Below are 102,930 nucleotides of genomic sequence, written 5' to 3'. Positions count from 1 at the left end.
TCACTGAAATCTGAAACATGATGTTATTCCTGATTGAATACCTTCAGAATAATGATCAGTGAGATATACCAGGATTTAAGCCTTGGGCATAATAACATTTGAATGAAAAACTGGAAATTTCAAAATTTTAGGTACAAACTTTAAGGCAAGTTGTGAGGGGATGACATTCTCACTTTGCCATTTGCATTATATATGGACCATTCAAGAACTGTTTCTTAAAAAGTAGCGAAACTTCAAAATGTCATAACTTCCTTATTTTTCACCCAATATTGCGACTAACTTTATACTTGGACTGGATTTCCCCTTTAAAACGTATTGTACTATACGAGCTGAAATTTTCGTGGTGGTTTTATTTTCGCGAATGTCACGAATCGCCTTTGAACTGCAAAAATAACAACACGCGAAAATAACAATGTTCGGATAACTAACTTCAGTTAGACCCTTGCAACCACGAAATTAACAACACGCGAACATGTCCTCCAAGTAGCAATTTGCGAAAATATCTGTACGCGAAAATTTCAGCTCGTACAGTATTCATTTTTGTTAACAGAGCGGTATAACTGTATGAAGAAGACAGGACGAGCGGTCTATGAGTTCATGTGGATGCCACCCAATACATAATTTGGAAGGTTTGACAACTTCTTGAGTAATCCTGTATTATACATGAAAAGAAATATCTAAAGGGAACATTACTGATGCTAACAGTGTGGCATTCCCAAATCACATTTTCACAGTTTACAATTATTAAGTATACATAATGAACCTAGTTATTTAACCATTTTTTTTTCTTTTATGACCAATTTTGAAATAAATCTCTGCTCGATAGCATTTGAAAAGAGTTGATGCATAAAATATTATTTCAGGAAAGTTTTCTATTTTGTTTCAGATGTTACATTTGACAGAAAAATTAGTTATAGTTTTGTTGTCTGTCTCTCAGCATTCGTAAGACTCTCTTTAACTCTTTATATACCACGTTTGCATGCCCAACTCAGTCGATGACGTGCCAACTTCGCATATTATGCTCAAACGCACAAACCTGCCCAAACCGATCGATAAATCGCCAAATGCCACAGTACAATGAAACGTTTCTCGCGATTTCGTTCCTCTCACATACGTGGTGATCGACTATTAAGTGGTGTTCCCTACTGAATTTGTGTGTAAAGTTTAAGTTTCTGTCACTATTTTGTGTGCAAAAGGCATGCCGTTTAATACAATAATGTACTTCCTGGTCATTTCAAAGAAAAGCAATTACAGATTTGACATACAGTTTACATCAAACATTGCTCGGCATTTTATCTCCTACTTTGCACACAGCTAAACAGAAATCTGTAAAAGTTACATGGATATGAAAAAAAAAGAATATTTTCCCAAAGCGTGATAACGTTGGTGTCTCAGAATAATGTGGCACATGTGGGGTTTCCACCATGGCACATAAAGAGTTAACCCTTTGCATGCCACATGATATTACCTGCTCATAGGTTTGTGTGTAAAGAGTTGTGCACATTCGACTTATTGACACAGAAAGGGTTAAAATGGGCTTTTGATTTATGAATTTTAATCCGGTGTAACTGGTTCTTCGAATATTCTGGGTTTTTTTCTCAGTTTTCACCAAATATTTTTATGTGCAATAGTTTTTGTTTTGTTTTTTCTGGTGTTACATAATAGTTAAATCCATGGAAACTGCACCGTTTTTGCAGTCTGATCTATCCATTCTGTTTTTAATTAAAGCTACCTTGAATATGATGTAGAACTGTACTTTTATGAATAAATGGCATACTGTAAGAGATGAGACTGGTGCAGACAAACTTTTCTTCCCCATAAAATAAATGATGTCTATATGTTGATGGTAGATGAGTTTAGTGTGGGCAGGGATGTGCTGAGGTGCAGCTAGGTCTTGCTGGCCAGCTGCCACGGGGGATTAACTGGCCTAAAGCAAGCCTTAGATATGATGTATTCATCCGCTGTGCAGCAGAAATGCAGAATACCTCGTCAATACGACTGAATGTTGGTATGATGACATTCAGTAATGTGTGTGGTTGGTATGACAGACAAAGCTAGACACCTTCATTGCAAACACAGCTTCAATAACTTCATAGAAAACAAACCCAAATGCAAGGAGCTGTGAAAATGTATACATGTTTAAAGTTAGATTGCTGACTGATTTCAAATTATGAGTAAATGCATCTTATCTATTTTTTTCTTAGTTAGAGGTATAAGTTGCCTTGGTGCAATAAGAAATTACAGTACATGTACATCATAAAACAGGGCTGAGATCTTTATTTTTCCTTGTGATTTAGGTAAACATCGGGTTATCAAAGAGTTTATCGCACCTTTGTGTATTTGTAAGTGTCAAAGATAAACTGTATAAGGTGTTATTTTCGCGGGGGTTTGATTTTCGTGAATTTCGCAAATTGCAGGTGGATCGCGAATTTAACAACACGCAAACATGCTGCCGTGCACTAGGTTAATAGTGCGTTTATGATAGCGTCGGTGTAAATTCGCACTAATTTGATAGTTCGTTTATGATAGCGTCGGTGTAAATTCGCGAGAACAACATCTCACAAAAATGTTTGTGACCTCCTCATGTGCAAAAATACCTGTACGTGAAAATAACAGCTTTATATTCAGTATTTGGTTTTTGAGAATTATATTGATAAAGTCCTCTAGAGACATCATAACACCTTATATTTCATGGAAAGCTGGCAGTGCCAATACTTGGCTGCATAGACACTGTATTTACTGAAAGGTTGTGAACTTTCATACTCATCTGTCCCTTTGTACGTGTACTACAAACATAATTTGTTTAAAAGTCAACCATTTCCTTCCTGTTGAGGGTGCTTCACACATCTTTCCTGCCAAGTAATACACTATGGGGTGGTTCTAATTGTGGCTGAGAGAGTGAGTCAACCAACACACAGCTCATTAACCCATTGGAGACTAGTCCAGAGTATACTCTGGGCAGATGTCTATGGGAAATGTGTGTTATAGCCAAATCAGCTCATCCTCAATGGGTTAATTGCATTAATCCTCACAGTGCCACCACATCAAAACACCATTGACATCATGCACAAACAAGTTGCTGAGAGTAACGAGAGGGGTAACGTGTCTTCTTGTGTACCCCTTCAGACCCTTCAGTACACATGACTACACGTCCGACACCCAGAGTGCATCTTTGGTAGGGGATGTGAATAGCACAAGTTTATTGTACTTCCTGTTTTGATATGATATCACTGAGTTTGATATCCTATACAGCTACACCCTTTGTGGACAAGAGCAAGAGAGCATTCTCCATTCATGGTCCTGTTATTTCCCCGCTCTTTCTATGTAGGGGGCATAAATAGGGGGCATAAAAAGGGGATACCTTCACCTCCGACATAGAACTTTGTAGAAGGTGTCATTGATATACATGTACAATTTATTTTCTCCAAGGGATGACTCGATAATGTATGAATACACTCCATGCTGTTAAACACAATATCCTACACATTACACCTTTTGTGGACAAGAAAGAAAACATTTGATTTTCCATTCATGTCCTGTTATTTTCCAGCTCTTTCTATGTAGGGGGCATAAATAGGGGGCATAAAAAGGGGGTAGCATCACCTCCTACTTAGAACATTGTAGAAGGTGTCATTGACATACAGTTTATTTTATCATCTGTAAAGGATGACTTGATGCCGTATGAATATATACTCCACGCTATTAAACACAATACACTACACATTACACCCTTTGTGGACAAGAGAGAGAACATTTTCCATTCATGTCCTGCTATTTTCCAACTCTTTCTATGTTGGGGGCATAAAAAGGGGGCATTAAAAGGGGGTAGCTTCACCTCCTACATAGATCATTGTAGAAGGTGTCATTGACATACAGTTTATTTTATCATCTGTAAAGGATGACTTGATACCGTATGAATGTACTCCACGCTATTAAACACAATTCCCTACACATTATACCCTTTGTGGACAAGAGAACATTTTCCATTCATGTACTGCTATTTGCCCGCTCTGTCTATGTAGGGGGCATAAAAAGGGGGTTAGCTTCACCTCCTAAATACAACATCTTAGAAGGTATCATTGATATTATATACAATTTATTTTCTCATCTGTAAAGAATGATTCGATGACTATGTACATGTACAGTTCTTACAATGTATACTGCAGAGGGTACATATTTTATCTATTTTTTGTTTAATTCATGGGGGGGGGGGGGATGACATCATTCTTCAGGCAGTAAGTTATTTCAGATGCTCTACCTGAGATATATGATGTTTCAAAAGAAAATCAAACAAAAGAGGTGCATGATGCAATGAAGATTAAACTGGATTTATTATCTCTTATTAAGGAAATTTTATCCTCCCAGCTTCCTCTGTCGGACAGTATAATGCGTAATCATAATCTATATATACCTGCATTAACATGTTATAAATGGCTCAGGTATATTTAGAGAATGAATAGTCATATGCTAGTGATAATGTCATGTATGGTGGTCTCACTTGTGTGTGTGTGTGTGTGTGTGTGTGTGTGTGTGTGAATATCGTGACCAGTAATGAATTCTTGGTGCAATCATTTTACAGTACATGTAATACCAAATTAAATTGCTGTCTTTGGTATTATATGGATTGAAATGAATATTAAATATCAGTGGGAAAAAAAAAGTAAAGTATGTGAGGATGCCCTTCAGAGTTGTATTTACAATACATGTACAATGTACAATAGCTGTGGCATGATACAGTGTACACAATATACTGTCAAATGTGAAATCATATCCCTTCATGAGGCAATGTAAGAATTTGTAATTTTCCTGACATCATAGAATGGGTAGTGTAATGTATGTAATGGGATGAGGCAATATAAAGTTATCATATATGGATAAAATGTAAATACAGTCCTTGGCCCAGATATCCATGAAAAAAAAAAATTATAGTGCACCCATAGTTAATGACATGCCATGGTATACCTGTGCAGCCTTTTGTTATATGGAGGCCTCTATTAATGATAAAGTCCTGTACTTAATTGCCTGACATGTAGGTGTAAAGTATCAATTTCTAGGTATCCTTGAATGTTTCTATAGTGATTCATCAAACTGGTTGTGCCAGCAGTCCATCAAATCTGTAGTGCAATATTTTGCAGATTATTCTTGTTCTTCCAATACTCATTGGGGCAATTAAGAATAGTGTTTTCCCCCATCATGCTTTTGCCCTCACTTTAACCCATTGAGGACGGGCTGATTTTGCTACATCACGCATTTCCCATAGACACCTGCCCGAGTATACTCGGGACTCATCCTCAATAGGTTAAAGGCCTTGTACTGTAGGGATGATGGGTGGTCCGATGGAATCGATCTGCATTCGCTGCCCATCAGGGTACAGTCGGAAACCAAGACCCCGTTTACAGTGCGAGGCTCGGCCGCGGCCGAGCTCGCCTTCATTTCAGTGTAAATGCGCAAAAGGCCAAATGCGGGGCCAAAATTGGCCGCGCATTTGGCCACGCTCTGGAGGTGGTCTCGGCCGCGGCCGAGCCGCGGCTGAGCCCGGCCTTTTCTCAGTGTAAACGCAAACTGGGCCAAATGCGCGGCCAATTTTAGTCTGGCTTCCAAACCCTCTGCCCGTACTATTTCGTTATTCAGGATATTATTCCCCTCAACGTCGAAAATTATTTAAGTATAGTTTAAGGTGGTTTTGTCCTGCAAAGGATTTTTCCTTCGGCAAAGGCCTTTACCCGAACGGCGGCTTCGTCGCCACGGAATCCAGTTGGCAAAGGGTCTGAAAACCAGACTATACCAAATTGCGTTTGTTTACAAGCAGAGCGCCACTATGACAAAATATTGAAGGGTTTGAATTAAAAGCGCGGTCGAGCCCGGCAGTGTAAACGGACAAAATTGCGGGGCTCGGCCCCGCAATTGAGGCAGGACTCGGCCGCGGCCCGGCCCAGCCCCGCACTGTAAACGGGGTCCAAGAATAGCACCCTTCAGCGAATATGTGAATTGAAGCGTATGCTCATTGGTAGGTCAACTCCAGTTGAGATTCTTTGGCTGTGTGTGTACATGTACACTGTACTTTTAAATATTCTGTAGAGATCAGTGATAAAACTGTGCTCTATTCGTTATTAAACATGGATTTTTGATTACATTGTGTAGCTTGCCACCTTTCCGTCTCCATGGTATCCCTATGCTATGGGGTCTAAAAATTTTGAACATGTTCAAAATTTCTTTGTGACAAGAAAAACTGGTTGCAACAGTGAAAGCTGTCAGTGAATGCGATTGCAACTGTTTACAAACCCTTTACGAGACTTAAAATTCACTAAAATTTGCCAAGTATGCACACATCCCCTGCTGAATGAGATATCTCCATATTATTATTATAAATATATCATATAAAACAAATTTGGCTGGATTATGTATGCAGAATGTTATGTTTGTGTGTGTGTTTGTTTTCACATTTTTGTGTTTGTGACTAATACATATTAGCTATACGTAATGCAGCTGAGCACATGGTGAGCTTTTTTTATGCCACATGCCCCTCTCCAGAACAGCTCCCAGTAATTTACATTAATTTATGAGCTTTACCCACCACACTCGTGTAAAATGAGATTCTGATCACATTTTGATCAAGCGTGTATAATAAAGCACAATTTTCATGTTGTGCAGTGGACTGTATTTAATCTACTCCCAATCAATATGGACGGAGGGAATTGTGTTGCCGCTTTCACTAATTAATATTACTGGGAGAGCTTATCAGAGGGACGGTAGTGGTATTGGTACATCATACATCTTTCATGAAATAGGCAACGATCTGACTCACAAATGAATACCGTGTCTGTGGAATCTGAGACTATTAATAGGTAACTGTGAGGTTCATGGCCAATATGCAGCCCTACTGATTTGCCTTTAGCAAGCAATTAATATTAGAGATTAGCATACTGTGTATGTGTGTGTGTGCACATGCGTGCGTGTGTGTGTGTGTGTGTGTGTGTCGGAGGCAGTCAATCTAAAATTTGCATATGATTATGAATAGATATCCAATTTTCATGACAGAGAAGATTATGTTTTCCTCTTGTGTCTGTCATATGAGAGCTGTAGAAATATGACCAGAGCAATCTGGTGAGCGGAAATGAAATGTTTTATGAGTAATCTGTGATTCCCCCATGATGTTTGTACATTGCTCTCCAGTATTATAGAAGCAATGAGTCTACATTTTGAACATTTTTTTTTTCAATGCAGAACTTTAGCTTCCAGAGACAATATCATTTTGTGATGATCCCAATGGAATCGCATTTTCTTTGCTCTATTTTTCAATAATAAATTATATTTATTCCTTGTCAGTTTCTCTTTGTTCGCATTGAATTGAAAGAAAGATACTTTTATTTTATTATACATCTATCTACATGATACCTTGTTTTAGATAGACCTAATACCAAAAAAACAAACAAACAATTTAAGTGTTTGCTTCTCAGTTACCTTGGCTTAAAAGGATGGTACAGTTTTGGTTGAGATGGGGATTGAGGTTTCCAATGTTTTTGATAATGATATTTTAGATAATGAGAAACTTCTTATGGGATATAAAAGAGCATATAATTCTAAGAGGGATTTGATGAAAATTGGTTTTAAAATGGCTGAGATATAAAAAACAAATTGATCTTAATAAAAGGTAGGACCCACCTTGTATTAGGAATGCTTTGTTTTACTTTGTTTTGGATATCTCAGCAATTTCAACACCGATTTTCATCAAAGAAACTTTGAATTCCTCTTAAAACTGTATGCTTTTTTTTAGCTTTTTCTAAAGTTTTTTTTTAAAGTATCTTGCGAAAAGTTGAAAGCTAAATTTTCACCTCAACCAATACTATACCATCCCTTCAAGAATCTGCTTGCCCTCAACATTTGCATTTTTTTTTTTTTGGGGGGGGGGGATTGTTTGGAAAGTGGTGCTCTTTTTGTTTGTGGTAGTGTGTTAAGAATCTTTAAATAGGTGAAGGGTGTAAACAAAAATAACCAGTTACGCTTCCCTCGTGATCCCAAGCGGCCAAACTTGGAGAGTCAGGTGACCAAAGACCAGAATTTTTACCGATAAGAGGTGAGCGAGCTTCTAACATTGGCCAAAAACTGATGAGAAACCAATGATATAGACCTGGGTATGGTTGTAGTTTGCTGACTATTAAACTGCTATTTTAAAGTTCTATGAACTTGTGATGTGTGAGGGCACCCTAGGTTTGTCACTGCCAATGTACTGTAAATGCCCCTGGGGTGTAAAGTTTTAATCTAATTTGATAAGGAATAAGATAATGAACACACCCACCATTTATACCAATCATTTGCATGGTTTGTATCTATGTTCTGTCTCAAGAGTTGGAAACCCTTTCCTGTTGACATACCAGTACTGTTCCAAATCTAAAGCCCTTTCAGAGGAAATTGATGCACAGTGCTGACATGCACCAGATGTGCCTCCTCACTTGTACTTGACATGGTGCATCACTCATGTAATCCATCATCTTGAATTGTGATACTCCACTCCCCAGCTATTTGTCTACCAGCTCTGAAATAAAACACTTGCAGACATGCTTACCCACTGCAAACCCATCACTCATCCGATGTTGTACATCATCCTAAAGTGCATTCCTCTACCATTTTCATCTTTTCTCCGCCCCCCTTCCCATCCATCTCCCAGTACCAGCGGAACCTGATGGGATTCGCCATCTGTTTCGTCATCGGCCTCCTCTTCTGCCTCATCTTCCCCATCGTGGCCCTCTGTTTCTGCTGCTGCCGGTGCTGCTGCAGGAAATGCGGGGGCAAGATGCACCAGGAACAGGAAGACAACTCCACCTGTCGGGTCCTGGTCTACTCCCTGTTCCTGGTGGCTTCTCTCATCTTCGTCTTGTGAGTTTGGTCCTTTCCTATTAAAGGCATAACTTCTAAAGCCATTTGCAGATGAAACAAAAACCCAGCATTAGTGCTCTAAAATAGTTCTAAAATGTGTGCTAGGGATAAAAACAATCACTGTAAAAATTTGAATACATATAATCGATGTTAAGTATTATTAAATACACAAAATGTGCACTTGAATAGTTATAATTAAAATGTTTCCAGACTTAAGGTTTTATTGTGAAAAATTTTATATGGTAGGATGTTTTGTGCTACAACAGACCTATGCATATGCATCAAATATGATATCTTGAAATATTTTTAAATCACTGCTCTCAAAGGAAAACAAGACCTTTAAGTCGGCGTTTGATAAATATAATTGACTCAAGCACACTTTGGTGTACAATTAAAGTAACTGCATGCATGATCATTGTAAATTGTATGATTTTAATTTGCCTATGAGAGAATTCCTGACATTTATAATGGCGCCTTGTATTAAACCTTTTTGTTTCCAAGAGGTCTGGTTGTCATTTGAATGTCAAAGTTCGATGAGGTATTCACTCTATGTATTGCTGGAAATTGGGAATAAGATTGTATCAGCTTGCCATGAAATCTCAGTTCTTGAATCTCAGCATGCTATTTGGTAAATGAGAGTTTCTTCCTTTAAAGTCATCCATTCATTTAGACAATAAGCTGTGTAGAACTGTCAGGTGAAGATGGAGATCTGAGTTAATGGCTAAATCTCCCATTTGTTTATCGCGCTTTCTCCCATGCAGTGCCGGTGCAGTGACTGCCCTGTGCATCAGCTCCTACACCGGAAGACAGGCAGAAAGTCTACCCACCACCGTCGACAACAACCTCCAGGACCTTATCGTCTTTGTCAACAACACCTTGAATGTAAGCAATATGTGACTGTGTTGCTGCCACATTGCCTGCAACAGTGTCTTTAATGGCTTGTCATCTCATTTCTAGGTTCTTGATATTTGTGAGATTGAGCAAATCAGTAAACTAGCCCAGTTGTGTGATCATTTGTAATTGTGTTCTTGTAGAGTTTTGCATACAATTGTACCTATCTTTTTTTTAGCTCACCTGAGCCAAAGGCTCAAGTGAGCTATTGCGATCGCCCTTCGTCCGGCATCCGTCGTGCGTCGTGCGTCGTGCGTCGTGCGTCGTGCGTCGTGCGTCGTGCGTCGTGCGTCGTCCGTCGTCCGTCGTCCGTCGTCCGTCGTCCGTCGTGCGTCGTGCGTAAACTTTTTACATTTTCATCTTCTTCTTGAAAACCCCAAGACCGATTTTCATCAAACTTGGCAGGTAGCATCCCTAGGGGGTTAGGAACTCAATTTGTTAAAATGGGCACCATGCCCCACCCAGGGGGCCCCCAGGGGGGCCCAAACCCCCAAAAATTAAGGAATCTGTAAAAATCTTCTTCTCTAGAACCAGAAGTGATAGAGCTAAGTTAATACTATGAGTTAGTACATTGATGACTGTAGTTTCAAGTTTGTTCATGGCAGAATCAGGGGTGCCCCCCTTGGGACCCAGGGGAGGGGGGTGGGGAGGGGTTCTAATGGGGCCTATATTGTACATTTTCATCTTCTTCTTAAGAATCCCATGACCCATTTTCACCAAACTTGGCAGGTAGCATCCCTAGGGGGTTAGGAACCCAATTTGTTAAAATGGGCACCATGCCCCACCCAGGGGGCCCCAGGGGGCCCAAACCCCCCAAAATTAAGGAATCTGTAAAAATCTTCTTCTCTAGAACCAGAAGTGATAGAGCTAAGTTAATACTATGAGTTAGTACATTGATGACTGTAGTTTCAAGTTTGTTCATGGCAGAATCAGGGGTGCCCCCCTTGGGACCCAGGGGAGGGGGGTGGGGAGGGGTTCTAATGGGGCCTATATTGTACATTTTCATCTTCTTCTTAAGAATCCCATGACCCATTTTCACCAAACTTGGCAGGTAGCATCCCTAGGGGGTTAGGAACCCAATTTGTTAAAATGGGCACCATGCCCCACCCAGGGGGCCCCAGGGGGCCCAAACCCCCCAAAAATTAAGGAATCTGTAAAAATCTTCTTCTCTAGAACCATAAGTGATAGAGCTAAGTTAATACTATGAGTTTGTACATTAATGACTGTAGTTTCAAGTTTGTTCATGGCAGAATCAGGGGTGCCCCCCTTGGGACCCAGGGGAGGGGGGTGAGGAGGGATCCTAATGGGGCCTAAATTGTACATTTTTATCTTCTTGAGAACCCCATGACCCATTTTCACCAAACTTGGCAGGTAGCATCCCTAAGGGGTTAGGATCTCAATTTGTAAAAATGGGCACCATGCCCCACCCAGGGGGCCCCCGGGGGACCCACACCCCCAAAATGAAGGAATCTTTTAAAATCTTCTCTAGTATCAGAAGTTAGAGAGCTAAGATAATACTATGAGTGAGTACATTAATGACTGTAGTTTCAAGTTTGTTCATAGGAGATCCAGGGGTGCCCCTCGGGGAGGGGGGGGGGGGGTGGTTGGGAAGGTCCAAATGGGGGCCTGAATTGTACATTTTCATCTTCTTCCTGAAAACCTCATGATGGATTTTCGTCAAACTTGGCAAGTAGCATCCCTAGGGGATCAGGATCACAATTTATCAAAATGAGCACCATGCCCCACCCAGAGGGCCCCAGGGGGCCCCAATCCCCCCAAATTAAGGAATCTTTAAAAAAATGGGACCTTATTGTACATTTTCATCTTCTACTTGAGAGTGCCTGGTCAAATTTTGGTAGAGCTGTGAATAATTTAGATTAGTGACTGCGTGAAAGGTGAACTTGCGATACTCAGGTGAGCGCTAGACCCGCGGGTCTCTTGTTTTTTGCTTGAAACCCGGAAGTGCCCCCCCCCCCCCCCCCACACTTTTGAAAACGTTCCACTGGCTGTATAGAGGGTGTTGATATAAAAATATTTGTTGTTGCACATCTCTACATTCATTCAATCCCCCTTCCATGAAAGCCTAGACCGTTTTACTACTGCTAGAAACGTTGGGATAAGTTTTGCAAGGTCGTATTATTGCTTGCTGCTATATTCGTGTGAGATGAAAAAATATAACCAAACAAAACTACAGGTACATGAAAAATGAAATGGATGTTTTATAATTGCCGTGTCATAATTCATCGCTCTGAAGTGGCAACACCAAATAACTGTCAAGGACAGCTCTGACTAGTTTGTCAATTCGGATATGTCACTGTGTTTGTCTGGGCTTGCATTTATTAAAAAATAATGGCAAACTACCTACTATGCTTTTTGCTCTCTTGATATGCACCATAATAGCTAATCATTTTTAATTTACAATCAGCAAACACTGATTGTAGCAGGTTACACTGGTCTCTCCCATCAAAGATGAAATAATTGCTATCTAATACATACACATGCAAGTATGTACATATTGCATGTACATACACAGACATTATAATGCATAATACATTCAATAGAGGTTGTTATTTTGAAACATTTTTTTTTTTTTTTTGAGGGGGGGGGGGATGAAGCTTAGGAGTTGCTACTGGTTTGCAAGCTATGCAACATGCACAAAGTTTGTTACTTACTACCGGTAATATATCTTGTGCCTACAATGCTTATGTATTTGTATGGCAGAAACAGTCAGATGCCAAAGGCAATTATCAACCCAGTCTTTGGGTGTGATATTCCCATGCATCACACATTCTCAATGACAGAGCTGCCAAATCCTCGATACTAATGTGGATGAAAGTATTAAAAACGGTTTGCAGGCAAATCATAGAAACAACTTTACATGTTTATTGTATTACTGGTTTTAGGACCAAGCAGCTACAAAATGTGTGGTTGACTCTTTTAGATATAAATTGTTTGAAACATTCCCATCCTTTGTCTGATTCCAGTCAAATTAATTAAAACTAGAACAGCACTCTGAGAGTGCAGACCTCCACCAAGCAGCTAATGTACCACCCACACGTGCATGCTGAAAATCATCCAATTTTCCAATATAGAGGCCTTTTGTTTACGTTGACGTCATCATCAGCTTCCAGCTATGCAGCACCTAGCCCAAGCATGTAGAGCACATATATGCGAAATATGAATTACAAAGTTCAGTGAACCTGTCTGCCAAAAGATAAAAAAATCCTTCAAAAATCCCAGATCACTACCAAAATTTAGTCAGCTGTTCATTATGTCATAGACTTTTCCTGTAAGTTTCATTCAAATCCGTCACAACTTTTTGAGTTATTTTGCACACAGACAAACAAACAAACAAATCAACCAACCAACTAATAAACAAACCAATGCTGATGAAAACATAACCTCCGTCCTTGGGGGAGGTAAATGATAAGCAACATAATGATAATGATAGCAATAGTCACTATTGGAGGATTTCTTTCACTTTAAATTGTGTAAACAAGCATCACAGCGATGAACTCTCCTGGGGTAGGATAATGGCAGATGAGGATGGCTGTTCATTATTGCTGAGGCAAACATTGGCATCCATTGCAAAGTTAAGCAGTTACCATTATGTTAAAAACAATTATGGTTGAGGCACCCACTGCAGGGCTTATTAAAGAGACCTTGCATTATAACCTCAGAGCTGAGGGTCAACAGCATCACATTTGTTTATTTTTCTTATTTAGGAGCTAATGGTGGTCAACTATTTTCACGCACAAAGCAAGAGTCAATATTAGCTAGCTTTTATTTCATAGACAGGAAGTATATGAGGATATCAGTCATTGTTTTTGATGCTTGCTGCAGGATTTGAGTTATCAGATCATGCTGAGTAATTGTTTGGATGAATGGACTTCATGAGCAGACTTACACATAAAAAATTTCTTTGGAATCCACCCAATGGATAAACAAGCCGTTTAATTCCCAATTTGCAGAGAACAGTGACGTAGTCTGTCAAAGCCGCAATGTTTTTATCTAAAGGGGAAGTATCTATCCCATATGCCTCCTTTCATTTCTTCCCATATCCCTTGCTGGATTTCACCCATCCTGCCAGTACTCCAAAAGGACAAGATGAGACCCCCCAAAAAACAAAACAAAGCAAAACCCAACAGCAACAACAACAACAAAACAGAAGAATCAAGCCTTCTCGACAATCACAATACATCATCATTGAAAATAATACCCACCATTAGAAGCAAGCTTATCCCATATTAAAACTGATTGACAAATTGCCCTACATCAACATGAAAGCTTGTCCCTCCTGACAAATTGAATGACCTCAATCACCATTGCTATCAGGCGGTCAATTTGCTCCTTCCAACTTCCTTGACCACAGGCTCATTGTCTGCTTGCTAGTGGTTAATAGTAGACCCACCTCTTCTCCTGTTGTTATGGACTTTCCTTTTCAGACAGAGAAATGTGTTCTTTAAAAAAAAAAGACTGAAAAGCAGTTCCCTTGATTCTGTCTGTAGTGACAGTGTCAATATTATTAAATAGGATCTTGAGAAAATCCCCATCACTCCATCTTGGCAGTGACGTTTTTCTTTTGTTTTTTTGTTTTTTGCCTCTTAGTTCATTCTCGACATCCTTCCTTATTATGTTATTTTGACAGACATAGTTTGATTGGCAAGAAGGGTGGGCCCCTATCAGTGTAACATTACTGTAAAAACCCACTATACAGTGCTTGGAGTAAAGTTTCAAGAAATGACTAGGAAAGTTAATGTTGCCAGATCTCAGTTTGATACAGAAGTGATTTAGAAACAAACATCACGCGCAAATTACACAACTAGAATTTTTACATCAATATTCTGTTTCTAGACTGATGCCTTTCCTTTCATGTAAATGGAAAATATGCACACACGCATAGCAGAACGCTTCCAGTATTCAGACTTTAGAGATCATTTTGAGCACTTTGCCACATTTTACAAGCAACCTACATCGTGTGTTTGTGCCAAAACATGCATGGAATGTTGAATCAGACCAGTTGAAGATATATGAGCTTTGCATAAAAAAACTTCATGGCCATGTGATCATGCCATCTGGCTTCACCTACCGTTATATGAGCATGAGTAATTGTATGAACAATAGATGTGTCACACATTTGATGACCATGCCTGTATCATTTAGCAAAGCAATCCATGTATCTAGCTTTCAAGGCTGGTTTTATGCAGTAAACCTGAATGTCCAATGCTCAGACAAAGTGGGACAGTCACAAAGCTTTCTTTAAAATGTACTGCGCACAGTTGACTAAGAACTAAATGAGCCACCCAAGCGTTATTGTAATGTGAGTTTACTGTATAAGTGAAAATTTTGTGCATTTTATGCAACAAGGCACTAGCTCAAAAATTATAACACATTTTTGTTGTTGTTACAGTACCGACAGCAAATTATTTTCCTCATATTCGCGAATGTTTGCGCATTGTTGCACATTCCGTGCCTATGTGCGCATATTTGCGCATCATAAATTCACAAATATTCGCGCGTTGTTATGTTGTATCATGAAAACTGACATAAGCAGAAATTCATGTGACTTTTTAGACAGATGTTGGGATAAAATGTCTCTTATGCATGAGATACTGATCTGCTTTAATAGTGCGTTCTGTCAAAAAACTGGTGACATGAAACTTCCACATCTGTGTACATAGTGTTACATTAGATGATGGTATGAAAGATATAATTTTGTATATTCACTTTTAGGGGATTTCCCCTTTAAACTTGCCACTGTCGCATTAGTGCTTGCCTGAGCAAAGTTATTGTCCTATAGTCTACAGAACCACATCCTCAATGAGGAAATACTCAGTACATCATAGATATTTGAAGTAATAGTAAACTATATGATTCTGACCTATGATCTGTAAGTATTTGAAACCATATTTGTTTTGTCAAAGGGGATGTAGATTTGTGACAGAGATTGTTATTGCAGCTTGGTCTAGAGCAGTTTAATATGATACTCTTATCAATGGCCATTTAAAGAGATTTTATTTCTTAATTATTTATTTATTTTTTATGGAAGAGTGTAATACAGTAGTACAGCAGGTGTTTTATGATGCTATTCCCTGGCCATTTAATGAGGTTTAAAAAAGAAAGAAAGAAAGACTACTGTACAGCAGGTGTTACCACACATACAATAGTAATAACCATAGAGCTACAACACACCAAGGTATGATACTCTTCTCAGTGACCAACCAGTGAGATTTTTGTATGAAATAGTGTCGTACAGCATGTGTTTGCTGTTTTCTTTTAAATATCTTAACATTCTTTTATTAGTCTTTTATCTGTCTTGCGTCTCTGTGTGGCATCCCACATTATAGTCAATCAGTCATTATCACAACTTGTTGCATTAATAGCATGCAGATAATATGGACTTTTTTTTCAGGCATTGTTGATAATATTGCCCTGCCAAAGGGTTCTCAGCTCCATGCCTTGACCCTATGGAACAAGCTTCTCTGTTCATAGCACGGAGTTGAGATCTTGAGGGGCAATGATATCAATAATGCCCTATATGAAAGCAGTCTATATTTGTTTTATATAAACTAATCAAATTTAAAGAAATTTTACTTGGTTGAACACGATAGCACTAGCCAGTTCACACATCAGGTACTGCCACAGACATTTACATTGGAGTCGCATCAGACAAGGCAGGCCTTGGTACTGCATTAGTCCCATGAATTGACTCTGTACACCACATAATGGCTTTTTGATGAGAAATATGTATGGGAGCTTCATACAGTCATATATTTAGCAGGTGTGTTTGTGTAGAAAGAAAGATACACACTGACCCTGTCAAAAATACATTTTTGAACCTTCAGTGAGTGGACTTTATCACTCCTCTGTACGGAATAATTGCCTTTTCTGATTGTGGATTGGCCATGTTGTAATAAATGAAGTAACCACCTGCTTCTGTAGAAACTGATCTCTCACATGATTTGGCTGATTCAAGTGATTTTGCTGCATGAGCGTATCTACGAAGATGCAGATAAATTTGTGCTCGGTGCAGATTAGCTGGTCTTTTTTGACAAATGAGTGTCAGCTGTGTAAAGCTCTGTGTGGTCCATTCAAGAGCTAAAAAGATATGAATATGTCTGGAAAGTGGCAAAACCTGAATAAGAATGCATTATGAACAAAATATTAATGAGCACAGGCCTTGGCCATGTATTTATTTCTATAGTTGGGCTTCATTGTAAAGTCGTTCTCCCTCTTTACTTGTTAGAATGTTCATGATGATACAAGACTTTTTGTTATGCTGCTATTTTCTTGTTGCTGTTGCTTTGATACCATTTGCATTGAGGCTTTTATATATTCTCTCTTTATGTTTTGTGTTGTAGGAGATTGATTACTTGATGACTGACCAGCTGGGGTGGACGCTTGACCAAGTCAGAGATGATCTCGATGGTAGGAGGATATTGTCGAGGAAGACTTTCTATGAGTCATTAACTACCTGTGATATACAGGCTGTAAAGTGCTAATGCTTTACTTAAAGTGGTGTGAAACTTCTGCAACACAGACACGCATCATGTTTTTGCAAGTAGATCGTCAGTTGTTGAAGTGACATTATATTTACACCTTGTTTCCGTTTGGTTAGACCAAAATTAAGCTGTTCCTGCACAGTATAATTCTGGTATAGAAGAGACATCTTTAAACAGCCATGCCCCCCAAATTAAAATTTTGTCCTGAAGCAATTGAACATACAAATGTACATGTAACTGTGTGCTATCTGCAAATTTTAACCCGTTGAGGACAGGCTGATTTTGCTACAACACGCATTTCCCATAGACAATTGCCCAAGTATCCTTGGGACTCATCCTCAACGGGTTAAATGTAGGGCATGGTAAGCATATTCAGATTGCTTTTCTAATCTTATGCATCTTGATTTAAGGAAACATTTTCTCTATCTTTCTATCTATCTATCTATCTTTCTATCTATCTATCTATCTATCTATCTATCTATCTATCTATCTATCTATCTACATGCTTGTATCTATCTATCTAATTTATCTATATCTATCTATCTATCTATCTATCTATCTATCTATCTATTTATCTATCTATCTATCTATCTATCTATTAATCTATCTATCTATTTACTAATCTATCTATCTATCTATCTATCTATCTATCTATCTATCTATCTATATATCTATATATATATCTTTCTACCTATTGTTTTTATAACTTCGCTTCTTTCTTCGAAAGTGATGACAATGTTACCGGGATGTATTGGTGTTATAAATGATTAACTGCAGTTTCAATCAGCTTGTTGCGAGATATTTGATTGGCCAGATATGATTACGTGATGAACCAATCACTGGCTTTACTGTCTAAATGTGCGTCTCGTTTTCTTCTTTTCGTTATCAAAAGACATCGGGACCCTCGTTGGTGTACCTGTGCGCGAGGCGCTTCGGACAAACGTGCAACCCGCCATCGACTCCGTCATTGCGTTGGAAAACAGTAAGTCACATAATGGTGCATACGAGACAGGTGTTCCGGAGATACAATGAAATGCAATCAGACCCAAACTAAACACTCACATGGACACACTCACACGTACACACACACACACACACACACACACACACACACACACACACACACACACACACACACACGCGCACACACAAAGGATCTGTTGTTGGCATGATGAATGGTCGAGGACAGCTGTCCCCATCAGTACTGCCACCCATTATCAGGTGTAAGAATAGGATGATGTCATCAGTTGTCATACAGGGCCTTCAGCAGTGGGGATGTGGACTTTAGCAGCTACATGTGAAATTGATAGACAGAAGTCATTACGTGCAATGTACAGTGTAGTATGGGATTCTCCAAAAAGAAAAGAAAAGAAAAAAGAACTGGGTCCATTGCACCTGTGTAGAAATGATACAGATGATACTTTATTTACAGGCACAATGTAATGTAAACTCCGGCATTCTATTCACTCTTTTTTTTTTCTTTGGTTTATGGGAGATATAGCATTTCTTATCTTTGAGAGAACCTTAAAGGGTAAGTCCAATTTAGTATTGTGCTGCTTGGTATGAAAGTAGACAACTATAGAGAAGCTTGTCATTTGCTCACAAGGAAATATGATGTGTTGTACTGCAACTTACAAAGCAGATGACAGCATCCTGTCAATCAATCTATTCCTAACATTCATGGTATTGAGACTACAGGCTTTTATGTTTGTTAATAGTCTATTTCTGGGCTGTGCTATGCTTCATGATTTGTTTTTGTTTTTGTTTTGTCTTCAGACATAAATTTCACCCTGGAAACGCTCGTGGTGATCGACAATCGGCAGGCTGGAATGGAGTCTAACTGGGAGTACCTGCAGACTAACCTCACAGACGTCCTGGCAGACATTGCCACAGCATGTACCTCCTGTGGATGCTGCAACAACGCCAACGCGAGCGTCAGGGCTGTATCTGTGGTGGCGGACTATCGAGACTTGAATTACACTGTGAGTGACCACCGACAGTGGTGCCCTTTACTGACCAACAGACCATTTCTGTCATATGGTAAAATTCATGGACGCTTCTTTACCTGTAGCCAAGTAGCAAATCAATAGTTACATGTAAGTTCAGATGGTGATCCTTAAAGGACAAGTTCACCTTCATAAACATAAGGATTGAGAGAATGCAACAATATTAGTAGAACACATCATTGAAAGTTTGAGGAAAATCAGACAGTCCGTTCAAAAGTTATGAATTTTTGAAGTTTTTGTGCAGTAACCGCTGGATGAGAAGACTACTGCAGTGTATGAATAACTTAGATGTCACATGCGTACAACAATGTAAGGAAAATATAAAGAGAATTTCACAAAATGCGATCTTTTGAAAAAAGTACACATTCCCCTGACTCGTTACCGACAAATGTTATAGGTAATATTATTCCCCCTGCCTTTTGAAAGAGGCAAGTCGAGAGCTCTTTTATTATGCGAAAAAAGTGAAAATATGTAGAATTTTCTTTTACATTTTCTTTATACTGTTGTACGCATATGACTCACAAGCTGTAGTAGTCTCCTCATCCAGCGGTTCCAACACAAAAATTTTAAAAATTCATAACTTTTGCATCGATTGTCCAATTTTCCTCAAACTTTCACTGATGTGTTCTACTAATATTGTTGCATTCTCTCAATCCTTATGTTTATGAAGGTGAACTTGTCCTTTAACTTCAAGGGTAGGTGATTTCAAGGATAAACTCTAGCCCTGTAAAGGGATGGTATAGTTTCGGTTGAATTGGGGATTCAGGTTTTAACCTTTGCAAGATAATTGGAAACCACTTACATGAAATATTAAAGAGCATTCAAATCTGAAAGTAATTCGAAGTTTATTTGATGAAAATTGGCTTTGAAATGGCAGAGATATCCAAAACTAGGACCACTTTGTTTTACTTTGTTTTGTGGTATCTCAGTCACTTCAAAATGGATTTTCATCAAATGGTCTTTTGTCAAATAAACATTTATTTCCTCTGAGAATTGTGTTCTCCCTAATATTTTGAATGAATGGTTTTCAATTACCTTGAAAAAAAGTTTAAAATCTGCATCCCCATCTCAATGGAAACAATGCTATCCCTTTAAGGGGCAATAGCGTAGAAGATGAGGATCACCGTCTTAACATAACTCATGCATTCACTGGGTTCTCTCCAGTTACAAGTTTCTCAGGTAGGAATTCATGTAACATTCATCAGGTGTTGCTAGGAAGGGCGAGCCTTCATCTGAAAAGCTTTGTGGTTGTTAAGGCAATCGTGTGTGAACAAAGCATGTATATAAGTTGACTACATTACAAAAGTGGTCTATTTCAGATGCTGCCTAAATGGGAACTGTGGGGTTTCAAAGTGGCCTATTGTGTGTGTGTTTGTAATGCCTGTAATTGTGCATGCCAGATGGTATCTAAATTTCAAATTCAATGCCTGATGTGCTCAAAACTGTATATCTCTTGGTCAACATTTTTTATCGTTGTAGTAATAAGTATCTCTAAATATAAAGTGTGACAATGGAAAGCTTTGTGCACGGAATAAAAAGAAAACAACAACGACAACAACAAGAAATCAGTGTTTTGTGACTAATATTAGCAGACTTTTGTGACCATGGGTTACACGTGAATACAGACGCTTCTGTGAATTTGTAAAAGATTAAGAAATTAGAGTAATTTCCCAAATTCATCTGCTAGACTACCTTTAAATGTTGAGTCATATTTGACACTTCTGTAGTCAAGTATACACAGCGATTTTATGTGATTGTTAAAACACACACACACACACACACTTTTTTTTTTGTTTTTCAACGATGTTTATTCTGTTCCATTCAAATTAATAGAAAAAAAATAACAATTTTCATTTGCTACAATTGAAATGACGAAAATATACATTTGTGATCATAATAGCAAATTTGCTATTGCTGTACATAATGACATAACAAAAATTACACTTTCATGAAAATTATCAATTTACATACAGTCACTTCCCCTATGCTCTCAAAAAAAATTGCTTAAATTTAACAGTGATAATTCAATTCTTCTAGCATTAATCTTAATAATCATCCAAATGAATTATGCAGCAAAATTATACAGTAATGAATAATGGAACCATATTATTTATCAACCAATACCCGCCCACCTACTAACTCATATCCCTTACTGAGTCCCTATGACCACCCCCACCAGTTCCCTCCCTTCCTGTTTCCTCCCCCACCCCTATCTGTACACATGCAACACACAAACACACACAAACACACCCATACACACACACATACACATGCACCTAATTTGGTTAACTGCTCTTGCCTACACATCACAATATTGTAAATATAGTTATATAATCAGCCCGCCAACAGGCTGACAGGAACGCATGGGAAAGGAGGGGGAGAAAATACAAAACAACACAAGAGAAAAAAAAAGAAGAAGAAGAAGAAGAGGAGGAGGAATGAAGGAAAGGGAAAAAATGAAGAAAAGAAAGAGTGGAATACTATGGAAACATTACTATTTTCATAAAAGTCACAGACGTTGCACGTAGCTTCAGACTGGTTTATTCAACGAAGTCTCAAAATATTCCCATTTTTGTAAATGTACATGTAGCTTCCCAGCCTTGGTCGCAAGGATTTTTTCCTCATTTATTAATTCAACAATAATCTTTTGCATCTTTTCTCCAGTGGGTAACTTATTTCCCGTTCTAGATTTAAAAATGATGTATTTTGTTAAAATAATCAAAGTATTTACACATTTTGATCTATTTGAATAACCAGAGATTCCCCCAAATATATCTCTCCAATTCATATTCCTTAACTCATTTATATCAAAATAATTAATTATGAATTCCCATAACGGTTTCACTTTAACACAGTGTAAAAATAAATGCAGATAAGTTTCAGGCTCATGTTGGCAGAAGGAACAAAGGCTGTCTGTTACAAAACCAAACTTCATTAAACGCTCCTTAGTGTAAACTACGCCATGTAACATCATAAATTGAAATTCTCTATATTTTCTTATCAATGTACACTTACTCGGTTTAATAAAAAGATCTTTTATTTCTTTGTTTGTATAATCATAGCTACTGTGGTCATCTTTGATTTGTAAAACATAAGATGACTGTAAATCTTCCACCATAGCCTCATATATTTTTCTCGATTTTAAAACTTGCAAATTTACTCTCTGACCAGAAAAAATCAATTTTAAGTCAAAGTTTGTGGAATCAACTTGCTGAAGTGTACCTGCTCTCATAGAATCCTTCCATTTCTGGGGTATAGCATTAAATATATCATTCAGTTTAAGCAATTCTTCTACCTTAAAACCAAGACCCAAGCTTTGAAAATGTGACTGAGATCTCAAATGACCGTTATCTAATATATCTTGTATTGTAATTATTCCTGCATCAAATAAATCTCTATGAAAAAACATCCTACCTGCTATACGTACACTCCTATTATTGAATATTATTGGATTTACAACCTCATTTTCCAATTGTCTATATTTATAGATATCGAGCCAAACCTTCAATATTTCCGAATAAAAAGGTGGTACATTATCTGTCATAATAGATGAATCAAAGTCACACATAAACAGGAATCTACCTCCTACAGTACTAAAACAGAAGTCAAAAAATAATTTCCACCCAACTTCTTTTTCTCCATATAGAAGGCGTTTTAGCCACATAATACGTTGTGCCTTAACAAATAACCGAAAGTTCGCCATTCTTAAACCCCCAAACTCATAATCTTGATACATAATATTTCTCTTTATACGGTCTTTGCCATGCCATAAGAAATCAAAGGTAATTTTTTCGACTTCTGAAAATACCCACTGAGGAACAACAATAAGTGATGCTACATAATTCAATTTTGACAAGGCGAATGTTTTCATAAGATGTATTTTTCCCATAAGGCCAAGTAAAAAAAGAAAGCAGTTTCTCGTCCGGGTTTTTTGAGCAAGGCGATGAGGGAGGTCCTTACTATTTGATATCTTGCTATTTTTTCGAGGATTGTCACAATGTAAGGTAATAATGTGTTTCTCGTCCGGTAATTCTGAGAAAGGTAACGAGAGAGGGGTTTACTATTTTCTATATCCAATTTATGAAATGAAATATCACTCTGGTAGCTGTGTTATGAGAGACCAGGTCCCAAGTGTATGCCTTGCCTGCACTCTGTGCATTTTCAAACAAATAGATATATTATGTAGGCCTACCATACTTGAAACGAAACTTCATGCATGCAGAAATACATTTGCTTTTTCTTTCCACTACAGATGTCAAGGGAAAATGACCATCTTAATACTGGCATTTCTGATACCAGTGTACTTGCAATTCTGATGTATTGTGCTATTAATTGAAACAGGTATAAAACATGTCTTTCAACAAATGTACGACTGAAATTAATTCCATGATATTCAAAACACTGCTTTATTTATCATTTGTGTTTATGACTTTTTGAGTCCACACAGCTGGTATGTATAGTTCTTCACAGTACAATTGTAGCACATTCAACTGGAAACTGGCTTGTACAATTGCAGATGGATGTCAAAATGATACTGATATGGCATTCTAGCATTAAACATTTAAAGATGTTTCTTCATGTTCTAAAAAGACATTTGATAATCACTCATCATTTGGATGATGAATGATTGTATACCAAAACTACATAAATGTAGTAAAACATGTACCTGCGCAGGTAAGTCACATTCTCCCTTCATTTCTTCCATGGCCATCATTACAGTGCTACCAAGAAGCAGCAGTGATATAAACAGCAAAACACAACGTGTAATGACAATTTCAGTTCACGCTCATCAAAACTGCTTATTACTTTTCAAAGTTTTGGCTATCAACATTCGTTTGTGGGTGTATTTTGTTTGTTTGTTTGCTTTGTGTGTTTTTCCCTCGTGAAAGACGTAATGATTTCTTCGTATCGAACGTAAACTGCATGTTTACCGTAAATAAGCCATTCAGCTCAGCTCAGCTACGGCGCATTCGATTCATCGAACTTGCAGTAACCTCTCATAGGCAGGAGCACATGGCGCATTCCTTTAAACTTGAAAGTGAAGCCACGTGTTTGCACATCGGCGCTTCCACACACAGCGCGGCATTTTGCGATCATCGTTATAGCAGACTTTCCGATTCCAGTCAGGGGAAAAGGAATTGGAATACTTCGGAAAAGACTGATGTTTAAAATCCAATAAAATGAAAATAGCCTGAAAACAACGCGTGATTATGTTTTCATAGTAAACGATAATTGGAAACACGGAACAGAGTACCGGTATCGCATCCGCTCACAAAGAAGCTCTCTTGAGAAGATGAAAGCATTCCACGTCCCCTGCTAGATAGTGGAAGCTTCCATAATCATCCCAGCAAGTTTTTGGAGGTACATACTTGCACTTGTACACATTCATTGCCAGAAAGCAATCAATCAACGCTGAACATTGCGTAGTTTGGCATCTTTATCGTGCTGGTGACCAGCTCGATGCTTCGGCATGTGTCATAACGTTATGTTTAGAGCCTGTAGGCCTCATAAGTCGACGAGTTTAATTCAAAATAGCAAAAAGAGGGAGATTGAAAAAAATACGAATTCTGGTGGAAAAATACGAATTTTGGAGCTGCTGAGTACTAATTTGTGCTTCCAAAGGTTGGCAGCTCTGGGCCCCGTTTTATGAAGAGTTAGAATTGATTATGAAGTCGATTTCAACTGTAAGTCTATGGCAGACTGTGTAGTAAGGAAAATTAAAATTGATTTTATCTTTTGATAAAACGGGGCCCTGGTATTAAAGCCGTTCGCTGTGCACACGTGCGCTTGAGATCGGTTCTCTCCATCACTGCACTCCACGATTTTTTTTTCCAGCTCCAGAACGCGCGCATGCTGGCTGGCTGGTCTCCTCTATGACTAGTACTGTATGTGGTTACATTGCGCAATCAATCTAGCAGCACATGAAGCGGGCAACAGCACGAGAAAAATGTGCAGAAGGTGCTCAACGTCCTGTCTACACCACGACGTACCGAGTGCGCTGTACATCACAGCCCAGGCCGCGCCCGCCCGCGCCCATCCAATTACAGTTCAACTGCTTTGTGGGTCATTCCTTCTTTCCGAGCTCGCAGTGTGAAATGCATGCATTATTACATACGCACTACAGAAGCTACAGCTGTACTACAGCTATAAAGTAGAGGACGCAAGGCGTAATTAGAAATGAGACATCACGATTGGTAGGTGAATTGTCGATTTTTTTTTCGGCGGCCGAAAAAATAGTAAAATATCAAAAAAGTCGATGCGGCAACTGAAAATCGATGCGGGCGGGGAGCCGGCTGGGACGGGAATTATGAATTTCTTGGTATTTTCAGCGCCATTTTGAAAATAGTAAATAGTAAAAAAATCGACGCGGCGGCCAAAATCGATGCGCGCGAGGACGAGAAACTGGTTTCTTTTTTTACTTGGCCTAAGTGTTAAATCTCTTTCTTTCCACCATCCTAAAAGACTTTTTATCTTACTTAATATTTCTTTAAAATTCAAATTCTCTTTTGCCTTAACATCTAAGGAAAAATAAATTCCTAATATTTTGATTTCTTGAACAAAATTCCCAAACAAATGAATATTTGGCCTATCTTTTTCCTCCCCAAGCCATAAGAAATTAGTCTTCCCTTTATTTATTTTGAGACCACTTATTTTCCCAAATTCATCAAATAAAAATTGTAACCTTTTAATTGAACCCTCATCTTTCACAAACAAAGAAATATCATCCGCGTATAAAATTTGTTTTATTTCATTTTGACCAAATTTAATTCCATTAATATCCTTATCTTTTCTAATAGCTCCAGCTAAAGTTTCCATAGCTAATAAAAATATATATGGAGACAGAGGATCACCCTGCCTCACACCCCGTTTGATATTAAAGTACCCCGTTGAGTTTCCACCGTTCATAACACAGCTACTGATATCCGTGTACAAGACTTTAACCCAAAATTGAAATGAATTCCCGAAACCAAATAATTGCAGAATTTTAAATAAAAAGATATGCGCTACCGAATCAAATGCTTTCTCAAAGTCCACCGCAACTAGATAACCGCAAGGATGTTCCAATGCATGAAAAAGAATGTCATCTATTATTCTTACAGCTTCTCCGATATTTCTGTTTTTCATATAGCCTACTTGATCATGATGAATAATTTCCGGTAACACCTTTTGAATCCTTTTAGCTAATATTTTTGATAAAATCTTATAGTCAACATTTAACAAAGTAATAGGTCTATAGTTTTGAACATACATACCATCTTTACCTTCCTTCTCTATAAGTGTAATTACTCCTTGCTTTTGAGATGTAGACAGTTCCCCCCTATTATATGCCTCATTTAGCGTTTCAACTAAAATATCTCCTAAAACTGGCCAAAAAGTATTATAAAACTCCACAGTAAATCCATCATTTCCCGGAGACTTATTAACTTTCATTTCCTTCAAAACTTCATAACATTCATTTTTAGTTACTTCACCTTCACATAAATTTCTACTTTCTTCATTTAATTTGGGAATACCAGATAAAAACATCAACTTTTCATCTTCAAGGATATCACAAGCAGAATACAATTTTTCATAAAATGTTCTAATAATTTTCAAAATCTCATTTTTATCTGACACTATTTCTTTCTTTTCATTGTATACTTCTTTGATAACACTTTTCCTTTTCTTAGATTTCAACAACTGTTCAAAATACTGTGTTTTCTGTTCTCCCTCTTCATACCACTCTGCTCTTGACCTGATTCTCAGACGTTGGCGAGAATAATCATACAAATTGTTTAGTGCTGTTTTTTTCTCTTCAATTTCATCCGTTATAAATTTTACAGGTAAAGTCAATAATTGAGTTTGTAAATGACTTATTTCTGATTCTAACTTTTCTATTTCCTTTCTCCTTCGTTTTGCCTTCTCCTTCGAATAATTGATTATAATGTTTCTCATTTTCATCTTTAAAAAATCCCAAAAAAGTAATTTATCCTGGATTTCTGGAATCAATTGTTCCCTTAATTGATAAATTTTCTCATTCAACATATTAACAAACTCAAGATCTGCACATAAACTATTATTAAATTTCCAATAAGATTTACCAAATGAAAATTTATCTGCTAGACTCTTAAGTTGTAACAAAATACAAGAATGATCAGGTGTAATTGACGTAATGATATCGCACTTATTAACCAAATTAAGTGCATTAGAGGAAAAAAACCAATAGTCTAAACGACTTTGAACGATTGGCCACTTTTGCCTAAAAGTAAATTCCCTTTTATCCGGGTTTCTTTTTCGCCACACATCTTCTAGCTCATACCTTCTCAAAAATTCTTCCAATTTCTCATTAAACTTAGTTTTTATAATATTCTTTTGCCCCATATAATCTAATTTTCCATTCATGAGTATATTGAAATCTCCCCCTAAAACTACGAGCTGAGAAGGATCATACAATTCCGCTATCTTAGTATTTAGCTTATCCAAAAATTCAAACTGTGTTTTTTCTTTATCTCTAGTTGGGAAATAACAATTACCTACTAATATTTTCACGCTTCTCAGTTCTCCCTTCAGTAATATATAACGCCCATCTTTATCTAATAAAACATTCTCAAATTTAAACTTTAAATTTGGGGATAACAAAACTAAAGTTCCCCTACTATGGTTTGATCCATGGCTGAAAAACATTGAGCCATCCCACTCTGAGCTCCACCTTTCCTCTACATCAACAGTACTATAAGTTTCTTGAAGAAAAACAATGTCACTTCCTTTGCTTTTACACCATGCAAAAATGTTATTCCTCTTAGCCCTATCCCTTATTCCCCGAACATTCAAAGAAATTAAAGTAAGATGCTCATTTGTTTCCATTATATAACAAGATTCTCATTATGAATGATAAAGCGTGCATTGGTACAAGACATGAATAATACAAAGTCCTCTCCCATGCGTTCCCGTTCAGGCCTCTCCAAGAATTTCCAACGAGTTGTGAGTACAAAGAGAGCACAGCTGATTTGTATAAACATGTAATTAGTTTGAGTGCGAGCAAATAGCAGAACCATCCCAGAAAAGGAACCTATGTCTCCTTCCAACTGCACATGTGGTACAAACATTCCAAACACACAACATCTAACATACCTCAACCACGTCCTATCCATATCCCTAGCTACCGATCCCTAACCCAGCCAATAAATCGAGGAAAAAAAACAAAAGTGAAAAAAAAAACTATATGTAGCTGGCGAGTGGCGATATATGCAGACTTGCATTGACATTCAGCCTACCCGCCCCAACAAAATTTTCATTTTTATGAGTATCTTGCCTATAGCCTAGATAGCTTATGACAGTTGCAAAACTAAACCTCATAAAATCTTAGATAATAGAAAGAAAGTCGAAACCCGCATAGTAGTGAAGGACATGGTAATGACGTAGTTTATATACCGCAATGAAGTAAATCTCATTATGATATTCAAGTACGTCAACCCTTTCCAATAGCAAATATTTTTTAAAACAATACATGTATTTCAACCAGCAGAACAAAGGAAAAACTAATTAATTTATAATGTCCTTCCAATCGAAATAAATCGCAATAAATAAAATATGTGACCCTGCACCTCAAAACAAAAACAAAAAGTCGCGAACATGAATTTCCACATAAGACCCCACTCTGAAAGAGCAGACCCTAAGCCTTAAAGATGTACAACTCAAACCAAATAGACTTTGTTCTGTTATGTTAGATGTTAAATGAAAAAGGGATTCCAAAAACACACCCAATCACATCACTCTACCAAAAATGTTCGAGACAAACCGCCAAAAACACACCCTCCTGCCCTTCCCACGATACCAAATTTTAGCATGATGCAAAAGAAGACCCGCTCCCTCATGAAAAAATCAAGTCCGGCCAAGCCGACCCACCCCACTCACTTTCAGTCCCCACGCAAAAAACAGCGTGTGCGACCCCATGTTCACCCCGAGGTGCACCGTCACATATACCAGATGCACTACAAATTCCGCCCAGTACCGCACTGAGTAAACGGGGGTATGAGTATTATACAGAAAGGGGCAAACAACTGCAGAGTCAACCATTGGGTGTGTGCCGCATTGAAATGCAAAATGTAAAATTCATTAAACATCTGCCCTCTATAAAAAAGAAAACCAACATGCAATACAAAATCATAATTACACAAACACACTCTCATCGGTGAGGTACACCCAGTGAGCTTGTGTTTTATACATAACCTGGGTTATCAAGAATGACACCCAGTCGCACTGTCATTACCATTTTTTTTTTTAAATCTAAACAATAGTTACATTTTTATGGTTGCCCATTATACATCAGTTCAATATTAATGTATAATACACTTTCAGGCACAAGTTGGTTGAATACAAAAAAAAAAAAAAAAAGTAAAAAAATTCACCCGCCATCCCTGTGCCAAGAATTACAGTTGCAATACCTTTGCACACAAACACTGCTGTAGTTCATGATGCATCAATCTTTTCATGCACATTTTCACCTAAAGGATGCACACTAATAAAAGGTTGACAGAGATATGTGCGTTTCCAGGGTCTCAAATTTACCAATCGAACCTTTCTAGTCGGGCTGGAGTCATTCGACCGACCCATCTCCCAAATACATTCCAGGCATGCACCTGGGACCTACATTGTAACCAGCACGTATTAGTTGTACCTACTAAATAGGACCAAATCACATTGCTCCTACACATATAACAACTTATAACTTTTGTTATGTTAAACATGATTTCATTTGAATATCAATTGTCCTGATGGGTAACCATTCCACTTCCAAGAATGTGTACTTACATAAACATGCAAAGTATATTATAGTCGCTTTCTTTGGCTAAACAGCTTCTGTCTATAGGTCCTTCAAATACATGCCACTCTGGTCTAAGTGCCAATTTGAATCAAAAGCATTATACAAAGTATCAGATTCTATACAATTTTGTCAAAAAAGCACATATTTTATCAAGGTCCTGGAAAAAAAAAATGATAAGGAACGTAGAGATTATGCCTCAGTATTCTATCGAAATTTGGTATTATAAACAGATATCCATAAAAGTGTTTCAGGACAAGCATTTAGAATGCAGTTAAAGTAAGGATGCAGATTGGAGCGCCAGAGCGTGGCAAACAATGCTTTCAACAATGCTATCAACATTCCAATGCAAAGTCCTGCATCGCTCGCATCCCAACATGGATCCCAAATGATCGACCTATTGAAATAAAGACCAGTCAAGTATGAGTCAAACCTGAATTTTCTCGAGGTGAAGTGTGAATCCAAGAGAAAAAAAAAAGAAGAAAAAAAGAAGAAAAAACCCAGAAAGGGTTTTTTCTTTTCTTTTCTTTTGAAATAGACATATTGACACAGTCTAGCTACCAATATCATTATTTGGCCATTTTGGTGACAGTTCAGAGTATAATAAAGACCTCATGCAGGATGCATGTTATGCAGCCCAATTTAATACAGAAAAGTGATCATATAATTATCAACATATTTCTTCGCCTTCTCTCAAGAGGAAGAATAATCAGCATACGCAGTTAGTTGCTTGCTATACACACAAATAAAATCAGTCGAAGATGGTTATGTCAAAAAGGTACTCCATGAAACTGTGTGTTTTCAAAACTTCCGTAAAGCAAAAACTATAATTCAATGACCCAATTTACTTTGGAGATCCATTTTTTGTATTCATATTCATGAACTCATTCAAAATAGCTCCTTGGGTACAAAAATTGGAGATTTACCAACAAAATATACTTAATAACGGTTATGCCCGCAAACCAACTGCTCGTCTATCTAAAAAATCTATCTCATGTAATACATCCAATCAGAATATTTACGGTCTTGATCCTCGCTCAAATCCAGACTTCTCTATTCCACACCTTTTATAATAGTTATAGATTTAATTAAGGCATAACCAGGTTAGTAGAATAAGTCGGCCTAAATTACAGAACACATTGTTGGTAGTAGAAATAAGGATACATACATGCAGACTCTCAAAGTGAGTCTGTGGCAGTGGGGTTTACCAGTCTGGAGCTGTCATGACTCGGCAAATTGTAGTTAAACTTTGTGTCAAAATTAAATAAAATAAAGCAACACCATAATATATCTGAAAAAAACGCAAATTTCGACAGGCACCTATTCAATAGTAGATGGTGACTCCCAACTTGGTTTCTATGTATAGTTTTTTTTTTTAATCTCTGCATATATTCACATCAAATTCACTGCCATTTTAATCCAATTAATAAAAATCAATTTTTAGTCATATTCATGATGAAATTTTCAGATCATACTAACTACTATTCATAGAGATTAAGCCTCACTTGCAATGCCTTATTCCTTCCAAGTGTAAAATTTGCTTTCAAGTTTCAGTAATTCAGTTACCACGCAATAATATGAACTATGGAAAGCTGCATGAAAATGAATGTTCCAATTGGTGCTAAAGATGTTATCTACTCACACATTGATGTAATTAATCCGTAAAATCATTCCATCTGGTTGTTCCTCTTTCCTTCCACTGCAGGATGACACTTACTCCCTTCACAAAAATCTTGGTTGCGAGGCCTTTTTCCTTACGGAGCTTGTACGCTTCTTTGGCGAGCATTGCACGACGGGCTTTCATGCTGGGCGGCAGGTCCGTCCGAACGGTAACCCGCGGTTGGGGGTTGGGGGCTGGGGGTTGGGGTTTAGCGGACGTTCCAGGCTGGGCGGTATCCCTCGTGCGCCTCCTCACACACACACACACACACACACACACAAAACCAGACCAATCCCAAAGAAATGGAGATCCTGGGTACACACACGTACATGAAAAATTTTGATTTGTTGTACATATATCTACAAAGTCCTGCCAAAATGAAGAACAAACATTTTTCTAGCTAATTTTGAAAGGAATGACAGATTTCTTGAAACAGAAAATGCCTCTTTTCTCTAATTGTGACCCGCGACAACGGTTTCAGGCAAAAGTCGCAAGAGGAAATTCCCTCCTAGGCGGGGTACAAAGATTTTGACCATTATTTTTGTCGATTTAGGTTTTTTGCAGAAATCGAATCTTTGATATGTTTTCTACATCTACACTAAATTTCATAGCATAAGACTAAGTTTTTCCTATCGAAAATGGAATTTTAAACACCCTATGTTGGATCGCACTCGTCAGTTTCGAGCTTCTTTCGAACTCCGCGCCAATATCCCCAGCGTTGCTACGGCGCGGGGTCTCGCATGCGATTGGCTGGTGCGTCGCATACATTTACATAATTCGGCTTTCGAGACACCAGTTGCAACGTTTGGGGAATGCTTTGTCCTCGCGTGCACGATTACATGCTCCATTGTTCTTGCTATAGTGGTTTATATACGCTCGCTCTGTAGTGCGTGCTCTTCGTTTGGCTTTCTATCCAAACTATTCTACCGCAATGTTCTACAACGGAAGTGAAACAAAAATCATGTAGCATGACATAACCGTGTGAAAAGAAAACTAGATATTCTCAAACTTGTCTACTTGTACAAGTAGAAGAAATTATGACAGCATGAAGGTACTGGAGTAGATGAGAGGAAAGGAGCGGTCACATGTGACTAATTATATTCAAATACTACACGTCAAGATCGCACCAAACTAACGAGTCGAGTTTGTTTGTTTGTTTGTTTTGATTTAATTAGCACCACCGAACAAAGCAACATATGCGTGTCTTGTAAAAACAACACAAACAGGAAGCGTTACCCTTGCCAGCACAAGCAATTTTCTGCCTTCAAAAGGGTTGCCAATGATATAGACAAATCGACCACAATGAAAACGCGATTTGTAAATGTGTGGATTCGCCACCGCTCCTGTTACATGCACACGGTCATGGCGTGTGGATATACGGATGCCATTGCGTAATGCGTGCACCACACACATGTACGCCATACGTGCAATTATCGTATTCGCCATCTTGAAAGACGCACTGTAAACAAACCCGGGCGAAACGCATTGTTTTTCGGCTCCATGCGCTGAGCTCCGAGGAAGGTGCCCGGGAAATTTGACTCTTTCAGTGAGCCAATCAGAAGGCGATGTGGTTGCTAGAGGCGGAGCTTAACATCGATTGGCACCATCGTACGGATGGGTGATTCTCCCCTCGCATCGACGCTCGGACATAGTCTTTGAGAAAGAGGTGAATCTTCAAAGCCTGTTTTCTCGCAATTTTGTCAGGCTAACAACTTAAAAAGTGCATTTTATTTCTCTTGCTATGCCCACTTATGGTGCCGAAGAATACAAGTGTTTTATATCAATGCAAAGCTTAGGAAATGGGCAATGTGATTCAGTGAAAAAATGAATTTTCAAAATTCCCGACTTTTGCCTGAAACCGTTGTCGCCGGTCACAATTACTTGAAACAGGAGGATCTGTGATGTGTGGTTGATGTGATATAACTCTTCATTTTCTCCCCTTCTTGTTGATCCGAACGACAGGGAATGGGAACAACTGGAAGCTTCCCTCAAATCGTTGTGAATGCCTCAATCGTGGAGCTCTCAGACATCGTGTCCAGGGATCTGAGCTCACAAGCGAGAGAGGTCTGTATAAAATTGTCTCTACTGTAAATCCAGCCCCCTCCCCCTTTCCTGTGCGCTAAGAAATGCTTTACCATTCTTTGTGAGTGGCAATGATTTTCAGTTGCCATGGCGGCAGTCCGACAACATGCGAACAATTAAGGGCATCCAAGTCATTGCCGTGGTAACTAGAATTGTCTGCAGCTGACAGTGATTGCAAACGTCTTTGTGAAATTATACTGTGTAGCTGCAGGGTATGAGATGGATTATAGGATCTATCAGAGGATATTCTCTTTCTGCTACGGTACAGATAGCGGAAATTTCAATGCGCATCAAACTGGCTGATATTACGACTCGGCAGCTGGATTTGAACTCCAGTTTCTCAGGTCCTTGTTGTGAAAAAGTACAGTGTATAGTACTGTATTTGACTAGTCTGTGGAAGTTCAGTTCAGTCTGAAGAGACAACCCAACTTTGTCAGACTTTAGGAAAGACTTTGTGCTTATTTATGCTCTATATGTACCAAGATCAGCTAGGTTCATAATCATCATCTAGTCAAATATGCTGAACAATTTCATCTACAACTTGTAGTCAAATATGCTGCACAATTTTCTTCGGGTACACATTTTGAAGTCACTATGTTGCTTAGAAGACAGTGACAAAGTACAAGACATTGAATATTCAAAGACGTAACTTTTTACCAGGTAATTTCATTTGACATTGTGCTAAATATTTGTTTTTGTTGTTGCTGAAAATGAAGTTTGTGTTGTTTAGCACAATGCAAAAGTGTTTTTCTTGGTTTGAATGTGTTTACAGGTTAAAAAAAAAAATGCCCATTTAATCACTGATTGGTGAAAGTTATGGCATTAGTGTAACCTACAAATGTGTTTACATCAGTAATACTGCTATATTTAAGTATACCCAAATTAGAATGCCAAAGAAAGCTGCTTGAATTTCATATCGTCGCTGGGGCGACAAGACCTCGTATCTACAAAATGTCAAATGTTCAGGAGAGCCAAAAAACATGGTAGCCAAAGCACTGTGGCAAATGGGAGAACCTTTCCTTTGAAATGCCATGGTGGCTTCATTTTTGGAGTATTAAAAGATAGTTGGAATTTGGACAGGACATCACTTAAACCATAATTGCACCATTAATAAAAAAAAGAAGTCATTTTTACCAAAATTGCAGATACAAGGTCTTGTCACCCCAGCTATAATATAAATTTCAAGAAGTTCCTCTGCAACTTCATGCTCTGTGTACAGACTGTACCACCAAGGTTCCCACAAATAGCTGCAACATGAGAAGCACTCACTGATATTCCCTTCATTATTCGCCATGTTAGCCTTAGATGGCATAAATAGGGTCTCTCTCTCTCGCCGATGAAGCCCGTGAAATCCAGGATGTTGGTCAAGCGTATGATTTCCCCATTCAAATGCCACTGGGAAGTTGTGCATAAAGGGAGACGACCCAAATTTGTGCCATAGTTTGAGATTGCTCACTGAAAGAGTGTCAGACATGCAATATTTTAGACCTTCAAAAATCTACTAGGATGGTTGCTGTTAGGGTGAAATATGAATGTGAATACACTCTACTTATCTGTATGTTGGCTTTCTCCCTTTTATAAACTCTACTGATTGCATGTATAATTCAGTTTGAAATTCACTTGTATGATGTTTGAAGGATTCCACTTCTATGATGAACCTCCACTAAATATTACAAACATGTTTATATTTCTATAACTTATTTCCCCCCCCCTTTTTTTTTGGGGGGGGGGTGTTTTTAAATCTGCTGTCTCAATTCTGATGGTGCTTAGTATTGGTAGCATACAGTTCGCTGTTACTGACTCAAAATGCAGGAGTCTAAACACCAAACTGCGATTAGTGATGCCATTCCGACAATTAAGACTTTGTAAAAGTATGACCGGTCCGAATACAGACATCACCTTGTACTGAGCCTTGATTTAAAGGAACCTATTTTTGTGGCTTAATGCTTTGACGCACTTTGAGAGTCATTTGTATATCATATACCCTTAGGATGAGAGTGTGTGATCTTCATCAGCCTGTAGTTCATGAATAGTTTGTTGTGAGCTTTTGACATACTTTGGCTGACTCCATTACCAGCTAGAAATATTTCATGATCTTGGAAGGAGAGTGATCTCGTAAAAATCCTGTCAAACCAAGAAACTCCCAAGAAGCGTGTTTATCAGTGCAGCGACTTCTGTGTGTGCCAGAAGTGTGTGATAGTATCACCATGGTTACATAGAGCAAGCAAGTGAAAATGGCCAGATAAATTCGGTGCCAAGCTATTCAAAGATAAATGCCATGTGCATGAGGTATAGAAATCTTATATGTCATTTGGGGGATTAATGTTAATGGTGAAATGCACTTAGAACTGTATTTTGTGCAGAGCGATATGAGTGTTACAGGGAGATATCTTTATCGTGATTGTTCAAGTTCAAGTTGATTTATTTCATTTCCGACAAACAAATAATTAGGAATACAATAAATGTTTGTATAATATACAGATGTCAGGAAATCAATACAACAATGCGATGAACATAATAACATGTGATAAAGACACAGGTAAATTATTAACAATGATACAAATAAATGTTATATTGTTGTATTCAGTGTTTCAAGTTGTTCTTGCTTCAAGGTCCTTTTTGTTTCTAATTCTTCTGTGCAGGGTGCCCAAACCTTTGAGGACATCCCCGAAACGCTGACAAACACTACGCGCTCAGATGTTAATGGTGAGGTTCACATTGCCAACAATACACGTTTAGAACATTTCTTTTGTCGGTATAAAAATTGATTTAGAAGTATGATACCCCTTCAAATCTCTGTGAAGATTTAAACTTTTGAATTCCCACTGAAGTCAAAGTGCTTGCAATTTTGATGGTCAAATTGCATGATTTTGCATTTTTCTTGAGTTTTTGCCTGTGACTTCACAAGGGTAGATTATGATTTTTTTTGCATTTGTTTGAATTCCAATTGGATGAACCTGGTGTGTGTTTTAAACACAGACCATTCCTTTTTATACATGTCGAGGCTCCTGTCCTATGTTACAAGATAATGGCTCTTGATATGACCGTATGTAAGCATTAACGTCACGTCTCGATGCTCTGAGACAAATTGTGACAGGATGTCTAGGAGATCAACACTTGGCATGTTGCAACCCTATTAAAGTCATGCATGAGAACTCGCTATGTTCCCCCCCCCCCCACAAAGTTTATTTGTTTGTTTTTGTGTGTGTGTGTGTGTGAATTGAAGCTGGTAAAACAACACTTTAGTTGTTTAAAAACCTCATACATTGTAGATGGCATCCAAAGTACTCTGACCCCTACAGAAGCTGTCGGAGATCGCAACTGTTTTGGCACTTCTTCAAATTTTGTGCAAAAAATAAACATGCATGGATTGAGTGTTAAACGTGGAAAATTTTTAGTTAGCACTGCCTGACTTTGTAGAGATGATCCAAGGCAAGCATCCTGTAGACTGCCATCTTTTTTTCTGTCTTTCTCAAAGGATAGATTCATACATTGCACGTGACTGTAATATAATTTAGACTCATTTTGTCTCCAGAACTATCCCAAACTTTGTTGATGTGTATCAAAGCAATAGGCTAATGATGGTAATCTCATACATGATTTCTCCGCATTGCCTGTGCTTAGCTCTAAATCATCTGGACTTATTAGCCACCAACAATGCAAAGATAGTTCTGATGTGTGCTGCAAGACACCGTTCATGTCCCTCGAGTATGGATGCCAGTGATCTTTATCGTGGCTATTGCTCAAAAACACTGAATAATTAGAGGTTATTTACGTCAATGGGGACCATGTTGTCAGTCAGGTGCAACAATTAATGTCATTGTTATGTGTTTGTGTGAAACTAGAAAACATTTTGACAGTGATTACGAGTGTCATAAAGGATCAATTGAGAGTTCACATTGAGAGTGCACATTGAGGGGGAGGTGTAGCGAAACACAATCTTCACGCCTTATTTTGCTCTCCTCTCGTTTTCTAGACATCAAGAATACGATCGACACCCTGGAGACCTCCCTGAATGATCTCATCAATGCTACCACTTCTCAGCTGGATGTTGTAAGTGCGCCCTCTAGAGCTCTGTTGTTTGTTCGGAGGATGGAAAACTGTATCTCATTAATCATAGCAGACCAAGATGGTTCTAACCTTTAAGACTGACAGGATTCTCTTTTATTTTCCAACCACTAGGATGTTTTTATCAGTCTTGTCGCTTTTAACCCAGTGATCCCTAAACAGCTAGTTTCCACCATTCTCAAAAATCACTTCATCACCGGTAGCTTTCCTTATATGTGTATATTTGTATGTCTGGTTATGTTTGTATGAGTACACATACAGTATGTATGTGTATTTTGTTTTGTTTTGCTTTTGGCTGGGGTTCATACCACCCCTTTGTCACCATACTATGTAAGTCACTCTCCATATAGGATCAATTTGTGTAAATCCATGATAATTTAACAGTGTAAACTGTCTTACTTCCTCCTGTGAGCGGTAAGTTGAAATTGCAAAAAAACCTTCAGGTACTATCAAATGGGTTTATGTGCTCATAGTATAGTGTAAGTATTATCGTGGCAAAGAAGCAGACCTGTAAATAAAAAAATTGCAAAGCAAAATACAGAATAAACTAAACCAAACCAAGTGAACTCAATCTAATGTCTAAAGAAAGCAAAAGAAATTGAAAACAAACCACAGTTTTCATTTTGAAGTAACTGTATGAAATGATCAATGATTTTATCAGATTTCAGAGGGAATTGTGGAGCAGTAATAGATTTATGATTAAAGGCATGAATTACATGTGCAGATGAAACAAAAAGCCCGCTTTACTGCTGCAAAATAAAAACAACCAATGTTAAAATCTGAATCAGTATAATTGATGTTGAGTACAGTTAAATATACAAAATGTAAACAATAGTTATGATAAAAATGTTTCTAGACTAAACCGTCAACAGTTATGGTTTATTGAGAAAAACAGTGATATCTCCTTATATTTTAGGCTTTGTTATTTACATTGTATATATTGCAAAAATTTTATGAGGTAGGATGTTTTGTGACACAACTGACCTACATATACATTTATGTATCAAATGTGATATCTTGAACATTATTTTTTTAATAAATCACTGCTCCCAAAGGTAAACAGGACCTTTAAAATGGGGAAATCTGCATCTAGATCATGTCAATCATAAAGAAATATAAAGGTTTAGCTGGGTATTCAATATAAGAAAGGGCTTTACTGTAAATTTCTGAGGAAAGCAATCTTGTTAGAATTATGGAGATAACTGTTTGAACAATGATCCTCATATAGGAGAAAAAAATATTTGAATGAAGTATAAATGATGAACAACAAAGAGGACTCAATATTCAAGGAGACTAATAATTTGCAGATGTTCTGTTATCATTCATGCTGTCTCAAGCATTTCATGTTATGGACCTATGAAAGTGAAACAGTGCTTGGACATTGATATCTATTGGAAGGGATGTTATTTTGGATTCGTTTGCCACGTTTGTCATGGATTTTGTGCTCTGTCTGTTTGACTCTAAACAGCTTACTAACCAAGTGGATCCATTCAGGGACACAGCCAGCAATTTCCTGACGACGTACAGTGAAGACTACGACAAGTACAGGTGAGCTGTTTCTCCCTATCTGATCAGGAGAGAGAGAAAGGAGATAGATAGATAGATAGATAGATAGATAGATGGATGGATGGATGGATGGATGGATAGATGGATGGATGGATGGATGGATGGATGGATGGAAGAATGAATGGATGAATGGATGGATGGATGGATGGATGGATGGATTGATTGATGGATGGATGGATGGATGGATGGATGGATGGATGGATGGATGGATAGATGGATGGATGGATGGATGGATGGATGGAAGAATGAATGGATGAATGAATGGATGGATGGATGGATGGATAGATGGATGGATGGATGGATGGATGGATGGATGGATGGATGGATGGATGGATGGATGGATGGATGGATAGGTAGGTAGATAGATAGATAGATAGATAGATTGGTTGGTTGGTTGACTGATCGGTTGGTTGGTTGGTTGACTGATCGATCGATTGATTGATTGATGGATGGATAGATAGATCGATTGATTGATTGATGGATGGATAGATAGATTGATTGATTGATTGATGGATGGATGGATTGATTGATTGATTGATTGATTGATTGATTGATGGATGGATAGATGGATAAATGGATAAATGAATATAAAAAAGAGGGGTTAGAAAAAATAGTGGATGAGTGCAAATACATGAAGATAGTAGATTTGTTTCAAATATCACTCATATCTTTTGTTTTAAATATCACTCATATCTGAATATCGATTCCTATGGGAGTGTCAGGTCAAGTAATCAACAGTATTTTTTTAATGTTTGCACTCTTCGATAAAGGCTCTCTTTGAAGTACAGTGTATGTCTGTGAAAAGGTTCTTTTCATTTTTGCATGAAATTCCCTGTTGTTTAATTTGCTGCAGGCCAAACATGCTATGTCAAACTATCCATTCACAAAGGTAGTTTTATTCTCATCTGCGGATTATGCAAATTACTAAATGTGGATGTACTCTGTCTGTTTCTGAATATTTGTGAAAAATGAAAATTAGTGAAAAATTTTCTTCCCTTATCATTTTTTGTCATGAAACAGAGCATACGTGATGTATTTCTTCTATGGCTTCATCCTCTTCATTGTGGCCCTCTTTGGGATGGGGGTTCTTCTTGGTATCTGTGCCTGCGAGAGGAGCGCTCTCCCGACCGAGAGGGGCTCGTGCTCTAACTGTGGTGGACTCTTCCTCATGGCGTAAGTAAAATCGCTTACTCGCCAAGACTCCTGGCAGAAAAAAAAACATATGCACTTGTCATTCAAGCAGTGAGTTCCAAGGTAGACTGCATTAATGGGATGGTATGGTATTGGTTGAGATGAGAATTCAGCTTTCAACTTTTATTCTGAGATTTTCATATACTGTTCTAGAAATTGTAAAGAGCATACAATTCTGTGAGGAATTCAAAGTTTATTGGATGAAAACCAGTTTTGAAATAGCTGAGATATCCAAAAAAACAAAGAAAAACAAAGCGATCCTAATAAGGGTGGGTCCCACCTTTTTCTGAGGATCACTATGTTTTGGACATCTTTGCCATTTCAAAACCGATTTTCAAATAAACTTTGAATTCCTCTTAGAATTGTATGCTCTTTCATATTTCAACAGATGTTTTTAATTATCTCAAAAAAAGTAATCATAAAAAAAATATGTTGGAAACGTGAAGCCCCGTCTCAACCGAAACTGTATCGTCCCTGTAACCCATTCTGAGAACCCATGAACAGGGAAGAAAAATAGATGATTGTCTGACACAATACTACTCTTATTTTCAATTAATCATTCTTGATAGAGTGATGTACTTTTTGTCAATTGTCTGTATATGTCTGTAATAATGTCAATATGCTTTGTATCAAGTTTATGAGGTACCTCTGTCATGACATAGGACTTTATCTTGAGGATTATCATTTAGAAAAATGGTATCTTCTCTTTGTTTGTATCAATCAGGCTGTCAGTATGAGAAAGAGGCAGATACCGGGGGAATATATTGAGATTTATGTCACTCATAGATTACCATATACCTTCATAGTAAGATTATCTGAATATACTCTAGATCACATGGGAGTAATTGTCATTGTGCTGAACATTCTTTGTTAATGACAGGTTTATGATTCATGGCAACATGTACAAATGTAGAATTGGTCTGCATCAAAGACATTGCCTGACCAACTCAGTTTCTTTGGACAATTTATTCAAAACATCAGGACTTATTGTGGTTATTGTGATTTTTTTTTTCAGTTTTAAAAACATTTACTACACTGAAATTCTCTGCAAAGATGTGCTTCTGCTCATTAACATAAGCTCCCTCCTCTTCTGAAATTGTCACTAACAGTGGATCACTTTAAACAAAATTCGAGGACCTACCTATTTTGATATCCCTATATGTGCACTGGACTTGTACTGTCACTGCCTGGTAATTTGTATGTATTTATCTCCTTATGGTGACCAGGGATGACATCTCATAGCGCTTTGTATCCAGTGGAAAAGGTGCTCTAAAAATATCAACTATCATTATCACTATAACCTTCAAGACTTGCTTGTAGGTACCAACAGATGTTTTCTATGCATTTAGAATCATTAGGTTTGACTTCATTTTGCTGTTTTATTTTTCAGTGGGTCTGGATTTGTGCTGATCTTTGGTATGCCCTTCATGCTGATTACAGCCCTCACCTTTGTTGTGGGAGGACCGATTGATCGCCTCTTCTGCGACCCCATTGTCTCTGGCGAACTCTTTGCTCAGGTACATTGCAATGATGCAGCATGTTCAAGTTGATAGTAACAGTCCTAAAGTACCCATAGGGTTAAAATTTTGTTTTATCTGTGATGCCTGTCCACTGAACACCACAACCCTATGCAAAACATCATGTACTGCCTATTATGAGATAAAACTCAAATGAGTCAGTTATGAGAGCATTAACCTGTTGAGGACGGGTCCCAAGTATACTCGGGCAGGTGTCTATGGGAAATGTGTGTTGTAGGCAAATCAGCCCATCCTTAACAGGTTAATAATAGAGCAACTATGCGGCCCCTCTTTTCTAAAAAGTTATTGCTTCTAGGATATCCTTACACTTTGATTAAGTGTTGTAGTATTAGGATATCATTACACTGTGATAATATATTGTTAAGGAGAAAAAATGTCTGCATGCTACTCTAGTGTGGTATGTAGATTTACTGTGTGATATCTAGCCACCTATATTTCGGGCCACCATTTTTACTGAGTGGCAAGAAACTCTACTGACTTCATTTGATAATGTGATCTGCCACTGCCACATGCATTAGATGACACAACTGTATATTGTAAAAGAAAGTGTGAACTAATATTATCTAATAAATCAAATAAGGAAAAAAGGGGAAATTTCTTATGTATGCCAAAATGTTCTGTGTGAAAACGATTCTTTTCTGTGTTGTGAAAATTATGCTTTTGAATTGATTCAAGAATCTAAAGCATGGTTTCGCATGAGGCTTTTAATCAGCTCTTCTTACTTTTGTTGTTGTTGCTGTAATCTCCCCCTACCTGCAGACCATTGATTTGGAAGATGCCATCGTACCTGGCTACTACCTCGGCAAGCAGCTCTTTAAGGATTCCAGCGTTCCCCTCACTATCAATGGCATCTTGACGTAAGTCCCACTCCGCTCGTCCCCCCGTGGCTCACAACCTATCCTGGGTCTTCAGAATTGTCGATCTAGAACCATTGACCCTGGAATCAGAGCCGCTAAAAATTGTGGATTTGGGGGAGAAAGGTTTGCAGTAACACCATGTGGACGTACACTGATGTTACCGCAAACAATTCTCCCTCATTTACTTCACCGTGCAAACCTTTAAGCAACACATAGTTGTGGATTTATTTCTTACACCGCTGTAGCTTAATACAGCAGTCATACAAAGCAGAGATATTTAAAAAAAAAAATCTGTCCTCTACAAAATTGCTTGCTGGTTGGCAATCAGAAATATGATGATTCCATACCCCCTCTTAGGTTGTGGCTGACAAATTATCCTTGACTTGATTGAGAGGACACAAAGAAGGAATGTTATCTTGCGCTCTGCATATTCTAGTTTTTTTTCCCTTTGTCGCTTGTTGTGCTTACAAGAGATGCAGGGTTGATTTTTCCTGCAATTTTACTCTTCCATCCTCAAGAGCTCAGATCACACATTTGTTATCTTTCATAGAGGATGCCTCCATGCCCTGTCTCTAATTCTTATGTGAGTTTCATTGTTTATAGTTCCCTGAAGCTTATGGACGAAAAAAAATTGGTGTTGTAATTTGTATTTTCCTTTCTCTCGTTCTATTTGTCATCTCGTTTACTGCAGAGATTGCGAAAATGATCGCGGCGTCTATTCGGCATTCCACCTTGAGAATCTCTTCAATGCCAGCGAGTTCACGGACATCTCTTCGGTATTATTAAAGTGCTTGGTTGTTTGTTTTGAGTCTGTGTTTGTGTCTGTGTGTGTGTGTGTGTGTCTGTGTGTCTGTGTGTCTGTGTTTGTTTGTTTGTTCAGAGTAACCAATGTTCAATGATGATGCCATATTTCATGAGTTTGGGAAAATTTGGGTTCAGGCGTGTTCGAGCAAGTTCTGTTGTAACAGGCTAGAAGTGTTCTCCATTTCTTGATTTTTATGTAAACTTTTTTAACTACCAAAGGGTAAAGACATGAAACTAAGTGTTGAAATGTATAGGGATGCCATATCCCTCTAACCCCATTGGTATAGCAATGTCCTACACTGTGTACAAGCTGTTGGTCTCTTCTGTAGTAGTCATGGGGAAAACAGCTTCGCCCAAATCAGTCTTTCCCTGTTGGAATAAGCATATGAATGAATAATGATTTATGCAGGAATAACTGGATGAGTACATACATATTCAGTGAATAAGTTTTAGGTAGTGAGTGATTGCATGAATAGATAAAGTAAAATGATTGATGAATAGATGAATAAATGCTTGAATGACTGATAAGGTATGATGAAAGATAGCTAATTAGATCCATTGATAGATAACTAACTTGTTTAAAACTAACCAGTGAAATACCCAACTATATCACTGTAAAGTATGGAGATGAATAAGTATTAGTCATGACCGTTTGGATGATGAATAGATTCATGAATAGATATTGATATCATATGCATGTGTACTTTGTGCAGAAAAAAAAGATGCACCACTAAATTTTGAATTCTATCTCCTCCACCTTGAACCGCACAGCAAATTCCTAGTGTGGACGAACAGTTTGCCAACCTGACCGGAGACTTCTCCAATGTTGACATCTTGACCAGTGACACGAGGCAGACCCTGATCGACTTCAGGGACTCACCGGCTGACACGATCAACTGGACCCTCTTCCTCAACGAGGTGAAGACCGCCCTCATTGGTTATCTCATACTAGGCTTGACCAATAGACTCATCGGTCATTTATTCCTATTCAAACAAACCTCACATTTCAAAACAAGCTTTACATTTCAAAACAGATCTTGCATTTTGAAACAAACCTTACATTTCAAAATAAACACTGCATTTTGAAACAAGCCTTGTATTTCAAATCAAACCATGCAGTTTATTAAAAAGTAAAATCATATTTCTCTTGACACTTCCTGCTCTGTTCTTATTTGCTCCACTCGTGTGGTGGTATGTCAAAATCGCATTTCTCGATCAAACACAGTGGGCCATACAATACATGTAGTAGCTGATGAACAGTAGAGGGCGGTACATTCTTTGGCCAAAATAGTCTCTACTCATAGTCAGTTTGATGTATCATACAACTGTGCTTTATACCGAGTAGTCTGTGATACTTTGAGAAATCTAAAGCATGTTATGATTTCTGTTGCTCATGTATGGCATTAGTGTGGCAACAGAAATAGTAACTGGATTGATTTGCATGTGGATACTAAAATGATCAAGCATATTATATGAAAACTCTGCATTTGTATTCCATCAGACAGCTCATACAAGGAGCTTCTTGTCACAAAACATATTTTTCTCATACATATGTTATTTCCCAGGAGTGCACCATCTGAAGTTGCCAGTCATTGTGCTACTGATATTGAGAGTTTTGCAACTAGTCTAATGGATGTTGATCTACACACGTTTAAAGTATATTCTCAGTTCTTCTTTTTCTGCTCTTGTCTTCTGTACCTATTCTGTTCATATATGTTTTACAACTTTTCCTTCTTGATTTACCTTCTAGTTGGACAAAGACTTGATTGTGGACAATGTGGGCAATGCGGACAGCCTCACAACCCTGATAGATGCTCTTCAAACTGATGCAGATGCCGCTGGTGGGGTGAGTGAAAGTTTTGATGGTTTTTTAGTTAATAAAAAAAATGCAAAAGATAATGTGACCTGATTGTATGCTTGAAATAGAAGAAATTTTGTAACTTACAGAGCAGAAGAGCTGAAGTAAAACCAGTGGAAACTAGAAAAGTACTCTGAGAGCACAGACCTCTGCCAAGCAGCTCTTTTCTGCCCACACATGCATGCTGAAAATCGCCCCCTTTTCCCATTGATCTTTAAGAAGCCTTTCTGTTGTGTCTCAGAGTCTGCCGCATTAGAAGCCTTTTGAAAAGGCCTCGTGGCTGAGGAACAAGACTAACTCGCCACACCAAGCGCTGCAAGAAACGGGTGAACGCGAGACCGAGTGGCACAGCCACGAGGCCTTTTAAAAACCTGTTTTTTTTTCCCCCTACCGCCTCGCGACGTACGTAAGTATGAATTATTCAAATATTCATGAGTTGGACCACAGTAGGTATGCTAATGATGATGTGTCAACGGCTGGCAATGCAGGCAGCTATAGCAGGCAGGCAACGCAGGCTGGATATGGATGAGCAACCGGCCGACATGCATACTTATACGTATTCATTAGATGCGACTACTTTTTTAGCAATGCAGGTTTCAAAAGGTCTCAGGCTGCGCCTCTTGGTCTCGCGTTCACCAGTTCTCTCACAGTTAGTCTTTTTTTCAGCAACGAGGCGTTTCCAAAAGGTTGCCTTATTAGCACCTTACTAACTCGCTTATTTGTGTGACTTTGTGTGAGTGAAATGGGCTTACTCTGGATGTAATAATGAACTGGATTGAAGTATCGTGATGAATTTATATCGGAGACAAATTTTTTATGCCTGCAGCTAGCCAATGGCAATGCAGTCATATGATGATTTCATAGTCACATGAAAGAGGCACTATTTTGATGTTCCCAGGTGATTACGAGATGCATCATTCATTCAATGATGTTCCTAACATTGTTTTTTTGTCATTTACATATTACCTATTCATTGGATACTTTTATTTTCATTCTGTTTATGGAAATTACAGATTTTTTGTTTGTTTGTTTGCTTGCTTGCGTGCTTGTCTTTTTCTTGAGGGGTAAATATTACTTGAAAGTAAAATTATTCAAAATAGTCTGAGGCATGGTTTGTAGAAGAACTGTTTTCCCTTCGTACTCATAACCTCCGGATTTCGTTGGCATAGGTTTGTAGAAGAACTGTTTTCCCTTCGTACTCATAACTTCCGGATTTCGTTGTGAGGTTTTCACTCCTCCCTCTCCAAATCTTCAATGCCTATGGTATGACTAGATGCAAATGAAAATTTGTGCTGGATTTTGATGCATTGTGGGCTGTTATAAAATGGGTTCAAGAATGTAGCCAATAGGAAGCGCTGAAATGAGACACACCTCCTTCCTTTACTTCAGTACAACTGCACTGCCTGTAATCCTATGGTAGATTGCCGATCGTCTGTGCGCGCGGCGGCTCCTTTGATGAATTGCATGCATACGCGTACGCGCTGTCAATCCTGTAAACAACTTCTAGTTCAGGCTGCCGGCCGGCCGGCCTGTCTTCCCTTGTGCATAACATATGTGGCGTACGTACGTATACTGTACTATACGTACACTTTGTACAGTACAGTAGACCAAGCGTTATATATGGGACCGGACGCGTACATGGAGTCACTTTGAAGAGCAAATCCAACGATTTTAATAGCAGGTTAATTCTCACGCCGTTTTCAGAGTATGTTGTCTAGTAGGCCTATATGAGGAGTCTATATCAAGTCTTTAAGGTAAAGGGTGCATATTCTATGTAAAATAAGTAAGTTTTCATGCGGGTGTCCGGAAACCCAACCCCCCATTATACTTATACACACTGTACTGTATGTGCGGGACTTCCGCGAGTGCGACGTGCGTAAAAGTTTGGGACGAACATCTTCGGACGTCTTGACCCACAAAGGTACGTGAAAAACGCTGAAAAATGATGTTAGTTTTCGAATTTTCGACCCATTTTATAAAACAAATGATGCACAGGATTATTTCGTGGCGTTAGTGTAGGCGTAGCTCACTCTCGGGTATTTACGCCTACACTAACGCACTATATCCTGTGCATCATTTGTATATTATGAATGAATTTTCTGCGTGGCGTCACAGACTAGTGTATTTGTTTTTGTTTTTTTAACAGAGTGATGCGACTACATTGGAGGGATATATAGCGATTCTGCAGGCTCTGGAGGACGACTATGTGACGAGCCTTTTGGCTGATGCAGTGAGTATGCAAACCATGAATACTACCAGTGCAGAGGGAGGAATGCTTTAAATCCTCCCAGTGATTTAAAGTGCTGTTGCCATTGTTACTTCAGCTAGCAATATAGACAAGGTTCCAATGACACCATCAAGCCATGCTTAGGGGCAAAAACTGTGTATACGTGTGGGCAAGCACGTTACATCCCGCATCACATTATCACACGCAAGCTACATTTGTACATTGTAGTAATAATGCGGTGTGCGTATCGCACTATAGAGCTATGCGCTTAATACACACATGACTTGTTTATGCCCCTCAGGCAACGCATTTTTCGATGTCACAGAACCCGTCTATACAGAAAGTGTACATTAGCTGAAGAGTATACACTTCTGTTTTCTATATTAATCCATGTAATCTCTCGAAACCAGTAAAGGGGGGGGGGGGGTATTATGAGTCATATACATACATTCATACATTGTCTGTGTAGACATTGGTTTATTATGGTGCTGTCAGTCATGTCTTTGAAAAGTAATTGAAGTCCTCAATTTGCCAGAGCAATCAGCTCCAACTACAGTGTTTGAGCATACATGTTTGTTACGTTTGTGATTGGATCAGTATGAAGCCATTGTGGGTACTGCAAGTGATGAAGTGCCAAATTTAAGTGTCATCAAGGCAGTTTTCAGTTAAGCTGGAATGTTGGCTGATCCTATACTGCATTTCACAATCTGTCAAGATGTCTTGTAATCATTAGTTAACGCTTTGGGTGCCACAGTGTAAATCCCCTGTGTTCCACATTATTCTGAAACCACCACCCATGGATGCTTCTGCATGCCAATCTGTGTTTCAAAGCCATGTAACTTTTGTAGAAAAACATTAATGCTAGAATTGCAGCACCACAAAGTGGTATAGATAATTGCAAGCTTCAAAGCTCTGGCTATGATGCTTTCAGTGTATTGTGGCAGATTGCAATTTATCTATATGTGACCCGCTACAACTAAAAGGTCCTAAAGTCGCGCACGGTTGAAGCCGTGAAAATCGAGTTTGAAGTCAGAGCATTAAAATTGGTCAAAACTTACGATTTTCTGATTGTGATATATTATTGGAGTCTAACATGTCTTCTATCATCTGTCGAAATTTTGAAGCAAAATGGTGAAAGGAAAGACCAAAAAATAGCTTTTTTCTGAGCCATGTTTTTTGGCGTTTCAGCAAAGCAGAAACTGGTTCGAAAATTTGGATTGAGCGCCACAGATAGGTTCCGCCCCTAACGACGACCAGAGTGATCTCATTGGTCAGTTTGCTGCTTGCTGCTAACCGAAGCGTGAAGCTCGCACACTGCCCAGTCGACTGTTGCGTGCGGGCGGGGTGCGCTATGCTCAGCCGCTTCTCACATCCTGGTCACTGATTGGTTGGTGAGGAGACCGCCGACGCTGATGTGCTTGAATGAACTCTTCGGGGGTTGCTAGGGCTTGCCTTCTATTGTCCAGAGATGAAAACTGACTTGCGTGTCCCTTGATCGCGATTGCGTCGAAAGGAAGACTTTTAGGGCGCTTTTCTTGAAACAGTGATTTTCCAGACGTCTCGACATGCTCTCCTTTAAACATCAATATCTCCGCAGCCGATTATTTTTATAAAATGTGTTATATATCAATTCAAAGCAGAAAGATTAGGGGATTATATCATGCAATTTTCAAATAATCGACCTCGCCCGACTTTAGGATCATTTTGTTGTAGCGGGTCACATATTGGTTTTGTGTGCAGTTGTGCATTCGAGCAAAATTTGCACAGTTGGCAAGTAGTCAACTGAGTCAGGCCTGCAAACATGGCACAGAAAGAGTTAATGAACGAGGATTGCACAATCCTCAATCCTTTTTGAGATCACAATGACCTTGATATCGGACTAGGGCATTCTACAAACCTGACTTTTGTGAGAAAGTAAGAGAAAATGGAATGGAAATATGATGGTAAATTGGGAGACTGTGGATTAGATATGCTTGTCTCAGTTCTGACTGGAGATTTTTGTGTGCCTCATTTCTTCATCAGGTTCAGATCGCTGATGAGATTGATCTGCTCACCAACTACACCGACACCATCGATGTAAGTGTTACCATGGAAACCTAGGGTTAGGACTGGAATGGGGGGATGGATGATACACCCAAATTCCTGATAATGTAGCATTAGGCTTCAAGGATGCTTTTAGATGGATAGTGAATTGTTTCTGAGTTTGCTGTCTGAATGTCATATTCTTCGAGTATGGAAGGTTTCAAGGCTGATAAGATTACCACATTATCATAGTACATTTATGTTGAGCATTTTGTGGTAAGCCTGCACCAGATGGATGCGGTAACTTATGAAAAATTTATATCTTAAATAGTTCACTTCTGATATGTGATGTAGAATTTGTATTGCAGTGCACATGCGCAATTGCGACATACACGTTCTTGGCACCATAACGATCTCGAGTGAACGTGTCTTCTTTTGTCTCTAGAATGACTGTGATATGTGCTGTTTTGATGACTTAGTGTGCAGAATATATGTCATGATATTAAATCATCTCGTACAGCTTGAAATATACATGTATTCAGCATTACTCTGAATGTGTATAAAACACCTGGCAAAAGAAACCACCCTGGAAATATTTGCCTCTCAGGTTAAAATCTGTTGTGCATCAATAGTTTAAGCAGTTGATTCAAAGGGAAAAGGAGAGATTAAATTCCATAATAAATGATGATGATGCAGCAAGACTAATTATCAAGTAGTGCATGCACAGCATGGACACTTTTTGGACTTGCCCTTTTATAAAGCATTTAAATGGTAGAGTGCTTTCTCCAGGTACGGCCATTCTTTCTCATTTTATTTACTTCCTGATAACTCAGACACATGTGAACAATACCATTGCTGACGCGGAGGTGGCCCAGGATTTCATCGACAACAGCGTAGATGGCGAGGTGTCAAGTGTAAGTAGTGTTCGAATTCCCGGTCTGTTAACTACAGCGTAGGAACAACCTGGATGTCACTGCACAAGCTTTAAGGTGTCATTTTGTATGGGAAGGGTATCCTCCTCTTGTAGCTTTTTCAAACATACAGAGTTGGATCACGAAATGGGTTAAACACTATTTTTGAAACATTTTATCGGAAGTCCGTCATCAGATAGAGCAAAATAACAACATTTCCAGTGATTCCTCACTTGTGACATAACAAGAAATAATCTTGAATTTATGATTAAAAGATCTCCCTTATTTGTATATTTTTGTCATTTCTAGCAGCTTTGATTGCAAATATCTCAAATTAGCATGAATGGAGATAACTCCTTTTGCAACCAAACTCTCAATGTGTTCCTGACACAATGGCATACCCCAGGAAGGCAAATTATCACACAGTCTTACATTCACTCTCAATATATTTCCCTCTGAGAACAGTGTACATATACACCATATGAAAGAAGGTAAAACTGCAGTCAGTACTGGTATACAAATAGAGTAGTGCCGGACTTTAGAGGTATAATTTTAATACCATTTGCAGACGAAACAAAAATCCAGCATTAATGCTTTAAAATAGTTCCTAAATGTGAGTTAGGAATAGAAACAACCACTATAAAAATTTGAATCGGTAAAATTAATGTTAAGTACAATGTACGTATTGTTGAATATACAAAATGTGAACTGTAGTTGTAATAAAAATGTTTCCAGACTAAACCATCTACAGTTGCGGTTAATTGAGAAAAATACAGTTATCTCCTTATATTTTTGGCTTTTTTGCAAAAATTTTATATGATAGGATGTTTTATAGTACAACAGGCCTACACATATGCAGTTAATGTCATATCTTTAATATTTTTAAAATCACTGTTCCCAAAGGTAAACAGGACCTTTAAACATCTGTGCTTGATTTCCTATTAGTATTTGTTTATTCATGCCTTCTCTACAGCAGATTAATTTGTCACAGAAGTCTGTGTATAAGAAATTGTCAGCATTAGGTCTTGATTTGAGTATGATTATTTGTCAGTTGGTCAGTTTATGTTTTATCTTTTAAATATGTGTGTTTGCTTTTTTCCCCTTTCAGTCTGTTTCCTCATATAGCGACCGGGTCCTTGGTTATCCAGAGCAGTTTGTGACTCATGCAACATATTCGGTGAGTGCTTTTGCCTGGTATCAGATTTAAATGCCAAAACTAATTATTGAGTGCCGGTAATTGTTATAATGTTATCATGTTCCCTATATCAAATGACATAACATATTCCTTTCACACAAATTTTTCTTTAGTCTATTCAAGTATCTTGTACAGTGTAATGTTTTTGAGTGAATTATGTTGTACCAGAACGTTACACAGAAATTTGTGCAATAAATTCTGCAAGATGCGAGGTCTTTTTATTACTCTTACTACTGCATGCGTCTTCATACGAGTTTGGAGTTGTATAGTAAAACAATCACACTACTACATTGCATTGGAAAAGATATTAGATTAGACAAAAATACACTCAGCTTTGATAGAAAAAAAGGAAAGATATTGATAAAAGCAGCTGTATTCTTTTGATTAAAGGCATTTTTCTGATTAGCATGACACAAATAAACATGAACATACATGTAGGCCATGAATGCAGACACTTGATCTTGTCTACATTTTGGGAACCTGGTATACCGGGTTCCCATATTTGAGTTGACGCTGCGGGTACCTGGTGTACACATACCAGGTTCCTGTAAGGAATAGGTCACCATGCCAGGCTTTTTCATCAGTACATCCAAACTTTACCCAGTTGTATAATAGCAAGCTCCCTAGGTGTAGCAATGTGCCTTTTACTGCATAGCCTGAATTGAGGAAAGATTAGTTGGAACTGGTTAGATTCATTCAATTCTATGCAAAATCAGAATTAAAAAAAAAAGTACACAAAGTTTGCCAATTTTAGGGAGAAAAAGAACTTATATCTTCTAAAATTTAATGCCAATTCAAGAATCAGATATGGATTTAGGATTTAAGAGGCCTTTAAAATTCTGCAACTAAAATGAACAATAATGTACGAACAACAAAGCACTCAAATTCAGAAGAATATTATTTTCATCATGCAGTGGCGGATCAAGAGGGGGGGGGCGCACCGGGCATGCCCCCTCTCTCTATTTTTTGTTAAAACAAAAGAAATGAAAAGAAAAAAAAGGGGGGGCATGTGTGCCCCCCTTTAGATTTTTAAAGGCGCCTACCCTTTACGGAATGTGAAAAAACCCCAATACTTTGATGATTTCAGTCTATTTTAGGGGTAGGGTGGTGATTGAGAGAAGGATTGGTGGAGAAGATGTGACCATAGTTTGTGTCTCTTTTCCTCAGATGTTGAGAAATATACTGTATACACCACATATTTCGCAAGTCTAAATTTTCGCGAATTGGGAATTCTTGATGACTTCGCGATTGGTTAAATTCGCGATCGTGAAGTCCTGTACTGAATGGAGAAATGTACACGCGTACGTCATATTCACATCGGGATCAGACTTGATATTTTCGTGTGTCTTTAATTTCGCGAATAGCACCTGACTCGCGAAATTCGCGAAAATAAAAACCTCGTGAAATATTTGGCATAACAGTAGATAACAGTGTTTCCCCCATTCTCTGTCTCTTGTCCCCGTGCAGCTGGAAAACTCGGTGGGAGGTTGCCAACCCGTCTACAACCTTTGGAACCAAGGCATCAACACCATCTGTGTGGGAATCATGCGCTCATTTGTAAGTACACCAACAAACTAGAAAAGTACTCGGGGAGCGCAGACCTTCGCCAAGCCAGCAGCTTATTTCCATTCACACACAGTTTCCCAATACAGAAGCCTTTTGTTATTCTTCATCAGCTTCCAGCTGCGCGGCGCATTACCCGAGCAGAGCATGTGCTTTAGTGTGCGTATAATGTAAACCTCCAGTACGCACAGCTTGAACTCCCAAGTTCATTGACCCGGATTCCGCCCCCCCTTCAGATCTCGCCTATGGAACGCGTGATCACGCCGAAAATCAGCACACGCGACGCCCGCGACGTATACTATCAAAATGTATGGTTGCTTTCTCTGAAAAATTTTTCTTATATTTTATATTAATTGATTATTGTAATTTATGCATAAAATCAGTTTTGGGCTCTAAATCACTTATTAATGCTCTAATTAAGCTAATTTCTTTTTGAGAATGTTTCTTGTATCATTCTCCTGAGACATAGGATAAAAAAATATCTGTATCGAAATTAATTTCTTATGTATCTGATTGTTTTTTGAATTTCTTTTGTATTTCTTTGTTTTTCGACCTTTTGTTTTTGTTTGTTTTTTGGCCAAAATTTGTCACAGACATTTTTCGAAGCTTTATTATGCTAAAATAAGATAATTTTGTTTATTCTAAGTCAAGATATGAATTTTTATGTGAATTAATTGAAAAAACACAATTTGCATTGGATTTGTACACAAAATCACGTTTTGGAGCAATTTTGGGGTTGACAAATTTTTTTCGAACGGGCGTCGCGTCAAAACGGTACGTGCGGGCGCAACAATTTTGGTCTCAAAAGTTGCGCGATACTTGAAAGAAAAAAGTCATGAAACATCGCAACGGGAGCTTATCGCGCTGCGAAGATATTGCGCGAAACGTCGAGGGGGGGGGGCGGATTCTGCCCCCCCACCCGATTAGGGTTAAATATCCATAAAAATTCATGGATCACGACCAAACTGTGATCAGCTGTTCCTTGTGTCAATTATCGACTTTTTGTGCAAGTTTCATTCAAATCTGTTCAAAACTTTTTGAGTTATTTTGCACACAAACAAACCAACGCCAATGAGAACATAACCTCCTTTCTTGGCAAAGGTAGAAATGGGAAGATCCAAACAAATGGACAAGACATATTGACAGAGTGAGGACATGAGATGTGTCAGGTTTTCTCCTAGTGAATGGCATGTTTGCGCAAAAAAAACAACAACCCACAAATCTTCATCCTTTTCATAGCCCATACCTTGATTCTAAGGTAAAACGTACAGCATTTGGCGACACTACGTTCATACTTCATAAGGAATATGTGAAGCCAGATGATCACATTGACAAGTGAAACATATCAGATTTTTGAACCTTTTCCTCTCTTTGAGTGCGTTCGAGGTTGAATTGTCACAGTACTTGTAACATTCAAAAGTACTGAAAAGAGATGAGAAATGTAGAAGTGTGTATAAGCAACCAATTTTAGGGTCCATGACATTATTTCAACAGACATAGAGTAATGTGATTTGTTCATAAGGACCTGAATCAGTATTAAATTTGAAGACTGAGTTTGTCCTTTCTTATAGACTGCACTTGGCTATAGATTTTTAGCAGTGCTTGAAATCAACACCAATCAGTTCTCACAGGAATTTCCACATCTCCCCGTTCAATATCCATTCATGTCTTTTGTGAAATTCAGTGCAGTTTACCAGTCGGCTGGATCTCTGTGGTAATGCTATCTGTTGCTAACTTCACAAAGTTGTTTACTGTAAAAGTGGAAATTTTTGCGGTGTTGAAAGTTTCGTGCATTTTGCGCAACCAGAAACTAGCACGAAAATAAAAGCATGCAATATTTTTGCTTGCCGTATGTTCCAGTACTTAATGTTTTTTTTTTTTTTTTTTTATTTCACGGAATTAAGAACACACAAAACTCTTCTTACCAGGGAGAGCATGAAAAATGAGTCTTGTAAAAATATTCACGTATACAGTATTTGGGTCGTTTTTTGCGCCTAGGTGTGTGTCAACTGATGTAATCAAGTACGTACACTCCTCTCCCCCTGTTTTCGCCCCTCCTCTCTCCCCACTTTCCCCCCACAGAATGGTCTCTGGTTTACCCTTGGGTGGTGTTTGTTCTTCTTCATGCCGGCCCTCATTTTTGGGGTCAAGCTGGCCAAGTATTTCCGCACCATGGATACAACGGGAGGCTATGCTGACCAGTAAGTTTTACCCTCCCTATAAAGTCCAGTCATGAGAGAGATAGTACTGATGGTCTAATGATATATAATGATAAATAAAAGTCTGTCCAGTACTCCTCATAATTCAGTGGAGGTTCTCTTGTTCAGTAGTTAATAAGATTTGAACAAACCCTTCACAGGAATGTAATAGAATTTTAAACACTGTGATTAATTTGGTAAAGTCTGTTCTTACAAAGCCTATGTGATTTATGATTTGCATGTGTGGTATGTTTTACATACCAAGTATATGAGCAATTTAGCATACTCCTCTCTGGTGCTATATGATTGTGCAATTAATATTTCATTTTAATTATGTTTATGAAGTGGAGATAATTTACAGATTTATGAAAACTTGGTTGTTGTTATTGACTGATTCTTTCTTTCCGACTAAAGTTTCAGCTGGGGTTATTGTTTCAATGAGGGGCTTCCATTCTCTTAAACTGACGCTCATTGGGAGTTGTGACTGCTGTTTTGGAAACATGGTTGTTATTCTATAACAGCTGTTCATAAATGGGGCACTTTTTGTACTGGATAATTTTGTGCTAGCATTGAGAGCAATACAAGGCCAAGTAGCAAACAAGGTAACCATGTAACCAAGGTACCAAGAGTACCAAACTAGGTGACCAAGGTAGCAAACAAGGTAACCTTGAAGACCAGAGATACAAAAAGATATGCACATTAACACAACTCTTTCCTAATTGTTTGTGTAATCTCTTCTTTGTTCTTGCAGGGGTGACGGATTTGAAATGCAAGGGTGAGTATCTTGTCATGTTTTTATGTTTTACCAATTTATCACCAATTAATATCACCACAAGAGTGGATAAAGAAACATTCACACCCAGGGAGAAATAGCCAAAAGGTGTCTGATTGTACATGTCTAGTCAGATGTAGTACGATGCAGGCTGGTTTGCACAAAGTACTTATATAGTTCTTTTCATAAATGTATTTTCTTGTTGGTTGCTTCTGGGCTGTAACAAGTGCTTTCCACAGATTTTTATATCATATTATCATATTGTAAGTTGTCATGTACAGCTATAAAACTGTTTGATTCTATCAAATGGCAGCAAAAATGTATTTAGCCATATATTTTTCTCTTTCATTTTCTGTTGCACCATCAGCAGAGACTTTTGTGCAATTTTCCAGCTGTCCTGAATGTTATTCATTCAGCTGTTTCAAAAAGTACTCTGTGAACATTAATGTGAAGTGATGAAAATAAACAAAGAAACAAATACACTAACAGCCATTCCTAGTGCAGATATTCATCGTGTGTGTGACCTCAGTTTAACATCAGGTTCCTGTTTGCATCACATGATGTTACTGCACTAATGGACCCATTTTCAGTTTGGCAGAATATATGAAGTCTGCCTTAAAATCAAAATCATTCGAATGATAACATGTATATTAGAGGAGTGGACTTCCATTACATGCATCTGTAATGACAAGCAATGAAGACATGAACTATTTTGTTAAGATTGTGTGTTTTTTTTTTTCCATTTTATTTCCTCTTCAAACATCCTTCACCAACCCATCTAGGCAACAACACTATGGGTGAGTACAAAAGGAGACACTTTTATCTCAAACAAAAATCACGAAGCAGACTCGGCAGATGACAGTCTAACCCAACATTCATGATTCTGCCATAGGCAGATATCTAATTTATGCAAGCTGTTCATTGATCTTGGGCTGATAACAAGTCAACCATTTTGAATGTTTCATGAGTCTTTTGGACTGGCAATATAGCGTTTCTGTAATTACCGATAAATCTAAAGCAGACATGGCTGCATGTACGTTTATCTTGATTTCAGCCATGCTTTGAATAACCCTCATGAAATCATCCAAGTTCCTACTAATTAGTCATAATTTTATTCAGATTTGATTTACTTTTCGGCACAGTGTAACAATATCTAATGCTGTTTAATTCATAATACCACAGAATTACTTTTGCCAAGCTATCTTGTCCATAGTTTATAGTTTGTTTAGTTTGCAGCTGCAGAAACTAATGGCGGTTTTACTCCCATGTGAGTTGAATCTCATGAGATACACAGATTAAAAGTCATGTGGTGGGCTCATTGGGATGCGGCATGGATAGTGATTTTAATGACATATCGAGAGAAATTATATCACTTTTCCAAGATAATCGCCAGGTTTTAAAATGTTTGGCTTTTTTTTTTCTGATCAGAATGCTCTATCTTACTCATTTGATTTTAAAATGGATGTATACATTTGTAGATTATGCAGAAGTTGGAGATGAATCAATAGAAGATTGATAATGATGGTGTTACGGTTGTTGAAATGAAAATTCCATCTACTCAACAACATGAAGTGCTCTTATGCAAGGCTGACAGTAGAGTAACCTCTTATGATAAACTCCTGAACACGTCTTCACTTCACTGATATGGCTGCAAGTATTGTGGATAGAACCTTCGTAAAAATGTACTTAAGTGAAACATGAATCTATGCACTGGTAGAACTGAAAATTAATAAGCTATGAGTAAAACCAGCATTAAGATTTTTAGATATGGATGATTGAGGATATGAATATTATCTAGTGAATTCTTGTTGCCTCAACTATTCTTCCATAACAGCAACAAAGTTGCACCATCGTCGTATGATGCGTAAGTAAACGTTCTGTGCCGTCCGGCTGCAGGAAGCAGAATGCAAAGAAAGCCATTTCAATCCCTTCACAGCTCTTGCTTGACTCGTGTGTAATGCCTGCACAGTGGTCACTTGTTTGCAAAACGTGTGCATAAATTTGTCTCACTTTGTCTCGTGTTTAATGATCCGGAGTATCAACACGTCTTTCCAGTGATCACCATGATACATATCTCACATTTCTTCTCCTGAATGATATAAATCAATGGATGATTCAATGTATGTGAACATTGTCATCTTCTTCCTCTTCTGTTTCTTCTTCTTCTTCTCTTTTTTTTCCTTTTCTTCTTCTTTCTCCTCTTCCTGCATTTCCTTGTGCCCATCTACTTCTACTTCTATATTTTTCTTTTCTATCATAGCTGTCACCCATTTCTCCCTTTACATCTTTACATCTTTTTTTCTTTTGTCCTTTTTTATTCTTTTTTGTTTATCATCCTTTGTCTTCTTTTTTATCTCAATTTTTTCAATATTATCCCTGTTTCTTCTCTATCAACTCTCATATTTTTATCATTATGCCCTCTTCGTTTTCAACTCTCATGTTTATTATCCTCATGTCTTCTCCTTTACACCATCTTGTTTATATTATCCTTCTTTTCTTCTTATTTTTCTCTATCTCTTTTTATCATCCTTGCCTTTAATTCTTGTGTTTCTTTTCTTTCTCTTCATATCTTTCATGTTGGAATGTTTGTCCACAGTCTGTATCCTCTTTCTGTAAGTTAGTCGTGACACATAACAGATTTTCTACTCGGAGCTCCGATAGGAATTTCCTTTTCATCAAGAGTGCTACCAGGTTGCAGTGTATGTGTACATTGTTCAGTGTGGAATCACAGTAAATTTGCGTCAAACTAATACTTTCTTCCCTTCCAACAAAGATGCATTCCATCTTTGTGGAGTACATTTCATCTGTTACAAGTTCTATTCAAACAGTGCAGGGTTTGCAAACGATTCAAGCCATTTTTTTCCAAATTACTCAGTTTTGTGAAATTTACGATATTCTGCATGATATTTGTGGCAGTGTTTCAATGCAAACTAATTTTTTTCATGTTATTGAAATCATCATCATTTCTTTTTAAAAATCAGTCCACTCATTAATTTCACACCCACCAAATTTAGCTCTTGTGTGCATACATTTGTATGTGTGACCGTGCATCACAAAACCAACAAAAAGTCGCACACACTGATTTTGTGTGAGGACTCAAAATAGGTGAAATGGGTCGACCTGGCCAATTTTGAGTTTTTCACATTTTCTGAAAGAGCAAATCTTCTTCTTTATTGTGCTAAATTTTGGGATCATAAAACAGACAGGAAATTGGTTTTCAGTATTTTTTATTTTCTTGAACACTTTTTTTTAGAGTACTGTGATAAGGTGTGTCTTTAAGAGTCCCCTTTTTATTTCTTAAAAACCCTTTGCACACTCTTGACTATCAACTCTAATAACATAAGAAAAGATAATGCTACTGCTTTGAAAGTTGGCGGTAATCATGTATATATCTTTTATTTGCCCAATTAAAGGCAATCAAATAACATAGAAATCACATATACAATAAATAAACATGAAAAAAAAATGATGACAGATTTAAAAATCACATTTCAAGTCAAACACAAAAAATCAATAATTTCACATAATTCGGTTCGATTAAAAAGATCACAATGTTTGAACCCATCCCTAATGTCTACTAAATCCCTCACTGACTGGGCTGTACACTGTAACTCACTGTCTATATTTAAGCTAATATTGTCATGGACAAAATAATCATGGACAAAGGGTGTTAATAAAGCATGCCCAATTTCAGCTTAATCTGATAATCCCTTCATTGTTGTTGCTCAGATGGTTTACATCCTGTTTCTTGTCACATTCATCACACAGCTAACACGGCTTGGTAAAGATTAGGCGCTTGAATAGCAGAGCCCCTGTTCTCAGTTCACACTTTCCCAGAAAGTGTGCTTTCTTTCTAATATTTAGATAGCTTAGGAGTGTCCATTTGAGCTGAGTTATACATTATTTTAAAGCTTAGAGTCTGCTCTTTCAGAATCTGCCCTTAACTAAAAATCTATGTCTTGAGACTTTCTGTTGGTTTTGTGATGCAGGGTCACATATGTGACCGTGCACCTCAAAACGAACATAAAGTCGCACACACTGATTTTGCGTGAGGACTGAAAATAAGTGAAATGGGTCAACCTAGCCGAACTTGACTTTTTCATATTTCCTGAAAGAACGGGTCTTCTTTTACATTATGCTAAGATTTGGTATCATAAAATGGGCGGGAAAGTGTGTTTTTTTAGCAGTTTATCCCAAACACTTTTGATAGAATAGTGTGATTAGGTGTGTCTTTAGAATCCCTTTTTCATTTCTGAAAAACCTTGTCCACACTCTTCACTTTCAACTCTAATAACTTTTGAAAGGATAGTGCTACTGCTTTGAAAGTTGGCATTGATTATGGACAGAATGTGTTAATGAGGCATGCTTAATTTCAGTTTAATCTGATAATCCCTTCATTGTTGTTACTCTGGTGGTTTACTTCCTGTTTTTTGTCCCATTCATCGCACAGCCAGCAGGGTTTGGTAAACATTAAGCGCTTGAATAGACACTGTACTTCAGAGCCTCTTTTCTCAGTTCACACTTTTTCTGAGTTGGTGCTTTCTTTCCAATATTTATACAGGTTAGAAGAGTCCATTTGATTTGAGTTATACATCATTTTAAAGCTTAAAGTCTGCTCTTTCAGAATATGGTCTTAACTAAAAATTCATGTCTGGCGACTTTTTGTTTGTTTTGAGGTGCAGTGTCACATATATGTCTATATCTTTCATATCTATTAAATGTACAGTACTGGCATTGACAGATACACAATGTAATTGTTTTTATGGAAAACAGTGAAAGTGCTTTTTTGCTAGACTTTATTCATGTTGAGTTCATGAATGCCTTATCATTGTTTTTTAACTCGGAATAGGAGGTTTTCATGTGGCTAGTGCTATGCATCTTGATGTACATCATTGCAATGGATTGCAATTACCATCAGAAAGACATTAGTACATTTGCAGTTGGCATTTTAGTAGTTTAGTAGTCATGTGCTAATCACAATCATTTTGTCTTTCCATGTGGTTGCTTGTTCGTTATTATTATCCCATGAAATATGGTTAAAGAATTATTAGAAGAAAAGAAAGAAAGCTGTTGGGATTGAAACAGCAAAATCGTGCAGTAAAATGATTGTTCATGATCGCAGTACTCTTTAAATGTAAATAGGTGTTGGGTCATGCTGTCATTAATTGCTTTTGCTGACAATAATGATAATGTAGTATGCCCTTAGAAGTGCAGAGGAAACAAGCAAGCAATACATAGAAACAATATTAGAAAACATCCAGCAACAACTTTGAAGTTTGAGAATACTTTAAGCAAAAGATTATAATTGTATGCAAGGAAATAAAATGGAGCTTAGTGTTAGAGGAAAACAAACGCAAGTGTTTGGAAAACATAGGCAGTACACACAGTGGTTGTGCATTATAGGTTATAATTTGGCATTTGTCAGAAATACACAAACTGACTTGTTAAAGAATTAACAGAAATGATGCTTGCAACTTTAATCTGCAAATAGGAAAATGTTTTTTTTTTTAAATTTCTACCTAAACTCTATATCATAAAAACAATGACATAACATCCTTTAAATATACTGAGAGAAGTTTGGCTTGATGAATCTTGGTTGTCATTTCAAATTTCTGAAAGACTTTGGTAGTGTGGATTACACTAGTGTTACGAGATGAAGACCCTGTTATAAAGATGTCCCTTTGCCATTAAATAGCAAAATGGGGGAAATTTGAATGATTGCAATCTGAAATCAGATCAACTACAAGAAGTTGTATGACTGCACACTCAACAACTCAGTTGATGTTATACCAAAATGATCATCATTTGCTTGTATTTATATCTACATGACCAATAACTAACGGGGTTTGACTGTATATGAAAAGCATTCAACATTTAACGCCATTATTGTAGAAGCAAGGAAGGAGTTTTGTGCCAAATTATGAGTGTGCAAGGGGTTCTCCTCCCCCCCCCCCCCCCCCATGCAATTCATCCTGAGATGAATACTGTATGCAAAGACGTATTACGGTATGCTTGACGAAAAGATATTCCATCATAATAATAATGAAAACCAATGATTGCTTGAACACTGCAAAAAGCATTTAACACTGGCCTCACTGAAGCTTTGCAACAGACCTATTATTCTTTTCTGCGTGCTATCAAAAATATGGTACTGTAAAAGTGGAAATTCTCACGTGAGCAATTTTTCACGCTCAGTTGAGTAAAATGAATGTTGTGTGTTTTGAATTAGTGGGATGAAAGAGATGTAATATTATTACATACAAACGTAGTACAAGCAAAAATTTTAGTGCGCTTTTATTTTTACACTAATTGTCATGTTGCACAAAATGCATGAAAAATTTCCACCTTTACAGTAGTTGAATAGTTTGCTCATAATGCAGTTCCTAATATCTTGCAATAACAGTTTGAGAGCACAATGTTCTGATTTGTCTTTTTTTAAATATAACATATGTACAGTGGTGGATTTTTGTTTTGTTATGTTTTGTTTGTTACTTTTCTGCTTTCTGACTCAAATCACATTTTTCCATGCACATCTTGACACTGCATATGATGAATGAACGTTTGAATGCCGATGCACCGTTGCCTGCCGTACCATTTGACATGGTAAAACCACCTTGCACCGTGTAGTCATGCACCGTACGGCCCCCCACCGTATGGCCACACACAGCATAGCCGTGCACCTCCATCGTATCACCGCTGAGACAGGGCGAGATACAAGATTCTCACCGGCAGGTTTACTACTCTCCTTGAAGGGGAACCTCACTCCATTTTCTTGTTGACTGCAGTGAAAAGAGTAAAGTCAAGACACCCAAGATGGTGAAGGCTTCGTACAAATTGCTCCAAAATTAAGAAATTTGTGGAATTGTAACCTTCTGCAAGTTTTCCCTAATTGAAGGTGATAATAGTTTCAATCACTTTTCGAAGTTTAAGCTGAGATCATTTTGCCGTAATCTCATATCTCCACCATCGATATCAATACGTTAGCTACGAAATAAAAGTCAATATTGGTCAATAATCTACATTCTGCACATAAATGCCCCTGAAAATTTAGCGGTAAACAATTGCAAGCCAATGTGTTTCTTTGATATCAATGAAATTTTCACTATTCTGGTTTATATTTGCTCTTACTTTCTTTTGTACAGTCAACTTGAAAATTGTGCGGAGTTCCTCATCAAAAATTGTCTCAGTAGATCACATCTGTGAAATAATATTAGTCAACCCCCATGCAGGATGCTACAATTTGTATGTGTAGATTAGTTGAGCTATAAAACAAAACAAAACGTGTCTACCCACCCCCCCCCCCCCCACAAAAGAAAAATACTAAAAAAAAAAATACTAAAAAAAAAACACTTTAGACTCGATGTGTACTTTTATGGGCAACAAAGTAAGCTTGTGGTTTGTACATTGTAATTGTAGTTGAAAATATATGTTCTTTTGCAAGCTTGAATTTTAGCAGTGGGTATAGTAGATAGTGTAGTAATATGAATACAACCCTGCCCCCCCCCCCTCCAAAAAAAGGTAGTATTTGATGTGATTCTGCCACATACAAGTATTTCAACGAGTATTAACTATATATAAAAAGAAAAATCACCTGATGGCAGAGTTCTGCACAAAAGACCTTCAACCTAAATAGACATGACTACCTGAAGCCTTTATGCAGAGGGTGGACCTTCTGTCTAAATGGCTAAAAAATTGCAAAGAAGAATTAAGTTATAATTTATACACTTTGATGAAACTCGTACCTGAACCTTCACCCCTCTGAATAATATCTTTCTTTCAAGAATGACTTTATATTAATGAATGAATTAACAGTTTGAGAATTTTTCTTGTCTTTGTTTTTCTTTGGGTTATGTGTGCAGTGCTCATAATCCTCTAAGATATTGTGATAAGACAGAGTGATTTTAATTCACTTATTCTAGTTGCTTGATTGTTTTCGTATTTTTTATTGTTTGATGTAACAGTGAATGTGCATCACTTGTATGCACTTTGTATGTTGAACGTATGATGCATGTTACCATGGCAATATGAAGGTTCATGCTGCATGTCATGTTTAAATGGTCATTACGTTGCTGTCTTCATGTTGGCATGTTGTTTTCTTTTTGTTTTGTTATCATATCAGGCCTCCGATTGCCATACTTTTACTGCTATTTCATTTTGGTTTGTTTGTTAGTTTTTTTAGATTCAAGGTACATGTATGCTTGAAATTAATGCATGTTGGAGACATGCTATTGCCTCCTGAATCTTGGATAAATATAGCACATCAAAGTGTATAGATCACTACCCTGTTCAGAATACTAGATGGTAGTGGATATACCTTGGCTGAAATCTGTAGGAAATGTTTCTTTGAATGAATTAAAGTTGTCTTCAAGGATCCCTTTCATTCAACTTTTTATAATGCCATTGATTTGAAACTGAGATGCAAAGCTGTGCCAGGAGTGCACAAGTACATGTGGCACAAAGGTGGAAGTACCGGGGCTGCGTCTGGTGTATTAATGTGCGATAATGAGAATACCAGTGATGAAGATGCAAGAAATGAAATAGATGAACACCACTAGGCCCCTAATCATCAACACATGAGTGGTAGGGGGTTGAAAAGAAGTATACTTCTCCCCTGCATGATCAAGTGATTGGGTTAGCACCCAAAATACTTTTAAGGTTTGATATAATACAGATATTTATTTGGCATAAATGCAATGAAACAAATGTGAGAAATGGGAAAGTTTAAGTCGAATGTGAAATGCCAAATATTATAAGCAAAGGAAGTAACCTTTTGAATATATTCTAACATTTTTTTTTCTCTCACAGAGTTTAGAAATGGATAGAGATATCCATCATTGCAATTGAGAAAAACTAATAAATGAGGTAGAGTCAGTACAACAACTGCAGTTTTTTTTTTCTTTTCACCCATATCCTCTTCTAAACATGTGTATTTGTTTTTCTTTTACAGGTGAGGAGTCCAGAAAGAGAAGAGTTCCCTCCAAGCAGAGACAGCAGCGTTCCACCGGTAGATGATGATACAAAGAAACTAGTCTTTATAGCAATCTATATCTTCCAAACACCAATCCACAAAGAGAGAGAGAGAGAGAGAAAGAAAGAGAGGGAGAGAGAAAGGATGTCACTTTGAAATTTAAGGGGTCATTAGTTTTGATTTTTTGAAGATATAGAAGAAATAAGGGAAATGTCTTGCATAATTGTTGGAGTAAGGAGTTCAAAAAGTTGTGATCTTCAGATTTTTTCCTGGTGTATGTATGTTGTACAATCTTCCCAGCACTGTGCTTTTGTTGACAATCCTGCCATCATGCGTGTACCAAGTTTTGATTTTTACGGAAAGTGTCTACTAACCTCTTAGATGCCACTCTCCAAGTACAGTTTGGGCCAATGTTGAAGGGATACTACATATTTTAATTTCATTTGGCTTTTACTGAGGGTGATATCAAAAGGTTTTTCCTTTCTTTGACAGAAGCTTTTAGTTTTTGTGTTTGTTGTGTGTGGTTTATAGTTGTTGTTTTGTTTATTCACATGTACTCAGATTGGAGGAAGAAATAATAGCAAAATTTAGCAGAGGATCAAGAGATATAAGGAAAATCATTTGTTATACTCAGTATTTACAGGTACCTGGAAGATTTTCAAGGTGGAAATATGAAAATATGATGTGTCTTCTTGACTGCAGTGTGAATGAAATCTGCCCTGTGTTATCCGTGTATGTGTAATAATCCATAATATGTTCACCACCCCATGGCTATTTATACCTCGCATGAAATATCTTACAGATAGCGTGTACAGTCATAAGGTTTGTATGCATTGCCGAGTCAGAATATTTGCAACAAATAGTATAGTTACACCAATGTCATATTTTATATGAAACAGGTGTAGTGTAAAGTGTGAAGTGTGCAAGGTGTGAAAAAAATTGGGAAACTTATTATGAATTGAATTTGCAGGAATTTGAAATGTACAGATGATAATTGCTATGTTTTTTTAAAGTGTGGTTGAGATTTTGATGTTTTATTTCCTTTGCTGATTACTAGCAGTCAGTAGTTGTGTCTGAAAGCTACAAATGGTAAGAAAAAAGAATAAAAATAAAAACAAGGAAGTAAGAAGAGATGTAAATAATTTGACTGAAAATGTCTGTAACAACCTCAGTCTTTCTGACATTGTCTTTCAAGGTTTCTCAAATGAAATATTAGCAAGTTAATTTTTTCTCTATAAAACTTTTTTTTTTTGTGTGTGTATGGTAGCATTGAATAGCAAATATATGTTTCAGTGCATTTTATCTTCATGAAATTAGGAGAGTTGTGGGCGGGTGTGACGAAATGGTCAGATTAGAAGAATATAAACCCAGGAGCTGACTACTTATCTGAAATCTGTTGGGATACGTGCTAAAAAGCGATTCCAGTTTTCTAAGTTTTAAGCTGAATAAGAGGCAAGAGGCTAGAGGGAATAGGAATATATCTCTCACTTATTAATATCTTCTGTGTTTTAGATGGCTGAAAGCGAGACTTTACCGAGCTGAAAAGAATCTGTGCAATCAAGCATTAACAGAATCCAACCGTCTGTCAGCTTTCCAATATAAGAGGAATGACCATATTCATTAATTTTACTAGTTATGCTTTCTTTTGTTTTGTTTGTTTTTATGCTTAACATTAGATACACATACTAAGTTAACTTCTGGTGTATGGTGGCTTGAGTTGGAATGTTCTTGCAGCTGAATGACTTCACCACATAGTTTTGTCCACAACATTTTTCCACTCCTTTTGCAAAGAGAGTCTGTCCAAACAGAGCAAGTTGCCCTACCTGCTTGTAGAGTATCCATGTGCTATCACATCGTGCATGCTGGCCATATCTGGCCATTTCCCCTGCACAGTGTTACATGATGGGGATTACTTCCATATAAAGTTTGTGTGTCCCTTTGCAACCCCGAAAAATAGATTTGTTTTTACATTAGCTGGTATATGGGAGAGGGAAATAACCCAGACCTTTCCTCAGAATAATGATACTGGAAACTTCTTTATGATGGAGAAGAAACAAGCCTATAAATTTCCACTGAATTTATTTAGACCTGAAAAAAATCCAATTGTTATTCTTAAATGTTGACATGGGGTTATAGTTTTCACTTCTTTGAAAAAATTCTTTGAGATGTACCGGTATTGCCGTAAGATTTCATACACAAGGTTCTTCATACACATTGTTCTACAGCAGTGCAAAGTGTTATTTCGTGACGTTTGCAAAAGGGATAGATGACCTTTGATTTACTCAGTCCAATGGGTACTGTATACACACAATGTTCATTGGATTTTTTAGAGTGATTGTGCAGATAGAGAGACTTCATTGAGAGCCTTCAAACTTATATCATCTTGTCTCTCATTTCATGCATTGAAAAGGTCATGCATATCTTTCCAAATGACACCAAAAGGTATTCTAGTTAACATGCTCTTTCCGCCCTCCCAATAGTTTATGTTTTGAGATCAGCCCACCTGCACACCACCTGTGATATTTGAATTTGGACTATCCAGTTGTTTATCAAAGGAAGATTGTCTTCATTTTTTCAGTTACATTTGCAGTGTTGAAACATTCCTGTACATATTTTGGTAGTTGATAGGACTGCAGATGATATGAATTACCCAGAACACTCCAGAAATGTGTGCAGATTTTTATGTGCAGTGGATACTGTAGCAAAAGTGAGGAAAGATACAAAATGTCAAGGGAACGGCTATGTGGTGTGCACGCAAATCCTATGATTTGTGGTGTCTCTATGTAGTCTGGATTATTTCATGAGACTCATTTACTCTGAGGTTCTATGAAGTTTCTGTTCGATTACTGTATCAAGGTGTAGGTACATGTACAGCCTGTATGTAATGTGTGGTGAAGAATGATAGCATTTGTATTGTTCATCAGTTTAAGATATATTTTCATGGTGAAAGTTGTCATTCTTTTGTTGTTGTTGTTTTAAATCTAACCATGCCTGATCGGGAGAATGATGTGTTGAGTTTATTTTTTTATAATCAATTTTAATGTTACCAAGATCTTTATCTGTATATACAGCTGTATTTGGCATGCATGAAACAATATTTGGAAAAGGGCTGTCCATTTGTAGGGCTGAATTGATTGTGGACTAAATTCTTTTTTTCTTTTTTTTTCTTTTTTGAAGAGAGTACGCAAATCAGTTGCCTTGTACAGTAAGTGCTCATAGTTTTCATTGATTGCACGAAAAGGTTTTTTGGGAATGCACACTGCACAGGTGTTATCATTCTATTTTAAATGAAGTAAACTGCATTGTCAGCACTCTAAAGGCTCAATAGTCATGAAGCCATGTACACCTGTATATTTGAGATGTGTAAAAAGTTTTTTGTCTAATTGAGATTTCTATGCACAGATATGAATATTCTGATCTTCTGTTTGCCATGTTTTCCTGAAACACACAAAAACTATTATTAAAAGAAAAAAATATTTTTGCCTTTATGTGCCACTATTAAAGAATTTTAAAGAATTTCTTTCTTTCTTTCTAGTAGATAGTGAAATGTGTAAGTGTGTGTAGTAGCATAGCCCACTTTTCTACTGCGTTGATGCAAGTATATTGACTTCATCTGTAATTGACAGCCAAAAAAAAACAAAACAAAAACACGTTTTTAATTCATGCGAAGCTATCAGAGCTGTTTTGGGAGTAGAAAAATGCTATTAAAGATGAATGATCCAAATAAACCTAAGATTAAGTATTGATTATTACATAGTTCTTGCCCCCCCCCCCCCCCCAATATATTCATTCAAATTTTCAATTCAAATAAAAAAAAGTATATAATATAATGTATACATATTGGTATATGTTATCTTGAGCCAAGTGTATGATTTTTGTTAAATGCCAATTCATATTACATGTGGCCAATTTTACATAGCCCCGGCCAAATTGTTGTACTGTCTTGCCAGTGAAAAAAGACGAAAGTTATATATATAGTTATGGGATTTTAGCCACATTCCTCAAGGTTATTCAGAGAATATGTGAAGTTTTTATCTACAGGGGACCAATACTTAGATATGATATCATATGTTGTGGTGAATCATATTGTATATCATTTTCACAATTGAAGGCGTGATCAATATGCATTGTTTTGTGGATTGATACAATAAGCAGGAAAAATATTGTAGGTTACCCCTGCTAGCCGGAGCATTTCAAAGCATCACGTAAATATTTTGAATAGTGGTAAAGTTTCAAAGTTGGCGGGTGTGCAGTAGATGCCTCTGGCTATGCTATGAATAAAATGTTCCAAGTTTTGATATAAAAACCAAGGTATTATCATATTATCCAGATTACATTTTATGAAATTTGATGACTGACCAGTGAACTATGATAAAACTGAAAAGCAAATGACTCAGGGTCTCTCACCGCCATGAACCATTTACAAAATTCAGTGGACAATCAGCATTTACGGTACCACTCGGTTGTTACAATTTGCATCGTGTGATAACATTTTACTCCACAGGTGCATATGCATGTATTTCACTTGTACAGTAATTGCAACTGCTATTGTCAATTGGAAGAAGAATAAGCTCTTGGTCAGTGTTCTAGGTTAAGAGATACAAAAGTAAAGAGTCATGTGTACTGTACCACTTAGATATCAAATATGACTTACCTTTCATATTTGTATATCAAACTTAAAGTAGAGGCTGTTGCAGTGATAAGCTTTTAATATGAAACTTGAATTTATTTTGTCTTTTTCTGTTCATCTCTGCATAAAACCCAGAGGTCCAAGATCTCAATACAGATTTTATGTGTGTTTTGATGTGTTGATATGAATAACATGTATAATTTGCTGTTTATGTGGTTCACAAAAAGCATATACACTGTATTTATCCCAGAAAGTCACAACAAAAGCATTTGAAAACTGGGATGAAATTGGTAAAAAAAACACCTTTTATATTCTAGCAGCAATGAACATTATGATTTGTGAGCTGTGACTGCTGTAGCTTGTAGTTCCTAGATTGATTCTTCGATTTGTATCTTAAAAAATCTCTCAATGAGTACAATATTTCTTCCTCAAATTATTTGCTTTGCGTTGATCAGTGACTATTATAAAGTATTGCGACTCTTTTTGAGATGCAACACAAAATTGTGTTACTGTGTGCATATGAGTCCTTTCTTCTCCCCTGGTCAAAGGTCAAATGCTGTTATTTTTGTCATGTGACTTTGTTAAAAACTCAATGAGAAATATGGTTGAGTGAAAGCAGCAATATTAGTAGAACACATCAGTTAAGGTTTGAGGAAAATCGGACAATCGATGCAAAAGTTATGAATTTTTAAAGTTTTGGTGTTATAGTGACTGGATAAGGAGACTACTAGAGTTAATGACGTGTGGACAATGATATAAAGAAAATAAAAGAAGAGTTCCACAAACATTAATTTTTCATTAAAATTATGTATTCCATGAACTTGTAACTGACATACAATGTGTATGCGTACATGTATATGTGACCCGCTACAACAAAAGGATCCTAAAGTCGCTGACGGGCGAGCCAAGCATTGCCCAGAAAAATGCTATTTTCAGGCCTTTCCTTTGATCATTTAGCTTCGAAATTTCGGCAGATGATAGAAGATACATTAGACTACAAAATTATGTAAAAACAGAAATCCGAACGTTTGGACAGATTTTGGTGATCTGACTTCAAACTTGATTTTCTCGGCTCACCCGTCTGCGACTTTAGGATCCTTTTGTTGTAGCGGGTCACATATCATTCCCCTGCTTTCTGAAAGAGGTTAGTCAGGTGCTCAAGCTAGAAAAGTGAAAGTACTGTACATGTATGTTGAATTTTCTTAATATATTGTTGTCTATGCATGATGTCATAAACTCTAGCAGTCTCCTTATCCTGTCATTACAACTCAAAAACTTTAAAAATTCATAACTTTTGCATCGATTGTCTGATTTTTCTCAAACTTTCACTGATATGTTAATAATGTTGCTAGCTGCTTTCACTCAATCCACATTGCTCTTTGGGTTTTGGTTTCCTGTAAAACCAACTGACAGTCACCAGACCATGTCCTTTAAAGGGATCATACAGTTTTGGTTGAGACCTAATTTCAGGTTTCTAACATTTTTGGTGAGATAATGAGAAACCTCTTATGAAATATGAAAGAGCATGTAATTTCATGAGGAATTCAACGTTTATTTGATGAAAATTGGCTTTGAAATGGCTGATATCTAAAAAAGAGCGATTCTAATAAAGTGTGGGACCCACACTTTATTACGATCGCTTTGTTTTACTTTGTTTTTGGATGTTACAGCTATTCCAAACCCGATTTTCATCAAATAAACTTTGAATTCCTCTTAAAGTGGTATGCTCTGTACTATATCATAAGTGTTTTCTTGGTATCTCGCAAAAAGTTAAAAGCCCAATTCTCATCTCCACCAATACTGTACTATCCCTTTAATAGTCAAGGCTAGTTCCTGAAAGAAGAGATTCCAAGTTTCAAAATGTTTTGCTGATCAAATTGTAAAAGAATGATCCTATAAACATTGCTTTGTGAGATAAAAGGGTGTCATTAAAACGTATAAGTACACATGAGGACACCATTTGCAAACACTTTCTCAAGTGCTTTACATATAAAGATTACCAGGTTGTCCTTAAATTAATTAGCACACTCATACAGATTACTATTCATAACATGAATTTCACGAAATCATGAAAAACATGGGTCCACAAGTTAGTGTGAGTGTGTGTGTGCATGTGCGTGTATGTGCATGTGTGAATGCCAGAATTTTCTACTTGTTACTGGAATCATGAATGCCATATCAATGTTCTCTACAATTACGAATACATGCTGCATAGTTTCATTACAGTCATGTTCACTATTTTACAGTGCACATGATAATTTTATCTTTGATGCACAGTCCAGCATATTGATGGTACTTCACTATTTCACACGCATAAAAAAGTCTAAATGTCATGGCGCAGTGTGTTCAACAAGAAACATTTATTTCTTAGCCTCTCACGATGTGGCTTTGCTATAGAAGAAAGCATCTTTAAATAATGAAAAATAGAAGGTTGTGGTTGCTGTACATTATCAACGATACACCAACAAATATTACTTTTAGTTATACATTCATTGTACATGTATAGAGTTTGTACACACATATCTTACTATAATGTAAATCAATGCATTAGAACAAATGTGACACCTCCAAGTTAAGCACTACATATCAGGCATTTTGACAAATATTGCATAACTCCTTTTAATAGCCACAGTATATTTAAAAAATAGCATGTAGGTATGTAAAATGTAAACATGCATAGCTTTAGACTAACACCAGTTAATCCCCAAACATGAAAAACAATGCACATATCAAATATTACTATTAAAGGACAAGTTCACCTTCATAGACATGTGGGTTGAGTGAATGCAACGATATTAGTAGAACACATCAGTGAGAGTTTGAGGAAAATCGGACAATCTGTTCAAAAGTTATGAATTTTTAAAGTTTCTGCTCACTCAAGGCTGGATGAGAAGACTACTATAGCTCGTGATGTCAAATGTGTACAACGATATAAAGAAAGATTAAAGAAAATTCAACATATTTTCACTTTTCTCGCATAACAAATGAACACTTGACTTCTCTCTTTCAGAAGGCAAGGGGAATAATATTACCCTTAACATATGTCAGTAACAAGTCGAAGAAATGTGCACTTTATTCAAAAAGTGAAGTTTTGTGAAATTCTCTTTTTATTTTCTTTACGTCGTTGTACACATGTGACATCATACACTGTAGTAGTTTTCTCATCCAGCAGTGACTGTGCAGATACTTTAAAAATTCGTAACTTTTGAAAGGATTGTCCGATTTTCCCCAAACTTTCACTGTGTTCTACAAATATTGTTGCATTCATTCAATCCACATGCATATGAAGGTAAACTTGTCCTTTAAGGAACAGACATGACAAGAATTCTGACATTTGCACAATAGAAATACACTGTAATATAAACAACGTACAATGTACTGTCAAAGTGGAAATTTTCGCGGTGTTGAAATTTTCGCGCATTTCGCGCAACGAGAAGCTAGCGCAAAAATAAAAGCACACAAATATTTTTGCTTGCCATATGTTCCAGTACTTGATGTCTTGATTCCTCAGAATTAAAAACACGCGAAAGTCTTCTGACACGGCCAAGCGCGAAAAATTAGTCGCGCGAAAATATCCACTTTTACAGTAATTCATGAGATGAACAGTGTCTTTGTCTTTAACTGTTCAGCTATCAGAAATGTTGATATATTGAAAGAAAGGGGCCAGTCCTGAGGAAGTCATTATAATGGGAGTCACCTGTGTAATTGTGCTTACTGGATATTCAGGAAGTCAAGTCAAGCAAACCGAATGTCAGATGACCTCTTTAAATTCAAGACTCTTTCCAACTAGACATTCCATGACGTAACAACTGAACCTAGGCTAGAGTTTGCCTGTGCGAAGGCAACAAAAAATTATATAAAATTATGAAATCATGTGCGAAGGTATTTACAGTTTGAAGCTACAGAATACACACATCCAGACAAACACTACACTCATGCACACATGAATGCATACTACTATAGACACGCATATACATGCATAAAGTCATGAATAAAATGTACATGTACAACATGGTACAGGCATTCATACTTTATACTTACATATATATTGTTCTTTGGAACACAAGTATCCATACCGCTTATTAAAAATACGGAATACAGGCTAACCCCGTATACAATGAGGTCGCCGAGACTGCTGATGCCGATCTTACCTCATTATAACTTTTACCACGTACACTGTACATGTATAATGCACTAAAAAAGAAGACCAGATAAATACAGCAATGGAATATTAGGACTGCCAATTCACATTGTTATTAGTGGTACACACTGTAGCTCATTGTAAGCAAACTTGTTTTAACAGGATTTCCTGAAATAAGTTGTGATGTTGCAGACTTTTTTTTTTCACAGAGGCCTTCTAATATCTGAGTAAGAGAAATGAAAGACTTTATATAAGTTAGGTTAAAACTGAGAAGCACAGAAATGCATTGCATCAAAGACCTGAGGGTTTAGAGAGGAAATTGACACTGATACTTTTCTTTTCTTTATATCAAAATGAAATCACACCACACACAAATGGAATACAATCATCAAATATTTTTTGAGTGCTGTTAAAATATTCTTTTGCACATCTGGATGAAATGTAGTGATGTAATAACATCTGCATCCCTTGCAACTGATTGACAAATTGCCCTTCTTTGATATTTGAATAAACACAGATTATTCAGTGTGTAATAGCTATGAAAAAAAAAATCATAGGCATACATTCTCAACCGGAATTCGAGCCAAAAACCTCCTGATTACTACACAGGTGTCAATTTGTCAATCAGTTTCGATGAAAACGACTCAATGCAAGAATCATTAATTTAGATCTGTATCCTTTCACAGACTTTGTAGTACTTTCAATTCATTGCACCAGAGTGTGTGTAACCACTACCCATAGCATACACAAAACTCACAGATATTGACAATGTGTGCACAAGGTCATAGAAAAGCAACTGACGACGATCAAAACAATTGACCACTGATCTAGTGGAATACAAATTTAACTCTTTATGTGCCACGTTCGCACGCCCGATTCAGTCGACCGCGTGCCAAGTTCGCACATTCTGCTCAAACGCACAAACCCGCCCACACCGATCGATAAATCGCCAATTGCCACAGTACAACAAAAGCGTTTCTTGCGGTTCTATTCCTGTCGGGCGTAGCTCACATTTTAGGTGGTGATTGAATATCAAGTGGTGTTACCTGCTGGATTTGTGAGTAAAATCTAACTTTCTGTCACTGTTTTGTGTGCAAAAGTCATGGTTCTACAATAATGTAGCTACTGGTCATTTGAAAGAAAAATAATCATATATTTGTTGTACAATTCACACCAAGCAAAGCTTGACATTTTCTCTACGACTTTGCTCATTACATGTCAAAGGTAACAATTCTTTTTTTTTAAGTTACATAGATTTGAAAAACAGAATGTTTTCCCAAAGCATGACTATGTTGCTGTTCCTGAATAATGGGGCACACATCATGGCACATAAAGACTTAATACACATTGGCCAAGAACTTTCTGCAGCAAGCCTCAAGTTAGATAACAATAAATCACGCATTCCATCATTTTCACCAAAGTCTTATTACAAGTCAAATCTATGGCCATGGTGGTTAATGGCTTTGGCAGCATATACTACGGTTAAAGGCAGCTGGTCCAAATTACAACAATAGATCTGTGAGCCAAATTGAGATCTAAGTAGAAGTCTGCCTGGCCTATAATCCTTTCCATGAAATTAACAGTACTCTGAATACATGGCACTCAAAGTCGAACCTTTCTGTGCTAGGGACTTTGGATGGTGTGCAAAATGCTATGGGGTTTTTTGTGACAATCAGCATTCCAAGGACACAAAGGGGTTATTATAGAATGTTTATGGATGAATGGTTCTGCTGCTTCATCATAAACTTAGCCTGGACACGAACATGGTTCATGAGTTCATATCATCTGTTAGTAGTTAAAAATCATGATGATGATCAATGACATCATGCACTGCACACATTTTTCTTTTGACTTAATTTCTTCAAAGTACTTTTGTGTACTAATGTTACCAAACAATTTGTGCAAATATATTCACAACTTTCTCTTGAGGACGAGCTTATTTTGCTATGACAAGCATTTCCCATAGACATCTGCCCGAGTATACCTCAACAACAACCTCGTGAAAATCTGGGTTGATGGTTTTACATCGAAAAGATTGTCACATGACTAACTTAGTAGTCCACTGCCTGGATTGTTTTGTGTGATCATTTACCGCGCGCACTCACCGCTACAGCACGCGTATGTTATTTTTTCCCCACCGTACGCTTTGTGCATTCATTTACCGCGCACGCGCGTATCTCAGGTGTACAGGTTTGTTGGCATCGAGTGGTTACAGGGGATAGCGCGATAAGCTGTGGAGCGGCGCACTGAGGTGGATGCGTAATAATAAAAATCATCCAGAATCTGGACTACTAACTTAGTGACATACATTCATTCAACATGAAAAAAAAAAAAAATTTAGGTACATAATTCACTCAATTTCAAATTTCTTGATGCTACATTATTTTTTTGAAATATTACAGGTACCAAGATTAAAGCTGCTTGATTTAATGTTTAATACATTGAGAACATCATATGACTTTAATATTGAAACTATCAAAGAAAGTTTATTTTTAAAAGAGGCAAGCCATTGCAAAACAGTAGTACAGTCCTAATATTAATGTGGATGGATGTACTGATGAATTTCATAAAAGAAAATCTAATTTGAATGACTCAAGAGCTAACAGCACACAAACTAGCGAACTGTACTGCATAACACAGAGCCATATTTCTCATTTCAATATGGCCTTTCAAAGAAGTTCATGCTGAATATTCCACCTTAATATCAAAAGTTTCCAAATGTTAAATTAAAAAAAAAATCATTCTCCAACTAGTGTTAGTCCTTGTTGGGCAAGCATTTCTTTTATAAATACATCTTGGCAGAAAAGGTATTTCGTGGATTGTCTACAAATGTTCAAAAAGTTTGATACTAAATAATGTTATTTTTTCTGATTAATAAACATTGGTAACAGGGTGGGACAGTTTTAAAGCATCATTTTTGAAGACTGTTTTAGAAATGCATATTTGAGAATCTTTCTCTTTTGTCATTTGTGACAATACTGATTAGAATATATAAGATCTATGTCATCTGGCAAGATGGATCATAATTGATTAATTTCCTGACTAGTATAGGCAAAACAGAACAAGTAAAGTTTGCAGCACATTCTCCAGAAATGTCATATTTGGACAACACAGGTTTACTAGACAATTACAACAGAGAGAAATTTGTTATCATTTTTGTACATTTTCTTTGATTTTCTAAATTCAAGAATGGCAGATCACTCAATATTTTATCAAGAGGCTGTTAGTTCCAAAATTTTCTGAAAAATATGCAGCATAAATTTGGCAAGTTGTTTGATATAGATATTTGAGTTGATAACAAGTGTATTTTAAACGTGCATTGATCATCTATGGCGTATTTGGGCTAAAATGTTGTCAGATGTCTTCTAATGACTCTTGGCCCTGTTGCATAAATGCTGAGATCAATAGTTGAGATCAAATATAAGTCAGAAAATCAAACATAAGTCTCTGAATACTTAATTCTGATTGACTGATGCCTGACTCACATTTGATTGCATCTGTTTATGCAACAGGGCCCTGGAGAGATATTCACATTGTGTTTGCATCCAGTAAACTTCAGTAAAGTTTGTTCATCTTAGCTCTTTATGAAAAACAAGATGTCATATCAGCCTCAGGAATTCTTGCGTATGAATGTATCAAACATATCATACAAATATTTTTCAAGAAGGAACTTTTTTTCTCTCTCTGGTTCTCTCCCTCTAACTCACTCTTTTCCATTTACATGGACATTATGATTATATCACATTCATTTTTTTTTCATTTCTTATGAACCTTATGATATCAATTGTATATTATATGAATATATTTTTACATGCAGTGTAACACTGTTTAAAGTTAAGACTGTAATTGCTTAACTTTCCCTCTCTCATACATCTTCTTCCTTTCCTATCTACTCATGCAACGCAAGACACTGTGTCATTCAAAATGATTCATATGAATAACGGCACTCATTTATTCCTCAGCAAAACTGAATGATTTGAAGCTAAACTGTTATCTCTTTTCAAATCTTTGATATCTAATTTCTTGTTTCTCTCCCTCTCTCTTCTTTTCTCTTCTATTGCCTTTGGATTTCACTCTGTAAGCTTAATATCACGGCTCATTACCTACTTGAGTAATTTTGTTTTTATCAAAGTGTGTTGTTGTTTTTTAACTTATGTGCATGGTGTATACATAACATGATGATGTTATTTATCTTGTCTTTGTTATGCATACTTAGCTTATCATTACTATTTTCCTTTTCTAGAAATCTTCAACCAATTCAAAGACTACTAGCAGGTTACAAACTAAACATCACTGGGACCTTCTTAATGGAAGTTTTTAATATGTGTTGATGTCACCCGTAGATGAAACTTTCCTAATGTGAATGAAAAGACAAAAATACATACAATGCAGCCGACAATAAATAAGTTTGTGCAACTCTACAAGGACTTTTATACCAAGCCTCAACCACTGGAATACTTCAGCAGGGAATGTCTTAATCTCACCAAAATGGTAAGTTTTGTCGAACAACGATCTGGTTTAGCTGCGGATAGAAAAATACTCAGTAGTTTCAACACAGGTGCAGCTCTTGAGATCGTTTTTCTATTTGTTCTACGCAAAGACAGATAAGATAATTTCCCAGATGCGATGTTGCTCGTAATAGGCACCTTTTGCTACAAATTGAAGGCATGTATCAAAATAGAATGTGCGGGACTACATCAGGCCCACATATTGTACAGCTGAAGTACATTGTGAACACATGGCCCTGTCAGGCACTTGTTTGGAATGGTAGTTGAAGATGCTCTACACAATACATGCAGATTTGAATCATCCACATTCCTGAGCTTTTGTATGAACCAATGGGATTGGAGGAGAAGACAAATAAAGTTAAATATTTCTGCACATTCTCTAACATTTTCATCCTGAATAAATGGGAGAAAAAAGGCATTAACTTTCAGCTCGTATTATGACTGCATTCTGGTCGTTGGCAAAAAGTGAGGTGTTGCCATGACGACAAGGCCTCCCTGCAATCATCTGCTGCCATTGGCGTCATCCGACGAGCTCCCTGATTGGTGGATTCTTGAGAAGGTGGCAGACATCTCCTTAGGCCTGGCTATTGGTAGCCACTTGTAGTCTGGGGTCTCTTGACTGGGCCCCAGTGTCCAGCTGTACCTCTGGACAATGTACTCACTGACCGTCTGTGGACAATGCATGAAAAATCAGGGAACGCTGTAATGCCAGCATTTCTAGGTTCCATCAAGAGACTATGAAAATCTGATTACTTGGAATACCACTAGTAGAACAGACAAGATTTGTCACCTTTCCATGCTCTGAAATGTTCAGTGAGTCTTTGCTTCCATATAAAGTTTCTCCAAGTAAAAAAAAAAAAAAATCTTTTCTCGGTTGGGAGTAGTGCATCTTTCAAACTTCATGATATAAGCCCATTCATGGATAGACCTTGTCCACAAAGGAGGAAAAAAACAACAACAACCTAAAAGCAACAACAGAAAAAAAAAAATGAAAACCCAAAATAAACTTTGAATTATCATACATTGACGGGTATGGTTGCTCTGGCTGAATGAATACTGATCACACGAAATTTAGGACCACATCCTGTTAAAAAACTGCATGGATTCAAATATAATATCAGAGAAAAACCAACCTCTTTTTGAATGCTTTCACTATGCACTCCCCTTGCATGTACTTCCTCTCTGGCTGTTAGCCATTTTGACTTCATAATTTTATGTAACATGTAAATTCTGACATTGATTTAGACATAGTGTTGGCTTAGGGATGACAAAGTATTTCAAATATCTCTCGAGTGGCAATTTTGTATTACTTTCATTTCAGTTGGAGAAATAATGCAACATTTATCCTGTTATTTCTTGAATATGAAATTCCAACCACATGGAAACACTTTTTATTCCACGGGGCAGGGTATACTACGTGCACACCACACAAATGTACAAATAAAAAGACAAAATGGCCAGAGTAATAACTTGGCGGCAAACTTTGTTATTTTGTAAATACTGCTTTTGGATTTGCAAGCTTTCAATACAGATAACCTCAATAGGACCCTGTGAAAATGAAAATAATTTTTCAGGCTCCAAATTGAGACAGGCCCTGATGCTGGAAACAAATCAATGCAATCTAACATCAGGCTACACCCTGAAAAAAACAAATTAAACAAAACAAAACAAAACAAAACAAAACAAAACAAATCAAAACAAATATTCACCAATTATAGAGCTTTGTATAATACCTGAACAAGAGTTCTCATAAGGGAGGTACCAACACAGCATCGAGGTCCAGCCCCATAGCAGAACAAGAGCTTCTTCTGCTCCTCCAGACTGTGAGATGGCATAGAGATCGAGTAGGAATATTGGTATTTGATGTTCATTATCCTTCTTTATGAATCAAGACATTCATTTTTTCACTTGAATACAGAATCATATCACAATCATTTGACATAGAATACTGTAAAATGAGGAATGTTCGCGTGCATTTTAATTTCGCAAATTTCACGAGTTGCAACATTCGTGAAATTAAAATGCACACAAAAGTTCTTGCCAACACAATATGCATTGGATGCCAGTGGCAAGTCACGAAAATTTCAAGCTGCTAGAAAGGCCGTCAGCTCCAATCGCGAAGTTTTCATGCCGCGAATATATTGTGTTTTACAGTACATCAGTGTAACGTGATATATCATACAAATGGACAGAAGTCCTACTCATAAAATTTCTCTTTATGCTGAAGTACATTGTACACTAATATTAATTCTTCTTTGGTTTATCATAATATTCTAAACACTAATATTAATTCTTATTTGGTTTATCATAATATTCTAACATTTGTCATTACAACTGTTATCCACTCCAACCACACTCCACTGCTTAAATATAAAGTTGTGATCATGTAAATGGGCATTCAGGTAATCATTAGATTCTTTTCTAGGATATGACCCTGAAAGTTTCAGTGTCTACAGCCCATCAATCTTGTGTCAAAAACACTAGGTCATCTGATGAAAATATTAAACTTTCAAATCTGACAGTGCACCTGTGCCTCTGTTTACAAGACATATAGCAGTGGACGTGTTCTACATTCTCAAAAATCCACTGGTATGCCTTCACTTGCATTATGTCTTATTCAATATAAACCATGGTCACACTGGCAAAACTTCCCAAACTTGAATTTCCCGAAGTTGACATTCTTAAAGCTTGGCCAGTTTGAACGCAAACTTCCTGAAAACTTCTAGAGAATTTCCCACTAAAACTAGGGAAATTTTCCAAACCCCAGCAAATCTTCTTGAAGTTTGTGCAGTCTGAATGCACACAGCTGCAACTTTGCAAAGTTTGTCAGGTGAAAAGTCTACTTTATGTTTGCAGTGCCTCCAAAGCATATGCTCATTGGAATGTACATGTGTGCATTGTTTGAACATATCCCAAGTACTCACTGCATTTGCCAGTAAGCTGTCAGACGACACATGTTGTTTTCTTTGTTGCGCATGAGCACCAGTGACCCAAACTTCAAGAACTTATCAAGGACTGAAACCTCAAGAAGTTTGGCCGCCAGTATGAACAGACAAGTAAACTTACAAAGTGTTCGCAGAGTTAAAATTCTTTAAGTTGAATTTCTCAAAATTTTGCTTATGGGACTGTAGCTATAAACTTTATTCTGCAACAGCTTGACAGAGAATGGATATCAATGTCATTGTAATGCGTCATCACTTCCGGCGAAAAACAAAAAAAAAAGATCAGAGAATGAACTTACTTGACTGCCCAACGGAGGGGATCATAACTATCTGGATTAGTGAAAGCTTTTGGATCCCTGTGGGCCATGGATGACACATAGATGATTCCGTAACCCTTGGGAATCTTGTAGCCATCCAACACAAAGTCCTGACAGATACATGTATAATTATAAACTTGAGTCATCTTGTGTATATACTTGGATATAATGCCACGGTTCCACAAAATCTTCATGTTAAAAACTTGCTTTAGACCTATCCTTTCATGCAAATTGAAGTCATTTCATGCCTTGCGGCCGTATGTGTTGTATGGTCAGCAGTGTCTGGTGATCTACCCAAACAGCTCAATATACCAGTGCTTCAACAACAATGACAGAGCTCATATGCCCATCTACTATTTTAAACAATAGACACATTTAGATACCTGAAGTATGAAATTAATATTTACATGAGAATTCCCACTGTGTAAGGTCTACAATTTGTGCATGTATATCCTACAATAAAGGGTTTATAACATACACAAGAGTAATCACATTGCAAGTGAGTAATTAGCAACAAAGTATGATGGGAACAAAATAATCTATTCAATAAATCAGTATTTCCTCAATACATATCAGTCTTAAGAATTACATTTGGAGTCAGATTTCTCTGTATGGAGTGTAAATGCAAGAATGCAGGCAAGAAATTGTGTGCTCATTTCAAATGGCACTTCCATATATACATATTATTGTTAATATCGATGTGATGGCCATGCCAATACCAGTCCCTGCTATCATTCGTGCAGGGAGAGGGAGACAGGGCTTCCATTACCTTGGTAACCAGCCTCCTCCCTCCAATCACAGGAGGCCAAAGTCGCTCCGTCTCCAACAAACACCAATTCAAGAACTCACTATCTTCTCTGGCTCTCTCCTGTAAGCATTCCTGCACAGACATTTTAATTGCAATAGTGTTGAGAACATTTTGAAAATAAATTAACCCTTTAAAAATCCGAACACTTGTAACTAACTTGCTGACCCACTTCATCAGCATTTGATTTAAAATCATAACCTCCCCTTCCAATAAAAAAACAAACAAACAAACAAACAAACAATAACCCCCCCCCCCAAAAAAAAAAAAAAAAAAAAAAATACAACAATTCTAGCTGGAAAAATTAGCATATTGCAAACACAAGATGTAAGGGGAAAAACATGAAATGAGTACCAGGTACACTGTATACAAAATACCTTGGGAAACATGTTAAGTATGAAACCACAGACAAGCAGAAATGTGCAGAGGAAACGAACAAGATGATACATAGTATGATAACTAGACAAATACCAACGAACAAACCCAAATCATCCACCATAATAATCAGCTTGTGTAATGATGGCAACATGAAGTCAGTAAGCACATTTATGATGACACAATGTACAAAAATTTGTCTCTCTAGTCTCACAAATCCATAACCATGTTGGTAGTCTTGGGCTTATATAGACTTCAGCATCTTTTACGATTTTATTTCAGTTACGTCAGGCTATGTGATGAAAATATTGGATTGAATAGTCAATAGTCAACAGGTATGAATAAGATTTGCCATGTTTCTCTAAAGATGCAGATATTTTGTCAGCTGGAACTAGAAGTTGGGCTTTTTCTGCACTTACCTGACCATTGCTGGACACTGCCTGGACAAAGGAGGCCAATATTGAAGCAATGGCCTTGGGCACCAGAGCCGAGACAAACGGCAGAATATGCTGCTCCAGTTCAGCCTGGTCCTTGAAGCCCGCCCTGTTGGCCCGGTCCATAAAGGACCCCTCAGGCCCCCTCCTGGCGAGTTGCTCTCGAACGAGTTCCAGAAGCCTTTCCTAATGCCAATTATAATTGTCAAAATACAGGGAAGAAACCCATAGACATCTCATGTGCATTTTTAAAAAGAAACCTTAAAGAAGTAACCATGTGCTTGCTTGGAATACTGGTAGGTTATTTAAAAGCTACATCCTCAAGCTTGTCAAGGCTTTGCCTCACTTAGCAGGAACAAAAAATCCACTACGCACTGAAATTAAACTGGTTATTACTGTAATCTGCAGATGCCCTACATGTGTGAGTGTTACTGATAAATCTCTGCCATGAAAGCATTATGATACTACAAGATTCTAGTCCTGTATGTTTCAATGTGAATTCAATATTGACCTTCTTTTTGTTGTAAATTTTCAAATTTACTGAAATTGTCTTGCGCATGGAGTGATTTTTTTTTTTTCATTAATTTTTACATCAACTACACCTCTTCTCTCTCTCTCTCTCTCATGGAGTGAGTGAATTATAAAAGAAATCATAGAAAACTATTTTGGTTTTGATGGAAGAAACTAATATGATTACAAAAGCCATCAAATTTCAAACAAAGAATTGTTTACTATCACACATGTACAGGCAACAGATACGGCTATCAGCTTGTAGAGCGCAGTGCCTTGAAGCACCCTTCATATCCTCAAAGCACCGTTGTCTATTACTAGTGGAAAATAGACGATATAGATTGTGACATAGATTTTGAAGGTATTTGCTAATGGACAGGCATACATATGGAATGCACACACAGACACACATACACTAGATATACAGGGAGTTCTTCTGCTGCCAATGGCAACTTACCTTGGCTTCAACTGCTCTCTTATAGGACGAGGACCAATATGAAACCTTAAAGCTGAGCGGTACTGAGATCACACCTAGGACAGTGAAATAAGAGTGAGACTCTATTAACATTGCACTATTGGAGTCCTTCTACTAGTCAACATGTGAAGTGTAATAGTTGCATTCCCTATGAACTGGGGTTGTGCATTTGACATTTCACGATTTTCAAGGCAGATTGCAGGATACTGTACTGCATACACATGTATGATACCTTGTGAAAATCACAAGTCAACTGATACTCGCAAAATTAACAACTCACCAATAGTGCCTCCTAAAAAAAGAAAAGCAATGTCTTCAATGTGTATAGCCCTTGACTTTTGTCTAAAAAGAGATACCTGGTAATACATATATTACTTGTTTTTTAATTATTTTTTCTTGATTGTCAATTCAACCAAGTGTGAAATTGTCATCCAAACCCAGTTTACAGAGTACTATGCTCACAAAGTAGTTGGGAAATAAACTGACTTAGCAACAAGCTTTAATGACCTCTGTGTATACTTTTCACATCTCAAGTTTGCCAAAGGTCCTAAAGCTCTTCCAGCATTCATTGGTCAGATGCAATAAAAACAACCTGAAAGTGCTAAATGCTATAAAATGATAGACACCAAGATTCATTACCGTGCCAGTGAGTTGTCGCAAGAGATGTTACTTCTCTAACCAGCTCGGGTGAGTCCTCGACATCCAGGTCAAAGAAGAGGGCCAGCATGAGTTCCGTTGCAAATTGCTTGAAGAGCGCATAAACCTCCACATCCACTCTGTCCAAAAACAAACAAAGAAACAAGGCATGAAGAGCAAACTTCATAAAATGGGCTTCAGAATCTCTGCAATCTGATTGGTCAATTGCCATGCATTGATTTTTACTGCTCCACAGTGAGCCATGTGTGTGGTAAAATCCAAACAAATGGCTCAAGCCTTGTATAGTGATTTGCAGGTGTACCGGACGCATGATGGGGGAATAAGTTGAATTTCATGAAAGTAAGGGCCAATTTTATAAAGTGAATGATGTACAGGGCTACTACTATTTCGTGGATCGGTAAGAATTGGATGCTCTCATTTCACTTAGAAACTGTCTAGAGCCCACTCGCTGTGCCCGTCGGTTGTGGGTTTAGATAGTTCCAAAGTTAAAATCGCGCATCCAATTCTCACTGATACACTCTGTCCTGCACATCATTTGTAAATTATCTTTTAGTGATTGTGAATTCTATCATCTCATTAGTCAAGTATTTTGTGAATTTTATAAGGTCAATGCCCTGTATGTTGTATTCCATGTTTTGCATTGTTGTTGATACTTGTGCATGTCACAGCTCTGCACACTTGAACTGTTAAAATATGCTACGTGTAGCTTGCAGCACTGCAGCAATAAAGAAAGAAAAAAAGTACAAATTCTAAGTTTCTGAAATAGAGTTGCTTTTATTGGAAATTTACCAATGAAATTGCACTTCAGAATTCATCTATGGATCAAGATCTACACACTAAAATATAGAATTGATACCCCCTGCTTTTTCTCACGAAATGCAGGAAATACCTACAAGAGACACTGAATACATGGATGTTACATTTTTGGCAAAATTCAAAATGACAAATTATTTCTATGAATACATCCATTTTAATAGCTATCCGTTTTAATACCTCCATGTATTTATTCCCTTCCTTATCAATCCACCTGCCTATCTCCTTATCTATGTACGTGCATACAAGCACACATAAAATGTATTTACAGTACATACAGTTGTACATCCTTTATTTACAAGTGCTATCAATCCATCATTGAGTCTCTTTGTTTGCAAGCACTTGTGATCTGTTTACTATACCCATCTATCAAATCTCATCAATTTGTTTTCTAGTAAAAAACAAAACAAAACAAAGCAAAGAAACCTCTGTGCCTTCTCCTAGGAATATCTCCTTTATCATAATCCAAACTGTAATGTTCTTTAAAATTAGTCAAAGTCATTAGTACACTCATAATCTATTTGTACGCAAACTCTGGAGATTACATATGAAGGGAAGTCACTTTGGAGTGAAAGAGCATTTAATACGATAGGTATTTTCTGTTTTGTTTTACATCAACTGGTACTACATATTCACTTTATACATGGTATGCACCCTCCCCCCACCAAAAAGAAAAAAAAAGAACAAAAGTAAACACATGGTATAATGTGATAACCATTTTCAACATTTTTCAAACAGAACTGAGGCCGGAATCACATGCCAAGAAAGAAGTAAGTTTCACCTGCAACTACAAATTGTAGGTGCCCTGACTTTTCACAACTATTTTGACATACTTTTTCAAGTGCATATCATTGATTTTACATTTTAGTCGAGTTGATAATGATGATGATGATAACAGTAATGATAATCATTATCATCATCATAATCATCACCATCATCATCATTATGGTACTAAAAATGATCTACTACTGCTACTACCAGTGATGATAATGATCACGATATATATGAAACAATCACAATTACAATCACAATGACTATATTAGCGACACACTTTTTAGGAGTAGGAAATAAAGAGTTCATCAAGACAAAGTAAACATGAAATTCACTCCTCACGCCAACTCTTCAGAGCAATGAAATAGTTAACAAACCTCAGGTTGCTAACATCAGACATCATTTCTAGGCAAATGTGTTATTGATTGTCTTTTGCTGTATTAAAGTTCAGTTAGCGTGTAAACGGATGTGGTATGCTATGTCAGGAAGCAGGAAATATTGACTGCTATTCTATTCTGACTCATTTCAGCAGGAAAACTGTGTGAAAATATGTGATTTAGGTGTCCATGCATCTGTGAATGAAGATGTACAAAATAAAACTGAAAATGAAGCCACTAAATATTTCTTGAGGAGAAGGAGGGGCAGTAAAAACTCAACTCTTTTAATATCCGACTACAATACAGAATTGTACATGTGTATAATGTGTCCTTCATTTGACTTGATTTGACTATGGTTTTTCTGGGGCATGCGACATTTCATTCTAGAAAATATTATCAAGTACAGTCAGCATGTTTTTAATCTGTGCACTGCATGCAACTTCTACAAAAACTATACAGGTGTAGAGGAATTTATCAGTTTCTTATCTATATCTAAAGGAAAGCAAAACATCCAGCAAGATAAAGAGAAAAAGAAAATGATGTGTCGTTACCTGGAGTGTAAGTCACTGAAATGCCTGTGGATGTACTTCTGCAAGATTTGCTGGAAGCGTGGCAAGCCACTCTGAACGAAGACGTGGTGCATGAGGGCGTGAAGCCTGTCAGCCTCTCCTGCCTCCTCAAACATGATGTTGTCGCCATAGAGATTGTGGAGGATGGCTTTGTATCCCAGCTTCATCTTGGTGTGATGCTCTATGGAAAGCCAAATGTTGAGGGGATGGTATAGTTTTGGTTGAGATGAGGATTCAGCCTTTAAATTTTTGCAAGATACTTTAGAAACCACTTTATGAAATGATAAAGAGCAGACGAGTCTGAGAGGAATTCAAAGTTCATTTGATGACAATCGGTTTTGAAATGGATGATATATCAAAAGACAAAGTAAAACAAAGTGATTATAATAAAAGGTGGGTCCCACCTTTTATTAGGATTGCCTTATTTTAGATATCTCACCCATTTCAAAACCAATTTTCATCAAATAAGCTGGAATTCCTCTTAAATAGAATTACACATTTTTTTTTTTTTGTATTTCATAAGAGGTTTCTCATTACCTCAAAAAATCATCAAAACACACTGGAAACCTGTAGCCCCATCTCAACCGAAACTGTACCACCCCTTTACAATATCAGAAAAAATTAACATAGCAAGACAGAAGCTTATCTTCTCAAATGAGAGTCACATTTACTATATTTCTCTCAGTTCATATTTGTATTGTAAATGAATTACTGGTATTAACCTGTCGAAGACTAGTGCAAGGGAAATATGTGTTGACAGCAAAATTAGCTCATCCTCAATGGGTTAACATGCAGTTACACTTCTCTGCAGACTGCAGTTGTCAGTGTTTTTTTTTTTTTTCAGCCCTTCCTCCTCCCCCATTTGAAACTTGACTGGGTTGACAGCGTGGGACTACCACAATCAAAAGTTGTTAATGGAGAATGTGAACAGTTTGGTAATTTGCAAGAATCATCTCGTCTGAACTGAGCACAAAATTATGGGGCATATTTTAAGAAACCTTGAGAGAAAGTGAGAATACATACACAATGTAATAATTGTCTAACACAGCGATTAATTAATCAAACCATAAGTAATCAGAGCTTGGGCTCAAATGGACTTAGCTATAGGTTCACAAAAGAGAGATGCTAAAAAATTTGATGCAACACTCACACACAATGTACATGGTACAACTGATTGAAAACTACTTTTCCCTTTTCTGGTGCCTGGATGAAATCTCAGTAAGATCCGGCCTTTAATACATTGTATGCAACTACTGTACACTAAGTGCTGCACTTCACAGATCCAGCTCAGATTCCAGTTAATATTACAGCAGGTGTGCAAGTGTCATGAATCAATATCACCCACAATGCACCTGGTTTAATTCACACAGTCCCAGAGTGCACATTACCCCATGGCAGTAAGTCATTCAGATGATGCAGGCCACATGCTTACTTGTTGTTGCCATGACAACAGATGGCATCGTCACGCAAGAATCTAATTTGTTCCTCTCTGCAGCCATCTAGTTTCAAGTCCATGGAGGACAAACACATGAAGGCTACACAAACGCTCCATCATTTCATTTTCAATGGTTCTTTTCTATCTACTGTACTGTTGTATATCTTGAAAGCTTTGGCTTAACGGTACATACATTGTACATTATCCTCATCAATAAATCATTATAGAGTTTGAAGAGTCAGTTTGTGACAGACAATGTGATATTGTAGCATGGAGGATATATTCATCAATAAGTAGCTAAATTAACGACAAAATTTCTTTTTCCATTCATTTACAGATGTAAGATGTACATTCCTATCATATACATTGTATTGATGACAGTAGAAGTCATACAATGTATACGTTATTTCATGGGTCTTTGATTTTCACAGATTTTGCACGTCAGGTGCTATTCACGAATCTTATAACACTTAATAGTAAATATCAACTCTGGTCCTGACATGAACGTGAAGTACACATGTACATTTCTCCATTTATTACTGTACTCCACAATTGCAAATCTAACCAACTCATGAAATATTGTTGTTGGGATGTCCCCATTCGCACTAAATTAGATCCACTATTTAAAATATATATTATGGCCTTTACAGTAGTTCAGGCTTACATACTATTTACACATGTATATTGACTTCATTTTAATAAATGAACTCATCAACACTTCAAAATTGTCCTTTCCCCCAAGAACTGAAGGCCACAAAACGATGTTCTGGCAAAAAATCTTGGCCAGTCACAATGTACACAACTTTACACCAAAGTCCATTCACCAATACCCTTGAAAATAACACCGGAGCAATACACATGTGTAGTTGCAGGAGCAAATGTCATGTCACCCCATGTCATATGTACCTGTGAGAAGTTCCCTCACGGCAGAGGCAGAACAGACGAACACCGTTGGTTTGTTGAGTATGCGCCCTTGGAATATCCGTGTCCCGTGCTCTTGGATGCGGGACTGGAGGTAGAGCGGGACGTCCCGGTAGAACTCGAGGGACGAGTCGCCCACGATGGGATAGCCGATGTACCCCTTGGGGGTCGCCATGTTCCCCGGGGGATACGGCAACTGGTGGTAAGCTCTCTTTCTAATGCCACTGTTGTTCTCATCTCAGCTGGTCTCAGAACATATCACATCTTGCTGTAGCTCTTATACAACCTGAGAGAAAACAATGAGACAAAAAAAAAAATCATTATTGAAATGAGATCGGAATGATGACAGCAATTTTATTAAAATGATCCATAAACACAGTATTTTGGAAATCATGACCTGAATGTGAATCCTCTAAAAGAGACACAGCTTAATCCTTCGTACGATGTCACACACTCCTACATTGTATCAAATGTTCGAGTTCTGAAGTGCAGAGGCAGCTATGAATCAACTTACAGTTCTATTTATTGATGTGTGGCATTCAGCTCACTGGTGGAAGTGACTGGAAGATCAAGCAAGCTCCACCTCTCATATCATATTTCAGAGGTCAAGCCAAACACACAAGAATCTGTAATAAGATTTGAGAGATTTGTTTGTTTGTTTATTTGTTTTTCAATTACAAATTACAAATACCTCTGAATTAGAATTAGAATTTGTGACTTTGATTTGAATACATATGTTTCCATTTCAGAAATTTATGTAAAATTGTAATCTGCATTCTTCGTGATTTTTTTCTTTAAAATATACTAAAATCATTATTCAAATAATAATGTTCTCTTGTGTGTAACCATTTAATGAAACATTGGGAGAACAAAAGTGACGACAGTTTACTGAAAAATATGGATCTATAAATTTTTGTAGACTACGGGAAGTTGTCGGGTTGTGTCCTCCCCCCAACACTGATTTCTCTTGGCATCACATCCTAATGGATCAGTTGAGGTGAAAATCAGTAATCACTGAAGTGCAAGTAACATCCACAAAACTGAACAGAAGAACACACACAACCCTGGTTACAATGCAAAGTATATGCTTAAATTTACTACATTGACAACCTCTTGCACATCATGATCCATGTAGTTTCCATGGTAATCTGGAAATAACCCTCTTGGCTATAAAGTGACTATGACTCATGTTTAAATTTAGTCTTCATTTGTCAAGTCTATGTACCTCTCTATTCACTACCAGCAAATTTAGCACCAATGTCCTCATAATACAGAACACATTCATGGAGCAAACTAGGTTATTTTTAATGAGAACGATACCAAACACAAAAATTACTAACATTCAACTAGATCTACATCCATGGAGAGATTACTAGTATATATGACAAGTCTGCTGAACTATGGGGAAGGTTTTGATATCATTATAATGGTCATTTTATAGCAGCAATAGATGGGCAGTGCACCACAAACTACAGTAACATCAGTCAAAACAGACATCTCTTCTGAGGTGATCACAAATTGCAATGAAAGACAACTTTCCGACTTTTTGGAGTGGTAACAACATGCCCAATTTCATTCTCATTCTCTTCAATCATATGTTACTCTCTTTACACTAACTTTCATTCAAAACAACTTCCTGTATGGGGCTTAAGCTTTAACTCCTCATGCTTCAATCCCCAAAGTGCAAGACCACTGAGGGTTTGCTTCATTTGCCGATTAGCACAACAGAAGCAGGACTTATTGTGTACACTATATTGTGTGATTTTGGCCCAGTGGGGTTCCTGGGCAGGTTAGAGAGAAAAAAAAAGAGAGTTAACAATTTGGCAAATCTCATACTTGCCAAAAGCCATAAAAGGTATTCTAACTGCTTAAAGAACTACTAGGCAAGGGCTGCTAACTAAAGAACAACTTAAACAATTACTATGCAATAGGAAAGCCAATTATGCTTTGCTTTAATATTATTATTACTATTATTTCTCTTTTTTTTGGGGGGGGGGGGGGAGGGGTAATCCTGTAACAATTAAAAGTTTGCAAAATCAAATTTACAATCAATACTTCTCCCTTCAATTATACTATACATTTCTCACTCTGGATAAGAAAACCTTTATGAATATACTGTTATATGATAAAACAAATTTGTTGGCATTGCACTATGCCAGTTTGATGTTGCTATAATGACATCACGTTAGGATAAAATAACTTACAGCTTCTATTTAAGGGACATGCAAAGACTCTTGAGATGACAGGAAAATGCCTTCACCAATCAGATGAAATAACAGGATCTCTTACCAGCAAAATGTTTTATTTCTCCCATTATCACACTGGTTGGATATCAAAGCACGTATTCCAAAAACATGCTATCAGGTTACGCAAGGCCATTATCTAGGTAATTTTTAGGTGTCAATTAGAGCAAAATAAATAGAACAATATTCTAAATGAGTTTTTTTTTAAAATGTGTGCACTGTATTAATGTGCATTAAATGTGTGTGGGCATGTGCATGATTACATTGTATACACACCATGTTTAAAAGAATCATGTTGTGTATAAAGCCAAAATCTACACAAAACGTCGCTAGCCCGCACAAAGGCCGCTATCGCGCAACACGGATAACAAGTTACCAAATTTGCCTATAGCGGCCTTTGTGCGGGCAAGCAACGATTAAAGGTTCTGCAGCAGCAGATGAACACAGGATATCAACATTACACTAATCAGATCACACTGATCTGCTTTGCTTTCATAAAATCCCATTATACACCATTCTGTTAGAGGTCAAGGCCCTCATTCACCGTCCCTCAGTCATGCACAATGTTGTATATTGTAGAACATCACACCCGACAGACAAATAGGCCGACACATTCCATCAATACTGTTGCCATGGTGACAGCTACAGTCCTTGGTCCCTAATTACAGCATTACTTATGTACCTTTTCAATTTCACCATCTCTCTGATTTCATCAATAGAAACTTGGATAACGCACAATCCAATTACATGTACACTAGGCCTACAGTACATGTGTGTGTACACAAAATATTGACTACGTTGTACGCAAACTTGAGATACAAAGTTGATGTATATTGTAGGTGATATGATATGCAATAATTTCTGAATGGCTGACCCATTCAGAAACTGTCAGTTTTGTTTGGTTTTTTTTTTTCTGATGGCAATATGGAATGTTTTCAGGTGTCATCTTATGAAAGTATACATATGTACATGTATCTGCATTTTTACTTAACAGTCATTATTTCATAGACAGAATGACAAAAAAAATAAATAAATGTGAAAGTGCAATTGTACATATGTACAACTACAATGGGAACTCACTTGCTGCATTAGGACTAGATCTAATTTGACTATTAGGGAAATGTCACTCAAGAAATTGCATGCTGGTAAAGTCACAGATTCAATCATTCCACAAGATGTCTAGGAGTAAAGCAGAAGCCTACTTTGAATAATTATCTGGAAATAGACTGATGTATCACCTGAATTGACTGTACACGTAAATATCTATTTAAAATCGAGTTATTTCCATGTCATATAAGACGTTTTCACATCAGCCCGATAAAAATCCAAGCTCGATACATTTTTCACGATCACAAATTAACGCGCTATTTCATTTCCTATTCACATCAGCCCGAACATTATCAAATAGCGCGCTAGTTCGCATTAATTATCCTGCTATTTCGGAAATTTCCCGAGTTGGACTCGAGAAATTTTCTCGATCAGAGCGATAAAACTAGCGCGCTAATTTGTATTCACATTATCAAATAGCGCACTATTTCATGATCGGGTTAATTTCCCAAGTCAGAAAACAGCGCGCTATTTCGAAACATCGGGCTGATGTGAAAACGCCTATTGCTGTTGGAAAGAGATTAAAACAGTCTTCACATTCCTGGCAAAGTCAGCCATCCAACACAATGCTATAAATATCACAAAGTAATGAAAATACATGCAAATTTTGAACATTATGCCAACTTATCCACTCCATCATGAATAATCAAAAGCCTTCAAAATCAAAACCTTTCTTGTTTTTTTTTTTTTTTTGGGGGGGGGGGGGTGTGCACACACAGAATTACACTTGATCCTAAAATCAAGATAACAGATTTTGAATTAAATTTATATGCATAAAAGACGTTCAACCTAGAATTTCTAAAAAAAACGTCTTTAGAATCTAGTTTGAGTTTGGCTGAATGTACTCTGTACACTCCTACTCCCTACGCCGAGTGAGATAGATACTCTCGTATAAAGTCATAATCTCATATAGTTAGATATGCAAATAGATGTCTAGTCATTCATTAATCTTTAAATATATTCTTGGATTTGGAATAGGTTAACTGCGACAGCCGCCACACGCCTGGCGGCGCGGTCTCCGGGGCTAGGAATAGGTAGACTAGAATTCAGTGCCGGTTACAGTCATTATCTCTCATTGAATAACTACACAAACTAACGCACATGAAATAAGTGGTTTAGGGAAATTCTTTAACATGGTGGTCTGTAGTCCACTTCTGCTTGGCTTATAGTTATGCCATGGGCCATGGCATGGGCCCATGAACTGGACACCGACAACGGTTTGGCATGGTAGCTGCACGACGCGGAAAACTGATCGCATTTACACTAGCTTTACTCCCCGGACCGTCGGGGCGAAAGTCAGTAGCGTACCGATAAGCGTTACGCATCACTAAAGACTAAAGTCAAAGATAAGCTCGGTTTCAAAAGTTAATGCCAACGCTAACTGAGATAGAATATGATCTACGATATTCATGATTAATGAACACTTACTCAAGAATGTAGACGGTAAAACTTCGATCGATAATCTGATATTCAAGTGAATCCCGGGTGACATACGCCGCCTACATGTATGTCATCAAAAGACGACACTACAGACACTTATTATCGTGTGTGTGTAGTCAGCATCCAAATATCTATCTAGCCGAAGCCTGCGATCTTCGCACATCCAACATGTGCGTGGTGTGTTTGTGTGTGATAAGCACGGAAAGCCGGTAGATATGATGCACCCGGATGCTGTGTGGATAAACCATGGGTATCTCTACTCTTCGATCCAAACACTGTGTGCATAATATGTTCCCTTTCGGCATTGATATAATGACGTAGTAAAAATAACTTCCGCATCAGTATTCACGTCACCCTCACCCCCCCCCCCCTCCCCCCACCCTTCTACTCCGCAACATAGAAGGTCCTGAGAAACTATACCTACTAGAGCTACCGATTTTTCTAGACTAGTTTTTAATCTAGCTTATTTTATTTAGGTGGCAACGACGAACATCGCCTCTTCAGGAATACTCTTGATAGATAATAAACCTATTCGTTGTTCTGTTTGGCCCCTTTATGTTTGTACCATACAGGTAGGTCCTACATATTGTACCGATTTAAAGGTACTGCCCAAAAAGAGTAAAGACAAGCCCTACAATTGATTAAGCTATCTATCATGAAAATAATATGAAGAACAAACCACATAACAAGCAAGAAACAACAGTCAAGCTTTTAATACATTTCTGGAAACAAGTCTCATCCCATTAACATGTTGCAGTGCCGTACGCAACCAAACATTATATGAAATCAGATTTAAAAGATGGATGGATATTAGAATACAGACATTGATAGATAGATACCTAGATACTGGGCCAAAGTTTATCAATGAATGGACGTATATAAAAGATGGATAAATAAATGGACAGATGAGTGGATAGATAAATGAATACCATAGTCTTCAGAATAAATTCAATCAAACAAGAAACCAAAACACATAGGCCTGTGTACTTATTATTTCTATCTATCTACTTACTCTCTATCTAAAAAAAATCGAATGAAAATTTTCACTCTAAATAGAGTGAATTTCGAGTGAAATTGGAGTGAATTTTGAGTGAAAATGCTCTTTTTCACTCGTTTTAGAGTGACGTCAGGGATCACTCCAAAATCTTCGAGTGATCCCTGACGTCACTCCAAAATGAGTGAAAATGAGCATTTTCACTCAAAATTCACTCCAATTTCACTCGAAATTCACTCTTTTTTGTATTCACTCTTTTTAGAGTGAAAATTTTCACTCGATTTTTTTCAGAGAGTACCCATCTATCCATCAATTCGTAAGCATGGTAAGTCTAGCCTTTATTAATTTCACCTCTCAGTGTCCTGACTCACCACAAGTGAGCTAAACCATTTGCAATACCGTGATGGTGAGAGAAAAAGACCACAATTCAATTCAATTCAATTCAATTCAATTCAATTCAATTCAATTCAATTCAATTCAATTCAATTCAATTCATTTATTTTCATACTTCTCATTTATGAACATTACAACAGAAATAATAATTCAAGTTCTTTTACCTTGTTAACAATGTGCAGAAAACAAACAATATACATGGTGATAACACAATAATTGTAATGATAACTAGGAATCGAAATGGTTTTGAACAAAGAGAAGTATGACGGGACCTATACATGAAAGCAATAGCTTGTTTGCCTGTAAGCCCCGAGTAATCAGTGTTTGTGAAAAAGAAACGGAGAACGGGTAGAAGATAAGACCAGGTGATTTAATGGTGCCAAATAAGAAAAGCGGGGTATGCCTATGTGATGTAAAAAGAAGAAAAAAAAAAACTATACTAAAATGTGAACCATTACTGTGACCGAGCTATCATTGGTTTCCGGAGTAGAACATGTTTTGCATATAAATTGCCTACTTTGGTATAAATACACTATAAACTGTTGTTGCATTAAAACTATCGCAAGGATGTGATCAGTAAGACACAAAAAGTAACATGTACAGCTATTAAGCCATTAAATAGGTGTCTGCCGTCAAGCTCTGGATAGAAAGTGAGATTGAGGTAGAGGGAAGGAGGAAGAGAGGGAAACGAAGTAGAATGTGAAATTGCTAATGATGAACTCGGAGAGCCTGATGGCAAGACCCAAAATGGAATCTGCAGCGTGTTGACACCAATGAATGTTTGATCGGACAATAACATACCACATATATTACATAAACATTACAATAATTCAGTTTTTTGCAAGATATGCACTCAACAAAGACTCTTTTAATTTGCGTTTAAAGGAATATAAAGACGAGCAGCTTGTTATTTCGGGGGAGAGGTCATTCCAGTATCAAGGGCCCGTATAATTGTTTTTTTTTAGCGAAAATTGTTCGAGTACGTGGAAGGTGAAATGCGTCACTTTGGCGGGTAGGATAATTATGAATCAAATAGTTTTTCCTGAACATGCGATTAAAAACATCCGGTAACTCCTTGGCAGAAAATTCATACATAAATATGCCGACGTTGTAACTGAACAGATCTTATGTTTTCAGTATTTTATTTTTTTGAATAAATCATTCGTGTGGGACAAAATTAATATCCGACATGGTTGATATTTCTGATGGCGCGTTTTTGAATATGGAACAGTATATATCAAGAAGATTTCTAGTTGCATTCCCCCACACAAGAATACCATAATTAAGGTACGGAGTAATCAAAGTAGAATAAAGATTAAGCCGGATTTTGACTTGGAAAAGAACACCCGTGTTTTTAGAAAGAATATTACTTAAATAACTAACGTGGGATTTCCAAGATAAATCACTATCAATAAAAAGCCCTAGAAATTGTATACTACTAACTTGATTTAATTCAATTTCATTAAACTTAATATGAAAAGGAAGGGTTTTAAGACTGTTGCTAAAAAGCATAAAATGAGTTTTATCAATATTAAGTGACAATTTATTGGCGTATATCCAAGATTGCACAGATTTATGTTCTGTATTCATTGTGTTAACAAGAGTATAAGGATCTCTGTGTGTAAAAAACAAAGAGAGAGAGAGAAAAAAAGGAAATAGACAACTAAAACAACAAACCCAAGCAAACTTGAGTCAATCTTAAAAGTTAAACTCAACTTCAAACCGTGGTGACATTGATTTCCTTGTTCAGATTAATTGTTTTCAGAGTAGTTCAAGTTCTTATCAAAATGTACCAAAAAAAATTGTCCATTATTTAATTTTGTATGATACGAGCTGCATATTTTAAAGGGATGGTATATAGTTTTGGTTGAGACCTAATTTCAGGTTTCTATCATTTTTTGGTGAGATAATAGAAATCTCTCATGAAATATTTGTTATGGAAGAGCATGTAATTCCATGAGAAATTCAATGTTTATTTGATTAAAATTGGTTTTGAAATGGCTGAGATATCCAAAACAGAGCAATTCTAATAAAGTGTGGGACCCAACTTTTATTATACGATCGCTTTGTTTTACTTTGTTTTTGGATGTTTCAGTCATTCCAAACCCGATTTTAATCAAATAAATTTTGAATTCCTCTTAAAATGGTATGCTCTGTACTATTTCATGTGTTTTCTTGGGATCTCGCAAAAAGTTAAAAGCCCAATTTTCATCTCCACCAATACTGTACCATCCCTTTAAGAAAAAAAAATGTCTCCAAGATGTTCCAAATATAGTAGTTTGGAAGTTAATTAGAATATCATTGACACACACATTCAATCTTGTCGCACCCCTTGATTTTATCAGGACTGAAGAAAAAAAAAAGAAAGTGAAATGGTCAACCAAGTATATAGTCACTTGAATTTTTCATAATATTTTAGAGCTATTCTTCTACATTATTACTAAGTTTGGGATCCTAAAATGAATGGGAAAGTGTGTTTTCAGCAGTTTTTCTACAACCTTTTTTTTTTTGTGTGTGTGTGTCTATTTTAATTGAGTTACACATCATCTAAAAACTTAGAGTCTGTTCTGTCAGAATCTGCCCTTTAAACCTAAAAATCCATGTCTGGCGACTATTCGATTGTTGGTTTTGTGATGCAAGGGTCACTTATAACCCCCCCCCCCCTCCTCCCGTTGTGGTTAAGTACAATGGTACGCCACTCTAATAAATTCTTTTCTACTGACGGATGTACAGGGGCGGATCCAGGGAGGACTGCAACCGGCGCACGCCCCCCCCCCCTTTATTTCTTGTTGAAACAAAAGAAATAAAAAGAAAAAATGGGGGGAGGGGTGCGTGCGCCCCCCCCCCCTTTATTTTTGTAAACGCGCCCCCTCTTTACGAAATCCCTGGATCCGCCCCTGGATGTAGGACCTAAGCGTATGATGACATGGCTCGCAATTTCATAAATTTTCCAAAGACGACTGAAGCGAAAGCACTCATTGGTGCGCTAGGTGCAAAAAAACATCCAAATAATGATAATAATAACAACAACAACAACAACAACAACAACACAACAACAACAACACAACAACACCACCACCACCACCTCCAACTACTACTACTACTACTACTACTACTATTACTACCAATAATAATAATAATAATAATAATAATAATAATAATAATAATGATAATAATAATAATAATGATAATAATAATAATAATAATAATAATAATAATAATAATAATAATAATGATAATAATACCAGGGGCGGATCCTGGATTTCAGTAAAGGGGAGTCACCTGTACAAAATAATTAAAGGGAATGTACAGTAGTGGTTGAGGTGGGGATTCATGTCGAGCATTCCTAAGTGAGGTAATGAGAAGCCTCTTATGAGATATGAAAGAGCATGTAATTTTAAGAAGGATTCAACGTTTATTTGATGAAAATTGGTTTTCAAATGGCCGAGATATCCAAAAAAAAAGTGATAAATAATAAAAGACCACAGGCCACGCCTTTTATTAGGATCTCTTTGTTTCACCTTGTTTTTATCTCAGCCATTTCAAAACCGATTTTCATCAAATAAACTTTTGATACCCCTTAGAATTGCATGTTCTTTGACATCATTCTCATAGAGTAGATTCTGAATATCTCTCGAAATGTTAACAGCAAAATCCTCACCTCGACCAGAACTGTATAACACACCCTTTTTAAAGGGGGGGGGGGGGGGGGGGTTCTGGTTCTGTTTGTATACTGCACACAACGCCCTGGTGGGCTATCACGGTACAGTGGTCGAGGTCATTTGCAGCAGCAACAATTAAATCTGGAAGTGTGCTTTTTGGGTTATGCTAAACACATCTATGTTTAATAGATCTGCTTTAAACTTGTCAAGGTTGTGGGCCGTTTTCACACTATCTGGTAGTAGATTCCACTCTGGAATAGTGCGAGTGTAGAGGGAATACTTAAGACAATCCTTACTGAATTTAGGCCTCTCATAGGAAAATTCTCCATGAAGTCGACGAGTATGATAGTTTCCTTTGTGGGTGAATTTCTCTACATTGTTTGGATCAGTCCATGGGTTTCTTTGTAGATGGTTGTAAGTCTGGCTCTAATACGACGGTCTTCAAGGGTCTCCCATCCAAGTCTTTGGACCAGGGAAGACGAGCTGGTCTCTCTGTTGTAATTGCTGGTAAGACCAGGCGTCCACTAGGGCGCGGACAAGACGCGGACAAGCCCCGGAATGCAAATTTGGTATTCCGCACTCCTTCGGGAACCTGTCCGCACGTTCCTAAACGTGTCCGCTCACTGTCCTAAACATGTCCGGGCGTTTCCGCACCTTCGGGAGAGAGAACAATTTCCGCGTCCAAATTTTGATCGAGACCAAAATTTGGACGCGGAAATGAACTTCCTGACACCTTCGGCGACTTGTCCTGACGATGTCCTGAGGATGTCCCGCTTGTCCGGAACCCTTCCGCTCCTTCCGCATACGCTCCGGAAAGAATCCCGTGGTGTGGGGAAGCTTCCCGAATGAAAGCGGAAGACACCAGGAATGTTTTAGGACAGCGCGGAGCCGATGCGGATCTATATATGCAAGTGTCCGGAACCGATGCGGAAATTTTGTGATCCAGACACGAAAATGTCGACACTTTCCGCGAGCGTCATGCCAATGAAACGCAAAATGAGCAAGAAGGGAGGCGAGGCCCCCATGCAAATATCCCCATCACAGGCACACCTTTCGTCTAGTGATGAAGAACAGGTAAATCTAAGGAATTTCCGGTCCCAGAAGGCAAAGAAGAAGGTAGTAGAGACTGTGCCAAAAGCAACCAGAAAGAAGTGAAATCAGCCCCCTAACTTCTTAGTAAGTTTGTTTTGATTTGATCTTTTCAGAAATTATTTTTCATCTGAGTGACTTTCCTGGTTCCTATTACTTACTATAGTACATTTTCCTTTGTGTTGTTTTCGTATTTTATTTGCAAACAAACTAGGTTGTCCTATGTGACAGCCCAGCTGAAAAATCACAAAAGTGCGTGGAAGTACACTCAGAAAAAAAAATGCATAGAATTTTTGGCTAAATGTTAATGTATCATATAAACATGAACAAGTTGTTATTCATGCGTAAATGCTTTCTAATGATACAACATAATATTAGAACAAAAGACAAATTCATCACACTAAAAAGCATGAATTCAAATTGCAAAGATATACCTGTGGTCTCATTACAATGTAATGTCTTTGAAGCCCAAAATAACAATGAAAGCTAAAGATGATGGAGGAAAATGAAGAATTTTCTGTCACTTCAAAATTCAAGTGAAATGAGAGAAAAAGCAATAAATCATAAACTCCAAAAATTAAATCAAATTTCTGTCTTTCTTTTGTTTTTTGCTGAGTGTATATATTTAAGTACACATTAAGCATCACAAATCACTTCTGAAATATTCTTTACCTGAATGATTTTCGTAGTTGTTATTACCTTATACTTTCTTCTTTTCTTTTTGTTTTAATTACAAATAAACTCGATTGTCCAATTTGACAGCCCAGCTGAACCCCCCCCCCCCCCACAAAAAAGTAAAAGTATAGGTTCAAAATATTTCCCCCATTTTTACACTTCATATGAAAAAAAAATTCTCGGACTTGAAAATGTTCAAAAGTGATCAAAATAAGAGAGGGTTAGAGATGCACAAGGGTAAAAATCAGAGAAAGAAAAACAAATTTAATGATTAGGATCATTTTGGCATGCTCTACAGAAGTATCAGGCAAAACATGTCTACTTCACGATGGATAAAGCACAGGTCTAAAAAAAGGGAATAAAAAAAAATATATATATATATATATAAGTAACAAAACTGCAACAAAGTTCATGCTGTATTCACCAACGGTTTATTTCTTGTGAAGAAATAAATCGTTGGTGAATACAGCATGAACTTTGTTGCAGTTTTGTTACTTATCTTTTTATCTTTCCCACACGTGGACTACCTTATCAACATGATTATATATACATATATATATATATATATATATATATATATGCATATACATTTACATTTTTTATGTATATTATATATATATATATATATATATATATGGTTCAAAAAGTTTGAGAATATTATCCATGTGACTAGGCAGAGAAAATTGTTCTCCCAGATGAGACAAATCCAAAAAAAAAAAAAAAAAAAAAATGAGTCGTCAGCCGACATGCAGACAATCCTATTCTTCGACTTTCGGTGGTCACATTTATCAAATGATATTTACTAATCATATTAATATAATATCAGCCGCTACTGCGGAAGCACAACAAGGAGCATCAATGACGGCTAGCAGTCAAATGAGGAAAAGTCAAAGTCAGCGCCAAATTTATACCTTTCCATTTTCCTGGTGTTGTCCGCAGTTTGTCCGCATGCCTAACTTGTGTTGTCCGGAAGGCATCCTGATTGTCCGCGTTCATTCCTGGTGTAATCCTAGATGTTTCCGCGCTGCCCGGCTACGATTAGCATATTCCGAGGTATTTCGCGCTCTTCCGGAGTGATTCCTAGGAATGTCCG

General features: G+C 37.3%; 2 protein-coding genes across 2 annotated transcripts; one reads left to right on the top strand and one right to left on the bottom strand.

Moving 5' to 3' along the window:
* The first annotated feature begins 4,430 nt into the window (after nt 1-4,430).
* On the top strand, nt 4,431-65,590 carry LOC139717815 (prominin-1-A-like). Its single transcript, XM_071629313.1, has 25 exons — nt 4,431-4,439; nt 8,666-8,874; nt 9,636-9,756; nt 17,127-17,193; nt 18,160-18,249; nt 19,044-19,249; nt 33,697-33,798; nt 36,459-36,522; nt 37,793-37,869; nt 39,353-39,432; nt 40,471-40,623; nt 42,032-42,158; nt 42,939-43,036; nt 43,728-43,812; nt 44,612-44,758; nt 45,591-45,686; nt 47,845-47,928; nt 49,948-50,001; nt 50,781-50,861; nt 51,967-52,035; nt 53,521-53,610; nt 55,699-55,817; nt 56,566-56,589; nt 57,369-57,383; nt 65,534-65,590. Exons 1-25 carry the CDS (start codon nt 4,431-4,433, stop codon nt 65,535-65,537), a joined length of 2,271 nt encoding a protein of 756 aa, XP_071485414.1. The 3' UTR covers nt 65,538-65,590.
* A 13,744-nt stretch (nt 65,591-79,334) lies between these two features.
* LOC139717814 (uncharacterized) lies at nt 79,335-95,123 on the bottom strand. The gene is made up of 10 exons (XM_071629312.1): nt 95,013-95,123; nt 90,220-90,520; nt 87,861-88,059; nt 85,331-85,467; nt 84,674-84,747; nt 83,692-83,892; nt 82,862-82,972; nt 82,075-82,202; nt 80,567-80,654; nt 79,335-79,502 (listed from the first exon to the last, which is right to left on the bottom strand). The coding sequence occupies exons 2-10, from the start codon at nt 90,407-90,409 to the stop codon at nt 79,335-79,337; spliced, it is 1,296 nt and encodes a 431-aa protein (XP_071485413.1). The 5' UTR covers nt 90,410-90,520; nt 95,013-95,123.
* Between the last annotated feature and the right edge of the window lie 7,807 nt (nt 95,124-102,930).

This window comes from Diadema antillarum, unplaced genomic scaffold (assembly GCF_040938485.1).
Source record: "Diadema antillarum isolate AM-2024a unplaced genomic scaffold, OU_Dant_1.0 scf00000083, whole genome shotgun sequence".
NCBI lineage: Eukaryota > Metazoa > Echinodermata > Echinoidea > Diadematoida > Diadematidae > Diadema > Diadema antillarum.
Note: the sequence above shows the minus strand (reverse complement) of the source record. Positions and strands in the feature narration are given on the sequence as shown.

Coding starts and splice junctions, on each gene's coding strand:
- LOC139717815 (XM_071629313.1), top strand. Junction 45,687..47,844: donor ATGCAGATGCCGCTGGTGGG/GTGAGTGAAAGT, acceptor TTTTTTTAACAG/AGTGATGCGACTACATTGGA. Junction 53,611..55,698: donor TGGGAATCATGCGCTCATTT/GTAAGTACACCA, acceptor TTCCCCCCACAG/AATGGTCTCTGGTTTACCCT.
- LOC139717814 (XM_071629312.1), bottom strand. CDS start 90,409: ATGGCGACCCCCAAGGGGTACATCGGCTATCCCATCGTGGGCGACTCG. Junction 83,893..84,673: donor AGAGAGCAGTTGAAGCCAAG/GTAAGTTGCCAT, acceptor AATTGGCATTAG/GAAAGGCTTCTGGAACTCGT. Junction 82,203..82,861: donor GGAGGAGGCTGGTTACCAAG/GTAATGGAAGCC, acceptor TGTATCTGTCAG/GACTTTGTGTTGGATGGCTA.